The 144,179-nt window shown below is 32.4% G+C and overlaps 1 protein-coding gene across 2 annotated transcripts; it reads right to left on the minus strand.

Annotated features, from left to right (window-relative positions):
- Positions 1–3,925: 3,925 nt before the first annotated feature.
- On the minus strand, positions 3,926–118,468 carry LOC114327314 (hormone receptor 4). Of its 2 annotated transcripts, XM_028275896.2 has the most exons (8): positions 118,108–118,468; positions 68,952–69,056; positions 59,537–59,744; positions 54,912–56,119; positions 51,610–52,229; positions 42,449–42,641; positions 27,313–27,452; positions 3,926–23,957 (listed from the first exon to the last, which is right to left on the minus strand). In XM_028275896.2, the coding sequence occupies exons 1-8, from the start codon at positions 118,148–118,150 to the stop codon at positions 23,877–23,879; spliced, it is 2,598 nt and encodes an 865-aa protein (XP_028131697.1). In that variant the 5' UTR covers positions 118,151–118,468; the 3' UTR covers positions 3,926–23,876. The 2 variants fall into 2 exon arrangements, with proteins under 2 accessions (XP_028131697.1, XP_028131699.1); XM_028275898.2 differs by lacking the exon at positions 118,108–118,468 and having other exon boundaries at positions 59,537–59,767.
- Positions 118,469–144,179: the final 25,711 nt, after the last annotated feature.

Below are 144,179 nucleotides of genomic sequence, written 5' to 3' on the forward strand. Positions count from 1 at the left end.
CACCGACAGTATGGTATTAGTCGTTATACGGGCTCTGATTGGGTGTTGAAATGATCTGTCAATAATAAATAATTGTTCAATATGAAGGTAAACAAATGTATAATATATTAGTTTTATTGTTGTGAGGACAGAAACAAAAAAGTTTATAATTGTAGTGACTTTTAAATAGTTTTTAAAAGCAACAGGTACGTAATAATTGTAAATGTATCATAGGTACCTACCTATTTGAACCTACCAAAATACATAGTATGTAATACTTTTATTTACATAATTTGATTACCCTCAAAATTTCTATCAATATTCACCTAATATACTGTTTTCTTACTCTATGTTTTGTTGTATTTTTTCAATTCTAAATCATTTCAATTCAAAATCAAAATAATTTGATTTAATTCAAAAATGTCAAAAGTTTAATCCGTTTAGTTAGTCGATCTTCGCACATAATGACACATTGTCTCCGTGGCGAAGCGTTTAAGGCGAATGAACCCCAATACCAATCGCGCTGATAAACTGGTTCGAATCCCAATAGAAACTTTTATTTTTTTTATACATTTTATGATTGTAAGTATATTTATTATATAATTTTATTTTCAGAAAATACGTATTTAGTTAAAAAAAATTCCGACAATTAATGTTCAGAAATCATTTGTGGCATGTTTAATGTGTTTGTGTGTGTTTTATTCTTTTATTATTTTAATTTTTGGCAGTTTTTTAATAAAAATGTTTGAGAAGTAGTAAGTATAAATTAGTTTAATATTTAAATAAAATATAAATAAAAAGTATGTTAATTTCGTTTAAATCATATAATAGAAGTATAACTTCTTACGTGCGTACAAAGTACACACACATTCTTTTTTTCTCTAACTCGATATGAAACGGTTCAATCGAGCTGCAAACTTAAGTAATCAATATGAATAACAACAGCCCTTACCTGTATGTGCGTCAATAATGAATAAAAAAAATCTTAATTACTTATTTGTTAAAAAATATGCAATAACTACCTCTCAAAACCCACCCAATTAGATTTTCATATCTCAACCGTTTAGAGCAATAAGTAAATCGTCAGTTTGTAAAAAAATTTTCAACACTCCATATCTCGGAAACGAAGCATTTGCAGATATACGCTTATCGAGCAAACTGTCGTTTATTTTCATGCAGAGTTACCCCTTAAAAGTTCTTAGTAATTGAACAATAATCGACTATTTTCGTTTTTTAAGTTTTTCAAAAGTTACTCTCATTGTTCGAAATTTCAACAGGTCTTATACTTTAGACGACAGATGTCAAAATCTTTCTGACATAGCACCATGTATGGATTACTATCATATAAATAATACGAATAGGCTATGGTAGGGGAGCCCAAGCGGGGATTTTTGCAGTTACTCGAGCGCGTCAGATTATTACATGGGGAGAAACCTTGTACCCAGTAAATGTACCCCTGCCATATATTGGCTCTTAATACAGGGGAGTTCGTTAAAGGGGGGCCGAAAAAAATCCATCCTTAGAAAAACTCGAAATCGTCAGATTAAAATTAAGATAAAAAAGAAGAAGAAGAAGATACATAATGGAAAATGTGGTGAGCAACTTGGACAGTCCATAGCGGCCAGCTTTTGAACTGAGTAGAGAGCTGTAGAAGAGTTTGCTATGGAACTCTAAGGACCTCATTGCCTTCCTTATGTATGAACAGAAAACAAAAAAAAAGTTGTGACTGGCTAAATGACACCCAAGTCAATGCCATAAAAAAAAACAAAAAAAAAAAGAAAAAAAAGATAAGTTAAGTACATGCAAAACAGTGTATATTTCAAACATCTGACGATATGAGCGGGGCGTAAGGAAATGGGCGAGTCACAAAGTTTCACAAGAAAAAAGGGAATATTTCGCGAAATGAACGACAGATTGAAAAACTAAAAAATACGTGCTCAATATTTTTCAAAAATCTATAGAATGATACCAAACACGACTCTCCACGGAGAGGAGTTGGGGGATACATTTTAAATACGAATCCCGCGCTATTTCGCGAAATGAACATGTCGAAAAACTGAAAAATACACTTATTCAATATTTTGAAAAATCTATCGAATGGCACCAAACACGACCCCCCACGGAGGTGGAGTGGGAGGTTACTTTAAAATCTTAAATGGGACTTGTGGTGTTATTGTCTGAAATAATACACTGGATGTTTTTATAATTTGTTTATTAAGGGGGTATTAGCACGCTATGGTCAAAATAGGTGGAGAATTTGTAAACTAACGTTTAACAATTCTTTGAATAGATGGCAGCACGTACATATATTTTGTTATTAAATTTAGTTCTCTGAACGACACAGCATTGATGCCACGTATTGCAACTTAAGCTCGGCACATCTCGCTCTCAATCGTACTTTGTATTTACAGACGACAGTTTTTAATCCTTTCTTTACCTGCCTAGGGTAAATTCTCATTAATAGATTAATAGATACTAAACGTTCATTCATTTGGAAATAGTTTATTATTTAATATTGTATTTACAGACGGCAATTCGTAATTCTTTACCTGCTCAAAAAGATTTATTTCAAACTAAAGAAATTTGCAATTATTTGAAATAAATATCTATTAATTTATTAATGGGAATTTACCCTAGGCAGGTATAATTTACCCTAGGCACATAAAGTAAGTTTATCTAAAAAAAGCCTACAACTGGAAAAAATATGTAATTTTCTGTTCTTATAAATAAATTAATCTATTATAACAAAACAAAAGCAAGTTTGACATTTAATAATGCGTGAGTTCGATGGCTCTACTCGAGTTATTAGGGAACAAAAAAAGAATGAAGGAGATTGCTCCATGGGAAGCCGAGAAAATGTATTTTGTTAACGTATACCGATTTTGAACTTTGAGGGTTACATTTTCTCCAACCTAATTTTTGATTGGAATTTTGCTATTTTTGGCAATTTTCACACGTATTATCGATAGTTTTTATTATAATAATATATGTTATGAGGATTTTAAAGATATGAAAATTGGTGTGGAGAAAGAGGACAAAAATAAAAAGGTGATGGTTTGAAAATTATGATCCTGTTGTTTATATCTTTGCCGTATATTCCGGGCAACTTTGACCGATTGTATCTCAGGAACCACTCGTCATGATTAAACGTTTTTTCTTTTAAAAGAAGCGTCCTGCCGTTGTCTTTCGAATACCGTTGTCACAATTTTATTTAGTTTAATATTTCCCGAGATATTCTATTTGTTTATAAACCAAAAAATTGTTTATAATTTTAAAATATTCCTGAGGCCGCTTAAATAGTCGAATTTCAATTCTGTAAAGTACATTAGATAGGTATAGCGTCTTTTTATGAAAAAATCGTAGTTATTCTTATGCATCGTAATTATTGTCGTTATTATAGCGACCGTAAATTTTTAATTAACATTTTAATTGTTGCTAAACTGTTCATTCAATTTCCATAGACTTCTGGAATTATAATATATACGGAAAGGGCTTTTACGTTATCAAGTTATTTAATTATTGATTAACAACTACTTATCTAAAAGTTTAGTTGAAAATTAAAGATTTTGTTGGAAAAACCCGCTTTTCCGGGAAAAGTTTTCGTTGAAGTAAATCGGAAAAAACACGTCTCTTTGCAGAATTTAATTGCGGTGAATTTTTATTTGGGTGTTTTTGGTCTAAAGTTAAAATCTTTGGAGTTATAGAGCAAAAATTGAAAAAAACACGGTTTTCGGGCGCCATTTTGTTTATAAAAAAAGTAGCACACTATCTGCGGACTTTGCATATCTATATTATTAATACATACAATAATAAGATTCGATTCCAGCAATAAAATTGCTGGTAAATAACTTTTCCTTGTATTTTGCTAATTAGCCCAGAGTATGTCTGTTTATGTCCATGATTACTATATACAGGAAGAGATAGGTATTAAACGAAAATAAAAGAATATAATAATAATTTGTTTTATTTTCTAATAAACAAGCTCAGATAACCTTATGTTAATTAACAGAAATAACGGTAACTCAAGATGATGTACAATACATCAGGTAATCATAAAATTTTCTATTTGCGCAATCAACTAAATCCACCCTTTGTATATCACTTAAGAAACACGTTTTACCCTGTTCATTCCACCAAAAAAAAAATACCTAAACCAACCAGATAGTTATGCCATCACTCGATAATAATCATTTGTCGACCCTCTTTGTTAGCGATGACGTCACACAGCAATTTTTAAGTCTTAATTCTAAGCAAATTAAATTTTAATAATGTATTTTTAAAAGTAGTCGATTTTAAGTCATTTTTGTGACTGTTTTAATGAATTTAGGCCATACGTTACATATTATTTTTTTTACGACCATACTAGCAAAAGAACAACTAATTTTAAAAAGAAATTGAATGTTTTTCAAGTAAATTATTTTGTTGGGTTATTGTTTTTACTATTCATCAACCGTAAAAGGAAACGCCTCATGTTCTGTTTATACAAAGTTTAATTACCGTAGAAATAACGTAGCTCAATTTATTTGTTTAGAATTGAGACATTTATATAACCTAAAAGCGTATGACGTCATACATTTCAGTTTTTGACGTTCCTAAATAATAATTATGCCAAACATTCAACGTTAACATTCTTCTTACATAATATTATGAAGGTTTTATTAAGGCTTACCTATATAGGCCTTTTCATCGATTGTCATTTGTTTCGAGCTTGTGTTATATGTTGTATAATCTGTGTATAATATTAATATACACGGACATACACGGATTATACGATATATGACAGAAGCTCGAAAGAAATGACTGTGAATGAAAAGCCCTATATTTGATAATGTTTCACATTTATCATTTAATGACATTTCTAATAATCCTCAACACCTTGTCTTGACTTTTACCAAATCCATATTTCACAAGTACTTATAAATTAGTTTGGTCATGTCAGCAACTCTTTTTAAAATCCAATATATCTACCAAGTCATTTTTTAATGTATATACACGCATTTTTGGAAGCCTTGGTAGTTTCTACTTCAAAATGCATTTCGCATACATTATCAGTCCATTCTGAGTATTCTATTACAGGGATGTGGAGTTTTTTTTGTTTTCCATGCCCATTTTTTATTTCATTTTCTATCTTTAACGCCCTGTCCCATTTTTCGTATTTTCATTCGTTATATTTCCTTCCATTCGTTTCTAAAGCTTGTCACGCACGGGGAGCTATACTATAATATATATATTATACACTGGGGTGCAAAATTAACCGGACATCCTAAAAATGGGTCATTTTTGATGACTCAAATTTCCTAAACCTGTTGTCCGATTTAAGTGATTTTTTAATATATTATAGCCTTATTCTTTAACAATATCGCTGTAGTAGCATTGTTGCTAAACAGTTAAACTTTCATTGTATCCTGGGTGTACCAATCAAACTGTGTTTTTTTTCTCAAAGTTCGCACCACCCTGTGGAATATTCTAGCATTTATAAAATACTGAAATTAAAATCTAACTATAGCCTCATGTTTTCTCAACATTTTGTTTTTTGATTCATTCGCTTACATTAAACCATAAAAAAGTTAGGTACCTACTTTAACAACTAGCCATGCTTTTTATCAATACAAGGTGTTTTTAAATAAGTATGGCAAACTTTCAGGGGTAATTCTGCATGATAAAATAATAACAGTTTGCCTTATAAAGTGTGCAATCTTGCCAGTCTGCAAATGCTCGTTTCCGAGATAGGGGGTGTTAAAATTTTTCTTTCAAACTGACGATTTATTTATTGCTTTCAAACCGGTTGAGATATGCAAATGAAATTTGGTGAGTTTTAAGACGTAATTATTGCAATTTTTTGACATACAACTAAGAATTTAATATTCACCATTGGCGCGCATACGGGTAATGTGACGGCTCATGTTACTCGTATGCGCGCCAATGGTGAATATTAAATTCTTGCTTGAAAGTTAAAAAATGTACAATAGCTAAGTCTTAAAACCCATCAAATTTCATTTGCAAATCTCAACCGGTTTTAAAGCAATAAATAAAATGTCAGTTTTTAAGAAAAATTTCAACACCCTCTATCTCAGAAACGAAGCATTTGCGGACATAGGTTTATAAAGTAAACTGTCATTATTTTTTCATGTAGAATTACCCCTTGAAGTTTGCCATACTTATTTAAAAACACCCTGTATTGATAAAAACATGGATAATTGTTAAAGTACATAACTTTTTTATGGTCCAACATAAGCGAATGAATAAAAAACAGAATGTTGAGAAAACATGAGGCTATAGTACGGTTTTACTTTGAGTATTTTATAAATGCTATAATATTCCACAGGGTGATGCGAAGTTAGAGAAAAAAACACAGTTTCATTGGTACACCCGGTATACAATGAAAATTTACCTGTTTAGCAACAATATTATTACAGCGATATTGTTAAAGAATAAGTCTATAACATATTAAGGAACCACTTAAATCGGATCACAGGTTTAGGAAATTCGAGACATCGAAAATGACCCATTTTTAAGGTGTCCTGTTAATTTTGCACCCCAGTCTAGTATAGCTTCCCGTGTGTGACAAGCTTATCATCTTCTCTTCATTTCTTTATTCTTTTCTGGATAGTCTTCAATACATTCGTTAGATATACCTACTTTAATAGTACCATTATAAAACCATTTCCTTTAATTTTCCAGACTCTTGTTGAAAATATAGGAATAGAAAATGAATTTCTGTGTCACATTAGTAAGTCTTTTCCATAATGTATATTTATAGTTTTTTAAATTTCCTTAGAACAGAAACTTGGTATTTTTGGTGGAATATACATGCACCATTTTCGATGGAATATTCAATTTAGTTCCATTTTTGGTGGAATATGTAGGCCAAACATGCAAATCGCTATTCTTCTCATTTTAAAAACAAGACGGATATAGTTCCTGCGCAAACTAATAAGTACAACTATATTTTTTTGTACAAAAACATATATACTGTTACTCAAAATAAATATAAACAAATTGTATATCTTTATATAATGTACACATGAAAAGGGTTAATAGTCTCAAAAAAGGAACGACGATTTGTACACGTACTTGGTTGCACTGGTAACTTACGTACAAAATTGGCAGTCATTACATACTGTATGTTGCTATTATATGGACAATTAAATCATATTCAAAATTAATTCCACCAAAAAATTTGTTATATGGACAATTAAATTATATTCAAAATTAATTCCATCAAAATTTTTAAAAAGTCCGAAAAAGAATAAAAGCAGGACAAACAAAAATAATTAGCAAGTTATCATCCGTTTGGTAATAATATTAGGTTTCAATAAATAATGTTCCCACCAAACGGTTAGATACAGCTTAAAAATGATTGTAATAGGTTTACAATGTTGCTATAACCTCATATGTATTGTAAATAGAACAGACTCGGTGTATTTGAATCATATATCAACTGTAGCTTGTTTAACTGATACAAAAACCAATAAAGGATATATTATGTCGCTATTGCTTCCGAGCCCTTTGTCATTTTCACTAGAAGTTCTGTCTACAGAGTAGCAATTATGTTTTTGAACGTAAAGCATCTTTATATTACTTTTTTGGTATTCGATCTCATCTCCTTATCAATTCCATTAAACTGAATATTAATATAGTTAGATTGAATGTTAAATCTCATTTACACCCGTTTCATTTGTCGTATTATTATTATATGATATGACAAGTATGATCTGAAGGTTCATTGGCCACATCGTCATATTTGTATTTTGTATGTATGTTCTCCAATTCCGTTTTTTTCTGTATCTGTGGTACATTTGAACTATTAAACGCATATATACATACTTAAAGATCTTTAATGCATTTGTAGGTTTTATCTTTTCTTAATTTTGTATTTTCTTTCCAATATATTATATAAAGTGGCATATTTGAACAACTACAAGACCAAACATGATCTTAAGGTTCGTTTGGTATGGTAAATTGTTTGTTTTTTGTTTAGTTCTAAATTGTACCTCGAAGCTGCTTATTTGATGCATTTGCGGTACATTTGACCTATTCGTACACATATTGATGTACAAAGTAATATATTTGAACTACTAGAGAAAACATGACCGTAATATTAGGTTTGTTCTAGCATCAGTTTCAAACGGTTTGAAACCATCAGCAAATAGTCGACCAGCGCGAGTAGAGGGGATAGCACTGTTGACTTTATTATGTTCTCTCACTGACCAACTGTTTGCTGACGGTTTCTGACTAGTTTGACTGTTTGCTAGAACAAACCTATTATTTCACATTATTGTATGTAGTTTAATTAGTTTTGAATTATGTTTCCAATCTACATGTCATTTGGTTCATGTCAAGAACTTTGAATCCAAAAATGGTAATTTATTTTTAGTTCTCTGTAATAACCGAATAATGTTAAGGGGAACGGAGCAAAATGCAAAATTTTGACGCATATCAAAATTTACAATGTGTTTTAAATGTATTCATTTTTTCGAATCCTAAGAAAACTTCTATAATGTTTATTTTAATAAGTTACAGGGGTGAAAATAAAAGAAAATTTAGTGTGATTTTTAAATGCAAATATTTCACTCAAAAGAAACTTTTTATTTATTCTAAGGGACTTTCGGCCCTCGGTAATAAAGTAATCTTTCGTTCTGCGGTTAAACTTTTCAAAAATACTTATTAGTTTTCTCAGGATTCGAAAAAAATGAATACATGTAAAACACATTGAAAATTTTGATATGCGTCAAAATTTTGCATTTTGCTCCGTTCCCCTTAAGTGGTTTTTTTTAAAGAGGCAACAGAAAGGCAAATATGTGTCCTTTAATGAATTTTGTTTGGGTCAACATGTTGTAAGACTATTATTGTTATCTTCTTCTTCAAGTACCTATAGTTGGATTTTCTAGAACATCCACAACTTATTGTTTAATCTTCACTCTATTTATTGCTGCTTATCTCACTAACTTCATACCAGTGATGTTAGTTCCTTAGACAAGTCTTTTTATTCTTTGTTGGTCACGTTTGTAGTACATTTTTCTTCTATTATTGGTTGCAAGACTTCTTTTTCTATCACATTTTTATAAGGACTGCTTTATAAACTGTAGATTGAAACCTAAAGTAACAGATTCGAACAACCATTTTTAAATTGTGTACTTAGTTAAATACAAAAATTTAAGATTTAGTGAAAAAATTGTAAAAACTAAATAATTGCAGAATGTTTCAAATGCTTCATTGGTACACGATACTTTTAGTAAAACGAAAAAATTATTTTAATATTATAGACATTCTGTTAACAGAGCACACAACCGACATATGTGCAAAAAAGTAAATACTTAAAACATTCGTAGACTCTTTCACAACACTCTTATACCTTTAATAAATAAACTTTACTAAAAAATGCCTAAAAATCATTTTTACACTTTTAAAATCAACAGATACAACGAAATTTAAAACGTGTCCATATAATAGCACAATATTTATCTCATAGATACATTTATTTCATATATTATCTAATGTAAATATATAAGATATTTTCATGAAGTAACCTAAGTGACGTCATACTTTCAGCCCATTGCTGTAGATTCTTAAGTCCACGAAAAATTGACGTTTGTCAAAATACTTATGCTAAAAAAGGTCTCGATAAGTCTATGGGTACAAGTAATGCAAATATGCGATCCAAAAAACCTAAAATGGTTAAAAAACATGGAAAATTGTCATTTGTCAGTGTCAATTGTCAATGTCTACTGTCAATGTCAGCTGTCATGATACATTTATAGTAATTTTTTGCTTTATATTTTATAAAATTTAGATAGGTAGGTATAGGTATTGTTTAATGGGACTGTTAAAATTGTTTGTCCGTCCTAACAGAGACAATATTTTTCGATTCTTTTGGCTTAATTATTTCCATTACTTGTTCATTAACAATCTAGTAACTTAAAATACTCATTTCACGGATTCAAAAACTGCATTATTATATATATTATAAAATAATGTAAAGTTGCTGATATAAAATGTGCTTAATCGCAAAAATCAAATGAATAAAAATACTAAAAATTTCAAAAATTGAACATTTGGCAGTATATGCTCCAGTTTTTTTCTCTGTGAGGTATTTCTCGGGCAGTGCTGAGTAAAATAAGATTTTATTATATACATCATTGGCAGTGATTGCTGATTTTTTTCATATTTAGAATATGACCTAATCTACTCGTACAAAAAGGAACATACATAATACGTATAATACTAAACATTATTTTTTCTTATTATAAAAATTATCACTTTAAGTAAAAACATTCCATATGTATGTGAAATATTTCGTACAGGTTGCGAAGAAAGTAATAAAGAGAATAATTTTGAATTATTCTAGGGTAGTGGATGTATATAAAATGTATTAAGAAGGAAAAACTGTTAATAAAAACAAAACAACTATTGTTGTACGCCATAGATTAGCTGCACGTGGTGTTCATCTGTCTGTTTGGATACGAAAAATTCACATCTCCACTACTGTACCACCGATTTCAATCACTCTTCGTATCTTCTTCTTCATGACACTCTCCCTCCTATATTCCTTCCTCCTCTTATCTTGCCTGAATTAATAATGTTAGCATTTCATATCGTTGTCTCCTCATTACGTGTCTCAGATGTTGCCACTCCCTCCTTTTTCTTTGCCTACTTTTCACAATACTTCCGTATCCGTTTTCGGCGGTGTTCACACTATTCTAAGCATCGTTCTGTAATACCACAATTCAAATATCTGTAGTTTATTTATGTGTTAAGGTAAAGTGCCCAAAATCCGTCCCCTGTCCTAAATTCGTCCCTCACTGTAACTTTTACTGACAGTACTGCAACCTTGCGAGAGAGTAAGGAAACTCTTCAAAACTGTTCAGTTTACTAGTGGCAGTGGCATAGATTCTTTGATCTGTTCATATACCTACTCTTTAATTTTTCATAAATAGTTTTTGCAGTACCTTGTTACAGTGTGTAATAAATTTTAAATACCTATATTGACTCTTCAAGGTAAGTTTAGACTTATTTAGCGATTGACAATAGTAGAATGCCCTTTAAATATTATACTTGAGTTGTTACAGCCGTGTAGTTCTACTCGTTTTCGTCACGAACAGCAGCCATGTTTTATATAACGAAATTCCTAAATCCGTCCCCTTTGACGTCCAATAGTGTCAACCGATGATGAGGATAGTTCTAGTGTTGAAGATGCACCATGTGCCATTTGTGGACGTCTTTATTGTATAGAATTGTTTTCACCTTTACTCACGCATGTCTTGCTGTTTCTATCCTGGCCCTTGTTTCTGTTGTTTGATCATTATTGTCTGAAATTCAGGTTCCCAGGTATTTGTATTTTCAACCGTTAATGGAAACATGACATATCCCTGCCTATCTCCTCTTCTGATATCAATTTCTGAGCTGGATTCGCTACCCATTACAATTTATGCACATATGCACTTTGATTCCAGTAAAGGTTTGTTATTATTCTTAAGTCCCCTTTGTCTATGTTTTTTGCCTTTAAAATTTGGACTAATTGTTCATGTCTTACTTTGTCAAATGCCTTCTCAAATTTACCGTAACACACATTCAGATCCACATTCATATTTATGTTTCTTTGAACTATCACGTAAAAAGCAAATAACACCTCTCTGGTTGCTAGTTCGTTTTTAAATCCAAACTGACTATTACTATTCCTTATTACAGTTGTTTATTCATACGACCATCTATTATTTTCAATAATAATTTGTGAACATGACTTATTATTGATATTTTTCTGTATTCACTCCAATATTTCGAGTTTGTATTTTTAGGAATAGAATAGTAAGTATCCGTGTCACACATCCAAGGTTTTAAATGAGTAGATACCTTGTAACTAAGTAGAGTCGATTTTTATCTATCTCCATCTTCATTATGTCCTTGGATCGTGGATTTGGACGATCCTTGTGTGAGACAATCTCTCAAAGTTACGCTACAATTGTGGGTAGCTTCTTCGGGATAGTGATGGGCAGATGGTACGTTCCTTTTGTTACTGGGCGGGGTTTTCGCGAATAATTAATGTCGTCATCATACCCAAAAAACTCCAATATTTCGCGTTTGTATTTTTAAATACTCTGTAAGTAAGTAGAGTCGATTTTTATCCATCTCAATCTGCATTATGTCCTTTTGCCTCTCGACGCTCAGTCAATTTTTGTACCGTGGATTTGGACGATCCGTGTGTGAGAAAATCTCTCAAAGTTACGCTACAATTTGTAGGTAGCTTCTTGGGGAGAGTGATAGGCAGATGGTACGTTCCTTTTGTTACCGGACTGGGTTATCGCGAATAATTATTGTCGTCAACATACCCAAAAAAACGTGAATCCGGTGAATAATTAAATTTCTTTTGGTGTGATTTGCTGTTTACTAAATAAAACATAAGATCTCCATTTATACTCTTGGGATGCCTTCGGATTTCTACTGCCTTACATTTTTTTTTCTAAAATAAGAAATATTTTCACATAATATAGACTGCCTGATTTCCTGACAGTATTATGCCACTGCAGAATTCGATAAAGGACCAGATTTAATGCAGATTTAATGCTATTGGATTCGAATTTTGATGCAGCGCCAGTGGCGGTTCTAGACCAAAAAAACTGGGGGGGCAAGGGAACACAACCGGTGAATAAACAAGATAACGTGCCTTTTTAATGAAGATTATAGTACAACAGTCCTGTAAAAATTGGGGGGGCGGCTGCCCCCCTGCCCCAGGCTAGAATTACCACTGTGTAGCGCCCATTTTAGTCTGTGTCCAAATATTATAAGAATATTTTTGTGGAGTATATAGTAATAACGGTTCTTTAAAAACATGCTCAAATTTTTTTGGTGGTCGGAAAATGGTCATCAGGAGTTTCTGCAGAACTAATAACATTTCATTCACTATGACGTACAACAACACTGTTTTATATTTAACGTACAGTTAGTTCAAAGTGTTGTTTACCAGTTAAAAAAATAACGCTTCATTGATGTTGTGTATAAAGTAAATTTTATGTGTAGAATAATTTTTTTTTAAATCTATATACGACATCAAACTTAAAAAAATTTATGGTATAAAAAGTATGCAGAATGACAGAGGTAGAAGGGTAGAAACTGCATTTTAAGCCAATTCTTGTGTTTTACTCTAACATTGTAGGTACTGGGCGTAAGAAATATTTTCCAATAATAAATTAAGCAATATATACAGGGTGCAGAAGTTTCAATAAAAATAAAATTAACCATCAAAATATGATGTAGGCAGTGTTTGTTATATAATAATATGTATATGAAAAGTTAATACTTGTTTAAAAAATTATCATATAGGGTTGAAATTGTAAAAACCTTTGTTCAAAACTATTTATATGTAAAAATTCCAAAAACAACCAAAAAATCAATTATAAGTTCCAATTCATACAGCCTTTTAATAAGCGTATCTCTTTGGTGGACTCAATTAGTCCAGCAATGAGATATTTTTATTGAAATAATATATTAAGAGTGAGGAAATTGAAGATTTTAAAAATATCTAGTTCAGTCAAGTGACTGATTCAGATATACAACTTCATTATAAAACAAGATTTTTGAATTTTGTCTAACGCTGTACATATTACCTAAAATAACTATAAGATGTTGAGGTAAACTTTTTAAAAATTTCACTACATTTCCTACCCTTTCGGAAAATGGGCAACGCTGTATAATGTCTACAGCATAAAATAGAACTGCTCAGCACCCTCTATATATAAACTGTTTTCTACTCTATTACTTAAACCTATGTTCACAAAAAACGTGATGTAAAACCATAAATGACTAAACAGTATAAAAAACATCGTAAAAAACTTTGTAGAGCTATCGGACCACAGGTATGACGTCACCTCTTACCACAATTAGAAGGCAACTTACTCAGACTTATGTAGCGGTATTTCCGTACACAATGTTTCGTGTTTTTACATATTCTCGGTTTTTTTGCTCGAGTACAGACCAAAACGTTTACAGGTCCATCAAATAATCGAATTCTTTCATATAAATTATATTCTGTATATAAAAATTTGAATTTCCTGCCGCCATTAATCAATGACGTCAGAGATTTCATATGACGTAAAGCTGCAAAGTTCAGGGTCGTTCGTCTATTATAGGTATTGATCGTACTGAGCACAACTGTAGCGCCCTACTGCGGCGATAACCTGTACTAAACTAAAAATTAGATGTTTGTTTATATACAAGTTTAAAGGAAATTTAAAAATAATGCTTTAAAAAGTTGTGTCCCTTAAGGGTAGAGTTTTTAGGAAAGAAATTGTATTGGGAACTGTTACATTGTAATAAACTTAGAAGTTCATGACACATAATGTAACGAAAATGTACAAATTTTTTTTGCTTATATGAAAAAAAAAAACAAATCGGGGAAGGACCAGTGTAGTCTTAAAAGGTATTCCCACAGCTAAGAAGATTTCTTTGTAACCAACCAAATGTTACAACATTACATATACACCATTCCGTCGTACTCTTACGCAGTAAAATTTGTGTTATTTTCACATTTAGCTTTTTTATCACTTTTTCTTCGTCTTTTCATGATCAATATTACTTCTGGTTTGCTTCCTATCCTCTTTTATTGGCACGTCTGATACTTCGTCCACCTAGATCTAGATCGCAGGATTTTTCTGCAATATGCATTTTCAGAAGCGAGTAATTTATTTACAAGTACATGTTTCAAAGTTTAGGGAGTACATTCTCCCTACAAGAGTAGAAGGAATGTAGCACAAAATCATCTTTAGACCTTTTATTGGAAATAAATACATAAGAACACAGGAAGTAAAATACGAGAAGGAAATGAAGCAATTCGTTACAGCCGTAAAATAAAATCAATATATAGAGCAATAGGGCTTTTCATCGATTGTCATTTGTTTCGAGCTTCTGTCATGTGTCACATAATATTAATGTATCTACGTCATACGTCTTTGGTTTGTATTATTGGTAGATACCAATAACGTACGACGTAGATATATTAATATTATGTGACACATGAGAGAAGCTCGAAACAAATGACTGTGAATGAAAAGCCCTATAGATGCCATAGCATATATGATAGATGACATATGAAAGATGAATGACGACAAATACCAGATGAAACACGATTGTGAATATTAAATATTATGACAATTTAGTTTGTGGACTAAAGAAGAAATGAAAAACTTGCAATTAGAAAGAAAATTACAATTAATGAGGGATAAGAGGCATGAGGGACAAGAAAGTGAGGTACAAATCGAAGAGTAAAAGGAAACAGCTGAACTAAAAAAGAAATAAAACACTTACAAATAAAAATAAATGTACGACGAGTACAATAAGAAATGAACTTACGAAATCACAGATTACAGATGACAAATGACAGACGACAGATAAAACACGACTGGGAATAGTCGACAGTCAAAATACTGGGAAGTCGACTGGGAATAGAAAAAAGACATGAGGACAAAATGCAACAACGAGGTACAAACGTAACACATGAAGAGCAAAAGAAATAAAACATTTACAAACAAGAATAAATGTACGAGAAGTAACTAACAACTGGGGAGATCACGAATTGTGAGGCTCAAGCATGGATAAAAATAAAACAGGTAAAATAAAACGAACTTACAAAATCACAGATGGCAGATGAGACATAATAGATGACTGAACAAACATGACAGAAAGCATGTCATTAGGAATAGTCGGCAGAATGGCAGTTTGATGAGAGTAATGAGAAACAAGACGTAAAAACTAAAGAAGAGCAATGGAAGTTCGAGGAAAAGATAGAAAGATATCTCACACATTAAAAAATATAAAATAACAATACTATTTGCTTGTGAAATATTTAGAAAGTAGATAAAAGATACTTATAATAACATTAGTGTGAATATTGGTTTAATTATTAAAAATAAGGAAGCGCGAACAGAAAAGTAAAATATGAAGAACCCATAGAAAAGCAGATGGCCTACGACACATGGCACATGGTATATGACAGATGACAGACGACTGATTATGGTGACAGTCAAAACATGAATAAACATGGTTGACAGATGATAATTTGGTGAGGTTAGCGAGAAAGTAATACCGTCCGAGCAAAAAGTGAAACGATATACATGGATAGATTTTAGGCACGGGTCGCGGAGGTTTCCCCAACTGTCATCAATACGACTAACTTCACACGTAACTTTGATACGAGAATTATAAAAAAAATATCCATTGAAATCCAGATCCCGTAATTCGTTAAGCCTGATAAAGTGAGTACAAAGACATACATATTTGTTTCTTTGTAGTTACAGCGTCAATTTACCGTACACTAACGAACAGAATAGTAGATGACATATGGCACATGGTAGAAGACAGATGATTAATTACAGAACAGTCAAAACATGACTCAAATTAGTTGAAAGGTAACTATTTTGATAATAAAGAGAGAGTAATCGACAAATGGAAGAAAAGCAATGAACCGCCAGAGGAAAAAGTGAAACAGTACACATAGATAGATTTTAGACTAATATAAAACAATTAGATATCTTATAAATCAGAAAAAAATGGAGAAATGCATTGCCGTTTGCAGTTTGTCTGTTTGACTGTGTATATTAGCTTGATTAATAAAATCAGGTCATATATATCTTTAATTAAACTGTTATAAATAAATTCAATACTCAATTACACAACATAAAGAGGAATAAAACCGTTTGATGTATTTCGGTTCATTGTGCATAAGAACCGCATTCGAACAATGTTAGATTTGTACTAATAAGGCAATGAAAAATGATAAAAATAGTTGTAGACAATGCCATTGAATCTATAAGTGACCTAGCACAATATATAATTTATTGATAAAACAACTTGCACGAAAACGAAACAGGAAAGGATCTTGAAGGACGTTAGCGCATTGTCGCAGTCGTCGAATTTTTAATGTAAAAAAATTGTTAACTGTTAAATAAATGCATGGTGTAGTACAGTAAGAAAAGTAACAGAATAGTTGTTTATGATATAAGTGTTACAAGTACAATTTTAAGGCACGCATGTGACGGTGAAGAATTCGCTTCGCTCATTCCGCAATTCACATGAGGGCCTTAAAAATGTATTTTTAACACGTATATCATACAATATTTTTTCTACAAATGTCTTAAAAATGCAATAACACAGTTTAAATTAAATTTTAAAAAACCTTTAATACATTGAAAGGAGATAGTTTTAAATTGCATCGTATATTACGGACCTTAGCAACCATTGTTGACTTAATTGTTTACGGGAATTTTGAAGCATCTGTCAGACGTGTGTTAGTTTTTAAAACGCCGTTGTGGATTTGTCGTTAAAATGCAAGAAAATATGGTAGAAAAAGATCAATTTCAAAATATAGAGGTAGAGGCCAGTCGAGCTATCCTGGATTTGTTGCCGAGGATGTCCAGAATGCAATGTGATATCGCTGATAATAAGTTTGAGAAATGGTGTGAAGCGACAAACGTTTCTGGGAAATATACTAAAAATGTATTTATGGCGTATTTTGAGGAGAAAGCAAAGGTGTGGAAGGCATTATCTTTGTGGTCAAATTATTCGATGATCAAATCTGTGCTACGTATAAATAGCAGAAGGTTACCGGCCAAAAATCAAAAACCTTGACTAGAGACCAAATTGACCAGTCTTTGAAGTGTGCATTAGATGAGGAGTATCTTCTGATGAAAGTAGCTGTGATTGTGGGAATATTTGGTGTCTGCCGCTTTGTCAGTTGACTATTGACGATGTGAAAGATATGGGTACTGCATTACTGATTAAAATACCAGATACTAAAACCAATGTTTCACGAAGTTTCTTTATTATTGAAAAAATCTATTTGGATATTTATCGAATATATGCGGCTCTTCGACCAGCAAATGTCGGACAAATGTCGGACATTTTTTCTGAAATACGTGAAAGCTAAATGTACCAGAAATCCGATTGGAATTAATTCGTTTGGAAGAATTCCTGCTGCTATAGCAAGATTTCTGGAACTGCCAAATCCGATCCTTTATGTCGTTGTTTTCGTCGTTCTTCAGTGACCTTAATTGCCGATGCTGTCGCAAATTTGACGACAATTAAGCGTCATGGGGGTGGAGATCTTCTACCGTTGCTGAGAGGTACATCGAGGATTCTTTGTAAAATAAGAATTTGATTGCCCGAAAACTGCTGCCAGTGCAGCGAGCATCACCAACAACATCCGAAGATATTGTGGCCTCAACTTCGACTGGAAATTCAGTTATTTCTGCTCATTCCGCCTTAACCATGGAAAATGGTAAAACTGCAGTGCAAGAAATTCATTTTTCAAATTGCGCAAATTGTACTATTAATATTAATGTTAATAAATGAAATATAAATATTTTGACGTTTGTTTTCGAAATTTGACATTTCACTTTTAACTGCAGTGCCTTAAAATTTTTAAAGCACCCAGTGCTTACATTTTTAAGGCTCCTATGGAGTGCTAAAAATTGCATTTTTAACACGTTTGTCGAAAAAGGAACTTAATTTAGTGACAAGTACTAGGATTTGTTACGTAAAAATGGAGTGAAAGATTTATGTAGCAACTATAACACACTTGCTCAACTTGCGCACTGGAGTATGATACTTTTACTCATAATTCTGGAGAGGATAAAGCCCTTTTACTTCCTGAAATTGAAGAGAAACAAACAGGTTTTGCCTCCGGATGTGGTACTAGGGAACAAATTTTAAGCTATGATAGATTATAGAAAAATCCAGAGAATTCAACACCGCAACATATCTGTGCTTCATAGATTATAGTATAGCTTTCGACCTAGTCAACCATCGTCGCTAGTTCGGAGGTTGAACTGATTCACCTGCTACAAAGGATTGAAGAAGTAAGCTTAACGATGGGTCTTAAAATAATAGGCTATTTTGGACACGGGTTTTGAAGAAATGGCCTTGAAAAACTTGCCATCCCCGGGAAAGGTAGAAGGTACAACAAATAAAGGAAGATTTCCCACACGATACACTTACCATATTGATACTAAAAGTGATGCTCCTTTGTCAGAATATGCTAGCATGGTAGAAGCTCGAGAGAAATGGATGAGCATTGGAAAAATTAGCTAATAGCTTCATGTTATCACGATATCTGCATCAGGTTAACGACTAAGAACAAGGAGTTGTTTTAGACTTGGTATAGAAGTATAGAGTAACAATAAACTTCGTATACAGGAATAACAGAATTTTCATTTTTCCTGGTTTCATTTCACCTTTTTCATTTTGGTAGGATTTCCTTTGTTTTATTATTATTCGGTGTATTTACCAACTAAAATTATTTTTGTGCACTATATTTTTTCTACGACTACCAATCTATTACCTTTCACAGGTCTCTCTCCGCTGGAATTATATATTTCGGCGGTAGCCTTTTATGACCATCCTGAGATTCAAAGCAAACAATACTTGGAGGCCGAATTATAGCTATATTAAATAGTCACACAAACAATACTGGGGCTCTATTTGAGTAATCCATCTTAACACAATTTTACCATATACAGAACAAGAAGTCCCAAATATTAATGGCGTCTTAATATGGTTCATTGATGGATCTCAAACTGAACTAAAGAACCCACTCGCCAAATCAAAATTGGCGAGGAACTGCAAATATCACCTCAACAACCTGGCAAAAGATAATAACGTGTCTTTAATATGCGTACGCATATTTACAGATGCTAGCGTGTGTAGACACCAGGGTGTTGAAATCAGTTAGGGTTTCGAAAAACAGTACATTTACAGAAGCTAGCGCGTGTTGACACCACGGTGTTGAAATCGGTTAGGGTTTGGAAAAACAGTACGTTTACAGATGCTAGCGTGTGTTGACACTAGGTTGTTGAAATCAGTTAGGGTTTGGAAAAACAGTAGGTACATTTACAAATACTAACAGATTTGGACACCAGAGATTTAGACACCTTTTTAAGTGGTTATACATGCATATGCTAACGGCTATTGACATATTGATTTTTTATACCTACAGCTGTGGAAAAATATTTTAAGTGATTTAGGCATTAATAAATAATTAAACGTTGTTGGGATATAAACAATAATATATTAACACAAAAGAACAACATAAAAAATAATGTTGTTCTGAAGCTATTTCCTTGTGGCATTTTTATAATTAACTATTTAGATGGGAAATAAGCCACAATTAAATTGAAAAAAATAATTTTATTAACGTTTCGACGCCCAAATCGGGTGTCGCAGTTAAAATACAAAACACTACTAAATTAAACAAAAATGTTGTTGCTTAGTAAAAAATTCTTCTAATAATTGAAGACCTAAGTGAAAGAAGGAGGTATGTTACAAGCCTACCTTTTTAGATATGGGCAGTTAAAGTTTTTATTCCTCTACTTTTATCATGAGAATATTGTTTGTGTTATTTGGTTTTATTTATATTTATATAAGCATTCCTTTACATATAATGTTGATAATTTGTTTTGATTTTTAGTATTTTTTCTAAAAATAAATAAAAACTGTACATCCTTTATCTGAATGAATGAAGGGGGTAGGTGGCATGAAATAATGCTCTATATTCAGTTTTACAGAAACTTATGTAATTGTACACAAAATAATCTTCTTCTTCATGTTGCTATGTTCATGTTGGCTATCAAACTGGCTATAGTAATTTTGTTAATGGCAGCTCGGTAAAGGGATGCAGAGGATCTGTTAAACCATTCTTACAGGTGTCTGAGCCATGACGGTCTTCTGTGACCTGGCGTTTCTTCTTCCGTCTACCTTGCCTTTTTTATTAATAGCTACTCTAGCCTTAGCTACATTTATAAAAAAAATTAAACAAATTAAAAAAATCAATTTTTTCAGCCTATGTACAGGGTTATTCACTATATTTTGACCCCCCCGTAAACTGCTTTATTTACAGAATTAGAAAAAAATGTAAAATACAAAAGTTATTCGATTTTTAAATTATGATTTTTTGACATATGTATCGTACTAGTGACGTCATCCATTAGAGCGTGATGACGTAATCGACTATTTTTTTTAATGCGAATAGGGGTTGAGTGCTAGCTCATTTGAAAGGTTATTTAATTCCCTATTCAGTAATATAAACATTAACATGATTAATTATACTGGGTGTCAAAAAATTTTTTTAATTAAATTAATTGACACAAGAAGAAGAATGTATGTAATTTATTTAATTTCAAATATATTTAACTGCTGTTAGAAAACAGAAATAAAAGTTTATTGCACAAATAAACATTGATTTTTGCTTAAATTAAATGTTCAAATTGCCAAGAGGCAGATGGGTGGCAGCTTGAACATTGAATTTAAGTGAAAAGAATTTTTATTTGTTCAATAAACATTTACTTCTGTTTTCTGACAGCAGTAGAATGTATTTTGAATTAAATAAATTACATACATTCTTCTTTTATGTATCAATTTATGTGTCAATTAATTTAATTAAAAAATTTTTTTGGACACCCTGTATAATTAATCATGTTAATGTTTATAATATTGAATAGGGAATTGAATAACCTTTCAAATGTGCTAGCACTCGACCCCTATTCCCATTTAAAAAAATAGTCGATTACGTCATCACGCCCAAATTTATGACGTCACTAGTACGATGTATATGTCAAAAATCATAATTTAAAAATCGTATACCTTTTGCATTTTACATTTTTTTCTAATTCTGTAAATAAAGCAGTTTACAGGGGGGTCAAAATATAGTGAATAACCCTGTACATTATTTTAGGTTCTTTTGAGCATTGGAAACAAAAAAGGTGTTTTGTAATTTTTCTCTAAAGTTAATAGTTTTCGAGTTATAAACAATTTAAACCTGAAAAAGACGAAAAATGTTTCATACCTCCTTCTTCCATTCAAGAATTGTATTCTACATGTTACATACCTCCTTCATCCACTAGGATATCTCTTACTCGTATTAAGCTTTTTAGTTGTACAGTAAAAGTGGCATAATGATAGTTAAGTTACATACCACCTTCATTCACTAAGAAACTCAAAATTTTAGAAAATGTTACATACCTCCTTTTTCCACTTAGGAAATACATATTCTTACATAAATTCCACATATTTTTTATTAAGCAACAAAATTTTTGTTTAATTTAGTAGTATTTTGTATTTTAACAACGACACCCGATTTGGGCGTCGAAACGTTAATAAAATTATTTTTTCAATTTAATTGTGGCTTATTTCCCATCTAAATAGTTAATTATAAAAATGCCACAAGAAAATAGCTTCAGAACAACATTATTTTTTATGTTGCTCTTTTGTGTTATTTGTAAATGTAGTGTTTTTCCAAACCCTAATTAATTTCAACACCCTAGTGTGAACACACGCTAGCATTTGTAAACGTACTGTTTTTCCAAACCCTAACCGATTTCAACACCGTAGTGTCAACATGCGCTAGCATTTGTAAATGTACTGTTTTTCCAAACCCCAACTGATTTCAACACCGTAGTGTCAACACGCGCTAGCATCTGTAAATGTACTGTTTTTCCAAACCCTAACTGATTTCAACACCCTGGTGTCTACACACGTTAGCATCTGTAAATATGCTACCGGGTCAGTAAGGGGTGCATGGGAATGAACGAGCAGAGCTGTTGGTAACGCAAAGCTCGAGAGAATCTTTTGTAGACCCAGAACCTAAAGATGCTAAAAAAATGAGGTTCACAATTGGCTGATACAGAATCATCAAAAGAAATACAGAGCCATTAAAGGGCCAATCTAGACTAAACAATAATCAAGAATGTTAAATAAAAGCTCTCGAACAATTTGATAAACCTCAATAAACAAGAGATCAAAACGGACACTGACATGGTGATGACATTGATGTTTAAGAAACCACCCATACAAACTAGGTAAGGTGAATGATGGAATGATGAAAGGTGAACCATGGCGCAGAAAGTGCAAAATGGAAGAAGAAACTGCCATACACATCCTATGCCATTGCAATGTGCTTAGTGATGTGAGGTTGGAATTCACTGGACAATTGAGGTTTGAATCAGAAGAGATCCTAAAACTACCAATAAAAAAATGTTGGTCTTAGTTGACGCCACAGTACTTATTAGAGTTTAAGGAAAAAAACAAGATATAGTACAAAGGCCTTACGATCAAGCGCCAGATACTAACGAGTCTCACCTGATTTAAGAAAAAGAAGAAGAAGAAAAGAATAATCTATTCCCTGCAAAATTTTTTAGTTCTACTTAAAACTTTACTGCAAATACTAAAAAGTATTTACTGGAAAAATCCTGAAAACGATACAGGTGCGGGAGCACGCCAAATAGAATTCTATTTTAGTGACGTCACGTTGCCTAGCAGCCGTCGATTCTCCCATTATGAAATTCTATTTTGTGACGTCAGCAAAATAGAAATCTATTTGGCGTGCTCTCGGCTCAGGTAGTAGTTATATAGATTAATTCCGTCATAGAAATTGTATGTTATAATAAAAATATGGATCCTGTTGGAAAACTAATTTTAGTCTGTACTCGCATACGATTTAGGCTCAGTGAAACTGACTGCAACTAAAAAAGCTACGTTCGATTTTTGTTAACGTTTTTTGGTATAAAAAAGAAGAATGTATCCGAAAAATGTCATATTCGTGTCAGTCTCTAATTCTCTGAGCGTAAACCTTAATTAGTCAATTCGAACGATCGACGTTTCGACACTTATCCCGCATTATCTTCATCCGTACTCGATTCAACAAACGAACAACGTGATATCCTTAATTGATAACAAGAATTTTTCAAATAATTTTTTACCATTCTATTTATATATGTATATACGCGTCATCGATTTTTTAGCGACACTTTGCTCTAATTTGTTATCTTTATAAATAATCTTTTGTTTAATTCTTGAATCTGGAAAATTCAGCTAGAGAAAGGGGGGTTGCGGGCTGGGTCGCCTGCCTCTTTTTGGTACTACCTTTGAATCGCCGAATTCAACAGGAAAGGAACGTAGAACATCTTGCTTTCTAGGAGAAGTGAGGCCGCAGACTGAATCTAAAAAGAAAAAAAGTTAGAAGTCAAAGTTTTCGATCTCTCATTAATAAAATATAAAATAATATTAAGTTAAAAACCTTATTGAAAAACCACGCAGGTTACACCTCCGTGGCTTCTAAAAATCCAAATCACACGGATGCTGGAGCAAAAGAAGATAAAGGAATTCTAAGATTTTCAATTCACATATCACCTGTCCAGCGCGGAAAAATTCCAAAAAAAAATGGACCCCCATATTCCGATAGGAGTAAACTAATAGAAATAAAAATGAATAAACATTTTCTTTTCGTTGCAAAACTAAACTAAATATAAGACGACTGCTTTGGTTTCGTTTTGCAACGAGGTGAATGTTTATTCATTTTTTTAAAAAGTTAGTTTTAAGTTTATAATAATTATAGTTTAACGGAGAACTGTAAAGGTTGGTTTGAGTGGAACTGGAACCTAAGCTCTTTATAACAATGTCTCAACGAAAAAGGTATTTATAACTAAAATTCGAAGATGTTGCAGCTGACATATCTGTGGTTAATACAACTAATACATACCAAACAATCTAATCACCCAAAACCAGTAATGAGGACAAGGAGACGGTAAAATATTTAATTTTTTATTGTAATTCCATCTCTTTCTTTGGGAAGGTCTTGTCTGAGGAATATAGGTTTCTTCCAACTCGATACAAAACCGTTCTTGTTTTGCAGAAATTATTCGTTATTGCGCATGCGCGTAACGATTCAAGAACGGTTTTGTATCGAGCTGGAACAAATCTTATATTCAGAGCGATCTTTTGAGATCGCTCAAAAAATATTTTTTTCAAAAAAACACCTTTTTACGATAGGGGACACCTGCGGTCACATAGGGAGCTAAAAATTTGGTTAGGGGCGTTTTTAAATATGTTCTTTCGATTGACCAATACCAAGTAAAAATCCAGCCGAGTGCAGATTTTGCCATCTTATCCCGCTATAGCCTAAGTACATACTTTTCAATATATTAAGAAATACGTCATTCTCAAAATTTTTCCTGAATTTTCTAGAATTCCTCTAACCAACATTTTCAAATTTTAGTAAGAAACAATCTCCTGCATATCCTACTTACTGCAGGAAAAAATTCCAGACAGTTTTTTTTAGTAACTAGAATTTGAATATGCTTCATCTGAAAAAGTTGAATACAAATCAGGAATAATTTTAGATTGAAAAATCAACGTTATTGACCTATATTTTTCAACCTTGTATCCTGAATATCGCAGAAAATATCACACTAACGACAAAAATAGAAATAAAAATGGTTCGCACTGCAATTTTCTCTCAAAAGTTGCTTGTATAGCAAAAACATTTTCAGCTTGTAGAATTGAAAATTCGCGCCAAACATATCACAATAACGTGTTGGAAAATTTGATGAAAATTTTAAAATTTGATATTTAAAACTCGAATATATCTGCAAAATATGAAGATTTTGCATGGTGAATTACTGGAAAATAACTTTCTCCATATCTTATTGATGTTTTTATTTTACGTTGTTCTCCATGTGGATTGTTTGTTGTCTTTCAGTTTTTGTGAGTGATTCTCATTTCTAGTTTTTTTGTTCTTTTAAAAAATTACAACTAAATTGAGTGTATATACAGTGTTAGCCAGAAGACCTTCCCCCCTCATATCTTTTACCAGCTATACTTATAATATTGAAATTTGGAGGGCAAAAATAAACGGATGTAGGTTTCTTAAAGAGTCATGATAGAACGTTACAGAGCCACTGTGACCGATAATTTTAAATGGGACCTAATGATAAATGATATCTCGTTTGAAAGGTATTGAAAATACCTATTCGGTTATACTCATTTTGTTTGGGTTTAAGTTGATTTTGATGAATAAATTAAAGTTTTGCATTTAATTAATAAAAATACAAACGTCCGCCTATGGTTATTTGTCAAAAAGTTGTCGTTTTTCAAATCTCTATTTGTTTTTACGTCAACAACATTAAAATAATTAAAAAAAAGTACTGGATCCTTTGTAAAAGGTATATTTAAAAAAACACCCCAATAAGGGTTGCATCATATAAACAAAACGTTTTCGAATTAAACGTTTTCTTGGTAATATCCAGGAATATTTGCAACATCCGTTAATTTTATTTATAATATGTACTTAAGATCTTGCAACATTTGAAGGGTCTTTACCCATAACTTTTTGTTGGCTCACGCATGCATGCTATTGGCTTTTAACACTGATGGTGGATTATTTGTTATTCCGAAAACGTTTTGTTTATATGATGTAACCCTTATTGGGGTCTTTTAAATATACCTTTATTAAATATCCTCCAACACCAAATTGTTCTATATGGTTCACATAATGTTCAGAAAAAAGAAGTCACACCATTTTGAGCGCCGGGTTTGGGGGGGGGGGGGAATCGGTAAATTCGTAGTTTTTTAGGTTTTTCGTCAATATTTCTAAAACTGTGCGGTTTAGCATGAACAACCTTCTATAGAAAAATGTTCTACATTAAATTTGCAATAAAAAAGTCCTATGCATAATCCTTCTAAAATAAACGGTTCCAAAGTTACGGAGGTAGTATAGTATAATTGGTCCAAAAATGGCCTAACCCAGACATCTAAAGTAAAAGTTTTCCTCCAACACCAAATTGTTCTATATGGTCCACATATTGTTCAGTAAAAAGTTACACCATTTTGAGCGTCCGGTTTGGTGGGTGGGAGATGGGGAAGAAGTCGGTAAATTAGTAGTTTTTTTACGTTTTTCGTCAATATTTATAAAACTATGCTTTAGCGTAAACAATCGTCTATACAAAAATGTTCTACATAATATTTAAAACAAAAAAGGTCCTATACATAATTGTTATAAAAATCAACGGTTCCAGAGTTACGGAGGGTGAAAAGTGGAGGTTTTCGATACTTTTTATATTATCTGGATAGAAACTTTTACTTTGGATGTCTGGGTTAGGCCTTTTTTTGGACCAATTATACTATACTACCTCCGTAACTTTTGAACCGTTCATTTTAGAAGGATTATGCATAGGACCTTTTTTATTTGAAATTTAATGTAGAACATTTTTGTGTAGAAGGTTATTCATGCCAAACCGCATAGTTTTAGAAATATTGACGAAAAAATTAAAAAACTACGAAATTAGTGATTTTTTCCCCCTCTCCCCCCAAACCCAACGCTCAAAATGGTGTGACTTTTTCTGAACATTATGTGGACCATATAGAACAATTTGGTGTTGGAGGATAACTTTCACTTTGGATGTCTGGGTTTGGCTCTAGTTATACCATACTATATGGTATACAGCCAGCTTCAGGAATTTTATTTTCCTCGTGAATTTTTTTATTAAAATAATTAAATATGTAAACTACGTTACTTACTTCTGGTAACCTAACTAGTAAGTCTTGGAATCTTGTGGCTTGTTGAGGATACATATGTTGCGTATACACGCGTAGGCAAGTCATGTACCTCTCGTGGATTGTTTCCAATTCACTGGGTCCCGAACTACTGGCAGGCTTTGCTGGAAATGAAATTGTATGTTACTATAGTCGACAACAAATATTTTCTCGACGATCACCTATTTAACTCTTTCGTACTGAACGGTATGCATATTTATGTACGAAGTAAATTTAAAAATTTCGTTTAATAAAAAACCACTTTACTTAGGTTCTCAACTTTTGTCGGAAAATGTGGATTTAATACCCACCAGCTCAAACTTGCTTTGATCGATATATTATGTTGCCAATAAACTAAGTTTAAAAGTTTACCGAAAATTTTCCACGACAAACCTATTTATCTACACTGCCCGTCAGAGAAAACGGACACCCCAAAAAATTAGTCATTTTTTATGTCTCGTATCTCTTAAATCTGTTGTTCGATTTCGGTAATTTTTTGATATGTTATAGCCTTATTCTTTAACAATATCTCCGTAATAATATTGTTGCTAAGCAGGTAAATTTTTATTGTATACCGGGTGTACGAATCAAACTGAGTTTTTTTTCTCAAAGTTCGCAATACCCTGTGGAATTTTCTAGCATTTATAAAATACTGAAATTAAAACCCAACTATAGCCTCAGGTTTTCTTAACATTCTTTTTTTTATCCATTCGCTTATGTTGGATAATACAAAAGTTAGGTATTTTAACAACTAGGTATGTTCTTAATCAGTACAGGGTGTTTCTAAATAACTGCGACAAATTTTAAGGGGTAATTCTGCATTAAAAAATAATGACAGTTTGCTTTATAAACATATGTCCGCAAATGCTTCGTTTCCAAAATACGGGATGTTGAATTTTTTCTTACAAACTGACGATTTATTTATTGCTTTAAAACCGGTTAAGATATGCAAATGAAATTTGGTGGGTTTTAAGACGTAGTTATTGCACATTTTTTGATATACAATTAAGAATTTTATATTTACCATTGGCGTGCATACGGGTAATATGATCGTTCATATTGCTCAAGAATAAGGCTATAACATACTAAAAAATATTTAAAATATAACATACTAAAAAAAATACTATTTTTTGGGGTGCCCGTTTTCTCTGACGCGCAGTGTATAACGGTTTTTAAACAATTTATAAAAAATTGCTTTCTTTTTACACTGATAAAAATAGAAAAAATGCAGAATTCCGGGCTCCTATATCCACTAATTGATATGCCTCTCCTTACGACCCTATATCCACTGATTGCTCAAACGACCAGAAAAGGTAAAAAATACGAAAAATGGGTGTCACAAGTAAATTGAACAAAAAACAGAGGATATGCGTATAGCAAGACAACGAAGAAATCTATACCATATATTTATAACGGATCACTGGATGCAACTATTATAGAGAAAAATATTTAAGGAAAAACCACAATAGCAAACAAACAAATTATACATTGATAAATTCCACCACGATTTTATCCCTTAAGATGGGATTTTCTAGACAAATTTATGTAAAAATTGAATTTTCTTTGTAAAGAAAATCGCCTGTGCTGCAACGATTTTCTCTCTTATGCCATTTTGTGAATCGGTAGAGTATTGATCTATTTTGAAAAATTTTGACATAAGGTCTACTGGTGCCCAAGAGCCGATGCCGCACTGCAGGAAGTTTGGTAGGATGGTAGATACCTGCCTGGCGACCATCCAGATACTTATACCACGAATAACAAAACGACTTTAGCCGGGTAGCCGCAGTGGCCTCCCACTACCATCTAACCATCCGGTGGTTCGCCAGGCGTCTATCCACCTAAATCAGTCCTGTTTGATATTTCATCCGGGTTGTCCGGGTAACCTAGCTATGGAGGAAAGCGTAATAAGTGCTGTGTATAAAAGAAGGCAATTTGGGACCCAGCAGACCCACTATTTGACGAAACATGGCTTAAAATATCTGTTTTATTTATTCTTTGCAGTTGCCAACAATTTGTACCTTTAAGTCGATTTTTCTCTAGTTTCTGAAAAGTATAGTTGGTGAGTTTTACCTCTAATAGAACGATATGCTAAAAAACAAACCAAATGTACCGTAACAAATGAAACAAACGATTCCTCAGCAGTCAGTTGGATACTGACTTCTGAGTTCATTTCACTCTTTCACTGCGTCCAGGATGCAGCGTCCCTCCACCATCCACCTTTAAAATCCACCCACCAAGCGACCATCTAGCATCGTGCAGTGCGTCATCGGCTTAAGGGTATTAATTGTTTTGAAAATTTGTTAGTTTTCACGATAAGGAACCTTGAAAAAAAAACATAAGGGCAGGGTTACCTTGGAAAAGTCGAGGAAAATAAAGAAGTAAACATAAGGGATACAATCGTGGTGGAACTTCGTCTTCTACCACATGGTATATTGGTATATTTCTTGGTGGACATTTCGTGACCCGGCGGATCCACCAAAATTTACAATTTTAATATTGGATATTTTTTATTATCTAGCTAATATCATTTTTCTTCTTGTAGTACCTTTCCGTTTCAGGCGTTGGCGACCATCATGGAAATCTGTACTTTTGCACACTGCTGCTCTGAAAAGATTTGTGGTTGTTCTGGTGAACTACATACGTAGATATTTCAGCGAGGAAATCCTTCGCCTTCCTGGTCCCCTTTTCTTTTTACTTTTTCGACCAAAGACCAAGGTATTCGGTTTTTATTGTGGTTAACATTTTTTTTCTTTTTGTATTCTTAAGATGTCCTGATTACTAACGTGATCGGTATAAGATATCTCCAGGATTCGATAATACAGTCACATTTCGAAAGCCTGAAACTTCTTGCAGGTATCAACTATGAGAGTTCACGATTCAACTCCGTACCACAGTATAGGAAAGATATAACATCGTAGTAACCTGATGGTCCAAAGATAACTGCTAGTCCAGAAAGCCACTACGCATCCGTTAGGAAAAATATTCCGATTCGGATTTTTTGCACAATCTTACTCAAAAAGGACCCCTTTTAACAAATTTGCATGTTGCCAGGTCGAAAAGTGGGTCAAAATTTTTTTAAACATTTCTTTTTGTTTTTTTCCTAAAATTATGTTTTTTGCATCGAACAAAGTTTCTTTTACCTAAAAAAACTTTGTTCGATGCAAAAAACATAATTTTGGATCATTTGGATAATTTTGGATCATAAACAAAAAACCTTTTTTGGATCATTTCAAACAGAAAAGGTCTTTAGTGACTTTTCTCTAAAGTTGACAGTTTTTGACATATAAGCGATTAAAAATTTAAAAATTGCGAAATCGGCCATTTTTAACCCTCAGAAACTATGTGAAAAACTGAAAATTTCGATGTTGCCAAGGTAAGAAGATATTCTTTGAACATCGATTGATGAAATCCCGAAGAATTTTTTGTAATACAATATCGAAAACCTCTTTGTTTTTTAATTGCCAATCAAGCGGGCGCTTGATTGGAAACCGTTGCATGTACATATGCGTAACATGCGTAAATATATGCGCGGAAAAATATTTCGATTCAATTTTTTTTCACCATATTGCTTGAAAATATCCCCTCTTAACAAATTTGTATGTTGCCAGGATCAAAAAGTCAAAAAAAATTTTTAAAAGTTTGTTTTTTGTTTTTTCCTAAAACTAATTTTTTTGCATCGGACAAATTTTTTACGTTTTTTGGATCATTCCAAACAGAAAAGATCTTAAGTCATTTTTCCGTAAATGTGATAGTTTTCGAGATATAAGCGATTGAAATTTTAAAAATTGCAAAATCAGCCATTTTTAACCCTCAAAAACTATGTTAAACACCAAAAATTTCAATGATAACAAGGTACGTAGATATTCTAAGAATATCGATTGATGAAATCCCGAAGAGCTTTTTACAATATAATATCGAAAACCCCTTTGTTTTTTAATTGCTAATCAAGCGGGAGCGACACTATTTTCAACCGTTACATAATATGTATGTAATCGGAGAACATTTTAAGTTTAAAAAAATTGTTTAAAATTTTTTTTGACACATTTTTGACCCTGGCAACATTCAAATTTGTTAATAGGGAACCTTTTTAAGCAAGATGGTGAAAAAAAATTTAATCAGAATATTTTTCCGCACATATATTTACGCATATTAGATACAATGTTGTATACATGCAACGGTTAAAAATAGTGTAGCGACCGCTTGAGTAGCAATTAAAAAACAAAGGGGTTTTCGATATTGTATTGCAAAAAGCTCTTCGGGACCTCATCAATCGATATTCTTAGAATATCTACGTACCTTGGTATCATTGAAATTTTCGGTGTTTTACATAGTTTTTGAGGGTTAAAAATGGCCTATTTTGCAATTTTTAAAATTTCAATCGCTTATATCTCGAAAACTATAACATTTACGGAAAAGTCACTTTTCTATTTGGAATGATCCAAAAAACCTAAAAAAATTTGTCCGATGCAAAGAAATTAGTTTTAGGAAAAAACAAAAAACAAACCTTTAAAATTTTTTTTGACTTTTTGATCATGGCAACATACAAATTTGTTAAGCGAGGATATTTTCAAGCAAGATGGTGAAAAAAAAAAATGAAACGAAATATTTTTCCGCACATAATATATTTACGCATGTTACATATTATACATGTAACGGTATTTAATTGCCAATCAAGCGGGCGCCTGATTGGCAATTAAAAAACAAAGGGGTTTTCGATATTGTATTGCAAAAAACTCTTAGGGATTTCATCAATCGATGCTCAAAGAATATCTTCTTACCTTGGCAACATCAAAATTTTCAGTTTTTCACATAGTTTCTGAGGGTTAAAAATGGCCGATTTCGCAATTTTTAAATTTTTAATCGCTTATATGTAATATGTCAAAAACTATCAACTTTAGAGAAACGTTACTAAAGACCTTTTCTGTTTGAAATGATCCAACAAACCTAAAAAGACTTTGTTCGATGCAAAAAACATAATTTTAGGAAAAAAACAAAAAAAAAACGTTTAAAAAAAATTTTGACCCACTTTTGGACCTGGCAACATGCAAATTTGTTAAAAGAGTCCTTTTTAAGTAAGATTATGCAAAAAATCCGAATCGGAATATTTTTCCTATGCGGATGCGTAGTAGGCCTTGGGCCCGCATATACAAATATTATTTATGACCACACCGTTGAAACTTTTTGTACTTGTTATTTGGATGGAGTCGGACAAATTTTGAGCTTGGCGCATTATGGTAGTGGGGCGTTTGTCTGTCAAGCGGTGACGAAGTTGTCAATTTTATGCAAGAAAAAAATTTATTACCACATTGGTCATTCTATTTTAATCAATGGATTTTATCATATAAACAACGAAAACAATTTTGTCGGACAAAAATATTGGGGCATATGACGCGTCGGACACGCTAAATATGTCAAATTTATGAAAATAATAAATTTATTACCACATCGATAATTTTAACGGTATCTATCATAAAACCTTTTTACAATAATGTGGTAACCTTGTCGGACAATTTTCACGGGGCATATGCGCAGTCGGACGCGCCGAAGATGTCAATTTCCTGAAATTTTTTTATTTACAACCATTTTTCCGACAGCATTAGTAGGTTATAAGTAATTATATTCTTAATCAAAAAAACAAAGCGTCGGACAAAAATATTGGGGCAACTCGACAGTCGGACAAAAAATTTAATTTTTATTAGTAAAGTATACTTTCAAATTATGCTGGGTTCGTGCATCCCTTATCTTTACAACCATTTTTCCGACAAAAGTAGTAGGTTACAAGTAATTATATTCTTAAACAAAAAATGTAATTGTCTGACAAAAATGTTGGGGCAAACGAACAGAAAACTTAATTCTTTTAGGCTATCGACGAGGAGGTATTATCAAAAAAAAATTTTAAAACAGTGTTTCTCGGTTACTTTTGAATCGATTTAGCTGAAAATTGGTACACACACTTAGTAAAGCATTTAAAAGGGTATGACGTAGATCGGAACCCAAAATTTTCCCAAAAAAATTTCGGACAAGAGGGAAAATTTTAGAAAAATTGTGATCTGATATTTGCGTACATACTCCTTGAACAACGACAAACATCGTTCTGTAGTTTTTTTTCTCGAAATAAAAAAAAATTTCCGACACAAGTATCAGGTTATAAGTAGTTATATTCCAAATCAAAAAATCTAAGTGTCCGACAAAAATATTGGGTCAAATCCAAAGTCGGACAAAAAATTTAATTTTTATTAATAAACTGTCTTTTAAACCTTTCTCGGTTCGTGCAACCCTTACCTTTAAAACCATTTTTCCGACAACATTAGTAGGTTATAAGTAATTATATTCTTAATCAAAAAATCAAAGTGTCGGACAAAAATATTGGGGCAATTCGACAGCCGGACAAAAAATTTATTTTTATTAGTAAAGTATACTTTCAAATTATGCTGGGTTCGTGCATCCCTTATCTTTACAACCATTTTTCCGACAAAAGTAGTAGGTTACAAGTAATTATATTCTTAAACAAAAAATATAATTGTCTGACAAAAATGTTGGGGCAAACGAACAGAAAACTTAATTCTTTTAGGCTATCGACGAGGAGGTATTATCAAAAAAAAAATTTTAAAACAGTGTTTCTCGGTTACTTTTGAATCGATTTAGCTGAAAATTGGTACACACACCAAGTAAAGCATTTAAAAGGGTATGACGTAGATCGGAACCCAAAATTTTCTTAAAAAATTTTCCGACAAGACGGAAAATTTTAGAAAAATTGTGATCTGATAATTTGTGTACATACTCCTTGAACAACGACAAACATCGTTCTGTAGTTTTTTTTCTCGAAATAAAAAAAAATTTCCGATACAAGTATCAGGTTATAAGTAGTTATATTCCAAATCAAAAAATCTAAGTGTCCGACAAAAATATTGGGTCAAATCCAAAGTAGGACAAAAAATTTAATTTTTATTAATAAACTGTCTTTTGAATCTTACTGGGTTCGTGCAACCCTTACCTTTAAAACCATTTTTCCGACAACATTAGTAGGTTATAAGTAATTATATTCTTAATCAAAAAATCAAAGTGTCGGACAAAAATATTGGGGCAACTCGACAGTCGGACAAAAAATTTATTTTTATTAGTAAAGTATACTTTCAAATTATGCTGGGTTCGTGCATCCCTTATCTTTACAACCATTTTTCCGACAAAAGTAGTAGGTTACAAGTAATTATATTCTTAAACAAAAAATATAATTGTCTGACAAAAATGTTGGGGCAAACGAACAGAAAACTTAATTCTTTTAGGCTATCGACGAGGAGGTATTATCAAAAAAAAAATTTAAAACAGTGTTTCTCGGTTACTTTTGAATCGATTTAGCTGAAAATTGGTACACACACTAAGTAAAGCATTTAAAAGGGTATGACGCAGATCGGAACCCAAAATTTTCTTAAAAAATTTTCCGACAAGAGGGAAAATTTTAGAAAAATTGTGATCTGATAATTTGTGTACATACTCCTTGAACAACGACAAACATCGTTCTGTATTTTTTTTCTCCAATTAAAAAAAAATTTTCAGCACATGTATCAGGTTATAAGTAGTTATATTTCAAATCAAAAACTCTAAGTGCCCGACATAAATAGTGGGGCACATCCAAAGTCGGACAAAAAATTTAATTTTTATTAATAAACTATACTTTTAAACTATTCTGGGTTCGTGCATCCCTTATCTTTACAACCATTTTTCCGACAAAAGTAGTAGGATACAAGTAATTATACTCTTAAACAAAAAATGTAATTGTCTGACAAAAATGTTGGGGCAAACGAACAGGAAACTTAATTCTTTTAGGCTAGGGACGAGGAGGTATTATCCAAAAATATTTTAAAACAGATTTTTTCGGTTATTTTTGAATCGATTTAGCTGAAAATTGGTACACACACTAAGTAAAACATTTAAAAGGGTATGACGTAGCGCTGTACCCAAAATTTTCCCAAAAAAATTTCGGACAAGAGGGAAAATTTTTGAAAAATTGTGATCTGATATTTGCTTACATACTCCTTGAACAACGACAAGCATCGTTCTGTAGTTTTTTTTTTCCAATTAAAAAAAATTTCTGACACAAGTATCAGGTTATAAGTAGTTATATTCTATATCAAAAAATCTAAGTGTCCGACAAAAATATTGGGTCAAATCCAAAGTCGGACAAAAAATTTAATTTTTATTAATAAACTGTCTTTTAAAATTTACTGGGTTCGTGCAACCCTTACCTTTAAAACCATTTTTCCGACAACATTAGTAGATCATAAGTAATTATATTCTTAATCAAAAAATCAAAGTGTCGGACAAAAATATTGGGGCAACTCGACAGTCGGACAAAAAATTTATTTTTATTAATAAAGCATACTTTCAAATTATGCTGGCTTCGTGCATCCCTTATCTTTACAACCATTTTTCCGACAAAAGTAGTAGGTTACAAGTAATTATATTCTTAAACAAAAAATATAATTGTCTGACAAAAATGTTGGGGCAAACGAACAGAAAACTTAATTCTTTTAGGCTATCGACGAGGAGGTATTATCAAAAAAAAATTTAAAACAGTGTTTCTCGGTTACTTTTGAATCGATTTAGCTGAAAATTGGTACACACACTAAGTAAAGCATTTAAAAGGGTATGACGCAGATCGGAACCCAAAATTTTCTTAAAAAATTTTCCGACAAGAGGGAAAATTTTAGAAAAATTGTGATCTGATAATTTGTGTACATACTCCTTGAACAACGACAAACATCGTTCTGTATTTTTTTTCTCGAATTAAAAAAAAATTTTCAGCACATGTATCAAGTTATAAGTAGTTATATTTCAAATCAAAAAATCTAAGTGCCCGACATAAATAGTGGGGCACATCCAAAGTCGGACAAAAAATTTAATTTTTATTAATAAACTATACTTTTAAACTATTCTGGGTTCGTGCATCCCTTATCTTTACAACCATTTTTCCGACAAGAGCAGTAGGATAAAAGTAATTATACTCTTAAACAAAAAATGTAATTTTCTGACAAAAATGTTGGGACAAACGAACAGGAAACTTAATTCTTTTAGGCTATGGACGAGGAGGTATTATCCAAAAATATTTTAACACAGATTTTTTCGGATATTTTTGAATCGATTTAGCTGAAAATTGGTACACACACTAAGTAAAACATTTAAAAGGGTATGACGTAGAGCTGTACCCAAAATTTTCCCAAAAAAATTTCGGACAAGAGGGAAAATTTTAGAAAAATTGTGATCTGATATTTGCGTACATACTCCTTGAACAACGACAAACATCGTTCTGTAGTTTTTTTTCTCGAAATAAAAAAAAATTTCCGACACAAGTATCAGGTTATAAGTAGTTATATTCCAAATCAAAAAATCTAAGTGTCCGACAAAAATATTGGGTCAAATCCAAAGTAGGACAAAAAATTTAATTTTTATTAATAAACTGTCTTTTGAACCTTACTGGGTTCGTGCAACCCTTACCTTTAAAACCATTTTTCCGACAACATTAGTAGGTTATAAGTAATTATATTCTTAATCAAAAAATCAAAGTGTCGGACAAAAATATTGGGGCAACTCGACAGTCGGACAAAAAATTTATTTTTATTAGTAAAGTATACTTTCAAATTATGCTGGGTTCGTGCATCCCTTATCTTTACAACCATTTTTCCGACAAAAGTAGTAGGTTACAAGTAATTATATTCTTAAACAAAAAATATAATTGTCTGACAAAAATGTTGGGGCAAACGAACAGAAAACTTAATTCTTTTAGGCTATCGACGAGGAGGTATTATCAAAAAAAAAATTTTAAAACAGTGTTTCTCGGTTACTTTTGAATCGATTTAGCTGAAAATTGGTACACACACTTAGTAAAGCATTTAAAAGGGTATGACGTAGATCGGAACCCAAAATTTTCTTAAAAAATTTTCCGACAGGAGGGAAAATTTTAGAAAAATTGTGATCTGTTAATTTGTGTACATACTCCTTGAACAACGACAAACATCGTTCTGTAGTTTTTTTTCTCGAAATAAAAAAGAATTTCCGACACAAGTATCAGGTTATAAGTAGTTATATTCCAAATCAAAAAATCTAAGTGTCCGACAAAAATATTGGGTCAAATCCAAAGTAAGACAAAAAATTTAATTTTTATTAATAAACTGTCTTTTGAACTTTACTGGGTTCGTGCAACCCTTACCTTTAAAACCATTTTTCCGACAACATTAGTAGGTTATAAGTAATTATATTCTTAATCAAAAAATCAAAGTGTCGGACAAAAATATTGGGGCAACTCGACAGTCGGACAATAAATTTATTTTTATTAGTAAAGTATACTTTCAAATTATGCTGGGTTCGTGCATCCCTTATCTTTACAACAATTTTTCCGACAAAAGTAGTAGGTTACAAGTAATTATATTCTTAAACAAAAAATATAATTGTCTGACAAAAATGTTGGGGCAAACGAACAGAAAACTTAATTCTTTTAGGCTATCGACGAGGAGGTATTATCAAAAAAAAATTTTAAAACAGTGTTTCTCGGTTACTTTTGAATCGATTTAGCTGAAAATTGGTACACACACTTAGTAAAGCATTTAAAAGGGTATGACGTAGATCGGAACCCAAAATTTTCTTAAAAAATTTTCCGACAAGAGGGAAAATTTTAGAAAAATTGTGATCTGATAATTTGTGTACATACTCCTTGAACAACGACAAACATCGTTCTGTAGTTTTTTTTCTCGAAATAAAAAAGAATTTCCGACACAAGTATCAGGTTATAAGTAGTTATATTCCATATCAAAAAATCTAAGTGTCCGACAAAAATATTGGGTCAAATCCAAAGTAGGACAAAAAATTTAATTTTTATTAATAAACTGTCTTTTGAACCTTACTGGGTTCGTGCAACCCTTACCTTTAAAACCATTTTTACGACAACATTAGTAGGTTATAAGTAATTATATTCTTAATCAAAAAATCGAAGTGTCGGACAAAAATATTGGGGCAACTCGACAGTCGGACAAAAAATTTATTTTTATTAGTAAAGTATACTTTCAAATTATGCTGGGTTCGTGCATCCCTTATCTTTACAACCATTTTTCCGACAAAAGTAGTAGGTTACAAGTTATTCTTAAACAAAAAATATAATTGTCTGACAAAAATGTTGGGGCAAACTAACAGAAATCTTAATTCTTTTAGGCTATCGACGAAGAGGTATTATCAAAAAAAAATTTAAAACAGTGTTTCTCGGTTACTTTTGAATCGATTTAGCTAAAAATTGGTACACACGCTAAGTACTACACTTAAAAGGGCATGACAAAGAATTGTACACAAAATTTTCCAAAAAGATTTTCCGACAAGAGGGAAAATTTCGGAAATTTTTTTTAAAATTTTAGAATGTTCTCTACAAGGCGGAACCCGACATCCGACGCCCTGAAGGGCACTAAGGATTATGAGAAAGAAGAAGAAGAAGGAATGTTCTCTACGTTACGTCCTTATAAATATTATAAGGTGTATTTCTACAAATTTTCAGTTTGATCTATGTAGATCTAACCGAGAAAAATTGTTTATAGTTCGCTTTAGTCTCCTTGATGCTTATTATTTTTTTATATCCCAGAGAACGGCTGTTCCCGTACATGCGACACTATATTATACAAGAAATTTTCGATTTTCTAAATGTGACTGAATTGAAAAAATTGGGCCAAATCCAATCTTAAAATATAGGAAAAGAGATATATGTCCACCATCCATTTTGGTCCAAGGGTGTGGATTTTACGTCCCATTTAGAGTCTGTTTTTCGTTCTCGTCCCCAAAACTCCCAAAAATTTAGAAAATTTAAGTCCGACTTTACAGCTTCCTTTAGTACTGAACATTACCTTTCCAAAGCATGTTTAATTTTGAAAATTCTTCTCTTCTTCTTCTTCTTCTTCTTCTTCTTCCTTTTATATAGACATTACTCTGTCTGTTTTTCAATGTGCCTCCAGTAAGTTGTCATTCCACCTTTTTCGTGGTCTTCCCACTGATCGTCTTCCTATTGGGGAACCTTCTCTGACCGTCCTTACTACTCTATTTGTTGTCATTCGGCTTATGTGGTCGTTCCATTCTACTCTTCTGCTTTTCACCCCATAGGCGTAACCAGGGGGTGGTTTTGGGGGTTATAACCCCCCTTTTGGATGTACTTTGAGCTCTATACGCTTAACACAATTATTATTCCATACCCCCAGAGACCTTCAAGTAGACGTAACTCCCCCTAAGGATCATCCTGGTTACACCTCTGTTTCACCCAGTTATTAATGTTGTCCACCTTGCATCTCCTTCATATATCTGCACTTCTAGCTCTATCCCACAGCGTCTTACCATCGATTTTTCGCAATGTTTTCATCTCTGCTGTTTCTATAGCATTCTTTTTGTCCTTTCTGTATCAGGTTGTGTTTCTGCCGCGTATGTCATTATTGGTCTGATGACTCTTTTGTAAATTCTGCCTTTCACTTCTTTTCTGATGTTTTCATTTCTCTATATTGTTTCATTCAGGCAACCTGCGGCTCTGTTTGCTTTATTCACCTGATCTTCCACTTTTGTTTCGAGCTTTCCGTAGCTGCATAGTGTGATGCCTAGATATTTAAAATCCATGACTTGTTCTATTATTTGACCCTCCAGCTCTAATTTACACCTTATTAGATCTGCTGTTATAACCATGCATTTAGTCTTTTTTAGGGAAATTTACATGTTAAATTTTCTAGCGGTTATATTAAATTCGTGCAGCATACGTTGTAAATCATCTTCACTTTGAGAGATTAGTATTGCGTCGTCTGCATAGCTGATTATTTTAAGTGGTTTTTCTCCCATTTGGTATTCTTTTTTTGTTCTTACTTTTTTTATTATTTCGTCCATGATCAGGTTGAACAACAGAGGACTCAGGGAATCTCCCTGTCTTATCCCATTGTAATTTTGAAAATTGTATATACCATTCAAAAGTTACCGATCTCAGAAATTTTATTCAATTTCTATTTAAAAAGGGAAAAATGTTTTTTCTCAAAGTTCGCATCACCCCGTGGAATATTCTAGCATCTATAAAATACTAAAATTAATACCTAACTATAGCCTCATTCCTTCTCAACATTCAGTTTTTTCATTCATTCGTTTATGTTGGATAATAAAAAAGTTAAGGACTTTAATAACTAGCCATGTTTTTCATAGACAAAGTGTGTTTTTAAATGGCAAACTTTAAGGAGTAATTGTGCATGACAGAATAAAGTCAGTTTGCTTTACGAGAAAAACGTATGTCCACAAATGCATCGTTTCCGAGATAGGGGGTGTTGAAGTTTTTCTGACAAACTGACGATTTATTTATTGCTTTAAAACCAGTTGAGATATGCAAATGAAATTTGGTGGGTTTTAAGAGGTAGTTATTGCACATTTTTAACTACAGTTAAGAATTTAATATTCACCATTGGCGCGCATACGGGTAATATGAGCCGAAAAATACGTAATTTAATATGAAGTCAAAAATGTATAAAAATTAATTTTTTTTAATTTGTACCAAAACGCCCCATTATTTTTGTCCGACAAGTGATCCAATATGCATTACACATGTAAAAAAACAGTACAAAATAAAAATAACATCTGTGGTAATAAATAAAAAAATTTCAGGAGATTGACATTTTCGGCGGGTCCGACTGCGCATATGCCCCGTGAAAATTGTCCGACAAGGTTACCACATTATTGTAAAAAGGTTTTATGGTAGATACCGTTAAAATTATCCATGTGGTAATAAATTTATTATTTTCATAAATTTTAAGTTATTTTTCGGGTGTAACTTCAATGATATTATGCTAAAAATGATGGTGTATCGCATATTTAAAATGCGTTTATCTCGAAAACGGTTGAGTTTAGGAAGATGAAAGAAGTATACCTTTATTAAGTAAAACTAATAGGAAAATAAAAATTTTAATGTCAAAATTATACAGAGTGAGGGATAAAAAAAATTGAACGTAATAAATGAGTGCTGAAAGGCATATGTGGCGCCCTCTGGGCAATGCATAATTTTTGGTAAGGAATTTAGATTTCTCGACCCAAGAAACCTCCAAATATAAAATTTCATGTTGTTATCTCATACCTATCAGGAAATATTAAATAATAAATAAAAAAAAAGTTTAACTTTGACACCCTGTATCTCGGCTATTATAAACTTTGTACTAAGGTAAGTTAGCTTAAATCGGCCTATTTTAACCTCAGGAACCTGAGGTTAAGCTATGGCCCATTCTTTACCAAACACCCTGTATGCATAAAAATTACTTCTTCTTTTAATTGTACCAAAACGCCCCATTATTTTTGTCCGACAAGTGATCCAATATGCATTACACATGTAAAAGAACAGTACAAAATAAAAATGACATCTGTGGTAATAAATAAAAAATTTTCAGGAAATTGACATCTTCGGTGCGTCCGACTGCGCATATGCCCCGTGAAAATTGTCCGACAAGGTTACCACATTATTGTAAAAAGGTTTTATGATAGATACCGTTAAAAGTACCGATGTGGTAATAAATTTATTATTTTCATAAATTTGACATATTTAGCGTGTCCGACGCGTCATATGCCCCAATATTTTTGTCCGACAAAATTGTTTTCGTTGTTTATATGATAAAATCCATTGATTAAAATAGAATGACCAATGTGGTAATAAATTTTTTTCTTGCATAAAATTGACAACTTCGTCACCGCTTGACAGACAAACGCCCCACTACCATAATGCGCCAAGCTCAAAATTTGTCCGACTCCACCCAAATAACAAGTACAAAAAGTTTCAACGGTGTGGTCATAAATAATAATTGTATATGCGGGCCCAAGGCCTATAGTGGCTTTCTGGACTTTGCAGGATACTGATTTTGGTCAATATTAACACTTCTGGTTAATTAAAATATTTTTGTATATTATTATATTATTTAAAATATATTAAAATAATTATTAAAAAATTTTCTCTTACCAAAATATGTTTTCTTTTAAAAACCTTATTTTTCTCATATAACTCTTATAAAAAATATTTACTCTCATAAAATTAAGAAATCTACAATTTTTTTATAATTTTGTTGCCCGAATATACATTTATTGAATATCTTACCTTGATTCAACATAGTGATAACTTTAAGGCACACATATTCTTCCATAGTTAACTTGATTTGCCTGAACATCAACGTGACGTGCGTTATCCTTTCGATCATCAACCCCACGTCTTGACGTAGTTGTTCAATTGTTATCTCCCTTCCCATCATCGAAATCAGGCAGTTTTGGAGGGTACACAAATTGGACTCCACCTGTACAGAAGGTCATCATTAATTAAATATTATTTTGCATGAAACTAACAATATTGTTGAAGGATATGGTATTATAGTGGTTCCATTTTAACTTTGTCCATGCGTCATGAATCATTTTCAAACAAATTAAATTAAAACATAAAGTGAAACGTACGTCGATGTGTATAGTATATAGTATACGTATACAGTATATACACAATGTATATACACATCGACGCACTTTATGCTTTGATTTAATTTGTTTGACTATTTCACTAGACTGTTTTTAACTGATAAAACGGCATAGCAACGCTTCGTTTCCTACTGACAAAACTCCTTAACGACGTGAAATCTCAGCGACAAAATTATGACAGATCCGTCACGAAAGTGTCTGGTAATAACAAATAAATAAAGATTATATTTCGTTGATATGGTGCATTAATTGTCTCGTGAAATAGTCTTGTTGATTATCATTCGAGAGAAAATTATTTCCGGCAAAATTTTCTCCTGGTTTCATTCAAGTTCGTTGCCTTTTGGTAATTTTCGCTTATGAAATTTTGACAAAATCACTCGACTGACGTCTCGCGATTTAAGTCAAAATTTAATTCGCGAAAATTACCAGGCAACAAACTTTCATACCAGTCGAAAATCATGCCGGCAAAATTTTCTCTCTTGTGATATTATATACGAAAATAAATCACGACGCACGGGCAAAGATAAAATGGAACAACTATATTAATGTTCTATGTATATATTGTTTTTTAACTATAATTAACCCTTAAAAGACTATGGTTGCCATATGGCAACCATTGTAAGCAGTGATCTAAATAATTTTTTCAGTAGGTTTCTCTATTAAAAAGCAGATGGCGCATGCTGTTCTGAATAGTAAAATAAGTATATTTTAACGTAGTACTGAAAGTTCAGTCTCAAGTTAGTGTTTGTTTGTTTAACATCGTTGTGTATATATCCGATTTTTGTTGGTGCAAGAAAATGGACATCAGATTTGTGTAAGTAACTTTTTAATACCTAATATAAATTATTTTTTGTTTAGTATACGATTTTATTTATAAGAATATACTAGATTTTAAAAATATTGCATTAGTTTGCCTTTTTCTTTTAGTGTGTAATTATTTTACGGCGGGAAAAACTGAAATTGCCATATGGCAACTAGAGTCTCTTTCAGTACCTATTATTGAATGTTTTTATTTTATTTTAGAAGAGGCTTTGCTCTTGAAGAGGCGTTACAAATGGCGAACGTCCGCGGACGATTTAGATGTGGAGGGAATCTACATTGAACCACCAGACACAAATGAATTGACCGACGAAGATTCTGCTGATGAGGATAATGTATGGCACCATTATGGTGGTATGATAGATAATTTACCAGCAAGCCAATTATGAGCTCCAGCCGAGTTTCAGGTTCGCAATTCGAACGAAAAGAATTTTGCAATGGAGAAAATAGACGCTACCAAGATATATTTTGTATTTTTACGAAAAATATAGTTGATAAAGTTTTATTTATTTTAGGTAAACTGGGACAAAGAGGGAGATTTGGAAGCAACTGCTAGGCCATTTCCAGCATCCAGCTGCGAAGGATACAGTAACTGCACGCCCTTTGAACTTTTCGAAAAAATTTTTGATGACGAATTAATCGAACTATTGGTTACAGAATCTACGAGGTATGCACATTTTAAAAATCTAGCAGATCTAGCAAATGTTTTATAATAATTTTTATCATAACTGGATATAACGAATTACCTGGCAAAAATACTACTGGGACATGGAATATGACATGATGTTAGGTATGATAATCTTAGCCATTTTCTGGTATCTACTCCGGAAAATAAAAAAAAGAAATGTGCAAATAAAAGGTGCAAGTCTATAATGAGAACGATGTGCTCTAAATGTAACGTTGGCTTATGCCTAACGTGCAATGTGCAATTTCGCACTAAATAATTTATAGTTTTTATTGTTATTCATAGTTTTTATTGTTATTCATAGTTATAGTAATTTTTTATGTTTATTATAATATAGGTAGTAGGAAGGACTACGGTTGCCATATAGCAATCTTTTTTTTATAAAAAATACTTAAATTGTTTATTTTTTTATTATAATTTTAATATTTGTTCAAAATAAAACATAAATCACGAACTTTTTTTCAGTTTTTTAATAAAAACAAAAGTCCGTCCTTTAAGGGTTAATACTAAATTCATAAAGCGGCTTCTCATCTGATGAATTTGAACTAAACAGAGGCCTATATAAGAAAATCCGTTATCCACGGTTTGCTTTTCTAGTAATTTCCGCACTTTGGTTATCTTTGTCAAGTTTCAGAATTTTGGCCTAGGTATATTCCTTGACTTATTCTATCACTACGTCATTAATTTTGCTTTTGACTTATTCATTTTCAGGCCTACATATTGGGAGCTCTTGTGAGTTCTGCCGTCCTTAGCCAAAACGCTGTATCTGCAGAGAGATCACATTTGAGTAAAATCGGTTTTTGTTTAAATGTCTAGCCGTTGAAAACTATTTAGATTTTTTTTGTTTTCTACTTTATATACATAATAAATATCATAGAATTCATATTTATACATAAGGTTGGCAAAATATATCTTATTTGCTCTAAAAACTCATGTTACTGCATTCTTTCTAAGTATACTACATAAAGTAACTTCTTCCTGCTTAGGAAGAATGCAGTACTGCGTTTGCGCTAAGCATTTTCTTATTTTATAATACAGTAGACTCTCTCTATAACGAACACGGTTATTACGAGGTTTCGCTTATAACGAGGTACACTAGATGTCACATGAAATTCCTATTGAACTGAACAGCTCTATAACGAGGTATATTTGGATATAACGAGGAAAAATGGAATCGTAAAATATGTATCTTTATTATTCTTTATCTATTTTTAGCGATGTAATGGCTATAAGTAAATACCCCAACTACCTGTATACATAAATCCCCAACATCTGTGCGGTTATCGAGGGTAGTGCTGTAATAAAATCCACCGCCTACCTATAATAAATTTCTTCCTGTTCTGTTTATCTATTGACCGATACTGAATATTGTAAAAAAATTTATAATATATGATGGCGAAGCCTTATTGTCGATGAAACAATATTTAGAATCTTATATTGCTCCGAATGGCTTCACTATAGAAAGTTAATATTTTAGAAAACTATATAAATATTCATATGTATGCACAATATTATTGTTGTCTGATATAACGAGATCCGCGTATAACGAGGTAATTAGTCTGCCATTTCAGTTCTCGTTATAGAGGGAGTCTACGGTATAATAAATACAATATAACGATGAAAAAGGAGAATAAAAAATTATTTATAAAAGTGTGTCATGAAAATGGGCAAAAAAAGTGCTGGAAATAATTTTGGAATTAATAAGTTTGCCGCTAAGGGGCGTTTCTTGCATTTTAGAATTAAAAACATTCCAGAAACGAATAACATTTACGATGAAGTTTATTTTTAATTATTAATTATTAGACATTGATTTAACTATGTACTTTTATAGCACATTTTTTATTTGGAAATTCTACGACCTACGGCGACCAAAATACTTCGTATCAAAATTCGTATTTCGAACAAACTTTATAAAATTTGCGCTGTTTAAAATGCCTGATGTAACGTAATAATAGAATCTCGCATCAACAACAATATAGATAGACATAGGAAACTCCGCTATACCTCAGGAAACTCCACATTTAATGGAAGTATTTGTCTCACTTAGTAGTACCGCATTGTTTTTAGAACCACACATTATTTCTTGGTCACCAACAACTTAAACTATGTGTTTAGATTTTCTGTTGATAAAGAAATAGCCTTCTGCAGTATTAACTTTGTTTTATTTGACATATTTAAAAAATTATATCAAACAACCGTTCTCGTTGGAAAATGGCAACAAACTAACCTTATTAAAAATTTTACACCTGCTGTAAAAATCTGTCAAATGCTTAGGCAGACTTCCGCATCTAGTGCCTGCTTAGGATAAACGCGGCAAGTGACATTTAAATACGGGGTTTTGTCTAAGTATTTTTCAGATGACGCATTTATTCTAAGTATCCGTGAACATTTTTGCAGATACGGCATAAAATGCGCTCTGTTTAATGTATTTTGGCTTAACTTACGTCATTTTTAGTAAGCAAATAAGATAGATATGCACATTTGGGTTAGAAAAATGTATAAATCTAATATTTTCAGATTTTTGCAGATACAGCGTTTTCGCTAAGCATGGCAGAGTTCCTCCACCATAATTTGCAGTTCCTCGAATGTGCTCGCTATAATCACAATGTCGTTAGCGAATGTGATTTGGTTTAACTTAATGGTCTTAAGGTTAATGCCGTATGTTGATCAGTTTGTAGTTTTGATATTACGTCTCCTTGTCTAACGCCTCTTTATTGGATGGAATTTGTATTTTCGTCTAGTTATACTATCATAGTTGCATTTTCATATATATTATGTATTAGTTGCCTATATTTCGAATATATTCTACAATAATTATTAATAGCTTGTTCTATGGCTCACATCTCGATACTATCAATGCTCTCATTGTCAGCAGATGGTCTCATGTGCTATATTCTTTGAGGAAACCAGCCTGTTCAACCGGTTGGTAATTTAATTATCCATTTTGTAATTCAACCGATTGTTAATGATTCTCATAAACAGTTCGTATACTTGACTGAGCAGCGATATATATCTATAATTCTGTAGGTCACATTTGTAAGAGTATTACTAGACTTTGGTTCCAGTCTTTAGGGATCTTGCTACTTGGAGATATCTATTAAATAGCTCTGTTAGTATAGGGATTGTTATTGTCTTGCTTGCTTTCAAGAGCTCGGCAATAAACAAATAAAACTAGGTAATAAAAAATATAAGTTACGGTTCATCGTAATTCGTAATTCATACCTAAAGTTAATTTATACAATAAAATTCTATTTATATGTGTAAATTACATACCAAAGTGTTTTTATTATGAAACTTTACTACCCGTTGCATAATCATTTTTACTATAGACTACCTACTACGATAGATAAGATAACGTTCAATGTAAAAATGTAAGTCGGTTTCTCATTGAACGATTGCTTGCTAATCAAAACAATATAGGCCAGTGTCTGGGAAATCGGCTACTGAAAATATGACAAAGAATAGAGATGGGAATCAACGTTGCCGAACAACTAAAACAAGCTTTATAAATAAATAATATTACATTAATATACAGTGATGAGCGCGCTAATAACCGGCAAAATAACGCAAAGGATGAAAAACATAATAAATTGTGAAATAAAAAGAGATGAAACTAGAAAGGTGGAAATTATCGATATAAACGTATAAATTAACATTGCTACCAAATAACTTGAAAATTACTTACTCTATCGCATTGAGATAAAATGATGATATTTACATAAAAAGTAAAGAAGAATCAAAAAAACATGCTGAAATGATTATTACGACAGTGGCGTAGATTGTAAGCGGGAAAAAGGGGTGAAAATGAAGTATATATCCCTACAGCACGCCTCTAGTAACAGCGGAAAACTATCTTTTAACACTAGTGAAAGTATCCTTCTTCTTCTTGCAGTACCGTCTCCTATCGGAGGTTGGCTACCATCACAGCAATCTTAACTTTGTTGGCTGCAGCTCTGAACAACTGTATTGAACTGCACCCATACCACTCTCTTAAATTTCGCAACCAGGAAATCCTCCTACGTCCCACATTTCTCTTTCCCGAGATTTTTCCTTGGATGATGAGTCTTAGCAGAGAGTACTTTTCTCCTCTCATTATATGGCCCAGATATTCCAGTTTTTTTCGTTTGTATGGTTTTTATGACTTCGCATTCCTTCCCCATCTTCAGCAGAACATCTTGATTTGTTACTCTTTCTGTCCATGGTATTTTCCACATTCTTCTGTAACACCACATCTCGAATGCCTCAATGTTTTTGATGTTTGTCTTTTTCAGCGTCCAAGCTTCCATGCCGTACAGCAGAACGCAGAAAACATAGCACCTCAACATTCTTGTTTTTAAGTTTATATTTATGTCCCGGCTGCATAGGAACTTTTTCATTTTGACAAACGATTGTCTCGCTATCTCTATTCGCCTCTTGATTTCTCTTTTCTGGTCATTAGTATCAGTGAAGCCAACCCCTAAATATTTGTAGGACGTAACTCTTTCAACTGGCTGATTATTTATTGTTAAATTCACATTGGTGTATAGTTTCTTCGTTACTTCGAAAGTATCCTAATATGTGTAAATTATATATGTGTCAAGTTTGAACAAAATATAATAAAAGGTGCTTTAACAATGGGCTAAAATCATTTAAGAACATTTGTAATAAAACACTCTGTATCTCGGCAAGGAAGAATATTTTATTAAAGTGTTTTGGATAAAATCTTTGTATTTTGTGCTAAGGTTTCTCCAGTTGCGATATGGACAATTCTTAATGAAACACCCTGTATATGAATAATACTAAAAAACTTCAGCAATGTCTCTCCAATTGCTTGGTGAATATCAGTGCGATAACAAATTCGTTACCGTAGTGCTGAAATATTGCTTATCACTCATTACCTAAATTACCGGTAAATGTAAATCATTACCTTGTAAACAAACAATGGGATCACTCACAAGAAATAAAATGTAGAATAGAGAAGGCTAGGAGTGCATTCAATAATATGCCCAAACTCTTTAAAAGCCACAACCTTAATCTGGAGATAAGAGTAAGGCTTCTACGATGTTATCCTGGACACGGATTACGGTATATTCAGCTAAAATAATAGCTGGCTATATCTGGAATGTTCTAAAACTTAGGTCTTTCATCATAAATGAATAGTTAAATACGTAAATTATACTTTGTATCTTTAATTAATTCTTATATAACTCGTTGTTTTTTTTTTTTTTTTTTATTTATTTCTTTCTTTTGTTTATCCCTAAAATAAACATATTGTGTGTTTCTTGGGATGAAAAAAAGGAACGAAATATTTGTTCTCACCCTTTCCATAAAATTGTAAAATTTTAAAAGGAAATAAATGTATCTATCTATCTATCTATCTATCTAAACTCTTTAAAAGCCACAACCTTAATCTGGAGATAAGAGTAAGGCTTCTACGATGTTATCCTGGACACTCACTGAAGTGATGGAAAAAAACTTGAGGCTTTCGTGATGTGGAAATGGTTTTCCACAACAACAAAGAATCTATTTAAAGCATCAGTTAATTAAATAATTATAGCCAGAATGATCGCCAGTATTCGAAATGAATAGGCACCAAAAGAGGAAGACTCATTACCTAAGACATTCAAAGTTAAAAAATTACTTATAAAACATCCAGAGCGCTTATTTGGGTTGTTACAATCTTTATCTTTACAAACATAAGTGGAAGGACGCATACATTCATATTTTCTTGTAGTCATTATATTTTAGTTCCAATAAATTTATTTCTTTCACACCAGGATTTTTATCAAGCTAGCGGGTTATCGAAGTGTATTATATTATGTCACAAACCAACCATCACCCCTTTTTAAAAAACGTACCTTTTAAATGGTAACACTTTACGGTCTTTTCATATTTGGCGGTCCATTGACCACATGAAACAATAATCCCTTTAAGCCCTTTAACTCTTTGCGGCACGAGATTTTATAGATTTTCTAAACCCACGGAAACATTCAATTGCACGTGTAAAATGATCTCAGTTTTCAAGAAACAACTGATAATCATTTGCGTTTGGCTGATAACTAAACCGTGCGAATTTAACCAATTAATGATTATACATAATAGAGACATAGTCCTGTCGCCAGGGGGGGTACAACGGCCTCGTTAATTCAGATGGACTTAACCAAGTTTTTTTTTATGTATTTTGACCCGTAGAACACGAATTTTTTGGGTAACAGTTGATCCGGATGTCGATAAGATTGTTATAGACCAAGAACTTGAGGAATCAAATAACAGCGATTTTTGGCAAAACAAAACAATATTTTGTATTTTTTGGGTCATTTTAAGCAAAAAATATTTCTACAAGTTTTTTAGTAGGATGCACAGTTTTCGAGATAAACGCGGTTGAACTTTCAAAAAATCGAAAAACTGCAATTTTTAAACCCGAATAACTTTTGATTAAAAAATAAAATAGCAATTCTGCTTAGCGCCTTTGAAAGTTCAAGTCATATTATGTCGGTTTTGATTATTTGCATTGCTAAAAATTTATTGTGTTATTGTTAAACAAAGCTACAAACAACTAGTGCGTGAGTGATGTTTCTATGATTTCTCATTTAAAATCGAACGAATATGTAGAATAGGTACTAGTGCAATCAAGACTATTTCTACGTTACATGCGTTAAAACGCATGTAAAAGCACGGGAAACCGTACGTGTTTATAGCTTTGTTAAACAATAAAAAAATAAATTTTTACCAATGCAAATAATCAAAACCGATATAATTTGACTTAAACTTTCAAATGCGGTAAGCAGACTTGCTATTTTATTTTTTAATCAAAAGTTATTCGGGTTCAAAAATTGCAATTTTTCGATTTTTTTAAAGTTCAACCGCGTTTATCTCGAAAACTGTGCATCCTACGAAAAAACTTGTAGAAATATTTTTTACTTAAAATGGCCCAAAAAATACAAAATATTGTTTTGTTTTGCCAAAAATCGCTGTTATTTGATTCCTCAAGTTCTTGGTCTATAACAATCTTATCGACATCCGGATCAACTGTTACCCAAAAAATTCGTGTTCTACGGGTCAAAATACATAAAAAAAACTTGAGTAAGTCCATCTGAATTAACGAGGCCGTTGTACCCCCCCTGGCGACAGGACTAACAGAGGGGATAAGAAATACAAAACCTCTTGCGTAGTTGTAACCTGATAAAAATAGATTAGTAAGTGGTTCATTTTGTGGACCACTGTGCAACATGTAGCAAAAATTTGGTGTTAACGTTGTAGTTCCTTTTAGCTTTATTTTTTTAGACATAATGAATAAACTAAAAAGTACTCACCTCTTGCGTGAAATCCGTCTCTATTACCGTGGTGGTCATCTGCTCAGTTGCCGCTTTATGAATCGCTTGATACGCCGACGTGGTCAACACTAACAGTTCGTGCCACTTATGCGTCAAAAGTCTCGTATGCACTTCCACCGGCAATTCCAAGTAAAACGGCAGTCTCTTCGTCCATTGCACCAATTTATACACGATCGAATCACCGATATTACACAGCTTTTCACTCAAATCCGTATTGTGGTCGAGGAGTTCATCGAGGTTCTGCAACGTCGCGATATCTTGGAATTCATCACAGTCTATAAGAGTTTTTATCATCGATAACGAGTATTCGACGGAAAAATTTCGATCTCGCGATGAAGAAACCGCACTGTCCAGACGCTGCCTTAGGCGGATCACTTCACTGGGGTTGGTTAAAGCTGTCTTGAGGATCGTACCGTTGACTAGGTTGGAGGGAATACTTGGAGGCGGCTCGGTCTTGAATTGCTGGCCGATTAGGTTCTTGTCCAGAGGCTTGGTCTGCTGTTTCGCTGAAGGTTTCTTGTGTTTTTTGTACTTCACTTTGTAGAGATTGTATACGGCACCACTGTTGCGTCCTCCTGGCATTCTATCCTCCCTTACGGCTAAGAAAAATCAATATTTATGAACAATTTCTAGCTACTTATAACGAAATAATTACAACAATCGTGGAAAATAATAAATTGTTGTGTAGTTTCAGAAAATATGCTACAGTATGATGCAAAATAAACAGTAGTGAATGAATATTTAAATGTTTATGATTACTTATATATCTAGTACACATGATATACCCTGGCAAACATTATTCACGACGACGCACGTTCCCGATAAAACAGATGTTAAAGATGCACTTTGGCCAGTGGCGGATCTACGGGGAAAGAAAATGAGGAAATTTCCCCGCTCACAAGGTCCGAAATTAAAGAAAAAAAATTGTTCAAATATAAAAATATATTAGCTGACATGAAACCGAAACTACAGAAAAACCAATTCAACCCAATAAACAGGCTAGTTAGGAAAATTAAGGGAACTTAATGCCTATAAGTTATTATTTATGTAATCTGAGTTTTTATCTTTTTTGTGTCTTTTGGTTGGTTTTTCATTGGAAGTTCCTCCTAAGGAAAATTTTCCCTCCCAAGGCAAATTTCTAGATCTGCCACTGCCTCTGACACGAGAAATCTTTCATTCTAGTCTGCACTTCCGAAATGGCAGACGGTGGATCTGTCTGACTCCTTCAGAATTCCCCATATGTACGCATCTGGTAGCGTTAGTTCTGGTGATTGATAACTCCCAAAATGGTCACGCAGTATTCGAAGAGACTCCCTGGCAGTGTGACAGGTTGTCCCGTCCTGCTGAAACCATTGTTGATTTTAAGCTTGGACCGTTTTTGTGACATTTTCAGTATGACCAAAAATATTACTCCTCCATAAAAATTTTTTCTGCAAAACTGGGAACCATTCTGAAGCACCTAACATTATCACGACATTCACATACGTTATAACGATGTTCGGAAACCACTCAGTACGTTTCGGCACCTGACATATAAAAATTTGAAGCATACGAATTTCAGTACTGTTTATTTTGCCGCATACCTTTATTTATGCAATTCAAACAATGAACTAAATTACGGTCGGTTTTAGAAAGTTAATGTGGCGCTTTAAAATAGACAATAGAACGTTTCTAAATGGTTTACTGGAAAGCAACGACGATAAACAATTTGTTTAGTTTTAGAATATAGGGTTTTTGTTAAAATGTAAGAAACCATTTAATTTTAATATCTCCTGGAAATTTGACAAGACAGAAAATTTGTATAAAAGACGTATTTGGGCTGCAATATTAAGGATACTTGTGGTCATAGCTATGAGATAAAAACTTGTAGTAAAAAAGCCAAAACCTATTTTAACAGTCTTAGGAAGACTATCTACAACTTATCTTTAAGAATAAGAATTCTTAGATGGTATGTCTTTAGAGTCCTCCTCTACGGACTAGAAAGCTGGAGTCTTACAGAAAATAACATAAAACGATTAGAGGCATTTGAAATGTGGTGCTACTGACGTACCGACTTGCCGGAACGTGGTACACAACTAACATAACTATTCTTTCGAGGCTAAGAAAAGACAAAGAAATTATTAACACCGTAAACAACAAAAAATTGGTTTATTTCGGCCAAATTATGCGTAATAATAAATACCGGCTTATACGATTGAATCTACAAGGCAAGATTGAGGGCAAGAGAGGTCCTGGACTTAGACGTATATCCTGGCTGGCCAATCTTAGGAATTGATCTAACGTCAACTGATCTATTTCGAGCTGCTATAAATATAATAAGATGGTTCAATGTGATGGTACCTTTAGAAGAAGTAGTTTAAGAATTGGGCCAAGGTGAACCAAATGATTTATAAAAATATTAGTATTGTTTGGTTGGTTAAAGTAACGGGTAGATACTTTACTCGGCAGGGGATAGATCTACTTGAGAAATAGCACACCTGCACTTTTATCGCTTAAAACTCCAAAAGTTACTTTTCCATGAAAGATGAAATTTCTGAATGAACCTCAGTCTCCAGGGGCTCCAACACCCCCAACCAAGGTAGCGGTTGGAGTAGAGAGTGCCAAGAATTCTCGGAAAAATCAGGTTCCCACGAAGAGCGACAAATACATATCCCTTCATACAATGTTACAACCCTTATATCGGACCAGAAGATGATAGAACTGGAGGAAGAGCTGAAAACAATAAAATGAAAAGATTGGGGCCTAACTTAGACTTCTATCAGCCTAGAGAACACGCTGTATTTAGATAAGGATACAGTACTAACGACCAGTTACTGGTGATAAAGAATCTGATATAGAAGTCTGCAGAATACAACCAAAACCAATGGCATGTATATTTGTGTATTACGAGAAAGCATTCGATCTCATAAGAGCGCAGAAAATGTTAAAAGCATTAATAAAATGCTGAATAGACCATCGATATACTAAAATAATCAAATATATCTACCAAAATGCCATGGATACGATAAGACTATCTGAACACCAAACAAATAAATCCTGTATACATCGAGGAGTAGGGCAGGGAGACATCGTCTCTACAGTTATTCCAGTCTTCCAGAAAGATAGAGAGAGGTAAAAGACTTACAGAAGGTGTTCACTGGTTCTTTACCATGTAAAAAAAAATCAGTTACGATTCTCAAATAGTGTCTAAAGTTCTAACTCAAAATGTAAATATGTACAGTAATATTAAATTACCACGAATGAAATTTATAATATAGCTTAAGAAACCAATTTTAACTTACCTTGTAACACCATTCCCTGTTCTATACACTTCTTAAACCTGCAGTACTGACACCTATTCCTCTGCGTCTTGGTAATTTCACAGTTCCCATCCGCCACGCATGTATACACCCTCCTATTTTGTACAGTTCTCTTAAAAAATCCCTTACAGCCCTCACAAGTAATAATTCCATAATGTAACCCTGTAGCTTTATCCTCACAAATCATACAAATCATCGGCTGCTCTTCTTCTTCTTGCTGCTCGTGGTGCAGTTCACCTGGTATCGGTTCAACTAAGCCTAGAGTTGGTTTAAGATCGCCTTGTCCATAGATTAAAGGCACACCTGGGGGAGGCGACGTGAGATTAAGCGCTTGTGTTTGCTGGCTTACTGGTAACTGTCGTATGTCACCCGCCCAAAGCCGTTCCATGTTAAGCGGAGACGTGGTAAATTGAGATGTGGGTGAAGGTGATGGTACTAAGTTTCGACTAACGGGTCTCAGTCGGTCCTGACCTAAATTAAGAAGAAGCTGAGCTGCACTTTCATCAGTATTACTAACTTGCGGCCAGTTTGAGGTCGTAGGATGAATCTGGGGATCACCTATAGGCGAAGTAGATAAGGTGGGTTGAGACCAAATCATCGTTCTAACACCTCCAGCCTCCCCCATAATCACAGTAGGAGTCTGCCGTACTGGCATAGTGGTACCAGCTCGACCCATCGGACTCCCGGGAGGTTTAAGGTCCACCGGAGATCCAGGAAAGTTGCCTCCTATTAATTCAGGTTTCACTCCAAAATTTCCCCCTATTAACTCAGGCTTAACTCCAAAATTGGTTCCTAATAATTCAGGTTTGACCGCAAAATTGCCTCCTATTAATTCAGGCTTAACTCCGTTTATTCTAGAATGTTTCAGCCACAGTTGTGGATTTTGATTAATGTTAGGAGCTTGTTGATTGATGATCACTCCTCTAGACTGTATGGATGGTGATGATATGGGTATATTTGATGGTGATATAACTGGTATTGATGAGGTGGGTTCTTGAGTTAATATTGTGAGTGGTCTGGGGCTGACCGATGGTTGTAGCAGAAGTGGCGTGTGCCTTATTACAGGGCTTGCTCGAGGACTGAGATTGGCTGGTCGTCCTGGTGAACTGTGCGGTCGAGGGGGTTGCGAGGGGCTGAAAGGCGGCTGAGGTCGAACGGGCGGGCTGTGGGATCTTATTACTGGAATAGACCTAGAACAAAACACTTGTAGAGTGCTGAACAATATGGTAGGGGAGCCCAAGCGGAGATTTTTGCAGTTACTCGAGCGCGTCAGATTAACATATGGGAGAAACCTGGTACCCTGCAGATGTGCCTCTACCATATATTAGCTCTTAACACAGGGGAGTTCGTTAAGGGGGGTCCGAAAAAAAAATCTATCCTTAAAAATACTCGAAATTGTCAGATTAAGATAAGGTAAGTTAAGGACATGCAAAACAGTGTATATTTCAAAAATCTGACGATTTGAGCGGGGCGTAAGGAAATCGGCGAGTTAAAAAGTTTCACAAAAAAAAAGCTAATAATTCGCGAAATGAACGTTAGATCGAAAAACTAAAAAATAAGTGTTCAATATTTTTCAAAAATCTATCGAATGATATCAAACATGACCCCCCACGAAGAGGGGTGGGGGGTAAATTTAAAATTTTAAATACAAATCCCGCGATATTTCGCAAAATAAACATTAGATCGAAAAACTGCAAAATACACTTAATCAATATTTTTGAAAAATCTATTGAATGGTACTAAACACGACCCCCACAGAGGTGGGGTGGGGGTTACTTTAAAATCTTAAATAGTAGCCCCAAATTTTTATTCCAGATTTGGATTGTTTACGTAAGAATAAGCAACTTTTATTTGAAACATTTTTTCAAATTATGGATAGATGGCGCTATAATCGGAAAAAACGATTGTTGGAAATGGAAAATTAAATTAAAAAATGACAAGCGCCCACTAAAATGGAAAACTTTACTTAACTTTTTTTGTTTTTAGGACCTACTCTTCACAACCCAATAGGTCCCCAAAGCGCTCGAGTGACTGCACATTTAGCATACTTCGCTCCCCTACTAATAGTCATTTGGATGTAAATTAAATAAAAATACTCAAAATTATCTTAAAACGACAATAACTATCATATTTTCAACTGCAATTTTCGGTGGAGAGTTTAAAAATCATTAATTTTAGTTTTTACAGTATGATATTGTTTGGATATATGTATGTATATCAAATCTACATCAACTTTGTATATAAATCAAGTCTAAAAACTTGATAATCATGCTTCGATTGTAATTTATAGTGTAAGTAAGAAATATAGTGGAACATCTGGTTTGTAGGTTTTGGTAGTTCGGCTTTAAGCTATAGGGCAGCGGCTGATTTTACATACGATATGACCTGATTTAACGGAATACACCTAAGTAAAAAATACATATTTTTAATTAATATTAAATGTTATTTATACACATTATACACTCATTTATACACAATTATTTATTATGTCTTGCATAATCCGGGAGCAGTAGCGCCATTAAAAAAAATCTTTATCCATTTTCGTGATAACTTGATGAAACATTTTGCAACATAACTTTACCCTCGTAAGTGCCTCGAGGAAGGGAGTAGTAATACGTAAGTTTACTTTTTTTTCCTCTTTTTCGTCTTCTTTTTGTGGAATTTATGACTTTGCTGAGAACCAATTAGCTTTAATAATTGTTAGAAACAATATTTCTAACATAACAAGTAAATAAAAATACTATAAAATAAAAATCTGTTGTAAATTAGTATTGTTAGATTCGTTAAGTACATTCGCTATCAGAACATCATCAGGGCCAAAAAAGGAAGCTATCCAGTACCTCCCGGAATGCCGCAGACATTTACTTAAAAATAATACAAAGAACACATACTGGACAAAGGACAAACAGATTAACACAAATCATTTTACCTCCAAGCAAAGCCGGTTGGCCCTTTGTCTAGTGCGTTATTTGTATTATTTTTAAGTAAATGTCTACGACATTCCGGGATGTCCTGGACAGCTTCCTTTTTTTGACGAAATGTTCCAGATGATACTCTGAGCAAAAGTACTTAAGCAAGATTTCATAAATAACAACTGTGTTTGATGTCGCCCTTTTATTTGTCAAATTCAATATGTAATTAAAAATTTTTTTAATTTAATAATTAAAAATTTAATGTTTTACTTAGTAGTCCTGTCGCCAGTGGGGGTACAACGACCTCCTTAATTCAGATGGGCTTACCCAAGTTTTTTTTTTATGTATTTTGACCCGTAGAACACGAATTTTTTGGGTAACAGTCGATCCGGATATCGATAAGATTGTTATAAACAAAGAACTTGAGGAATCACATAACAGAGATTTTTCGTAAAACAAAACATTGTTTTGTACTTTTTGGGTCATTCTAAGCAAAAAGTCTTTTTACAAGTTTTTTCGTAGGATGCATAGTTTTCGACATAAACGCGGTTGAACTTTCAAAAAATCGAAAAAATGCAATTTTTGAACCCGAATAACTTTTAATTGAAAAATAAAATAGCAATTCTGCTTACCGTATTTGAAAGTTCAAGTCAAATTCTATCGGTTTTGATTACTTTCATTGCTAAAAATTAATTTTTTTATTGTTAAACAAAGCTATAAACACATAGTGATTGAATGATGTTTTCAATGCATTTCCCATTTGAAATCGAACAAGTAGGCGCATACAGACAATTTCTACGTAGATTACGTACATTAAAATGCATGCATTTTCACGGAAAACACTATGTGTTCATGGCTTTGTTTAACAAATAAAAACTTAATTTTTAGCAATGCAAATAATTAAGACCGATAGAATTTGACTTGAACTTTTAAATGCAGTAAGCAGAATTGCTATTTTATTTTTTATTAAAAAGTTATTCGGGTTAAAAAATTGCACTTTTTCGATTTTTTGAAAGTTCAACCGCGTTTATCTCTAAAACTATGCATCCTACAAAAAAACTTGTAAAACCATTTTTTGCTGAGAATCACCCAAAAAATACAAAAAATGTTTTGTTTTGCGAAAAATCGCTGTTATGTAATTCCTCAAGTTCTTTGTTTATAACAAACCTATCGACATTGGGATCAACTGTTAACCAAAAAAATCGTGTTCTACGGGTCAAAATACATAAAAAACTTGGGTAAGTCCATCTGAATTAAGGAGGCCGTTGTACCCCCCTGGCGACAGGACTATAGGTATATACCATTAAAACAGGGCATATTTTACATACAGGGACCCTCCCTCTTACCGCATGTTTGCATTGATAACTGAGTTAGAATAGCCTTTGTAATTCTTTGTAATTGTAAAAAAACTTTTTATACAAACTAAGTTAAATCTAAAATACAGTTCAAATCTTTGAATCTAAGTATAAAGTTTAAATTTGTTGACATTAAAACCTATACTCTAGTTAAGCACTGCTTCCCAACTAAATCTTAAAATGCCACAGACGATTGATTCACTTTGTGTGAACAAAAACAGGTTTCTTTTTTTTTAACCGGTAGGTGTAGTGTAAACAAAAAGATCCTGGAAGTGTTTCTACTATATTTCTTACTTATACTATACCAATATCTATGACAGTATTTAAAAATGAAACTGACCTGATGACGCTAGCGGTTCCACCACCTCCATCGAACACTCCCGACTCCTCCAGTCTGTTGGGCGTCTTCTCCAGCGTGGGCTCGGGCGGATGGAGTTGAATCGGCGTAGAATCTGGACTCGGCGGGTTGAGTACTGCGTCGGTCATCTTCGGCGACGATGGGCTCAGAAGATCAGGAGACGAAGTACTCGTATCGGCGACAGATTCGCCTAGAAGCGGACAGAGACATTGCCTAGAAGCAAAGTTTGCTGATGGCTGCCTACTCTAGGTTGTTGTAACAAAGCAATGTGGAGAGGTGATGGATAGTTGAGTGCTGATAGTGAACGTGATAAAAAATGTAGAAACGTATAAGGATGGTGGTCAAATAAGGATATGGGGGTATGCGGGTTATGTATATGAAGATGATTGCAAGCAAACAAACGTATTTTTTCCTGTCTTTTCTTTAGCTTTGGTTATGAAATATTTAGTCACATAGTGGTAATTTATTTGCACTATTAATAAATTACACAATTAAATATTAAACTAACTATTTTTTAACTATTATAAATTTATTGTTTTTAGTCTAGTAATCAGTCTGAGGCTGATCGAGCTCTCATGTACTGCATGTAAAACATAGTGTCTAGATAAGTTCCTGAACAACTTCAGTAGGTACCAGTAGCAAATAGGGAGGGTGCTATAGATATTTACGAAATTGGATAGGTGTGAATAAAATATCTTCTTCTTCTTCTCATATCCTTTTGCCCTATCAGGCGTCGGATTGGAATTTCGGTTCTTCCTTAACCGATTTTTTCATGCGTTCCTACTTTTGGCCACTGTCTTAAACACTTCCTTCTTTATTTCTTTGTATTTTTTGGATCTGATATTTCTATTTCCTTCTTGGTATTCCCTTTTCCTTCTACCTCTCAATTCTAATATCTGCCTTGTAATTCTTCCTGTTTTCGTTCTATTAATATATCCGAATCAATTGCTTCTGTTTAATGCACTCAGTAATACTCAGTAGGTAATAGGTTTCTTCTTTGTGATTGGTCTGATATCTTTATTTCTCATCTTGCCTCATTTTGGTTTTACGCACATTTTTCTCAAATGTTTCATTTCGATTGAGTTAATTTTTGATTTATGGTTTTCCCGAAGTTTCTAGTTCTCGCTTGCGTATGTTTTTATTGGTACTGTTAGCGTATTGTGAACTTTTCCCTTGATTTCCACTTTAACATCTTTATATCCTAGTATTATTGTATTAATTGTGTAGTATAGTCCGTCCGATATAACTTTTCCTATGCGGTACGATTCATTTTCAATCAAATTAAGTCAAAACAGAAAGTGAAACGTACGCCGATATATGTAGCATGTAGTATACAGTATACAAAATGTATATACACATCGACGTTCGTTTAAATTTATGTTTTGACTTAATTTAATTGAAAATGAATCGTACCGCATGGGAAAAGTTATAGCGGATGAACTATATAATCGTGTACACTTATTTTCTCACTATTAGGTACATTGCTGCTCAGATATTCGTACACTGTTATTTTTTCTAATATTGTTCCATTAAATTATCTCCATCTCCTTATTGTTTGGGTCTTTTTTATTAGCTATCATTGTCTTTATTTTATTTACATTCACATTAATTTAAAAATACTGACGTACTTATATTTCGCGGACTTGAAGAAGGCATTTGACTTCTTATTTGACACTTATTGTACGCAAGATAGATGCCTCCAGGATTAATGAAAAGAATCGAAAATATATACCAGAAAAATACAATAAAAGTAAAAGAACAACTAACCAACTCAATTAGGTGTAGCTAATGGGATGACAAAGAAATTCTCTGAGCTCTGTATTGTTCAAGTGGCAAATAATCTGTTTCATAAAGTGGCAAAAGCGCAAAGATCGATGAAGAGACATATGCTGTATATAGAACTTAAAGATCGCAAAAGAAACGACTGGGTCAGAGGAGTAACCAAAGTGAAAGACGTTAAGAATCAGGTGGCAAAACTCAAATGGAAATTTGCAGGTCACACCATCCGACAAGCAGATGAGAGATGGAATAAGCAAATAATCTACTGGGACCATGGGAACATAAGAAATGAAGAGGAAGACCTTAGATGAGGTTGAGCGATGACCTCGAAAAGCATGCCGGATCCATGGATGACCACAGCGCCAGTGGAAAAGAGAAGGAGAGGTCTATGTCCAAAGATGGATATATTAAGGCTCGAAGATGGATACATAGATATCTATCTGTACTGTTCAACCTAATCATGGATATAAAACATTATAGGACAGAGCTAGAAGTACAGGTATATGACGGATAAGAAAAGTGGGAACATCACGAACTGGGTAAGAAAGAGAAGAGTAGAATGGAACTACCATATTAATGGAATGACAACAAATAGAGTGGTAAAGACGGCGAGATCCGGTTTCTCAATAAAAAGATGAAGAGGGAGAACATGCAGGGACGAAGAAAACAATAATTATTTTCTCTAGTATAAATGTGTACAAAAATCGTCTTGTGTTGGCTCGATATTGGAAGATTGAAATGGTATATTCCATTGATTTCTCTCTCTCTCTTCCTATCTCTCTCTTTCTCTCTCTGTCTCTCTCTCTCTTTCTCTCTTTCTATAGTAGTTCTGTCGCAAGTTGTCTACAGAAGAATTAAAATATTTTTTTATGGCCTTATTTTCTCTCGAAATTATCGTCTTTCTTCCTCTAAACTAATCTTCTTATTTGAGTTGCCACACTATCTAAGGATATTCTTATAAAAATAAAGAAACAGGAAACAACCTCGCATAAAAATAATCTATTAATATTTTCCATTTAGAGATTTACCAAAATAGACCAAGTTATTTGTTATTTGCGAGAGAGTTATCATATTTATAACGAAAGACATAATCTTTATAAAGTCCTCGAAATGGATTTAACTTTGCAAATATTGTCTGTTGACTATCATAAAATATTTCTTAAATAAAAATATGGAAGTGTATAAGGAAAGCTCAGAAATATACTGTAAATAACCATAACATCGTGTTCAAGGAAGGTTTTTGGTGCAAAGAAAAATATATGACTCTTTTTATTCTTCTTGTTTACTACGGAGATTATGCTTTACCTGTTTCGCCTTCACAAGAGTATAATGACCATCATTTTCGAGGCTTTTTTACACGTCTGTTACCTATCGGATCATAATTGAGTATTTTTGGGTTGTCCTTCGTTTTTAATACCTAGGCGTTCTAGATAAGTATTACGCTTTTCGTTTATTGCTGTTTGTAGTTGTTCGTAAAACAATCGTTTTTTGTTGATGTTATGTATTTATTTCTGTTGCCTTTTTTTCCTCTAAAAGAGGTTTCAGTATAAAATAAGTAAAATATAAATGAAATATCCACCCTCAATATCTCTCCAGCATCACTCCTCGCTTCGTCTATTCACTCCTCATTTACTCCTCCTCACTGCCGTCCTTAGTTATCTGTTTGCCCAGGTATGTGAGCTGTTTTGCGTCGTCTATTCTATCGTTTTTGCCCCTTAGGGCAAACGGTTGCCTCTTACGGAAGGGATCTGACAATTGGTTTTGGACTCGTACTTGCTCTTCTGTGTGATTCATGGTGGCTTAAACTAATTTTACCAACTTACTTGGTATACCAAATTCTCATATATATTTTATGTTATGTTATCATAGATCTACAAAGAGTTGGTAGTTATCTATATCGTGCTTCCAGGCTTTAGTATCTTTAATAGTAGACAGTCCTGGTCTGGATCTGGCCTGGTATTCTCCTTTGATTTGCTCTGTAAAGTGACCCAATCTCCTATTTATGATCCATGCAAAACAACTTATAGCCCGATCAGGGAACACAAAATTTTACGAAAACCTCGAAAAGAATAAAGGAAGGATGAAAATTTGGGAATTGGTAGTTGAAATTGTCTATTATTATATAAGAAAAAGTTTACAATTCTACATCCCCTCCATTTTACAAAAATTGGGAAATACAGGGTGAAAAATATTTTCTCAGGAGTGAAAAATATACGTTAAAAATAGGTCCGAAATTGGATAAAATGACTAATTCTAAGCAACTTTTGTTCTATAGAGTTTTTTCACTAAGTCAATACTTTTCGAGTTATTTGCGAGTGAGTATGTTCATTTTTAACAAAAAAAAACATGTTTATGGACGGTTTTTCGCAGATTACTCAAAAAGTAAGTACTCTAGCGAAAAAAATATTCTTAGTAAAAATATAGCTTATAAAAAGTTGAAAAAAAATGGTGTACGCGTGAGGTCTACAGACCCAGTATAAGCAGAGTTGTAGCTAATGAAAAGTAGGTTCTTCTTCGTCAAATACCAAATATAATATTTCAATGAGAAATAACCAAAGAACAGAGCACTTTTCGAGGAAAATTTATTACAACTTTTTTAAAGTGTTTAAAAAAGGTTTATTTTGTTTTTTAAAAAAATTTCTATCATTAAAAATAAGTGAGTTACGCTCGAAACATTGTTGGTCCCTTTTATTTTTTGGTACAAAAATCGCGAAAATCATCCCCTAATTAGCTTCGCACATAAAATTAATCGTAACCGCTTCACAAGTTACTTTACTTATGTATTGTTTATATTATCTATAAGATTCATTGGTTCAAAGTGCTCAGTTTTGAAAAAAATTGGGTTTAAAATAAAACATTTTTTTTTAATTTTGAAAAAAAAAGGAATTGTTCATGGAATTAACTTAAAAATTATTAGTAATACCAAAAATCTTAAAGAGTAATAAAATGTACGTTTTGCTTTTCTGAATAATTTTCCTTTTTTGTTTTCTTGTTTTGTCTAAAATTGATTATGCTATGGCTGTTCAAAATTTGCCTTAAACTCGTGATTAGTTACTCGTTCAGGCCATTTTAACTACAGCTTTTTCAAAAATAAGCACTTTGAACCGATGAAACTTACAGATTATATAAATAATACATAGAAAAAGTAGCTTGTGAAGTGGTAATAATAAAATTTATTTTTGATGCTAATTAGGGGGTGATTTTCGCGATTTTTTTACCAAAAAATAAAAGGGACCAACAATATTTTGAGCGTAACTCACTTACTTTTAATGTTACAAGTTTAAAAAAGAAACAAAAATAATCCTTTTTTTAAACACTTTAAAAAAGTTGAAATGAATTTCCCGGTGCTCCGTTTTTGGGTTATTTCACATTGAAATATTCGATTTGGAATTTTATGAAGAAGAACCTACTTTTCATTAGCTACAACTCTGCTTCTTCTGGGTCTACAGACCTCAAGCATACACCAGTTTTTTCAGTTTTTTATGAGCTATATTTTTGCTAAGAATATTTTTTTCGCTGAAATACTTACTTTTAGAGTTATCTCCGAAACACCGTCCAAAAACATGTTTTTTGTGTTAAAAATGAACATATTCACTTGAAAATAACTCGAAAAGTATTGACTCAGGGAAAAAACTCTATAGAACAAAAGTTGCTTAGAATTAGTCATTTTATCCAATTCCGGACTTATTTTTAACGTATATTTTTCACCTTCGAGAGGGGGGGGGAGTATCTATTTTTGAAAAATGGAGGGGATGTAGAATTGTAAATTTTTCTTATATAATAATAGACAATTTCAACTACCTATTCCCAAATTTTCATTCTTCATTTATTTTTTTTGTGGTCAAATTTTTCTTTAATCGGGCTATTATAGCTCACACAGAGTAGAAAGGATATCCTCTACAGTTTTTATAGATGAGTTTGTTTCCCTTGTATGTTCTCCAATTTGGATAATTTCAGCTAGTATGTTGTCAATACCTGGGGATTTATTCGTCAGTGCTGTAATGGTATGCATGTTGTCTCCAAATATAATTTGTCTTTTAGTACTTCTAAAAAGATCATTGTGTGATTTGTATCCCTTTCTGAGTTGTTTCAGGAACATATATTTCAGGAATATAAGCTCCTCTAGTGTCGCCCGTGTTTTCTCTTCTTTGTTCTGCATATTTTGCCTGTCTCTCTTCGTTCTTCTTAAAATTTTCAATTTTTTCACAGTTTAAGTTCTTAATTTTTTTATACATGAGTGAATTCTCATTCGCAATTTTAGCCTTTTGTTATAACTACCTCTATTTATCGTGTTTAACGATATACTATTATTTTTCAGTGCATGTAAATTATTCCATTCCTTATTATCCCATTTATACGTTGCATGTCCATCTTCTCTTCTTTTTTTTTTATAGAATGTATTGGCTACATATTTATAAAGGCGTACAGGAAACGGATTATGGCGTAGGCGCTGTCATTTTGAGCTTTATCGCCTTTATAGTGAACCTAGTACTGGTAGGTCCATCAAATAAACAGGCTGCAGTGGCTAGGCCACTTAGAGAGAATACACAAGATGGAGCCATCGAAACAAGTTTATAACCAAAGACCGGATAGAGCAAAGACCCATACCACGATCTAAAGACCAGGTGGAAAACGACTTACGAGTGTTAAGAGTATGAAATTGGAAAACCAAGGCTAAGGATAGAAAAGAATGGAAGCTGATCCTAGAACAGGTCAAGATCCAATATGGGTTGTAGAGACAATGATGATGATGATTGGCTACATACAGATTCTTTTCGTGTGCATAATTTGCGAGCATTACCTTCTATCAATTATTTCTTCTGAACCAGAACCTTTGGTTATCTTTTTACCCTAATTTTGCATTGGAAACGCTCAATAGACAGGATAATTTGTAAAATTTCATTTTTTTTTTACTTAAAATATACTGTTGGTCACAATTTAATCAGGTTAGGTATATTTACTGGCCTAACACGAGACGACGCAACGTTCCTACTCTTAACTAGTGACGTGTATAGAAGGTGATCATAGAAGTAAGGTCAGGTCAGTTAATTGCGACAAGCACTATCTATTCCTAGTGCATTACCACTACTGACAATGTTAAATATTTTAAACAATAATAAAATGGCTATTTAAGATACACATATAAGCACATCCAGGGATTGTTTTAGATTTTTTAAAGATAGTTAAATAAATAATTTATAAAATAACGATTTTATGAATGGAAGAAAAACAAATTAAACAATGTGCAAACTTTCTTTAAAGAACACTACATAAATGCACATGAGCTTAGATCTGGAGATACAGTTAAACTGTTTTTAGGCTAGTCATTGATCTGAATCTCCTTATAACTTATGTTTTGGGACGTTTAATTTGGAAATATAGCATATATACAGGGTGGTGAATTGGAAAACGGGCCATAGGAAACTCAATGTAAAATTCTAAACTGTTGAATTCCTGCTTCTCTAATTATTCTACATCAAAAGACATGATAAACTATTTGTAGAGGATTGAAATCTTTGTTAAAAACAATTATTGTTAAAATTGTTCTACGAATAAACACATTCTTAAACTTTGTAAAATATAATAAACTTTATCAAAGTATTTGCCAAATTTAGGCCACACACAGTGCAAGAATGTGTATAAGGTTGCCTTCGGTCACAATGAAATTATTATATTAACAATATTTTGAACTGTCAGTATTTTTATTTTATAGTTTTTATTGTTTAAAAAACAATAAAGTCGAAAAGATGTTCTCAGTTGAGGAGAAAGTAGTAACAATAAAGATGTTTTATTCAGTCAATAGTTTGCGTACTGTCAGAAATAGTAACGTGTGGCCTTACTTTTACGCACTTGTAAATGCAAAACTTTTACGCACAGGTATGGCAAATGTATTTTATTTTTCAAAATTTTGGACTCTGTTTAAATCGTAGAACAATTTTAACTTTTGTTTTTAATACAGATTTTAATCCTCTACAAATAGTTTCTCATGATTTTTGATGTAAAACAATTAGGGAAGCAGCAATTCAACAATTTAGAATTTTACATTGAGTTTCCTATGGCCCGTGTTCCAATTCACCACCCGGTATACCTATTTGAGCAATAATGCCTAATTTTAATCTTTCTAGTTGTTCCATTGTCCTTCTTTAAGTTACTTGGTGTTTATTGCCACTGTCTTCATCCATGTTTTTGGTTTTCCTCTCTTCTGCCTTCTGTATGATCAAAATCGTTCAAGACTGATCTGGATATCAAAAATGCGGGTCTTTCGGGGATAGTTACCCGAAATCATTATGGGAACGGTCTCTTAGGACCTTGATTGAATGTGATCAGAGTATCAGAGGACCGCGCCAGTTAGTAGATTATTATTCATTAAGTTGAGAGTTTTCTTGAGCAGTTGAATAGTATAATATCATCATAAACACGGTGCTACAAACATTAAAGGGCGTCGACTCTCTTAAGCTTTCGGCGCCATTCTCTGTTTCTTTCTTGGATTTTACAGTTGGTTACATCGATGCTATTAGAATCTCGTGTTACCCCGTCTATCTACCTCAGCTTTGATCTACTCCATCTTCCTATTCTCATCGGCCCGGCCGTTTTAAAATCTACAAACAGATGGTACATGCATAGGGTGTCCCAAAAGTAGCGAAATGAAATTCCGTTGGTTCCTCTTTTTTTTGTAACGGGAATATTAAGCCTAAGGTCCATTCCTCAGGCATTTGCTCCTCAGACCAAATCTTAAAAACAATTATTTGCATAAAATTGGCGATCTACTCTCCACCATGTTTAGTTAATTCCGTTGGGAAGCCATCGTTGCCTGGAATTTGTATTTTCTTTTATTTTCACTTCCTTCTTTTTCCTTCCTTCCTTTCCAATGGTATTTAGTCTGAACCTACTGCTTTGCCATTTTAACTGTTTTTAATGACATTTTAATTTTCTCTTTTAATATCTTCTAAACCACACCATTTTCTACTTCCATCTGTTCTGTTCTATTATCTTTGAACAATTTGTTGATATATTCTGTCAATTTTTTTTTTTGCTAAAAAAAGTATTCAATACTACTTTCCGATTTGTATCTTTCAGTATTCCGGGTTTTCTTTTTCAATTGTTCTGAGTTAATTCTTTAATTTATTTGTGTGTGATAAAACTCTCATATCGTTTTTGGTATTCTGCTATTTTGCGTATTATTCTTTTAACCATTCTTCTTCCGATTGCTTAATTTTGTCTTTTATTTGTTTATCTACTATTTTGTACATCTGATTATCTTTGCTAACATAGTAACGCCATAACTTATAATTATAACTGAAATCAACGAGCCACGTATAAGGACTAGCATTATCTCGTAGTATCTCATAAATTAATATGTTTTCCAATTTTTGAGTTATTTTGTCGTTTATTAGCGGACTCATCGCTGTATTACAAACTATCCCTGGACCTTGTTGATATGTATTCATTAAAAATTGTTTGTTATACACAATTATAAGAAAACCTTTTACAAAAACTCCAATCTAACGTCAAAATCTCTACTTTTGAAAACGTAATATACCAAGCGAATGAAGCATGAAACGACACAAATGATGCAGAAAATGGTGTAAAAGCTTTCGGCTGTGCTTTAAGAACTTACCGTCACTGCTGCAGCGTGAATCCACTTTTCTCCTTTTCAGCTTCAAATCTTGGAAGAGGCTCATTTTGTCGAGCTCACACGGGGTTCGCGTTAGGGTCATAATTCCTGAAAACAAAAACACAATGTTACTAAAACAATTAAATCATTTAACTATTAATTAGTAAATACTAGATTATCTACTCTATTTCACAGGAATTAACCGCAAATTTAATAGAAAATACGTTTATTCTGACGATTTCCACTTCGGAAATTGTTCTCAAAATAGTTTCATCCTCCATGTTTGCATCATCAGACTGGAAATCATTTTTAAAGTAAAATTTGGAAAAATTTAAAAATAAATTATTTTTGAAAAGGGCTGAAAACGGCTTTGATTGGGAGGCGGACATATTAAATAAATTAGTTCCAAATTTTAATTCGTTGTTCATTCCACAACTTTACCGTTTGTAATCGTATTAAAATTCCACTGATTTTATGGCACCTTTCAATTTAAAATAATTGCTGACCGTTTTAAAATTAAAATTAGGTTACATAAATTAATGAAACTGTATCATAGTCCTCAGAATTATTTACGGAATATTTGGTTGTTTATTACTTTGTGGTTAAGATAAAAGTAATTATTTCTTTTGAAGAAATTCTAAAGTTTGGTGGATGCACCATAATGTCCACCATTTATGTAAACAGTAAAAGTTTGATATTTATTTTGTAGTAGTGGAAATTAAAACATTTATAAACAAAACTAATAGTCCAGGGCGCATCTGTTTTGAGATGGACGTTGAGAGCTGACTCAAATTTTTTTGCAGAAATTGCTTGAAAATAAATCAAATAATAATATTTGAGTTATCCTCCCTCTCAAAAAGGTCCGGAACATTGTTTAAATAATCAAAATGTCAAAAATTGAAGGAAAAATTCGATTTTTTTCTTCGTTTTCTGATTATAACTTTAAAAGTATTCATTTTCGAGAAAAGTTGTACTGACATAAAAGTTGCGTAATTAAATTTCCTACAATATAGGATTGGTTAAAAATTTAAAAAAATAGTCACCCTAGTTGCAAAATAGCAATAATTGCGAAAAAACCATACAAAAACAAGTATTCGCATTTTACGTTTTTTAACCATTCATGCTACACTTAGGGCCTTCATATTTCACCCAGAAACACTTTATGATACAGTAAAACAATACTGTAAATTTCATTAAGATCGGTTTAATAGATTTTGCAAAATAAATTTTGCAATCCAGCTTTCGCAAAAAAAATTCATTTTTCAAAATGTTACAGGACTGAAAATAAAGAAGATAACAAGTTGAAATTTTTTTTGCTAATAGAAGTGAACTGTACCTTTTATTTGAAATTTTCAAAATTAAAATCGATTAATTACCACGGCGTCAGAAAATTTTTAAAATAAACAATAATTTTTGGTGCTACGCGCAGGACAGCGGTGTTCGATTCACACAAGTTGATTTCCACCAAAATTTCTTCCAATCTTTATCTAATATATTATTTTCTTACTCTATATTTTGTTATATTTTAATATTTTAATTCCACAAAAATCAAACTAATTTTACTATTGTTTGTGAAATATTGTTTAAACAATTGCATATGTTTAAAAATAATAAACTTTTATTATTTAAGTTAAAATATATGAACAAAGAAAGTTTTTGCTAATAAAAGTGTTATTTCAAAGGATAGAGTATGTGTTTTTATTTTGCAATAAACAAATTTATTTATTTATATCGAAATGTAATAAAAATTAAAATGTATCAATCATTATCAAAGGTCATTGGAATGCCCAATCAGAGCAAACTATCCGCTGTCCTGCGCGTAGCACCAATAATTAATGTTTATTTAAAAAAATTCCTGACGCCGTGGTGTTAATCGATTCTAATTTTGAAAAATTGCAAATGAAAGGTACAGTACACTTCTATAAGCAAAAAAAAATTCAACTTGCTATCTGCTTTATTTTCAGTCCTGTAACATTTTGAAAAAATGAATTTTTTTTACGAAAGCTGGATTGCAAAATTTATTTTGCAAAATCTATTGAACCGATCTTAATGAAATTTACAACGTTATTTTACTGTATCATAAAGTTTTTCAGGGTGAAATATGAAGGTCCTAAGTCTAGCATGAATGGTTGAAAAGAGTAAAATGCGAATACTTGTTTTGTACGTTTTTTTCACAATTATTGCTATTTTGCAACAAGGGTGACTATTTTTTAAATTTTTAACCAATTCTCTATTATAGAAAATTTAATTACGCAACTTTTATGTTAGTACAACTTTTCTCGAAAATGAATACTTTTAAAGTTATAATCAAAAAACCAAGAAAAAAATCGAGTTTTTCCTTAATTTTTTTACATTTTGATTATTTAAACAATGTTCCGGACCTTTTTGAGAGGAAGGATAACTCAAATATTATTATTTGATTTATTTTGAAGCAATTTCTGCAAAAAAATTTGAGTCACCTCTCAACGTCCAAATGTACTAATATTTTTACAGATGCGCCCTGGTCTATAAGTTTTCAATCTAATAGCACATAAAACAACATCCAAAAATGCTATTTTACATCCTACCAGACTGAAAACAATGGGAACCTTCTCTGGTAACACCTCCGAGGCTTCTACAATTTGCTGGCCATAACGGATGCTGAGACTAAGGAAGATGAGGGAATTTTACAATTTATAATTCACGTCCCATCTGATCAGCGCGGTAAAGTTCCAATGAGAATGGTTCAGTACAGCCGCATCATTATTCGAGTTCAATCAGAGAGTGCAGCAAGCACCTCTACCGGTTTCGAAACTTATTAGTCTCTCATCAGGAGGCACATATGCTACTCTCTCTGACCCAACTAGAACAAACCTCGGCGTGCAGTCACGGATTGCAACGAACGAAAAGTCAGTATAATAAGGCAATCTAATAGCACATAAAACAACATCCAAAAACGCTATTCTACATCCTACCAGACTGAAAACAATGGGAACCTTCTCTGGTAACACCTCCGAGGCTTCTAAAATTTGAAGGCCATAACGGATGCTGAGACTAAGGAAGATGAGGGAATTTTACAATTTATAATTCACGTCCCATCTGCTCAGCAGAGTGAATTATAAATTGTAAAATTCCCTCATCTTCCTTAGTCTCAGCATCCGTTATGGCCAGCAAATTGTAGAAGCCTCGGAGGTGTTACCAGAGAAGGCTCCCATTGTTTTCAGTCTGGTAGGATGTAGAATAGCGTTGTTGGATGTTGTTTTATGTGCTATTAGATTGAAAACTTAGTCTTTTGCTAGCAGTTGCCGCTAGGGCATCCCTGCCCGGGATGCCCTAGCGGTTTCCGGGCGAATAGAAGTTTCCCGGTGATACTTTGTTTTCTTAGTCATTTCTACATTTCTTTAACATTATTGGGTAGTCCTCTATCTCTTTGCATTTCTGTTCATAGTATTTTTTTTGCCTGCTTTATCATATTTTTTATCTCGTGGTTAATATTCCTGTGTTTATTGTTATTGTTCTTACATTGTTCATTATATTATTTTACATTATTTTTTTATTATGGTAGTTGAAGTCAACTATCACTATTTCCGTATTTTATACCTTTTCTATGGCTCAACCACATAAATTAAAGTTCATTACCTATTGATCTACTTTAAACTTTTTTCCATCATTAACGAATACCGTTAAATAACACAGATATGATTAGTCGATTATCTTCGTGAACAATATACCGAGCTAACGAATGAATTTTTTTTCAAACTTTCACTCTTGACTTGAGATTATTTTACTAGGAAATAACAGTTGCAGTTACGTAATAACTAGGTAATAGAAATCCATTATGGCATAACGCGGTAACCAGCCAGTCACTTTCTTTTCTAAATTACTTTCCTATTCGCATAGTGATTAGGCTGTTGATATTTGCCTTCATCTTCCGGTATATGTTGAATTTATTGGTGTTATGTAACTATTACTACTCAGAAATTTATTGATTTTTTTATTTTTTTTGTATGACAGCGATCTTAGGGAAAAGTGCCATATACATATAATATGATTTTGAAGCTTTTTGGTAGGGGAGCCCAAGCGGGGATTTTTGCAGTTACTTGAGCGCGTCAGATTATCATATGGGGAGAAACCTGGTACCCTGCAGATGTACTTCTACCATATATATTGGCTCTTAACACAGAGAAGTTCGTTAAGGGGGGCCCGAAAAAAAAATTTATCCTTAAAAATACTTGAAATTGTCAGATTAAGATAAGATAAGTACATGCAAAAGAGTTTATATTTCAAAAATCTTACGATTTGGGCGGGGCGTAAGGAAATAGGTGAGTCAAAAATTTCAAAAAAAAGCGAATATTTCGCGAAATGATCAGATCGAAAAAGTAAAAAATAAGTCTTCAATTTTTTTCAAAAATCTATCGAATGGTACTAAACATGACCCCCACGGAGAGGGGTGGGGGTAAATTTAAAATTTTAAATACAAACCCCGCGATATTTCGCAAACATCAGATCAAAAAACTGCAAAATACACTTTCAAAATGTTTCTGAAAAATCTATCGAATGGTATCAAACACGACCCCCCACGGAGGTGTGGTGGTGGGTTACTTTAAAATCTTAAATTGGACACCCAAATTTTTATTGAAGATTTGGATACTTTACGTAAAAATTTGCAACTTTTATTTGAGACATTTTTTTGAATTATGGATAGATGGCGCTATAATCGGAAAAAACAATTGTTGGAAATGGAAAATTAAATTAAAAAATGGAAAGTGCCCACTAAAATGGAAAATTTTAGTTAACTATTTTTGGTTTCAGGACCTAATAGGCCCCATAACGCTTGAGTGACTGGAAATTTAGCATACTTTGCTCCCCTCTCATTTTTTGTGTAGATATTTTATATTTGTAATCAACAACAACAATAAAAAATGGAAATAAAAGAATAAAAAAAAATCAAAGAAGCGAAGGGATTGTGGCTATCACAGCAATGTGCAGAAATCGAAAACTTAGAAAAACAACATGACAGCTTTAACATATACAGGGAAATTAAAGAAACAGCTGGCATACACAAAAAAGAGGTTTTGCAAACATAGTTGACAAAAATAACAAAATAATTGGAACTGCAACGAAAATAAATAAATGGGAAGAATATACAGGGTGTCCAAAAACTGTACCGACAAACGATAATAGGAGATTCCTTAGATAATTTTAAGACAATTTAACTAAATTCACCTAGTCCGAAAATGTTTCCTAAGGGAGAGCTCTTTGAAGATGGAGTCCTGTAATTGGTTTTTCTTAAATATCTCCAGAACGCTTCTATTTAGAAAAACGAAAATTGATAAACATATTTATCTTCCAGAGATAAATCGATTTCATCTATTGAATTTCTAGTATCAGTCATAGGCGTCCGTTTTGGGTGGGGCAACGGTTATTTTATCGCATAACTTTTTTTTCTTTAATTTTTAAGCATTTTTGATACTGGATTATTAAATTGTGAGGTATTCTAGTAATAAAAGGTACTCTTGCTTTAAGTCGGTAGGACACACCGTTTTCTAGAAAAAACGATTTGAAAATTTTTCGTTTCCTGAATTTGAAAAAAAATTGAAAAATATTTTCAAAAAACAAACGGTGTATTTTACCAACCTAAAGTAAGACTAACTTTTAGTACTGGAATACCTCATAATTTAATAATCTAGTGTAAGTAAAAATTTCTTCAAAATTAAAGACAAAAAATTTAGACGATAAAATAACCGTTGACCTACCCAAAACGGACACATATGACCGGTACTAGAAATTCGCAATTAATGAAATCGATTCATCTCTGGAATATAAATAAACGTACCAGTTTTGGTTTTTCTAAATAGTTTTGTTTTGATTTTTTTTTTGATATTCAAAAAACGAAAAATTTTCAAATCGATTTTTATAGAAAACGGTGTATCCTATCGACTTTATAAAATATCCGTTGCCCTACTCAAAACGGACGCCTATGATCGGTACTAGAAATTTGCCATAGATGGAATTGATTTACCTCTGGAAGATAAATATGTGTAGAAATTTTCGTTTTTCTAAATAGAAGCGTTATGGAGATATTTAAGAAAAACTAATTACCAGACGCCATCTTCAAGTAGCTCTAGCTCCTTTAGGAATCATTTTTAAACAACATGAATTGGGTTAAATTGTCTTAAAATTATCTGAGGAATCTCCTGTCTTCGTTTGTCGGTAGAGTTTCTGGACACCCTGTATAAAAGGGCTATTTAAAGACGATGAGAGAATTGAGACAATAGAACCAAGAGGTACAAATAAACCTACAATTCTCTCTCTCCTATTGTGCTACAGCCCAAGCCGGGCCCTGGCCTCCTTCAGCATCCGCCTCCAAGTATCTCTGTCCCTGACTATTCTTACCAGTAATCCACCCTCAATATCCCTTTAACATCAGTTCTCACTTCGTCTAGAACTCTAACGTCGTCTACTATTATCCTAGAACATTTATAGAACTGTGTCGAGATGTCAACTGTGACGTAATCATATGTCTAGTTCCCTTTGAAAAAGCTTTTGACAAAATACAGCACACAAGGCCAAACATATTACGGACCACAGAAATAGATGATCAGAGAATGTGAGAATAATTTCAAATTTATTAGTCCAAGTAATGAAGCTTAAAATAGGACAAAACCTCGCAATTTTTACAGAATGGATCGATTTGCTTGAAAATTTGAGAATAAGTAGTGGATAGTCGAAGGATAAAAATCTATATGATGCCAAAATGCGCTTTTACCATGGGGGTGGTTGCCACCCCATGTCAGGGGTGAAAATTTTTTATTATATTTTGACCGCAAAAGTTTGTAAAAACATTCATTCTAAGCAAAAAATGTTCTATACATTTTTTTGATAAAATTAATAGTTTTCTATTTATTCGCTATCGAAAGTGTTAGTTTTATATTAAAAAAATTAATGTTTTTAATCAGTTTTCTGCAAATAACTCAAAAAGTTTTTGTTTTATCAAAACCACTTTGCTTAAAAAATGTACCTTTTGAAAAAATCAACAAAACCGTGTTTTTAAATTTTCTTTAAGACCAATAGTAATCGACCTATACTTTATTATATGTTATGTCTTCTTGGGCAAATGCTAAATACTGTAGTTTCAAAGTCAAAAGACGGGAAAACTATGCATTTTTCGAGGATCACTTGTTTAAACTAATTTGAAGTATTTAAAAATATCTATCTTCAAAAATAAAAAAAAAGTCTTTAGCTCAAAAATTAGGTGGTTTATAATGAAAAGAATGTCAGACCCTATATTTTTCAGCGAAAAAGTGATCGAAAGCAAACCCATAATCACCACCCTGATTAAAATTAGTCATTGACCTTATTTCGTCTTCTTTACTTATGTATTATTAATAGGTTCTAGAAGTTTAACTGGTTTAGAATGATTAGTTTTAAAAAAAAATGGAGTCAAAAGCAAATATCGAATTTTTGAAGTTTGGTAAAAAATTCCCTTTTCTTCAGAATAGAAAGATTATCATCAGAGATACAAAAAAATATTTAATATAAAAATTGTAGCTTATTTAATTCCTAAGAATTTGGTTTGCAAAAATTTTCTCTATGGTAAAAATTGAGTGAGCTATTGACAATTAAAACTTGTAATTACATGCAAAAATCACCTTTACCAACCCATTCAAAGTCACCACTTTTTGCGACTGAGGATTTTAAAAGGATTTGGTATTAACAGTCTTATAGATCTTGTAAAAACCTACCAAATTATTTTTTAACAAACTTTCTAAGATAAAAATTAAAAAGGTTACGGTTAAAAAATCAATATATTTTTTTCAAAACAAAAAAAAAAAGAAATCTAATTGGAAGCATAATAATATAAGTTAGCTTTGCTTTTAGTCATTGGCCTTATTAATTCTTCTTTATTTATGTATTATTAATAGATTTTAAAAGTTTGACTGGCTTAGAATGATTAGTTTTTAAAAAACTAGAGTTAAAAGCGAATAACGACTTTTTGTAGTTTGGTAAAAAATGCCATTTTCTTCAAAATAGAAAGATTAGCATCAGATATACGAAAAAATGTTTTAATATGAAATTGTAGATTATTTAATTCCCAAGAACTTGGTTTGAAAAAATTTTTTCTACGGCAAAAATTGAGTGATTGGTAAATGAGTATATATCGAAAAACATTGATTTTTTCTATATAAAACTAACACTTTCGATAGCGAATAAATCGAAAAGTATTAATTTTATCAAAAAAATGTATAGAACATTTTTTGCTTAGAATGAATGTTTTTATCAACTTTTGCTGACAAAATATAATAAAAAATTTCCACCTTTAAGATGGGGTGGCAACCGACCCCATGGTAAAAGCGCCTTTCGGCATCATATAGATTTTGATCCTTGAACTCTACTTATTCTCAAATTTTCAAGCAAATCGATCCATTCTGTAAAAATTGCGAGGTGAAATGCTTCGGTTCCTGGACTATATACCAATATCAAAGTAATACGAGTAGATCAACAAAAAATTAAAGAGATATCTATAAGAGGGGGAGTACAAGGATGTGTACTATCCCCTCTACTTTTTAATATGTGCTCAGAAGAGATGTTTAAAGAGACACTAGAAGAAATCAATGAAGCATATCAATCAAAGGAACACTAATGTATCATCTCAGATACGCTGACGATACAATACTCCTTGCGGACAGCAGAGAGGGGCTGAAAATTTTGGTTGATCACACTAGACAGTCCCTCGAGAGGTATGGAATGGGTCTGAATACAAAAAAGCACAAATCAAGATTGCCAGTAAGAACAAGATTGAAACCAAAATAATCTATGTTAAAGAAAAAGCTTTAGAGACAGTTTCCAGATACAATTACTTGGGATATAAGCTACATGAACAATGGAAAACCAAACTTGAAATAAAACGACGCATTAAGATGGCGTTTTCAATATTCATAACCAGAATCGTTTTCAATCATGATTTTTTGCAGCTACGCGCCCATTGAGCCTTTTGTTCTACACATCCACACATGATCCACAAGGACTACCAGAACCCAAGGTTTCAGAGCATTTGACAGAGAGCCATTTCCCATAAGGTTTCTGCGGGGTCCTTTGTTTCCACGGCTCCATTTCAGTCATTATCTATAAGTGGCCTAGCTATCGCAGCATGTTTATTTTGATATACCTACCAATACTAGACTCACCATAAAAGCAGTAACGTTTAAAATATAGCGTCTACGCCGTAATATGTTTTCCTGCATGCCTTTACCATGATTTAACAGGCTAAACGTTCTTTATCAAATCCACAAGGAAAGAATTTTCCTGTAGTTGGGTGTATACCATGTAATACAAAAGCAGTAAAATCCTTTATAAAAGGTATATATCTAAAATCCCTAAAAAGGGCTACATCACGATCACATAACTAGTTTTCGATTGGTTTACCAATCATCATCAGATGCTAACCACCAAGATTAGATTTTATAAAAATATGTGGGTCAAAGCCCTGTATAAGTAATCCGTCAAGAAAACATCGGTTGAAAATGCTAACTTAAGCATGGATTTTAATTTTTTGTATGTGTTTATTAGGCAATCTGTTATAACATATAACAATAGGCACATTTTATTTGAGATATGAAGAGATTGTGACCAGCGCCACACATCTCTATAGAGATAATATTAAATTACTGTATTACATATATTAACTTAGCTACTGTAAGTAATATTAATGTCTGTGCGGCAAAATCTAATGGTGTCTGTCTCTTTAACCGTTTTGTTTCCTGACTGTTGCCTAACAAATTAATTGCAAGCACATTCGCGTGGCTTTCAAGACGTACGATGTATTTTGCATTTAACTCCACTATCACTTCACTGACGGTTTTCGTTTCCAGATCATTGTAAATATCCCTGTTAGTAACAAACCACGGAGTATCGATTATTGAACGTAACACCTTGGACTGGAATCTCTCAATTATGGATACATTCGACTTGGATGCTGTTCCCCAGAGCTGCAGACCATATGCCCAGACTGATTTGAATATTGTGTTGTAGACTAGCAGTTTATTTCTTGTCGTGAGCTTAGATTTACGCCCTAGAAGCCAATAATGCTTACTAAATTTTATGGCCAGTTGTTTCAGTTTGTTCCATATATGGGTTCTCCAGGTTAATCCCCTGTCCAAGTGCATGCCCAGATATTGTACAGAGGTAACTGAGGGAATTACCTTATTATTTATTGTTACTGTAGGTGATTCATTTTGTAAAAACAATATGGTTTAATTTTTGTTCATTCAATTTAATTCTCCAATTTTGTGCCCATGTATTTAATTGATTTAATACTCTGTGGAGTTTTACAGCAGCTTCGACGGGATTTTTGTGTACTGCTAGGATTGCAGTATCGTCTGCAAAAGTGGTGGTCGTTGTATCACGATTTGTGGGTAGGTCGGCTGTGTAAATCAGATACAGTTGTGGTCCCAGAACGCTTCCTTGCGGTACCCCTGATCTGATGGGATATAGTTTTGTATAGGCTGACTCAAACTTCACTCGAAAGTATCTTTCTGATAAATACGACTTAAGAAATGTATATAATGGATTTTAATGTTTATATTCTTTATCACTTTTTGCTATCGTCCACGTTCCTGACGCGTAAGTGAAAATGGGCTTAATTAGATTTCGGTATATCAATAATTTTGTTTTTTTTTTGTGACTATGTTCGACGTTAAAAGTTTATTTAATCCATAGTACGCTCTATTTTCTAGATATATACGTCTGCTAATTTCTGCAGTTACTGTATTCCTTTGGTTGATTTGAGAGCCTTCGAAAGTATATGTTCCAAATGTTGGATCTTCGAGTTTTGCTACTTTTTTACTATTTGTGACCTTCACATACTTAGTTTTATTAGTATTAACGAGTAGCCCCATTATTTTTGCTGTTGCTTCCAATGCTGTGATTAAACCACGTCCGCCTTGCATATTACTCAATGTGTTTTGAGAAATACCAGATGGGGGAAGGTCTATAGGATGGCCCATCATCATCATCATCATCATCATCCTCCTCCTCCTACACCAGCCCTTTGCGTCCACTGCTGGACATAGGCCTCCCTCATTTTTGTCCACTGTGCTCTATTTTGAGCACTTTGCATCCAATTTCTTGACATTTTATTGAGATCGTCAGTCCAACAAGTAGGTCTTCCTCTACTTCTTTTGTCTAATATCGGCCTCCACTTAAGTAATCTCTTTGTCCACCACTCATCACTGATTCGGGCGACGTATCCGGCCCAGTTCCATTTCAGAGTGGCAATTCGGGAAATTACATCGGTAACTCCTGTTCTTCGTCTTAAGTCTTCATTTCTAACTCGGTCACGAAGCGATATACTCAGCATTGACCTTTCCATTTTTCTCTGGGCTATTTGCAGCATTTTAGAAGTTGTAGCTGTCACTGTCAAAGTTTCGGCACCATAAGTCACCACAGGCAACACACATTGGTCAAGTGTTTTACGTTTTAAAGAAATTGGTATATCGCTTTTAAAGATGTCTTTGAGTTTTACATAGGCCGTCCATGCTAGGTTTATTCTTCTTCGTAGTTCGCATGTTTGGTTGTCTCTTGTGATCTTTAATTCGTGTCCAAGGTATATATATATATATATATTTTTTTTCACTAGTTCTACTTCGTGGTCTCCAATATTGATATTTCCGCTAGGTACTAAGTTTGTCATGAATTTTGTTTTGGAGATGTTTATTATTTTAAGACCTATACTGGTACACACTAACTGAAGTTCATGTAGCATGGCCCATAGAAAGGCGAAAAGATACAGTAAGACAGTATCTGAGAGAAATTCAAAACACCCAGGATCGACAAACATGGAAGGCAATGGTAAACGTGGTAAAGTCTCTCGAAGAGTTGTAACGCCATGAAGGCTGATGAATATCTCTTTTTCTGTAAATAATCTCAGTTATCAAAATAACTCTTTTAGGAAGTATTTTAGCATTTAATGGTTGATTTGTTATTATTGTGAAATAGTACTTTTATGAACACCCGGTATACTAATAATATCTGCTTCGATTTTACCTTTATCAGCCACTTTTACTTTACAAATCCAACTTTTAACAGTTATCGCGGCAATAAAACATTCTGCTGGTACTTTCCATGGCATGTTATTCACCAGAGGACATCCTGTAGAAAAACCAGCGGCCCATAACAAACCATCGAGTACTACATCGTCCTACTCTCTTTCGGTTGCTCAACGATTTCGATTTTGAAACGACAAAGTCAATGTTCAGGTATAACCTTGATATTGCCAAAAGTGACTTCATTGTTACCACACCAGCTAAAGTGAAAGCTGGTTTTTGTTTATAGAAATTTTCGAATGTGGAGTTAACTGACGTGGAATATTCAGGTGAAAAGACAATGAACGGATAATTGAGTGTTTTTTTGCATATTTAAAGTGCCGGATGGTGTTTGTATGAGAAGATTTTGATTATTATTAGAGTTATGTAATCTAAAACTTGTTATATAATACTAGCAAGATGGTTTTGTTATTCTATTCTAATTAATATTAAGAATCATCTTTTACATTTGTAAAAACAGTTCCATTAACTGTATATTTTATCTATTTCATAAACAACTTGTTCTTTTTTTTGTTGAAATTCTCGCTAAGTTTATTGAACAAAGCTGTGATAATTTTTTGGACATATCTGTATTAATCTGGGGATCTGAATTACAACCGGATGCAAAACGGTCGGGAAAATCTGGTAGCCAATTTTAGGGACATCTTTTAAATCCAAGTTCATCTTCTCCCAGCTTGAATGTAGGCTTTAAAACCTGTTTCGTCTTCAATATTAGCCTACTAAATTGTTTAAGTTATCGCACCATCTTTTTTTTGGTCTGCCAATACTTCTTCGTCCATTTGGTGATTTATCTCGTGCTATTGGTACTATCCTATCCTCTGCCATTCTACTAATGTGTTCGTTTCACTCCTGTTTCCGTTTTGTCACCCATCCATTTATGTCTTCTACATTGCATGATCTTCTTATGCTTTCGCTTCTCTCCCTATCCAACAGACTTTTCCCTGATATTCGTCGGAGTATTTTCGTCTCTGTTGTTTCTAGTAGTCGTCTCGTTTTAGATGTGTCAGGTGTTCTCTCCGCCGTTTATGTCAATATAGGTCTAATCGCTGCTTTATAGATTCTTGCTTTTGTGTCTTGTCTTAGGTGTTTGTTTTTCCAGATTGTGTCATTAAAAGATCCCGCCGCTTAACTTACTTTTAAGCTTTGTTGTCGTACTTCCTCTTCAACATCTCCGTAACTCGTTGATATCTATTCCCAGATATCTAAACCTTGCTTCCTGCTTTATTATTTTTCCATCAATTTCGATTTTACATCGTGGTGGGTATTTAGATGTTGTCATACATTTGGTTTTTTTCTGCTGATATTATCATATTGTATTTCTTGGCTGTTGTATTGAAGATGTGTGTTAATCTTTGGAGATCGTCTTCTATCTCGGCGATTATTGCGGCGTTGTCTGCATAACATAATATTTGGATTTCTTTGTTCCCCATTCTGTAGCCATGACCTTTACGGACTGCTTCTATTATTTCGTCAATTTTTATATTAAATAGCAGTGGGCTTAATGAGTCACCTTGTCTGATTCCGCTTTGTACTGGTATAAACTGCGTTAGTTTTCCATTTATCTTTGCCTGTATTCGATTATGAAAATATATGTTTTCGATGGTTTGTATAATATTGATTGGTATGTTTCTTCTATTCAGTAAATGTAAGACGTCTTCGATTTGGATGCGATCGAAAGCCTTTCTTCTTTCTTCTTCTTTTGCCCTTTAATTCGTCCAATTCTGAACATAGGCTTCCCCCAGTTTCCTCCATTCGCTTCTGTTTAGTGCTTTCTGTTTCCAGTGCGTTCCTCCTATCTTTTTAATGTCGTCTCCCCATCTCATCTGGGGTCGTCCTCTTGCTCTCTTTCCTGTCCATGGTCTCCATTGTTGTATCGTGCTATTCCACCTATTGTCCGTTTGTCTAGCGTTATGACCTGCGAAGCTCCATTTTAGCCTGGTTATATGTTGACCTGCGTCTTTGACTTTTGTTCTATTTCTGACCCAGTTGTTTTGCTTTTTGTCTGTCAATTTTACTCCTAACATTGCTCTCTCCATGGCTCTTTGTGTCTTTATTATTTTATCCATGTTTGCCTTGGTCAAGGTCCATGTTTGGCATAAGTATGTGAGAATTGGGAGTATGCACTGGTCAAACACTCTTGTTTTTAAGTATTGTTGTATTTTTTTATTCTTTAGGACCCATTTTAATTTTCTAAATCCTGCCCAGGCTAATCTGACCCTTCTTTTTACCTCCGCTGTTTGGTTTTCCTTATTTATTTTTATAATCTGTCCCAAATATATATAATCATTAACCGCTTCTATTGTGGTATCGTTTAGTATTACGTTTCTATTGTCTTGTGTGTTTGTCATTGTTTTTGTTTTGGCAAAATTCATTTTTAGACCTATTTGTTCGGATTCATTTGCTAGTTCGGTTAGCATGGTTTGTAGTTCTTCAAAACTTGATGCTATGACTACTACATCGTCTGCATATCTTAGATGGTTTAGTTTCTTTCCATTTATGTTTATTCCCATGTTTGTCCATTCCGTTGTTTTGAAAACATCTTCCAGTGCTAATGTAAATAGTTTAGGAGAAATAACATCTCCCTGTCGCACTCTTCTGTTAATTGGTATGGGTTTTGTGGTTTCTTCCAATTGAACTCTCATTGTTGCTTTCTTATATATATTATGTATTAGCATTCTGTATCTGGAATCTATTCGACAGTTGTTTATAGCTTTTTCTATTGCCCACATTTCCACGCTGTCAAATGCTTTTTCGTAGTCAACGAACGCTAAGTGCAGATCTATATGGTATTCGTTAGCTTTTTCTATTAGTGTCCTAATTGTTAGAAGATGGTCAGTGGTGCTATATCCCTTTCGGAATCCTGCCTGCTCTACGGGTTGATACGAGTCCAATTTGTGTGTTAGTCTGTTGTTGATAATCCTCATGAATAGTTTATACGTTTGCGACAGCAGTCAGATGGGTCTGTAATTTTTTATGTCCTTGCTGTCGCCTTTCTTAAATAGCAGGATTGTAAGACTTTCGTTCCATTCGTCGGGTATTTCTCCTTTATGTAGACACTGATTAATGAGATTTCTTAATGTTTGTAAGATTTCTTCTTTCCCTTCTTTCAACATTTCAGCAAGGATTCCATCTGGTCCTGGTGCTTTGTTGTTCTTTAATTGTGATAGTGCTGCTTCTATTTCATAATTTTCTATTTTTGGTAGTGTTTCTGAGTTTACATTCGTGATTGTTTTCTTGATATATTCCTGAGTGTTGAAGTTTGCGTCTTTCTTTGAGGTGTATAGTTCTTTATAAAACCTTTCTACTTCTTCTGATATCTTATCGAAAACCTTTACCAGTTGTATAAAACATAAAAAAGTTCATCTTCATTATGAAATTCAGTTAAATTAAAATCTCGATAATTTTCGTGAAAATTCTGTTTAAATACTGTGGTGTGTTATAACAAATAATTTCTTTATTTCTTTATATTCTTTAATTATTATTCTTTAATTTCTTTGTTTCTAAGAAATTTATGATTTAGAAAAAGTATTAGCATCTGCAAAGAAATACCACCTCAATATTGTCATGGGAGATGTTAATACGAATATTGGAAAATGTAAAAGGAGAACATTAAGATATCATCAAGTTATTCAAATGGGAAATAAGCCACAATTTTACCTAAAAATGATTTTATTAACGTTTCGACGCCCAAGTCGGGTGTCGTTGTCAAAATACAAAATAATATTAAATAAACAAAAATGTTGTTGCTTAGTAAAAAATTCTTCTAATAATTTATTTAATCTGACTCATTTATATCGGCAATTCATTTACTATGGAATCTCTAACGCGAGAATTTCAGTACCACCGTTGCATTTGGTTGTCTTTTTAAAGACAGATCACATGCTATGATTTTTTGTGGCGGCTATTCTTGAGTTGGGATTGATTTCATGTAATCGAATGAACTATCTTTTAGTAAAGTCGTCCCAGGAACGCAACTCATCAATATTGGCAATATCATTTTTAAAGTCGTCTACTTTAAAATGTATAATACGTGTCTGAATTGCCGATATAAATGAGTCAGATTAAATAAATTATTAGAAGAATTTTTTACTAAGCAACAACATTTTTGTTTATTTAATATTATTTTGTATTTTGACAACGACACCCGACTTGGGCGTCGAAACGTTAATAAAATCATTTTTAGGTAAAATTGTGGCTTATTTCCTATTTGAATAACTTGATTATAAAAATGCCACAAGAAAATAGCTTCAGAACAACATTAAGATATCAGAGAAAAATATGGTTTGGAAATACGAAATGAAAGAGTAGATATTATCAGATATGTTGGCATCTTTTTTATAGAAAAACCACTAGTAATAATAAACACAATTTTCAAATTTCCAAAGCATCGTCTACACCTGGAGATCACCAGCAGATACACCAAATAATACACCAATTACGGTGCCGTGCATTTTTGCGTAGGCGTCCACCGTACATTGTCAGGTGAGATGTTAGATAGTCAGGATTAAATAATTCTGTTTTAAGCAGCATTGCGAAGCACTTATTAGCTGTGGATTCCTATCCATTGGCGACTATTACGCAGCCATGATATCTTTTTACGTCCCAGACCTCTCTTACCCTGTTTCTTTCCTTCGAGTATCAGTTGCTGAAAAGTGTAGCGTTCTCAAAATCTATAAAGCAGACCTAAATTGGTTTCTGTTTTGAGAAGGCGTTTGATAGAGTTCAACATGATAGGTTGTTTGAATATCTAGAAATGATTGGAATAGATGATAAAGATCTGAGACTTTTACAACATCTATATTGGTATCAAGAAGCTTCTATTCTGGTAGACGGCAAAGAAACAGACAAAATTTGCATTCAAAGAGGTGTCAGACAGGGTTGTGTGTTATCCCCAACTTTGTTTAACGTATCCTCAGAAATAATTTTTATGAAGCCTTGGAAGGACAATGTGGAGTTCGAATCGGATGAGAAACTATTAACAACATCAGATATGCAGACACACCGCGATCATGGCTGAAAATATCGAAGATCTTCAATTCCTTATAGATCGAGTCACTAGAGAATGCTCCAATAACGGAATTAACATAAATGCAACAAAGACAAAGTTACTTGTGGTTAGTAAACAAGACGTCGGCCCTATGCAACTAATTGTCAGTGATGAACCAATAACAAAAGTTAACCATTTTAAATACCTAGGATGTTGGATAAACGAGACACTAAATCCGAATGAAGAAATTAAAACCCGTATAGAAATTGCAAGAGGAGAGCATTTATGAAACTTAGATCTATTCTGAGCAACTCTCAGCTGAACTTGCAACTAAGAATCAAGTTCCTAAAATGTTATGTGTATCCTGTAATACTAATGGATGTGAAACCTGGATCATGAAGGTTAACATGATGAACAAATTAGAAGCCTTTGAGATGTGGTCGTATCGTAAAATTCTCAGAATATCTTGGGTTCAACTCATTTCAAACAGAGAAGTCTTAAACAGAGTAGGTCAAGGCGAAGGTGATTTAATTAAGATGATAAAAAGAGAAAACTTGAATATCTGGGGCATATAATGAGAGGTAGCAGATACAGGATGCTGCAGTTAATACTCAATGGGAAGATCGACGGAAAAAGAGGAATTGGTCGGAAGAAATAATCATGGCTCCGAAACCTTCGTCAATGGACTGGCTTATCAGCAGATCAATTGTTACATGCCGCATAAGATCGAGAACGATATCGGCAAATTGTTATGGAAGCTACCCACGCCTAAAGGGCACGGTACTTAAAGAAGAAGAAGTAGCGTTTTTTTCGTAATATGTGCCACAAGTATGCAGTCTTCTTACTTTTTACATAATTGTCCAAGTTACTAAATTTAAATTTTCTATTAAATTGTTATTTATAAACTGAAAGATTGATCAACCCGTATATTAAATACTTTATTGTGCACAGTAAAAGGATCATGTAGATACCAATAGAAATGTCAATATGTACGTAAGTAAAATAATTATATGTAATCGAATCCGAACTCTTCCGGGGTATTGATCGGAGGGAAAACATTTGTGTCAAAGTTCGGTTGAGGTCATTTTAAAGCCCCAGTTATTCGCTCGGGCTCCGCGACCTGCTAGAAGTACATTCACTCCTCTTTTTCTATATAATGCTATGCTATAGCTTTGCTGTGCTATAACCGAACGCTGCTTCGAGAAAATCTTTTTAAAATTAACGATTGTGTAGAGAAGCCATTTAGGTCGCACTGGGAATAATATTTCTAAAGACCCAATCAAATAGCAAACAATGAATGTCTACTAATACTACTTATTTATAATATACATGTATATGTATAGTGAGGGGGTGAAATTATGGAATAAACTCATTTTTTTGAGAATGTAGATTTTGGAATGGATTTTGGAATTTGGAATCACTTCGATTCTTTTAAAGTATGATTTTTTGGCATATTATACATTTGGCAAAGCCAAATTTCTTACACATATTTATCTTCCACAAATAAATCGATTCCATCCTTAGCGAATTTCTAGTACCGGTCATAGGCGTCCGTTTTGGGTAGGTCAACGGTTATTTTATCGCACCCCAAAAAACGGTAATCGCGTTATGTATTATTAATAGGTTTTAGAAGTTTGACCGGCCTAGAATAATTAGTTTTAAAAAAAGTGGGGTTAAAAGCGAATAACGAATTTTTGTAGTTTGGAAAAAAATGGCATTTTCTTCAGAATAGAAAGATTGGCATCAAAGATACGAAAAAATGTTTAAATATGAAATTGTAGCTTATTTAATTGCCAAGAAATTGGTTTGCATAAATTTTTTCTACGGCAAAAATTAAGTGAGCTATTGACGATTAAAACTTTTAATAACATGCAAAAACCACCTTTACCAACCCTTTCAAAGTCACTTTTTTTGCGACTAAGGATTTTAAAAAGATTTAATATTAATAAACTTATATATCTTATAAAAACCTACAAAATTCTTTTTCACCAAATTTTCTAAGATAAAAAATAAAAAAGTTACTTTAAAAAATCAATATATTTTTTTGAAAAAAAGGAGACATCCAATTGGAAGCAGAATAATGCAAGTTAGCGGTGTTTTCGGTCATTGGCCTTATTCATTCTTTTTTATTTATGTATAGGTAATAGATTCTAGAAGTTTGACTGGCTTAGAATGATTAGATTTTAAAAACTGGAGTTGAAAGCGAATAACGAATTTTTGTAGTTTGGTAAAAAATTCCATTTTCTTCAGAATAGAAAGATTAGCATCAGAGATACGAAAAAATGTTTAAATAAGAAATTGTAGGTTACTTAATTCCCAAGAACTTCGTTTGAAAAAAAATTTGAATCGTGAATCCTAAACGAGTATATCGAAAAACATTGATTTTTTGGATATATTATGTAAAACTAACACTTTCGATAGCGAATATATCGAAAACTATTAATTTTATCAAAAAAATTTATAGAACAGGTTTTACTTAGAATGAACGTTTTTATCAACTTTTATGGTCAAAATAAAATACAAAATTTCCACCCCCCAGATGGGGTGGCAACCACTCCCATGGTAAAAGCGCCTTTCAGCATCATAAAGATTTTGATCCTTGGACTATCCACTACTTACTCTCAAATTTTCAAGCAAATCGATCCATTCTGTAAAAATTGCGAGGTAAAAAGCTTCGGTTCCTGGACTAATTGTTTATATCTAAATTGTTAATACGAATGGGTTAGGGTTAGATAAAATTAAATTATTAGAAGAACTTTTTACCAGGTAACAAAAAAAGCTACGTGGAAAAAATTTTCCTGTAGTAGGCTGTATACCATATATTACAAAAAAACAAGTAAAATCCTTTATAAAAGGTATATTTAAGGTACTAGTACACTTTAGAAGGCCAAAAATAAGCATTTTTTCAAGATTTTTTTTCTCAGAACCCTTATTAAAAATTAACATAAAACTTTTTTCATGTTAATATCTAATTCTTAGAGAATACAAAAAATATATCTTTTTTCATTTACGCACGTACACTAATATTGTAGAGGGCGCCAAAGTCGAGGCCTCGAAAAAAAGTAGTTCCGATGGCGGACAGTTAATCTCAGGATTGGGATCTATGAAACAAAAAAAATCGTACGCCTTTTGAAAACGGAAGGTCTCTTACGTGACAATTTACCACCATTAGTGAAAAATTCCGCAAAAAAAAGATTTTACGGAAATTTGAAAAAAATTTGTGAAAAAATCGGCCGTTTTTCTTCAGTTTTTCATGGTTAAAAAATATATTTTTTTTATTTCTTGGTCAAATTGTGGTAAATTGTCACGTAACAAGCCTTCCTTTTTCAAATGCCGTACGATTTTTTTGTTTCAGATATCCCTATCCTAAGATTAACTGTCCGCCATCATTTTTCGAGGCCTCGCCTTTTGCGCCCTCTACAATATTAGTGCACGTGCATAAATGAGAAAAGGTATATTTTTTGTACTCTCTAAGAGTTAGATATTAATATGTAAATAGTTTTTATGTTCATTTTTAATAAAGGTTCTCAGAAAAAAATTCTTGAAAAAAATGATTATTTTTGGTCTTCTAAAGTGTACTAGTACCTTAATAAAATTCCCTAAAAAGGGGCTACATCAAAAACAGAACTAGATTTTTATTTTATTAAATATACCTTTTATAAAGGATTTTACTTGTTTTCTTTTAAATTTGTTTAATTTATTAATTTTTTGCAATTTGATACTTACCATTTTTGACGTGAATATTGAAACGTCAAATAAATTTAAATTTAAAGTAATATTGTGGCTTATCCTTAACTAAAATAGTATATAGCAGTAAAATGTATTTTGAAATAAATAAACTACATACGAGTAGATACATATATATTTTATTTCTTGTTGCTCCGATTAATTTAATTAAAAAAATATTTTGGACACCCTGTATAAATACGTATGGTAATGTTTATGTTACTACAGAGACAATTGATTAACCTTCTAAATGAGACAGCACATGTTTCCTATTCTCATTAAAAAAATCATTGATTACGTCATCATGTCTAGTTGGATAACGTCACTAGTATGATAATATATTATGCCAAAAAATCATAATTTAAAAATATAAATCCAACTATATCGGGATTTGTCGCCAAAATCGCCCATTATCGAAAAAAATAATTTATTCCATAATTTTGTCCCTCACTGTACATAAATGTGTACACAAAAATTCAAATATTACTACAATTCTTGTATTCTTTGATATTTGCGATACAGTTGTTTCCGAAATGTTTCCCGTACCCCGCACGCCACTGTCCGCATTTGCGTCTGTAGCTGTGCAATCTCCTCGGAAAGAGACCAAAACGTATTTTTAAACACATTCTAGGTTGTGTTTAGGTTCATATTTTTGTTTTCCTCGATGTGATATTACGACACCGATCGTCACACCGAATTTTATCAAAAACAAAACTTTTAAAAACAACATACATATACATAACAGGAGTTGCGCCTTATCGATATCGTAATTTTTTAGTCGCGGAAAACGATAAAAATTTTTTCGGCAAATATTTTGATATCGTGAATGAATCAGTGTGAAGAATCTGATAAAATATTAAATACGCGTCATATGTGTGTGTCATTGTCTACAAAAAATTCATTAGAAACGTTAGACATATCTTTACGTAGTATTTTATAATAAAAACCTTTGAATCAACGTGTAAAAAAATAATTATTCAATTTATAAAATTCTTTCAAATACAATATTAGATGTATAAAAACTTTTTTTTTCAAAATTATAAATTAAGTAAATAAAATTAGAAAATACTGGAAATACCCCAGTATGTAAAAATTTATGTAATAAAAAAGAATGTGTGTGTACTTTGTACGCACGTAAGAAGTTATACTTCTATTACATATTATGTGATTTTAACGAAATTGATATAATGTACTTTAAACAGTTTACTTATATTTTATTTAAATATTAAACTAATTTTAATACTTACTACTCTCAAAAATTTTTATTAAGACAATACCAAAAATTTTAAAAATAAAATAAAACGCACACAAACACATTGAAAAATGCCAAAAAGAAAAAAGGATATCCGAACGATAATAATTGTTGGCAAAAAATTTTAAATACGCATTTTTTGAAAAGAAAAGTTATATAACAAATATACTTACAATCATAAAATGCATAAAAAAATAAAAAAATAAAAACTTGCATCGGGATTCGAACCCGCGAATTTGGGGGCGCTTTGATTCGTAATCGAAGCCTAGACTCACTCATCCAATTACACATTATTTGTCATGTGGAAAAATAGGGCAACTGAACGTTTTACTGTTTGACAGTTGTTCTGAATTTAATCAAGTTTGATTTTTGTGGAAGAAAATATTAAAATATAACAAAACAGTAAGAAAACAATATATTAGATAAAGATTGGTAGAACTTTTGTTGGTAATCAAATTAAGTATGTAAATCAAAGCATTACATACCTACTAGATAAATAAATCTACGCCAAAAAATCATAATTTAAAAATAAAAATCGGACCTAATTTCGGATTTCCCTCTAAAATCCCCATTCTTTAGAAAATAAATTTATTCCAACCTTTACAATATGATTATATAAAAACTACTTACCAAATTAGAATGAGTTTTCCTTGTCCAAAATAGTCCAAAAGTCCAAAAATATATATGAAAACTATTTAAAAAGGCAGTATAACTAATAACTAACTTTTGTTTGTTGTTTCTTTTCCCACAAATTTCAAAACGCAACAACCATAAATAATCAAACCACAGCTGTGCCACAGCCGCCATATTGAATAATTTTTGACATGTCATTTGAACATCCAATCAGAACAAAGTTATAATGCGACTGCGCCCAGATTGAAGGTTTTATTCATATTAAAATTCACCCTCATATCGCGCCTAAAGAAGTATAGCTTCAATAAATTTATTTATAGGTTTTATAATTTAAAAAATTGGTAAGAATTATTTTTTTAATAATTGTTTTAGTAATTTTTTAAAAAATAATTTTTTCTACTTTTTCTTTTTGTGTTGATATATCTTTGTCTGTTTTTCAATGTGCCTTCAGTAACTTGTCGTTCCATCGTTTTTGTCGTCTTCACAATGACTTGTCGTCTTTAATGTTCTATTTGTTGTCATTCGGCTTTTAATTTGGTTTCATTCTACTCTTGTATTTCTTACTGATGCTTCTTGATGTTCTCCACCTTGCATCTATGTCGTATATCAGTTTACTAGTAGACCCCAAATCATGTTTTGACATATATGTAATGTATTCTTTTATACCATATGCAATAATTTCCGTAAATCCTAATACCAAAATTGAATTTTTAGAATCAGCCATAGCTAATCAAATGCAGAACTAAATAACAATAATAAGAAAAAAAGTTAAAAAGAAGAAGAATAATAGGATCCTTAATACATAGCAGCCCAATATTTCCAACATTCTTAATCATAGAATGTTCATTCGATCACAAATATATGGTAATAACTATTTGTATAACAAGGGAGGAAAGTGCTACTTTTCCTCCCGAGAATGAAGTTTACTTCATTCAAGGAAGTAATCATTCAAGGGAGGAAAATGCACTTTACTACCAAGTTATACATATGGTTTTTCCAACTTCCTCAAATTAATAACAAGTCATTTTTCATTTTTACTTAATTTATTTATGTAACTAACCAACAAAATTTATTAAAACTAAAACTAACAAGTAGGTACAATATAACTGTCAACTGTCAAATATAAGTCAAATTATTAATGTAAACATTGTTAAATCAAAATAACAATTTACTGTTTTTTACCATTCTGCAAAATACATGATGTTTTATAAATAAACGTTAAAATGTATAAATACTTACGTAATAGAAAATAGATATTGTACGGGGCGTCAATAAGTTATATTTCATGAATGAAATACCATGACGTCACTTTTACTTTTCCTCCCTAGGGAGGAAAAGTACAACTTTGCTCCCTACAATCAGGTCCGGAAAAGTATACTTTCGGTAGAGGTAGGTGGAAAAAGTTTTTTTTCTACGAGCGTGCAAAATTGTCTACTTTCGCGTACGCATTTTAGTTTAGAAAGTTTCACTTTTCCGCACGCGTGTTACTTTTCCGCACGCGGTTTTTACTTTTCCGCACACGTGTTAATTTAGATATGTTAATATGGCCTTAAAGTAATAATTATTATAATACCTGCAATAAACTAATATTTAGATATTATTTACTAATTTATTTCAAATATATCTTATTGTGTTCCTGTTTTAATGAAATTAACGCGACAATTCGATGAAATAAAATTATTTTGACATAATATTCGAAAGTCAAATCGGTAGACAATAACAGTCGTTTTGAATCATCGTCATGGAAACCAAGATCGTCGTCATGCTAACTAATTATATTGAAAGTTTGGTTTTGACAACCTTGTCAAAGAATTAATTTGTGTATGTATTTTCATATTAATTAAATTAATTGATTAAGATTTGATAATTTTTTAAAGACTCTTAGAAAAAATATTGTTCTTAACTCTTGCAGAAAGTCTCTTTTCCGCACGCGACTGCAGTTTGCCGAACGACGCGAAGCGGGAATGACTTTCTGCGCTTGTTAGGAAAATAACTATTACGAAACGCCTTTTTATATCGGTCTTTATAGTAGTTTCCATTCTTTTTAGTAACTTTTTCTAACCTAAGAAATAAAAAATAAAAAAAAAAGAAAAAGTAGGTATAAAATACACTAAAGATACAAAAGATAACTAACCACTTAGATTTTTGTAGTATCCACATACAATAGAGTTTCAGTGACACAGTTTAGGACGTCCATCATGTTTCATTCACCATATTTTCTACTCTTAAAAGTTAATAAGTTTTTTGGAGTACTATTAGGTTGTTCGTAGTACATAGATTTTAACTTACAAATGAAAGTACTGAGTTAAACCAAAAAAGGAGCTTAAAACGCGAAAAAACACGATAATTCGGGATGAATCAAATGAACATGTATTCATTATAAAAGAGTACAATAAGAACAATCATTTACTTCTTCTTCTTTCAGCTAGTAAGTGGCATCATATGCTCCTTAGAGGCGTAATATAAAGTTAAGTTTCCCAACTCTTTAACCAGTTTTTCCACTTCTATCGGTCTCTAGTCAAATCTTTCATTTCGCTTATGGTTTTTCCTCTTTTGCTGAATATTTGGAGGATTTCTTGGGTCCATGAGTATTCCTTTTCTTCTATGTTTTATGTGACCGTACCATCTTTTTGATGGTTATTTCCTGTTGTAGGGGTCCTTCTTCTAATCTTATTGCGTCATTTCTAATTATGTAACATTTTGTTATTGCTGCTATTTTTCTGAGGTATTTAAATGCTTAGGACCTTTGACAAAAATGTAATATCATTGATATTGATATATCAATGTAAGAGTTAGAAGTGATGATGTTGGGATTTGAGTATTACTTAATTCGGTAACGTTTAATCGTAAGTAGAGGTTAAAAGGTTAAGAAAAGTACAAGTCATTTTCACTCAACAAATTCTAGAGCTATTTTTATGCTCATATTTAAAATGGGTTAAAAGTGTTACATAATTGCTTTGTTATTCAACAGTAGTGTTTTAGTTGCAATTACTAAAAACAACTAGGCCGTTTTTTTCTTAGCACTTGGAAAAGTTTTGGAAAATGAATAAAGTTTTAATTGCATTTTGAAATCCCTGATGTTATCCAAACACCAGAGATTAGTTGATTTCTTCCCTGGAATTTAAGTATCAATTTCATGTGATTGAAAAGATTTATAAAAAATGCCAAGTCCAAAATATACACAACAGTATCTTTCAGATGTTGTCTATTTCTTTTTATGGGCGTTCATGATTTGGACGCTAAATTTAAAATTCGACGCTGAAAAATAAAATTACCTGTTTCTGCATACATGATTTGGACGCTGGGTCTAACTGAAATGTAAATGGAAAGTCAGGTAATAAAATTCTAGAGATTAAGCTTGATAAGGTTTATTTGTCACTTTGAAATAAATACGACATACATTTTACGAAATGGTATCCATCGATACAGTTCGTTTGATACTCATGTATCCTATCTCTAACGAACATACTTTTTTTTCTACTCTTTGGATCTTTAAGTCTATTACTTTCATGGACACTATTAATTTTAATGTAAGTTTCAGTTTGAAAATTTTTTAAAACATCAATAAAATGGAAAATATTTGGATGAGCATGGTAAAAATTATCATTAAAACGCGAGTGGAACGATTCACAAGCATTAGTTGTTAATTCTAAACTCTCACTCATCGTAGCCCACATCTCCCACATAGACCACATATTCAACATATTCAATGAAAGAATTTATTTCGTTTTGTATATCCAAACTGGTTTAAAAACCTGTCCATCTGGGCCATCTTACTTTGGTGTAGTTCAAGCGCATCAGCATATTCTGACATTCGTAATACGAAGATTGAAGAAGACGAAGACATGAAGATTCGTAACAGTCAACTAATATTCATATATCATCGAACTTACTAAATAGTAGCGGATCCGATAAATATAAGTATAGGAAGATAACGAAAAATAAGGTTTGAACTTGAATTTAGATACCTCGTCATTTCAAAAATGATATTTTTTACTTATGTTTTTGAGCGTTGAAATCGTCATCCTTCATTCCTTTTTCAATTTAAAATTATTTATAACTCGAAAACGATCAATTTAAGAGAGAAAAATTAAAAAAGACCTTTTTTTATATTAGAATGTTCCAAAAAATCTGAAATTATACCTGCCAAAGTTGAAATTTTTTAATTTATAAAAAAAATAAATTTTTTAATTTAATTATAATCAGAACAAAATTAGATCGAGCCCCCCTTGTTTTTAATAATTATTATTAACATACTACATACATATTATCCAATAATTTTTATTCATTAAACAGATCGGTCACGATCGACCTTATATCGTATTTTAGACTAAAATCCCATCAATTTTTTTCTGTTTAAGTTTCTATCTTTTTATGATCATAGTCTTCTCACCGTGTTAAACTTAATGAAATCAAACTCAAATCCGGTTCTGAACTCTTGCATTGCGTTGTTTACGAACTGCGTTTCAGAATTTTATTGCAAAAGCAAATGAATCACGCGCTGACTCTTCGAGATGAGAATAGCCAACCAGGAACAAAAATCAAATAATATTTTTTCTTCTATGCAACAATGAAATTGTTTAAATATATCGATATTACAGGTAGCTAAAGAAGGAATGATAAAGTGTAGTTTGAGTATGTTTGTATGTTATAAAGTCACGGAAGTTAGGATGTCAATGTCACTAGAATATGTTCAAAGTCACAATCACGGTAAATTTTATGCAATTTTTTGTTGTTGCAATGTTGATTCTAGTGCTCGAAGACACTGGATTAATAAAATGTACGAATTTGTAAATGATTAATAAAATGTATCCAAAAATAAGGACCTCTATGTAATCAGTGATGTCAGAAAGGCTGAAAAAAGTCGAAGGAACAAGGCAATGGATTTAATATTGCTCAGACAAGATTCTTACCAAAGACTCTTAAATCATTATCTGGAGCCGAGATCTACCACATCTGATAAACGAAAAGGAAGAAGATGATAAACATTACAGTAATTTTTAGCACAATTTTTCCTAAATATGTTATCTAGTAAACAATAGAACTCTAAAACGTTGTGTGTTGTACATCAAATTGTGATGTTTTAGCATTGCATTTTTCGAAGAGTATTTTCTATGTGTTTGTTCCCTTTTCATTTCTACATTTGGCCATTATGCTAGCTTTAATTGATGTTGTTTTACTATGTTTTGCTTCTATTTATAATTTTATATTATTTCATATTTTTCCTTTCTATAAGGAAGATTTTATTCTAAATAATTTAGACATTTAACAAAAATAAGTGGAAAGAAGTGTAGCACCAAAAATATTACTAAAATATGGAGATATAAGCACGGAATCATTACTACAGATTATAGGAATAATTATTGTTCTCAGAAAAAATTTCGGCCCAAAGAAAACTCAACTCAAGAAGAATGGTTAGAGCAACAAGTGTAGGTGGCATTTTAAATGATATTTGATAAATATTGTACCATGGACTAAACGAGTCAGTCAGCATAACGAGTCTTCTTCTTCTTTCTCAATAATTTTTAGTTCCCTTTAGGGCGTCGGATATTGGGTTTCTTCATATCTCTTATATTAATGTCTTTCTTTTCACCTATATCATGGATCTCGTCCATCCATGTCTTCCGCGGCCTTTCCTTTTTTCTTTTGCTTCTCATTTTGGGTTCATGTACCTTCTTTGTCGGTCTGTTTTGTTTCATTCGTTCTGTGGCCAAACCAGTTCAATTATTTGTTTTCGATCTTCCTCATCACCGTTTCTTGCTCCACCTTTCTCCTTATATCTTTACTTCTACATCTTTCAAACTTGGCAACTCCAGCTATTCTTCTCATGTATTTAATCTCAGACGCGTTTATCATTGATTCATGTTTCTTTTGCACAATCCATGTTTCCGCCCCATATGTCATTATCGGATCTACTATGCTGTTATACACTCTGAGTTTAGTTTTGTTGTCTATTTCGGATTTCTCAAAAATTGTATTATTTAAATAGTAATACACGTTAGTAGCCTTCTTCTGTTTATTACTTATTGCCATGTCTGTTTTCCCATCATCTATTATTATATTTCACAGATATTCAACAGTAGATACTTGCTCTATTATTTGTTTCCTTGCTGTTATAATACCTTTCTCTTTTCTATAAGTTTTATTTTATTGAGATTAATTTCTCTTTTTAAATTATGTACCTCTTTTTGTCAAACGTCTATTAGTTTTTGCGTTTTCTCTACTGTGTCTGTGATTAAAACTATATCATCAGCGTATAGATGATCTTTATTGGATTTAAGTTTTTGTATCCTACTATATATTGAAGGTTTCTTGTTTGGTATTTTATATTGTTTATTAACCACTAATTATAAACACACAACGTATCTTAATAGTTATTTTCCTAACAAGTGCAGAAAGTCATTCTTTTCCTCACGCGACTGCAGTTTGCCGAACGACGCGAAGCGGGAGTTCGGCAAGCAGTCGAGTGCGGAAAAGAGACTTTCTGCAAGAGTTAGGAACAATATTTTTTCTAAGAGTCTTTAAAAGATTACCAAATCTTAATCAATTAATTTAATTAATATGAAAATACATACACAAATTAATTCTTTGACAAGGTTGTCAAAACCAAACTTTCAATATAATTAGTTAACATGACGACGATTTTGGTTTCCATGACGATGATTCAACACGACTGTTATTGTGTACCGATTTGACTTTCGAATATTATGTCAAAATAATTTTATTTCATCGAATTGTCGCGTTAATTTCATTAAAACAGGAACACAATAAGATATATTTGAAATAAATTAGTAAATAATATCTAAATATTAGTTTATTGCATGTATTATAATTACTTTAAGGCCATATTAACATATCTAAATTAACACGCGTGCAGTAAAGTAAAAACTGCGTGCGGAAAAGAAACACGCGTGCGGAAAAGTAACACGCGTGCGGCAAAGTGAAACTTTCTAAACTAAAATGCGTGCGCGAAAGTAGACATTTTTGCACGCTCGTAGAAAAAAAAATAACAATTTTCAAAATATAAAAGTAAGACAAAAGAAAACAAAGTGGAACAACAAAAACTGTATGTATAGAAGTCCACACGGAAAAACTATTCTATTGAACATCGAGAGGTAAACAGGAAGTAAAAAAGGTGAGACCGAAAGTATTATTTTCTACAAAGTGTTAGTTAATTAAATAAAAATGAGATTAATTAGTTGATGGGTAATTATCGTATATACATAGTAATTATTTAAACATTTTACTTTCTGTGTTACTCAAGGTAAATAATTTGTTAGTTTTTATGTTCTCACAATCAATCAGGTTCGTATAGGTCATTTTTAACATTGTTTTTTACTTTTTACATGATAACATAGGGACTATTAGAAGTATTAAGAACATATAATTAAATTTCTTCTATTTACATTTATTATTCTATTAAATTTATCTAATCAGTCAAGAACAGTTTATTTTTGGAAATAGGTCTTTGCCTCTTTTCTTCTTTTGTCCTCCATCGAGAATGGACTGCAAGGTCACCATTTTGTACTACGATGCACCAAATAATTTTGGAACATATGAAAAATATTATTTATTTTATCCTTGAATATTATCATCCTCTTAGTTTTCCTGCAATAAAAAAATTGCAATATATGCTTGATTTTACAACGCGTTAACGTAGTTAACGCTACGTACAAAATGGCTGAGAACGAGTATAGTGTGGACGAAAAGACAAGAAAAAGAGGAGATGAATCGGAAGTGAGGCAGACGATAGCAGAAGTAAAAAAGTACATCGATCGCCTGGGAATGATAGGCAACTAGAAAAAATATTGGAGAGCCTAAATATTATCACAATGGAAATAAGGGAACTAAGAGAAGAGCAAAAAGAGTACAGAGCGGAAATGAAGGAACTCAGACAAGAAAATGAAAAGCTGAAACAGGAAAACAGAGAAACCCAACAAAAAGTGGAAGAATTGGAAAATAAAATAGACAGAATGGAAAAGGACAAAAGACGAAATAATATAATACTGCAGGGAGTAGATATGGATACCTACGATCAAAACATAACAAAAGATAACGTCCAAGATTTTTTATGCAATGCACTAAAAGTTGAGACAAAAATAAAAAGCGCAAGAAAAATTGGAAGTAAATCCTGCTTGATTGAGCTCGAAAATGCAACGGACAAAGAAGAAATTATGAAAAATAAAGGCAAATTGAGAGATATAAAGGGAAAAGAAATATATATTAATGACGACATGGACAAAAATGAACGGATGATATAGGGTAAAATCAGAACGAAGGCAAAAGAGGCTAAATTGGAAGGAAAAAACGTCAAGGTAGGATTTCAAAAAATAAAAATAAATGAGGAGGTATGGACATGGAATAAACATCAGCAACAACTCTTAAAAATAGAAAACCAAAACAGAAACCAAAAAAACTAAACGACGTAAATGAAACGGTAGCAACAACGGCAATGGGCAAGGAGACGATTGGGATTAAAAACAAGAAAATGAAAACTAATTTGGGAACATGGAACGTAAGAGGCACTTATGAAACGGGAAAACTTAAAGAATTAATTAGAGAAACAAAAAGATATGAAATAGATATATTAGCTTTACAAGAAACAAAACAATTAGACACAGAAATAGTAGAAATAGATGATATAGTATTTTTTAAAAGTGGGGGGAATAACAGATTGCTAGGAACAGGCTTTATCATACAGAAAAGATGGAAAACCAGAGTGATGAATTTCAAGCCGATATCAGATAGAATGTGCACAATCAGGTTAAAAGGGAATCAACGAAACATAAGCATAATAAATGTACATGCACCAATAGAAGACGCCACCGAAGAAGACAAAGATGCATACTATGAGCAACTAGAGAGAGAATATGACAGATTACCAGCATTTGATATCAAAATAGTAATGGGAGACTGCAATGCTAAAGTGGGAAAAGAGGATATATATGAAAATATAACAGGAAAATACAGTAAACACGATGTATCAAATGATAATGGTCAACGAATTATAGGTTTTGCCACAGAAAGACAAATGGTAATAAAAAGCACATACCAACGCAGAAAAGATATACATAAAGGAACGTGGATTTCCCCTGACAAAAGGACAATAAATCAAATAGACCACATATTAATAGAGAAGAAGCACGCCCATAATATAATAAATATAAAAAGTATGAGAGGAGCGGAATGTGACTCAGATCACTTTTTGGTAAGAGCAGCCTATAGAATAAATGCTAATATAAAGAAAGACAATCAAAGGGACAAAGAAATCAAAAAACAATTCAACACAGCAATACTAAAAGATAATATGACACAGAAGAAGTACGAACAACAAATAACCAGCAGACTAAACGAAGAACCAGAAACACTAGACCCGGAAGAAAAGTGGGAAAGCATAAAAGAAGTAGTTTTAAACACCAGTAAAGAAATATTAATTAAAGGTAATAGAAAACAAAAAGCAAAAGAATGGTATGATGAGGAATGTCAAAAAATAGCAGAAGAAATTAGAAAAATAAGAATAAAAAACTTAAGAAATAATAGTGACATTAGCACACAAGAATATAGAGAATTGAAGAGAATTATGAAGAGAACATGCAGAAATAAAAAAAGAAAATACAACGAAGAAAAACTCAAAGTGATAGAGGAAAAATTCCAAAAAAAGGAAATAAGATCCTTTTACCAGGAAACAAGAAAAATGGAAAGGGGATATCAGAAACATAACCCATATATGAAAAATGAGGAAGGAATATTAATAAATGAACCCGGGGAAATAATGAGAAATTGGCAAACTTATTTTACACAACTTTTAAACAAAAACGAAGAAGAAAGGGGAACAATCCAGGAAATTGAAGATGACCATATAGTAATAGAAACACCTACGAGGGAAGAAATAGAAAATGAAATAAGAGGTCTAAAAAACAATAAAAGCCCAGGAATAACGGAAATATCGGCGGAAATGATAAAGGCAGGAGGAAAAAGACTACACAAGGAGATACATAGCCTGATAAAAAGTATATGGGAAACAGAAAGAATGCCAGGAGAATGGACCAGGGCAAGGATATGCCCCATACATAAAAAAGGTGATAAAATGAGATGTGAAAATTATAGAGGTATCGCGTTGCTAGAAGTCGTGTACAAAATATTGACAAACATCTTAAGAAAAAAGCTGAATCAATACACGGAAAAGATATTGGGCGAATATCAGGCAGGATTCAGAAGTAATAGGTCGACGACAGACCAAATATTTGCGTTAAAAGAAATCCAAACTACGTGCTACGAACATAAAATAGCAGTATACGTCCTGTTCGTCGACTTTAAACAGGCCTATGATACGGTAAAGCGGCAACAGATGTACGCACTAATGAAAGAAATGGGCATACCAAGTAAAATCGTCAGGATGGTAAAGATGACTATGGATAACTCCACAAACGAAATAGCATGGAAGGGACATAAATCAAATAATTTTGAAACAAAGGAAGGATTAAGACAAGGAGACCCACTATCAACGACTCTTTTTAATGTAATACTGGAAGGAATAATCAGGAAAAGTAAAATAAGCACACAGGAAACGATTTTTAAAAATGGCCACCAATGTATTGCATTCGCAGATGATCTAACATTATTATCGACAAGTAAGAAAGAGCTAACAAAATTAATGAGCAATATAATAAAACAAGCCAAACCTTTTGGTCTTCTCATAAATAAGGAAAAGACAAAATACATGATAATGGGAGAAACAGATAAAGAAAATGAAGACAATTTCACATTGGAGATAGAAGGAGAAAATGTATGCGCATTTAAAAGAGTTTCAGAATTTACATACCTGGGTGTAAAAGTAGATGAAAAGGGACATGGGGAAGGGGAAATAAAAGCAAGAATAGCAAAAGCAAACAAAAAGTATGGAGCATTGCGTCCATTAATGAAATCCAAAGATGTGTCAAGAAAAACAAAAATAAGAATCTACAAAACAGTTATCAGACCTACAGCTACATATGCATGTGAAACATGGGTGCTTAAAAAATCAGAAATAGACCTTTTAGAAAGATGGGAGAGGAAAATACAACGAGCAATATATGGAGGCGTGAAAATAGACGGTCAATGGAGAAGAAGAAATAATAAGGAACTTGAAGAACTATATAATGAACCAAAAATAACGACGGCAATCAAAGCACAGAGAATCCGATACTTAGGACACATAGAAAGAATGGGAAAGGCGAGAATGCCAAAAATGGTTCTATTACGTAAGCCAATACAAAAAAGAAGAATAGGAAGACCAAGAAGGAGATGGAAGGACAGCGTATATGAAGACTTAAAACAAAGTAATATTGTAAACTGGAAAGAAAAAGCTTTGGACAGAAAACAATGGAAGGAAGTGGTGAAGAAATGTATGGAAAGACTATAATGTTAAGTGTAGTATTAAGTGTTTTATACAAACAAATGTAATATTGTATATATTATAGTAGTATAGGATATAGCATTATATATAAATATGTAATAGTAATTGTAAGGAAAAATTAAATCTTTCAGCCCTAGGCCTTCACGGCCTGTTGAGCTTAATAAATAAATATATAAATAATTCTATTAAATTTATCTAATCAGTCAAGAACAGTTTATTTTTGGAAATAGGTCTTTGCCTCTTTTCTTCTTTTGTCCTCCATCGAGAATGGACTGCAAGGTCACCATTTTGTACTACGATGCACCAAATAATTTTGGAACATATGAAAAATATTATTTATTTTATCCTTGAATATTATCATCCTCTTAGTTTTCCTGCAATAAAAAAATTGCAATATATGCTTGATTTTATAGTTCTATGTCCCTTTAACTCTTACTTTTTATTACTGTTTCTATACTAGGTCAAGTATAATCGTCAAACGGACCATATGAAACTCAATGAGAAATTCTAAACTGTTGAATTCCAGCTTCCCTAATTACGTTACATCAAAAGTCACGAGATACTATTTAGACCGATCAAATAAAATTACAATACATGTAAATCAAAATGTAATTCCGTACAGGTTGAAATAATTTTTTTATCAAAGTTTAGGTCCAAGCAAAAGATATTTTTAAGAAAGTATATGATTCATATGAGGGTATCATTGTTTAAATCATTTAAAATAGGTAATTTTTGCACAAAATTTATTTTTTTAGCTGCTGCGGTAATTTGTGTTTTTATTAAGGATTTTACAATTTATTTATGCAAAAATGATGAAACAGTCATTTATATGAGATTTACTAAATTAATTTTGACCCTTAATTTATTTAAATAATTGTAAATCAAAATTGAAAAACATATTTCCAAAAAAATATTATTTGCAATATAAATAAGCACTATAAAATATTTTATTTTGCAGGAAACGTTGCGCTATGATATTACTATAAATCGACAAAAAAATTGGTTGATAAATAAAGTAATTTATGAGATATTTAATTTATTTATAAAAAATTACCATTTTTTCAATTGCAAAAACGCGGTTGTTGCCAATAGAGTATACAAGTTTTTAAAGTCTTATTTGTTTTGCTTTTTTGTATGTTTTCGATAAGTGTATCGACAAATCAAAATTTCAATTAAACACTCCTCCAAAATGGCGTTTGAAAATTGGTGTAATTTGTTTAAAATTTATTTTTTTAATAACATCGCCGGGATTAAAAAATTTTAAATTATTTTTCGATATTTGTATTCCTGGTAATTTTTGACATATTCACAAAAGCAAAAAAAAATTTTGCCGTTTTGGCAAAAAAAAGCGTTTTGGGCCGAGATAGCTTTTCCCAGTTTAAAAATTCATAATTTGTTTATTTATCAATATTGACATTTAAAAGTACGTGAGTACATATATTATCCTTACTACTTAGCAATGTCATTTATACACATAATAAAAATTCTAGAATATTTTGAAAAATGATGATTTTCGTGGCACCTCAAATGAAAACTTTTTGTCTGAAAATTGGCGGAGGAGTAGTTTCCAATATCTCCGTTAATAATGGGCCAATTTCAATGTTTTCAACATGTTTTCTGTTTTCTGTCAGCAGTAAAATATATTTTGAGTTAAATAAATTACATACATTCTTATTTTTGTATCAATTAATTTCCCTGACATTTGATTGATGGAGGTATAAATAATTATGTCAATGTTAATATTACTGAATAGAGAATTGAATAACCTTTCAAATGAGCTAGCAAACGATCCCTATTTCCTATTTAAAAATAAGGGGTAGGAGATGTGGAAGGGAGGGGGTTGACAAATGACAGATGTATGTACCGTAAAAATGTGTCCCTCTTAGATCAAAAATCGACCTATTTGGTCATGTCCTTAAAATTTAATAAATACTGCCAAATATCAAGGTGAATTGTTTTCTTTGGCTCACATTGTATATATTTTAATATTGGACACAGAAAAAAGTCTTAGTCTACAAATTTTTAATGTTAATTCAATATTATTTTTTTTATAAAAAATCTTTTGTCTCAATTTTTATTTATTATATCTAGAGAAAAAAAAATTGTTTATAACAAATTGACGAATATTTTTATTGTTAAAAGTGTCATTTACTGTGTCAATTACTATTTTTATAATCTACCATAAACTAAAAAATAAACATTGAAATTGGTCCATTATTAACGAAGGTATTGCAAAGTATTACTGCACCACTCTTCATGTAAAAAGTTTTCAGTTAAGGTTGCTACGAAAAATATTTTTTTAAATTTTAACTCTATGTATAAATGACATTGTTAAGTAGTAGGGTTGATAGATTTACTCACGCACTGTGTGTTAATATTGATAAATAAACAATTTATGAATTTTTAAACTTGGAAAAGCTATCTAGAAAAGCTTGGCAAAAAATGGATCTAGAAATTTTTTTTCTTTTGTAAATGTGTCAAAAACTACCAGAAACACGAATATCGAAAAATAATTTCAAAATTTTTAATCCCGGTGATGTTATTAAAAAAACAAGTTCTAAACAAATTACACCAATTTTCAAACGCCATTTTGAAGGGGTGTTTAATTAAAATTTTAATTTGTCAATACATTTATCGAAAATATACATAAAAGCAAAAAAATGAAACCTTAAAAGCTTGTATACTCTATCGGCAACAACCGCGTTTTTGCAATTGAAAAAATGGTAATTTTTTATAAACAAATTAAATATCTCATAAACTACTCAATATTTATCAACCATTTTTTTTGACAATTTATAGTGATATCTTAGCGCAACTTTCTGTGTAAAACAAAATATTTTATAGTGCTTATTTATATTGCAAATAATATTTTTTTGGAAATTTGTTTTGTAATTTTGATTTACAATTATTTAAATAAATTAAGGGTCAAATTTAATTTAATAAGTCTCATGTAAAAGATTGTGTCTCCATCTTTGCAGGAAAAAATTGTAAAATCCTTAACAAAAACAAAAAATGCTGCAGCAGTTAAAAAAGTAAATTATGTGCAAAAATTACCAATTTTTAATTATTTAAACAATGATCCCCTCATATGAATCATATACTTTCTTGAAAATATCTTTTGTTTTGACCTAAACTTTAATAAAAAATTTATTCCAACCTGTACGGAATTACATTTTGATTTTATTTTATTTTATTGGGCTAATTGTTGAGGACTGAAATCTGTATTAAAATTGTTCTACGATTAAACACATTTCAAAATTTAGCAAAAATATACATTTACCAGAAGTTTTGATGTAAAATTAGGCCATACGAAGTGCCGAATGTATTTAACGATTGTATAACGGGTATAACAGTATTTGAGTAATTGTCAATATTTTTATTTTGTTATTTATTGTTTAATCACTTGCGCAGATTAGGCAAACCAGGAAATTCTTCGTCCTTCGGGATCTCTCGCCTTTCAATCTTTCTCTGGAAAAAAACCTGGAGTAACCTGTATTTCACTTCGGTTCATATAATGTGTGCAAAATATTGTGGTTTTTGGCATTTTACTGGTATCAGCATGTCAGGTTAACACCTCATCCGGCTAAGTACTTCTACGTTGGTAACTTTTGCGGTCTGTGAAATTTTGAGAATTCGTCGGTATATCCATATCTGGAATGCCTGTATTCATTTTCCATGGCTTCCAAAATAGGCATTTGCATATAGGATATTGTTAATAGCTTCACCATTCACTATAATTCTCTCTGTAAGACCTTCTAGCGCCACTCCAAAAATCTTTGCTGCACAGCAATGGAAACATTACGCAATCCTGATGGACTCCTTTCTTAATTTGAATTAAATTGGTGTACTGTCGACCCACTCGCATTCTTCTTCGTCTAGCCATTCGCGTCCACATCTGAACATAAGCCTCTTCAAGTCTTCCTTTCCATTGTTTTTTGTTGTATGCTACTTGTAGCCAATTTTCCCGGCAGTCCGTTTCAGATCAACTGTAATATTACAGCCCAAATAGGATATTTTCTCTACTTTTTCTAACGATGTATCGCTTAGTGTAATTTGGGCGTTTATATTGGTGTTCTTACTAACGATAATTATTTTTGTCTTCTTACAATTTAGTTTTGGTCCTATTTGTACAATAGTTTGTAATAGTTTCTACAACATTATCTGTCATCCTTTGGAGCCCCTGCGCACTATATGTCTGCAATACTGTATCGTCTGCATATCTAATATGGTTTATAAGTTTGCCATTTACTGCAATACCATCTTCTCATTCGTCCAAGGCCTCTCTAAATTTGTTTTCAGAGTACATATATGTTAAATAAAGCTGGTGACAATATGCAACGTCTAACTCATTTTCCGACTCATTACACTAATTGTGCGAGATTCATCGAATAGTTTAACGTTGGGTTGCGTTTCTTTGGTAATGTATATTGTAAATAGAAAAAGACTTCGACTTAGAGAGAAAAGCTTTTATTTTCACGAAATATTATAGTTACTCAGTAAGAAACTCAAACGTAAATAAGTTCGTTTCAGCTTTATAGTGTATTATAGTATTACTGTAAGGTTGATGTTTGAATTTTTTTCATGAAATATTCAAAAATATCTGCGTGGAAGGAAGGTGTTTAATTTAGTGATTAGTAAGACCTTCAATGTATCACCTGTAGACTGAATTTTATTGGTATCTTTCATAATAATTGTGTACAAAACAAAAATAGATAGTCTGGCTGATCTTCTAGAAATATAACACTGATAGCAACATGTTAAATAACAAATTACCAATTGCGAAATACTATAATCAGTTTCATATTAGATTTCAATGTTGTTATGGAGAATGAGGAAGACTCATTACCGATATAACTACACACAATAACAAAACCTTTTTCCAATAACTTGAATTATTAAAATTCATTTTTGAGGGCTACTATTTATTACATAATACTAAGGAAACAAAATACATGCCAACTAAAGCAAAAATAAGGGTGTAAAGAAACAGTATAGTAGTAAGAAACAGTATAGTCAGTAAGATCGATAATTATGTACACCTTGAAGGTTCTAAAAGATATATGTATTAGGGATAGCTAATAATAAATACTTGCAGATGCACAGCTGATTTTGTTTTATTTTTTAACAATCTTAAAAAGTAAAAAAAATTTGCCTATAAAAATAAACAATTATAATACCAATAAATGTTAATAACTTTATTTTTTTTTGCATAGATACATGTACTTATTATAACTACTTGAAATTATGGCAATTAATGAGTTATTGAAGTGTGCTAAATCTCTGCTAGATCTACCAAAAAGTTTGTGTTATTCAATTTGTTTATCTCGTAGAACGATTATTTAAACAATTGTACTCTTCCCTAAAGAGTCACTCTAGAGGTATTTAACAGACTGTAATCGATTCTTCTATCTAAATCTTCATTTCTAACTTTCACCCCTTAATGTTAATAAACAATGGAAATATAGTTTTAAGAATAAAATGCTATTTTTGTTCTTATCGGCCATAGAAGGTTATTTATTTTTTTGCCATCTTTTCAGTAAGGCTAATTTCCAGCTTTTGACAAAAAATATCAAATTTAATATAAATGTTTATAAAGCTAAGAAATAAAACGTTGTTTTTTTAATAACAATTTTGATAAAATGTTAAATTTTTGAAGTTATATTTCTTTAGGCGCAATTGGTAAAATTGTTGAAATTAAATTTTTATAAAAACTACGCGCATATAGACAACAAGTTAGTTGTTAAATGTTTTAAGTTACGCATGTAGATATCAGTGCAAATAAAGTGTGAAAAAATGTATAATGTGATAAAAAGAAGATTAAAAAACAATCCTAATTAATATTGGTCATTCGTACAATCTGTCAAATTAATTCATGGTGCCAGACAAATTAACTGTCATGCTAATTTGAGACGTAGTTTTGTGAAACATAATTATTTATTATTACTAATATTGCTAAAATTCAGCAAAATTGTAAATGTTGTCCTTTCGCCATATTGTTTACGAAATTTAGATCGACATAAAATATGACAGCGACTGTGCGAGGTGCCAATTTTTGTTGTAGGTTTCTTTACATGTACCGATGCATAATATGCATGTTTTTGAGAATTATGACAGTTTTAAAAAGGGGTGACCGACCGCTTGGGAAAATCTCATGTTTTAGCCTTACTTTTTTTAATTTTTGGTATTATTTTAAGTATGTATTAAAATTAGTTTAATATTTAAATAAAAAAACAATTAAACTGTTTAAAATATATTTATTTCGTTGAAATCCAATAATGGAGGTATAACTTCTTACGTGCTTACAAAGTACACACACTCTGTTTTTTAATATACTTCTTCAGCTTCTTCCTTCTTGTATGTAAGCTTTAAAGCCTGTTTCTTCTTCAATATTAGCCTCCTAAATTGTTTAAGTTATCGCACCATCATTTTCTTGGTCTGCAAATACTTCTTCGTCCATTTGGTGACTTATCTCATGCTATTCGTACTATCCTATCCTCTGCCATTCTGCTAATGTGTTGGTTCCACTCGTGTTTCCGTTTTGTCACTCATCCATTTACGTCTTCTACATACATTGCATGATCTTCTTATGTTTTCGCTTCTCTCCCTATCCAACAGACTTTTCTCTAATATTCTTCGGAGTATTTTCATCTCTGTTGTTTCTAGTAGTCGTCTCGTTTTAGATGTGTCAGGTCTTGTCTCCGCCGTATATGTCAATATAGGTCTAATTACTGCTTTATAGATTCTTGCTTTTGTGTCTTGTCTTAGGTGTTTGTTCTTCCAGATTGTGTCAGTAAGAGATCTCGCCGCTTTACTTGCTTTTAAGCTTTGTTGTCGTACTTCCTCTACAACGTCTCCGTAACTGGTTATATCTATTCGCAGATATCTAAACTTTGCTTCCTGCTTTATTACTTTCCCATCAATTTCGATTTTACATCGTAGTGGGTATTTAGATGTTGTCATACGTTTGGTTTTTTCTGCTCATATTATCATATTGAATTTCTTGGCTGTTGTATTGAAGATGTGTGTTAATCTTTGGATATCGTCTTCTGTCTCGGCGATTAATGCGGTGTCGTCTGCATAACATAATATTTGGATTTCTTTGTTCCCCATTCTGTAACCATGACATTTGCGTACTGCTTCTATTATTTCGTCCATTATTATTAAAGAGCAGTGGGCTTAACGAGTCACCTTGTCTGACTCCGCTATGTACCTACTGGTAAAAACTGGTATAAACTGCGTTAGTTTTCCATTTATCTTTGCCTGTATTCGATTATGAAAGTAGATGTTTTCGATGGTTTGTATAATATTGATTGGTATGTTTCTTCTATACAGTAAATGTAAGACATATTTGACTTGGATGCGATCGAAATCAGATTTTTAATATACGTATCTTAAAATTGAGTCCACAATGAATAAAACTTGATTACAAAAACATTGCAATTTTTGCTTATAAACAATTTGAATAACTTTTTTGTTATTCCCCAGAGGAAATAATTATTTTTCATATTCTAAAATTTGGTGAGTTTATTTTGGACAAAGTTATTCTTATTTTTTCTTAGTTTTCATATGAACTTATTGTTGTTTATTTGTAAAATTTGCATTTAATATTTTGCGTACATCACGAATATGCCGTTTGTTAATAAATTTAATATTACATTGACCTTAGAAATTGTTTAAAAATATTTTGGAATCAAAATTTTTGCGATATTTTTGAGATCTAATTTATAGCGCAGATTTTAAAGTACCCATCCACTTTTCTAAGCTGAACGAATTGGAGCTCCACGTTCTGAAGCTTTGTAGAGTAAGTGCTCTGTTCAAAGGCAATATTTTTCAATCTTTGTAGATTAAAACTTCAGTTATTGATCTCCCAAATGTCGCTTATTAAGTTTTTTAAACAAACAAGCTATGAACTTAAAATAAAAAATAAATAACTTAGTCCCTAATTGTCGTAGGACAACTTTTTTGAATAAGTGAAAAAATGCCAGCTTTTTGTATATGAGGAAATAATTTTTTCCCACGCAATAGCAAAAAGTTTTTAAATGTTTTTTCTACTTTTTTTTATTTTTTGGATCGAAAAACTATCTCTATTGCTTATGCTGTTCATAGAGTCATTGTACGTTCAATTATTTCCTACTTATATTACTGCAAAATAATTTGAATAGGATTAACAAATTTAATAACTTTTAAACTAATTGATGCAGCACTCTGAAATCTTTTAACACTCAATAAAACTTTCTCACGCAATATAAAGGTTGTAGGTTCATTTTTGCAATCATTATTAACATTTATGAAAAATTAAGAATTCTTAGTTTTTTTTTTCAGTTTTCTAAGAAACAAATTGGTAATTTAATATTCAAAAATCGCCATTTTAAAGCTTTAGACATGTTTTATCAAATAATTATCTCCAAATTCGTTCAATGTGCTTTACTTTTAACTGTAGATGAAAGTTCTTTAAATGGTGTCCTTTTGCCTTAAATAGTTAATAGTTTAAAAAGTCCAATGAACCCACTGCAGGAAACATACATCTTTTGGTTATTGAGGTCCATTAAACTTAAAAAAATTGTCAGATAACTGGCATATACATTTTTTTATTCTTTATCTTTTTCGCGATCATATATTTTTTGAGAATTACAGAAAAATTTTGTACGAAACCATTTTTCGTCTATACGCCACTTTTTATGCACACAGTGTATAACAAAATAAAGCACGAATAGTAAAAGAGACTTCATTGCATAAAACAGGAAAAATGTACATATTCGATTTACCTATTTTGTATTCATGTACGTCACAATTCTTGACCTTTCCTATATATATTTCCGTATAAATAGTATAACGTATGTACATAATACTACACAACTTCGATCGGTATATAAACAAAAATAAAATCCCGGTCCTGATAGCAAGCAAATCTTACAGCTTTATATCGGTCCTGACAAATTTATAAATTCAAGTAGTTAAAAGTTGAAATATAATTTAATTTTTACATTGTTTGCAAGATAAAGTTTAAATGTGACAGTGTGTTAAAAAACCAACGATTCTGTGAGTACAAAATTGCATTATTTATATCTAACCATAAAATCAGAAGTTAAAAGGCAATATTTTATCGATTTCAATCCAAATTATCGAGTATCGACAACAACTTTTTGCTGATTCAAGTAATTAGGCTGCCGTCTAATTTTGTTAAGAGGCCAGGTCCGGCTTCAGATCCGCTGTTCCAATGCATGTAAATTTTCAACGGGACGATGGCTGAACCGGAATTAGCTACTACTTCACGAAATACACCGACTACGTCACATATCTCTTACTCTCATGCATTAAACAGTTTTAAACATCCTTCAAAAGACCAAGGTATCATACTTTCAACCATACAAGGAATACAAGTTTTCGAATATGTAAAAGCTGTTGGATCAATAGTACAGCCCAAAAACGTTATTTGGGCATCCAGAATCGCAAACAACCGCATCTGCATCTACCTCTCGTCTAAATATATAGTTGACCAATTTCTTAGCTCCCACAAACATGTAATTATTGACGGCAACCAAATTGAAGTAAGAAGATTAATAACTCCTGCCCAGAGATTAATCATATCAAGTGTATGTCCTACTATACCTAATAGCATAATTGAAGACCATCTAAAAACTATGGGTATAAAATCCGTCTCCAACATGACGTTTCTACGAGTAGGCATGCAAGACCCGGAATACAGCCACGTGCTTAGCTTTAGAAGGCAAATCTTCATAAGTCCTTTAGAAAATGCATCGATTCCTGACTCATTCCTAATTTCATTCGACAATACATCATATAGAATATACATTTCCATAGACGGTTTAAACTGCTCCAGATGCAAGACGGTCGGACATCAAGATTCTGACTGTCTTTCTTTATCATCAGTAAGTAGTCCAATTAATCAAACGGAAACTGACCATCAAGTGAACGTACTCAACTCTGCCAATAAAGAATATAGCCAGCCAGAAGAACAACCACGGAAAGAACACGAAGAAGGTACCCAGACATTAAATGAACCGAAACTTAACATCACAAAAAATCACGAATTAACATCAGCCACAAACGACCAAACCACTTCCTTACAAACAAACAAAGAACTACAGATTTCGTCACAACCACAAATATCGCAAGATTCAGTAATTGAAAGCGATAGAAAAATCTCTGAAGCTATTCATGTTACTAAAAGACAAATTTCCACTTCTCCCGAAATCCTTGAAAATGACCTACCTCCTCCCACTACTGAAAAACAAAAAAATAAAAAGCCTAAAACTCAAGATTCTATTCCAGATATTCTCAATGAAATTAAAGAAAAAATTGAAAATAGAATCCCTTCCTTCACACTTTCTTTTCATGAAATATGTGATTTTCTGTCAAATTCCCTTCACTCAAAACATCCTGAACTTATTGCTAAAAATTATTCAAATGAAAGCGATGAAATCAAAGAAATTCTAAACTTTATATATTCTCAAACACAAAATAAAAGTTTAAAAAACAATATTACCAGATTGAAGAAGAAACTACTTCTAAGCAGTCTTTCTTCTACTGACGAAACTGACTACGAATCAAGTTCTCAAGTAAATAGTTAAAATGGCCAATAATACATTCATATTACAGTGGAACCTCAATGGTTATTTTACCCATATAGAATCCATCAAGCTTCTTATAAACGATTATCTTCCTTTAGTCATATGCATAGAAGAAACCCATTTCAAACATCAAAATGTAACATTAAAAAATTATGTTCCTTTTCTAAGAAACCGAGTTACAGATCATTCAAGCGGCGGAACAGCAATTTTCGTAAGGGATGACATAGAGTCAACCGAAATACAACTGCAAACAAACCTGGAAATAGTTGCAGTGTCAGTCACCCACAAAATGAAAATCAATATTTGCAACGTATACTTACCTCATCCTACTGATTTAGATATAACTGAACTAAGCAAAGTTTTAAACCAAATTCCACACCCAAAAATAATATTAGGCGATTTTAACTGTCACAACAGTACCTGGGGAAGTAACAAAACCGACAAATGTGGTAATCTCTTAAACAATCTCATCGACAATTTAAATTTAGTGTTACTGAACACTGGCAAATCTACTAGGTTCAATTCATACAATGGTACATTTTCAGCTATAGATCTCTCTTTATGCAGTCCGTCGCTAGCTACTTTATTATACTGGGACACATTGGGGTATTTATATGATAGTGATCATTTCCCTATCACAATAAACATAGATACTAATGATATATTGACTTTTCCAATTCACCAAACATGGAAAATAAAGTCAGCTGACTGGGATTTGTATCGAACACTTATAGAAGGACAAACAAACAACTTTAATTTAACCAATACCGCAAACGAAAATCTGGAACTATTTAATAATATTATTATTTCTGCAGCAACAATCGCAGTGGGAAAAACAAAATCTAGTAAAAGGCAGCCAGTTCCTTGGTGGAATAACGAAATTGCGCAAGCACTTACTTTGTCTAAACACGCTTTCAACGTTTATAAGAAACATAAAACTATCGATAACCTTATAATTTTTAAAAATCTCAGAGCAAAAAGCAGACAATTGATCAAGAAAGGAAAACGAGACAGTTGGAAAAAGTATGTGGCTTCAATAAATCCTTCCACTCCCATAGGCGACATATGGAACAAAGTACGCAGAATAAAAGGAACAAAATACTTCCGAGGCATAGATACGCTATCATACAATAATCAAATGCATTCAAACAAGGTAGCTATTCCAGAAATACTAGCAGATATATATGAACTTAATTCTAGTGATTCCAACTATAGCATATCTTTTTTAGAATATAAAAATCTAATGGAATCGTCAAATATAAAAATCACCGAGAGCGACAATCCAATAAACAAACCCATAAGTCTTCAAGAATTAGAATTTTGTTTAAGCGCAAAAAATTCGACGCCAGGACCTGATGATATCCACCCTCTTTTCTTACGAAATCTTCCTCTAAATGCAAAACTAATATTAGTTGATATTTTTAATAATATTTTCATTCAGCACGACTTTCCTGATCTATGGTCGCAAGCAACTATAATTCCAATCCTTAAATATAATAAACCAAAAGACGATCCAAATTCCTATCGTCCAATCTCACTTACTTGCTGTACCTGCAAACTTTTAGAAAAAATCCTTAATTATCGTCTTAAATGGTATCTCGAAAACAATAACCTAATAAGTATCAGACAAAGTGGATTTCGTACGGGTAGATCCACAACAGACAATCTAATAACCCTTGAATCAGCTGTACATGAATCTTTTCTGCACAATCAAAAACTTATTGCCGTATTTTTTGACATAAGAAAAGCTTTTGACACAACATGGAGACATCTTATACTAAAAACACTTCAAGAATGGAATGTCCAAGGGCATATGTTGTCGTTTATTAAAAATTTTCTAGAAACACGAACTTTTCGAGTTAGAGCCAATGGATTCACATCTTCCAGACGAGTACTGCAAAATGGCACTCCACAAGGATCTACTCTAAGTCCTACACTCTTTCTGATTGCAATAAATAGTATTATACATCAAATAAAGCTGCCTGTATTTACTAGCCTATATGCAGACGACTTAGTCATTTATCTAAAAACAAATAATGTAACTCTGGGATCACATATATTGCAAACGGCCTTACATACAATTGAAAACTGGTCGCAAAACACGGGTTTTATATTTTCTGGCGAAAAGACACGTTATTTAATTTTTAGCAAAAGGAAAGACTATCCTAATATTCAATTAACACTTAACGGAGTTATGCTGAAGCAGTCAGAAGAAATAAATTTCTTAGGACTTTCTTTTGAACGTGACTTAAAATGGAAAAACCACGTAACGAATCTGCAACGTTCTTGCCAATCCAGAATTAACCTACTAAAAATGCTGTCAAATACCTCTTGGGGGGCTGATACAACAACTTTACTTAATCTATATAGATCATTAATAAGAAGTAAATTAGACTACGGCTGTTTATGCTACGATACTGCTAACAAAACATCTTTAAAAAAACTTGACTACATTCAAAATACGTGCTTGAGATTGGTTTTAGGTGCCACAAGAACTAGTCCAGTAAGTAGTTTACAAGTTCTGGCTAATGAACTCCCTTTAAGCCAACGAAGGCAACTTCTATCACTGAATTACGTTGCCAGAATTTCAGCAAACAAAAGCAACGTAACCTACTCAACAATATTCTACAGAACAAATATATCTTCTGATCATTACGAAAACATTGCAAGAAATATGCTACCATTTCCTGAGCGAACAAAACGTATTGGTTTTAATTTAGAACAGTTCAGTCTCACTATACCCATTCATGTAAATTTTCCTCCCTGGATGATCAAACCTCCAAAAATAGATATGTCTCTAAAAGATCTCCCTAAACATTCCACACATCCTTTCCTTATCCAGCAAGCTTTTAAAAATTTAATTTCCAAATACCCAACAACTCATCGAATCTTCACTGATGCTTCCAAATGTGATGAAGGACATGCTGCAGCTTATATCTGCGGAAACATCAAGTCTACCGTACGAATCCCAACAAATTGTTGTATATATACCGGAGAACTTACAGCAATTCACCAGGCAATGAAAAAATGTGGTTCTATCCATGAAAGCCAATTTGTGATTATCACCGATTCAATGAGCGCATTACTTGGGATAAAACAGCTATATACAACTCACGCTATTCTTCTCAAAATCAAAGAAGAATTATCTTATCTACAGAATCAACAGAAAGATATTTTCTTCATCTGGGTACCTTCCCATATGGGAATAATTGGCAACGAGGAAGTGGACTCTCTAGCAAGCAATGCAACTACCGACCAAAGTATTTCTATCACAGATCAAATACCTTGGACTGATCACAAAGTAAATATCAAAGGTCATGTCCACAGAACGTGGCAAACTACTTGGGATCAGACTAACAACAAACTAAAAGAATGCCTAAGTCAAGTAGGAACTAAACTCATGTTACCAAGTAATAGAAAAGACCAAGTCATCATCAACCGACTCCGAATAGGACATACGTTACTAACACACAAGCATATCTTCAACAAGGAGGCCGCTCCGATGTGTACCAATTGCAACACGCAACTGACAGTGAAACATATAATTATCGAGTGTCCAGTGTACCAGAAAGAAAGAATCGCGTGTGCTCTTAGTGACAATATTAAAAGTGTACTGACTTCAAACCTAAACTCCTTATTAAATTATCTCAAAATGACTAAACAATACACCAGATTGTAAAGCATTTTTATATAATAATATGTATCTTACTGTTTGTGTATGTCCCCCCGCTAATAACCCTTAGTGGTTGATGCGGGTTTATTTGTGTAAATAAAAAAAAAAAAAAAAAAAATAAAATCTGTTTAATGGTAAATAGTCCACAGAAGGAAAATGGGAAATTTGTGAATTGGGCGGAAAATTCTAGAGTCACTTATAAAAAATTGTTTATGTATTTGTTTGTCAAGAATATTTATTAAAATATTTCTCGAACAATGCATATAAAAAGGTTAGAAATGACTCAGACCATAACCTCAAATATAAATGCGTAAAATGCAACTATTTTTTTGTTTTCTGACATCAGAAAATTTTTAGCGTGTTTTGTAACGTATATAGCGTATTTTTAGAGTATATACATAAAAGGAAAGCCTTATATTAGGTAAAAATACAATTAATTAGGTTGTGCAGGTAGTTTAAAAGAGTTTTTATGGAAGTTTTTTTTATTACCAAGAAGCAAAATTTTAACAATAGTTAGTGTTTTATGAATGAAATCAGGTCACTCTGATTTGTTGATTGTTTATTTATGTAAACAACTGTGTTTTGAAACTTACGTCGCAGTTTTTGACCTCTCCTGTATGTGTTAATTAATTTAATTATCCTTACACAAAAATTTCGTGAATTAAATAATATAATATCGTATTTAATCACCCATGCGTATTAATTTTCATTGATAAACTTGAATGCGTAATTGCAGAACTGCGTTTATGCACTAGCTAGTATTTACTATTGTTTTTCGGATAGAAACTGCCACCAAACAACGAAAATATCCAATTTACCTAAAGAATACATCTTCTTCCATCGATCACAGTTAAAATCCATCCACAATTCCAATGAAAAACTACGCGAAATCAACGAAAACAACTATCCAAAGCAACATTTTGTACGGCAACCGTCGTCGCCAACTTAGCGTACACAAAACTCCCTAACCGAAGTCGAAACACGTGAGCATCGAGAGTACAAGTGTTAGAAAGTACAGAGTAGGCGGGTATCGGCAGGTAAAAGGTAGATCGCGATAGTCTGTGTATCAACCGAGCGCCTTAACGGTAAGAGTTGTACTACAGAAACAGTTGAGCATCGCTAGGCTACGGCATTAGTGCAGGTAAAAAGTAGGCCGCGGACTATGCCAGTGCAACTGATCTGCCTAGTGGAGACATGGGAGTAGGAGTAGAGGGGATAGTGGGGTCCATCGGCGATCTTCTTCTAATTATCTTTGCGAGAGATTGTCTACCAAGCTTTGGACCGGGCAGGATGTGACGTCGCTTGTAGGTCGCCCACCTAAGGGGCATTTCCGACTATGATGTTATGCAATCGGTTTATTTATTACTAGATTTGTTGTTGTATTTTTAGTTCCATCTAAAAAAACATTCCCAGTTCAATATCCTAAAAATTTAATAGCCCAACAAAAATGAATGTTGTTCTGAAGCTATTTCCTTGTGGCATTTTTATAATCAACAATTTTCAATGGGAAATAAACCACAATTTTACTAAAAAATGATTTTATTAACGTTTCGGCGCCCAAGTCGGGTGTCGTTGTCAAAATACAAAATAATACTAAATTAAACAAAAATGTTGTTGCTTAGTATAAAATTCTTCCAATAATTTATTTAATCTGACTCATTTATATCGACAATTCAGACATGTATTATAAATTTTAAAATAAAAGACTTTAAAAAGATATTGCCAATATTGATGAGTTGCGTTCCTGGGACGACTTTACTAAAATATAGTTCATTTGAATACATGAAATCAACCCAACTCAAGAATATCCGCCGCAAAAATCATAGCATGTGATCTGTCTTTAAAAAGACAACCAAATGTAACGGTGACAGTAAAATTCTCGCTCTAGAGAATCCATAGTAAATCACGAGGGAAAACCAGGAAAAACTTCATGATACTATCCCCACATCGTATTTGGGCTTACATTTAGTTTACTTTCAAATCTAATACCAAATTCCGACTTTAATATATATATATATATATATATATATATATATATATATATATATATATATATATATATATATATATATATATATATATATATATATATATATATATATATATATATATATATATATATGCTATTTTAAATTATAAATAATATTAATAATACATAGATATTATAAACATAATATTAAAATATAAAATATGTACTAACTCGATATGTTACTGACTTACTAATCGTGGTATTTTCTTTCTATTGACTTCCTCTTTCAGTATGGATAACCACATCCTACTGCATTCTACCGAGGAAATTGCGACGACAAAATTGGTTTTATTTAGCATAATTAGAGCCGCTTCTTTGATTTCTCTCTTTTTACTATCTGTTTCTTTCAGGACTATACTTGAATCTCTCCACTGAACTCTATTAAAAATAGAGAATTTGATAGATCTCAAATATGTCAACACGCATGGGATAATGAACATAGAGTTCAGTGGAGAGATTCAAGTATAGTCCTGAAAGAAACAGATAGTAAAAAGAGAAAAATCAAAGAAGCGGCTCTAATTATGCTAAATAAAACCAATTGTGTCGCAAATTCCTCGGTAGAATGCAGTAGGATGTGGTTACCCATACTGAAAGAGGAAGTCAATAGAAAGAAAATACCACGATTAGTAAGTCAGTAACATATCGAGTTAGTACATATTTTATATTTTAGTATTATGTATATAATATCTATGTATTATTAATATTATTTATAATTTAAAATAGCATATATATATATATATATACATGCCGCTATCATTATGTCATCTTTTCATGTTGCAGTCATTTGGCATCACCAAGAAATACTATCATTTTCGAATTTTAATTCGTGTATGTTTGTTGAGCGCATTTTTTAACGCCCTGTATCGTTCTCAGTTTTCTAAAATTTTAATTTTAAAAATTTAAATTATATACAAAAATTTTTACACTTCATAACCATTTTGACTTCCACCACATAAAAATGTGTATTTCCCATCATTTTGCCGCTTTTCGACGTTGCCACGAGTTAAAAATACCGATCTTTTGAGGACAGGTAGAAAAGGTCTATTGTAAACTTAGAGGATGGAATATTTTGGTAAAATATTCCATCCTCTCAGATTATAAACTACATAAAAGGTAGGTTCTTTACCTGTTCAGCTGGATTACCAAGCAAGGGTCTAAATATTTTACGAGTTGAATTGTGTTTATTTGATTTCATCTGTTAAATTAAAATTTCTCATACCGACTTAAAATATTTGTTTGAAAAATTCATTTTATATTTTCGTTTAATTTACTTAGGGTTTTTGGTCAGAATTTTGAAGAAACGCTTGGTTTGACATAAAATTTGGGACACGTACCTATAGCTAATATGTTAAGAAAAAAAGTGATATTGTGCCGATATGTGCTTTTGATCTGGAGGTGAGTTTCGTCGGTTATAGGGTATGAAAACAAATACGTTCAAATAAGTCCGGAATTGGATAAACTGACTAATTCTAAGCAACTTCTATTTTATAGCGTTTTTCACTAAGTCAATACTTTTAGAGATATTTGCGAGTGAATATGTTCATTTTTCAACAAAAAAAAAAAACGTTTTTATACGGTTTTTCGCAAATAACTCAAAAAGTAGGTACTTTATTGAAAAAAAATTAGCAAATAGTAAATATAGCTTATAAAAAAGTGAAAAAATGGTATATGTGTCAGGTCTGTAGACCCAGTAGAAGCAGAGTTATTGCTAAGCTTTGTTTTAAAACCAAGAGGAGTAGGTAAACTAAATGGCAGATTCACACCCAAGAAAGTCACTAGAAATATCATCAGATAAATCTTCTTTTTTGGTTGATCATATCGGCCTTTGACGGTAATCTTGACTAAAAATCTAAAAATAAAAGGAAGAACGCAGAAAATACAAAAATTGCTGATAAAATAAATAAACTAACCTATGAAATGCCAATAGTGTCAAAATTTGATATGAGTAAAATTGCCTGAGGTTGTACCAATTACAAACAAGGTGTACGGCGCGGGAAATTTGAATGACTCCTCTTGTTTAAAAACAGACTATAGTGAAAAATAAGCTCTTATATCTCAAATTCCAAATCGAATATTTTAACGTGAAAAAAAAAATGAAACACTTTTCTGGGAAAACTTATTACAACTTTCTTAAAGTGTTTAAGAAAACGTTTATTTTTATTTTTTTTTTAAGTTTCCAGCAGCAAGAGTAAGCAGGTTACGCTCAAAATACAGTTGTTCCTTTTTTTTTTGGTTAAAAATATTCTAAAAACTCCCTCTAATTAACAGCCCAAATGGAATTAATCGTTACCACTTCACAAGTAACTTTATGTATTGTTTGTGTTTGTAAGTTTCATCAGTTCAAAGTGCTTATTTGTGGAAAAATTTGGTTTTAAAGTAAATTTTTTTAAATCTTTAATTTTGAAAAAAAGACTTTTGTCAAAATAACTTAAAAATTATTAGTGATACCAAATATCTTAAAGAGTAAAAAATGTAGGTGTTGCTTTTTTAAATATTTGGAATTTTTTGATTTTCTGGAAGACAAAAATTGGTTAAGATGTGGCTGTTCAAAATTTGCATATACATACTCGTGACTAGTGATTCGTTCGAGGCCTTTCAACAAAACCCCTTTCAAAAATAAGCATTTTGAACCAATGCAACTTACAGATCATATACAGGGTTTCCCCGAAAATAGTGCGTTCCTTAAAGGTATAGATAGAAAGCACAATGTAGAGCAAAAAAGTCTTATAACATTTTATTCTAAATTCAGCCGTTTGACCAAAAAACGAAAATACATTTTGATATGCAAATTGATACTCAATTAGTAAATAAACAAGGGGTCCCATTAGATTAAATTTCACAGTCAGAGGTTCTTCTACGCCATGTTGCCAGGTCATATAAATTTATGAAAATAAAAATTTACTCTTATGGAGAACAACGTAATTTTTGTTGAAACGGTTAACTTTAGGAAAAAATGTTACAACACCTTTTTGTTCTAAATTGTGTATTATATCCACACCTTAAAGGAACGCACTATTTTCGGAGACACCCTGTATAAACAATACATTTATCTAAAGTAACGTGTGAAGCGGTAACAATTAATTTTCATGACTTTCTTTTGCCAAAAAAAAAGGGAACGATTTTATTTTCAGCGTAACTTGCTTACTTTTCACGCTAGAAACTGTTTTAAAAGCACCAAAAAAAATTTTTTTTAAACACTTTAAAAGAGTTATGATGAGTGTTTCCCGAAAAGTGCTTTATTTTTTTGGTTATTTTACGTTGAAATATTCGATTTGGTATTTGACGAATAAGAACCTATTTTTCATTAGCTGCAACCCTGCTTCTACTGGGTCTACAGACCTTATACTGACACCTCTTTTTCATAAGCTATATTATTGCTAGGAATATTTTCTTCGATAAAATATGTACATACTTACTTTTTGAGTTATTCACGAAAATCCGTCCAAAACGTGTTTTTCTATGAAAAATAAACATATTCACTCGCACATACCTCGAAAAGTATTGACCTAAAACTTTTATAGAACAAAATTTGCTTAGAATTAGAATTAGTCAGTTTATCCACTTCCGGACTTATTTTGCACGTATGTTTTTTCACCTCCAAGAAGGGGTGAAAGTCACATCCAGGACAAGAGAACATATCGGCATAATCTCACTTTTTTCTTTGGCATTTTAGCTACGTGTGTGCCAAATTTTATGTCAATCCAAGCGGTTCTTTAAAATCTGGAGGTTTTGCGATATTTTATCGTGAGTGAATGGAATAATAATTATTACAACGGCAATTATTGCCGTTGTCACTTTTAGATAAGAAGTCATTATCACAATGATATAGTCAGGTTAACTGAATTGTATAATTATTGTTTTTATCATTAAATGTGAAAACCTAGAATTATCCATGTCTGTCCGTCAATAAACACAACTCGTCTATTAGTAGGACAGAAAGAATGACAAATAAGGTGTCAAATGAAAGCCTATAACCAAAATATGATATTACATGTGAGAAGTTTGACCTCGGACTGCCTGTTCCAGAGTTGCAACCGAAAGTACTGTTTTAAATTCGTCGAAATAGTACAAACTATTGGTCAACACGACTAAGAAAGACCAGAACAAATACATACTTCCGGTTTCATGCCTGTCTGTTCGTCCATATCTGTAGGTGAACAAAATTCATCCGTCATATCAGCTGACAAAAAGTTACACGAAGGGTTCAAATATCGACTACCGGTTCAACTTCCGGTCACTTTTTGTGAAAAATTAGAACTTACGATGTCCAATTGCTTGTTACAATTTTTTTTATAAGTGTTCTACTCTATCTATTCTGACTTTTCATTAACTTACTTAGATCACATATAATTTAATACAGTTTTGATGTCAGGGTCTTCAAAATTTATGTGGTGAGTTCCGGTATGTGATGAATGAAAAACGACTCCATAAGCAGAAGAAAAAAGTGTTCTCAAGACCTAAGACAATACATCGACTCACAAGAGCGTTGTGACAGTAGCAAAAATTCGAGTTGGGGTTCTAATTACTTTCTCATGCGGCTTACTCTCCTGACTTGGCCCCCTCCGATTATTAAGTGTTCCCAAATCTGAAGAAATGATGGGCGAGTCACAAAGTTTCACAAAAAAGCGAATATTTCGCGAAATGAACGTCAGATCGAAAAACTAAAAAATGCGTGTTCAATATTTTTCAAAAGTCTATCGAATGATACCAAAAACGAACCCCCACGGAAAGGGGTGAGGAGTAAATTAAAAATTTTAAATACGAACCCTGCGATATTTCGCGAAATGAACATCAGAGTGCCAGTGTGTGCTTTTTTTCTGGGGATGAGTACCACCCCCTTCTCGAGTGTGAAAAAATATAGGTCCAAATAAGTCCGTAAGTGGATAAACTAATTAAATTCCTTGTAACTTTTGTTTTTAGATGGTTTTTCGCAAATAAATCAAAAAGTAAGTATTTGATCGAAAAACTATTCCTAGCAAATATAAAGCTTATAAAACAGTAAAAAAAATGATGTATGTATGAAGTCTGGACACACAATAAAAACAGAGTTGGAGCTAATCAAAAGTTGGTTCTTATTCGTCAAATTCCAAATCGACTAGTTCAACGTAAAATGTCCAAAAAATAACGCACTTTTCGGGGAAAACCCGCCACAAATTTTTTAAAGAGTTTAAAAAAAGTTTTATTTTTGTTATATAAAAAGTATCTATTCTATCACCATCAGCATCAAAAGTAGACCGGGCAGTATCGTCGCCCCCGCTAGCGAAATTATTCCGATTCGATTTTTTTGCACAAACTTACTCAAAAAGAGGTCCTTATAACATATCCAAAGGGTGCCGGGCGGTGCATTGGTCGAAAAATTGTTTAAAAAATTTTTTTGAAACAAATTCACAAAAACAATTTTTTCATTTCGAACAATTTTTTTTAGATAACTTGTGTCATTCTGGGCAAAAAAGGTGTCTTGCAATTTTTGTTTAAAATTGATTGTTGTCGAGTTATATGCGATTAAAAATTTGAAAAATGCGAAAATGGCCATTTTTAAGTCTTAATAACTCGAGTAAAAGTTATTATTATGAAATTAAAAAGTGAGCAGATCAAGTTTCAAACCCTTGCTTCGAGGTCCTTAAGAGATTTTTGTCATTATTTTATTACAAAGCTGTTATTTTTAATTATTAATAATTAGCGCTATAGTCCCGGATTTATCGTCGCCCCTGTTAGTGAAATTATTCCGATTCGATTTTTTTGCACAAACTTACTCAAAAAGAGGTCCTTATAACATATTCACAAGGTGCCGTGGTCGAAAAATTGTTTAAACAATTTTTTAAACAAATCCACAAAAATAATTTTTTCACTTTGAACAATTTTTTTTAGATAATTTTGGACATTCTGAACAAAAAAGGTCTCTTGTCAATTTTCTCTAAAATTGATTGTTGTCGAGTTATACGCGATTTAAAACCTGAAAAATGCGAAAATGGCCATATAACTCGACAAAAATCAATTTTAGAGAAAAATCTCAAGATACCTTTTTTGCTCAGAATAACCCAACTTATCTAAAAAATCGTTCGTAATGAAAAAATTATTTTTGTGAATTTGTTTAAAAAATTGTTTAAGGTGATACAGTAGCGATCAACAGGTAGCCAAAACGCGTTCCAAGATTGCGGCTGTAATTTTGAATATTTTTTCAAGATATTTGGCACACGTATCCGTAATATAATAAAGAATGGCGGTACAGAGCCCAATTTGAAAAATATATTAGGTAATATTTGAAAATTATTCTGTAATTAAATACAATATTAAAAAAACGAGCCTGTACCGCCATTAAGAAGAACAAAAAAATACACTTTCTTCAAATAAACTTTTTTATCCGATGCCTAGATTTTGTGTCATTTTGGAACTACTAAAATGTTTTATTTCATTAGTCCAAAACAAAATTTAAATTTTTTAATTCGACAAAATATTTCCACGCACAGGCTGTGGTCTGTATTAATTCGAGAACCAAGAGAGACAGCTCATTAACCGCCTTTCATTTTTTCTTAGAAAATAAACGATCTCTACACAAAGTACTTATAGGATAATACGCCGCCGTTATGAAATGATTGTAGGATGTTAAAATGACGAAGGATGTTTTACCCGGAAATCCGAATTTTATATACTTTTGTTATATTTAATACCCTAATAGCACACGACGTCCTTTGGACGTCCAAAATAGGTCAATTTTTGGTCCTAACGTCCATGGACCATAAACGGACGTCCTTTGGACGTCCGACGCTGGACGTACTTCGGGTGTACTAAATATGTACGTCCTTTGGACGTCCGGCGTTGGACGTCCTTCAGGTGGACTAAATATGTACGTCCTTTGGACGTCCGGCGTTGGACGTCCTTCGGGTGGACTAAATATGTACGTCCTTCGGACGTCCGGTGTTGGACGTCCTTCGGGTGGAATAAATATGAACGTCCTTTGGACGTCCGTACTCGGACGAAATACGGACCTTTTCCAATCGTCCATATTGGACATATTCTACCAATAAGGGGATTAAACAGCAAAATTATTTAATAAAATATTAACTTAATTATGTTAATAAAATAGTTTAAATGGAAAAGATTATAAATCATATTTAATTCAAAACTGTATATGTAGTTTAATATCTAATACATGTTTTTGTTTTTATGTAAAGTGTGAAAATCTGATCGGTAAATTATTCGTTATGTCCACTCTACATCAACAATAAATTGAACAAGAAATTGACTAAGTTATTCAAGGCCAAATTTGACGAGTACAAAATGTATGATTTGTAAAAGAAAATGAAGGAATTTGATGAAATAGAACAATTGGATATGTTTTATTTTGTCAAATTTCTTTATTTTCTGTTTATTCACGGCAAAATTGGAAGTAGAATTGTGTTTTGTATAAGCCAAATTTGACCTTGAATAACTTGTCGTCAATTTCTTGTTCAATTATTGTTGATGTAAAGTGGACTTTATAATGTTTTATTATTCCCGTTACCAAGATGATAGAAGTTTGGTGGTTAATTCTAATAAGCAAAAATATAATTTTTATCAATGTATCCTTACTACAGATGAATATTGAGAGCATCTTTTTGAAGTTGAGCGTACGTGTGCCCAAAATAGGTCCAGTTTTAGTCCTAATGCGGATGGACTATAAATGAACGTCCTTCGGACGTCCGACGTTGGACGTACTTACGTGTTGAATAAATATGAACGTCCTTTGGACGTCCGTTGGACATTGGCATCGATCCGTGAGCGTCATCTGCAAAGAAGAAAATCACAAGCCAGGACAACCAATCCAAATAGTGAGTGTTTCAAACTTTTGTGTTGTGTTGTCAAAAGTTTATTTAATTATTTATGTTTTTCCTTACATACTTACATATTTTTTCAAGCTTTTTGGTATATTTTTCATATTTTTTACTATATTTCGATAAAAAAATTCTTCGCAGTTTTATCCTAATCAACATCATCATCATTCTATCCAAAAAGGCAAATCGCCAAAATCGCAATTTTATCATAATATGATATGTATATTTGCATTTTACCACATTTTTTCGATGTTTTGAAACATTTTTGTATATCTTTTGTGTATCTATCTATATTTTGTATATCACCCCTCCTCGGGGTGAAACTCACCCCCCAAATTCACATACTAATTTGTAAGTACACATACTTTGTAAGTATGGAATAAAGGTTGCTTAATATTAATCAGTTTATCGAAGTCCGGACTTATTTTGAACGTTTTTCACCCCAGAGAAAGAGTGAAACTCACCCCAGGGCAATAGCACACATTGGCACAATATCACTTTTTTTCTTTGGCATGTTAGCTATGCGTATGCCAAATTTCATGTCAATCCTTTAAAATTTACAGCAAAAACCATCAAAGAATGTAGTAATACTTGTTTTCATGAAGTCGGTGATAGAGTTTGACAAATCTTTATGGTTGTTAAATATCTTAATTTGTGTATTCGATTTTTAAAGGTAGGTACTATATACGTCCATTTGGCACAATAAAAAATAACCTTCGACCGGTACATATTGCTTGTATCGATGCTCGGTGCATTGTTCAGTCATAAATTTTACCTGTCCCTATAGCGTCGGCCGTCGGGTCCTATTGTAAATTATTATAATAATAGTCCGTCTCGGTATTTTATTATTTCTGTCATAAGTATCTCTGTGGAAATGCAAATGCTGCTTGTAACATCCCAAAAACCAGCTCTACTATTAATTGTACTCGTATAAATAAGTGTATAATATGTACCTACCTACTTATTTATTGTATTCATTTATAGACCTGGATCCCGCGTAATAAAAAAAGTTGATTAACAGCAAGCTGAAAATTTGTTAATAGCTTCACGGTGTCTAGTCGGACAAACTTTGATGTACGGGAATACTGGAACCGGGGAAGTTTTAATTGTGGAACAGGTTAAAAACTTGGAACATCAGACTACCGAAAACGTTCCATGTATTTTGTCGGACAGAACTTCCAATTGATTTGTTACCATTTCATTAAACTCTTATGCAAAAATCAGACTGCGTACCAGTCTACTTTTATTCTCTTAATATTTTTACTTAAAAAAAGTGTACTACAATCATCTCGCTAAACTTAATATAACTGTTTTCGAGATAAACCCATTTTAAATCTGCGATATAACATAATTTTTTGCATAATATTGTAGTTAAATCCGAAAAATCAACTTAAAACCATAATAATAATTGTGCCAATTCTCATTTATGTCATTTATATTTTTGGAGATTTTTATGGTTTATAAGTTATTTTTCGAGTTTAGCGAGACGAATGTAGTATATATTTTTTAAGTAATAATATTAAGAGAATAAAAGTTTTGATTCGAAAGTATATGTAATGTAGAGTTCCCTCAGCGATGTGATATAATATTATTACAGTATAGCTCCCCGTGCATGACAAGCTTATGGAGGTAGCCCATATAGCCTAGGCTATAATATTATTAAAAAAATCACTTAGATGGGACAATGGCTTTAGGAAATTCGAGACATCAAAAATGGCCCATTTTTAAGGTGGTGCGTTAATTTCTTGGAGAAATGTAATTATAATTTAATGTAAATAATCTAATATCCAATAATTGTAAATTAATATAAGATGTAATATAAGTTCCTTAAAAAATATATTTTTTATTTCCCACAATACATTCTCCACAGGTATAAATATCGTCTCTAGACGTCCACCGAACGTCCTCCCAGGACGTTAGATGGATGATCGGCAGCAATACATTGGACCAAACTGGGATGTCCTATGAAGGCCCAATTGACGTCCACCGAACGTCCCTTCGGACGTTAGGTGGACCTCCATTGGGCGTTTGGCAACGTGGAATTTGGACCAAAATTGGACGTCCTGTTAAGGTCCAATTCACGTCCCCTAAGACGTCCGATTAAGATCCAATTTACTCCGATTAAGGTCCAATTTACGTCCAATTAAGGTCCCATTTACGTCCGATTAAGGTCCAATTTACGTCCGAATAAAGTCCAATTTACGTCCGATTAAGGTTCAATTTACGTCCGATTAAGGTCCAATTTACGTCCGATTAAGGTTCAATTTACGTCCGATTAAGGTCCAATTTACGTCCGATTAGGGTCCAATTTACGTCCCCTAGGACGTCCGATTAAGGTCCAATTTACGTCCGATTAAGATCCAATATATGTCCCCTCGGACATTAGATGGACGTCCAATGGACGTTCGGTAGCGCGACATTTGGACCAAAATAGGACGTATAAAGGACGTTCCTCGGACGAAAACGGACGTCCAATGGACGTCCCTAAAGTCCGTGAAGGACGTCCATTGGACGTCCTTGTGCTATTAGGGTAGGTACCTACCTATAATTCTGGTGATTTTTTAAATCCTCTATTGTTAAGAGAATTTACACCTTTAGCCAAAGTTTTACGATTTTCTAACGGAAATTAACAAGTTATTTTAAATACGCACCAATTATCGATGTTGAAAGGAGTTTTTCAAGTTATAAAAATATTTTGTCTGATCAAAGAATATGTTTCCTCGTAAAGAATTTGGAAAAACACATTGTAGTGAATTATAATCGAAGATATATTTATAGTGATATTGTTGTTTTATTTTAAATAGGTAACTATTGGTAGCAGTTTCTGTAAAAACTGTGAATAAATTGCATATATAAAAAATGATTTTATTTGAAAAATAATAAATAAGATTACTAAATAAGACAGAAAATTTGTGGTTTCCCGAAATGCGCATTTTTTGAATTTTTGTGCATATCTTGCGCATATTTCGTAATTTTTTACCGCATATATATGCGAATATTTCATCAAAATTGATCGCATATAAATCCGCTCCCTAGTCATTGTATTCTGTTGGCTGATTCCAATGATTTGAGCCGCCGTACGACACGTTGGGACCAATGGGAGTGAAGATACGTAACTAATACCTATCAAGAGGTTTACTCAAACTTCTTTTCTGTACTTATACCTACCACTCGGTATAAGTACAAAAAAGAAGTTTGTGTAAACCTTTGCACAACTGTGTAAATACTAAAGAAAAATCTATAATATTAAAAAAAATAGTGGAATCCGTTAATCTGTTCTCGAAAAAATTAGCTATGAAAATGAGCATAATTTTCTATATCCCTAACTTTTGACGAGCAGTTTAGCTTAAATGGGGAAAAGCGGTAAGCTTAGACCAAACACCAGTAGGAGGCATTCAATTAATTGAGGAAAAAAATTAAATGGATAACAATATTCATTTCAGTTATAGAAAAGGCATTGCCCCGCTAGAATGGTTGAAATCACAAGTAACAATTAATAGTCCTACAAAAAAGACAGGCGCTTGAAAGTGATAAGACCATTGAACAATAAGCCTGCGAACTGCCTTTTAAACACATTCTTAAAAATAATCCATAACACAATTAAAAAAAGGTTTGTTAAGAAATTCTTTTATAGACTTCAGAAATTCAACAACTTCTCCTGATTATGTTTAAAAAACGTACGGAATGCACTAAATGAAAAAAAGAAGAAAAAGATTTATCATACCGTTATACTCTAATATATTCTTACGTTGAATATTTGATGCTTCCCTGTAGAGTATAAAACGGACAGTTGTGTTTTTCCCGTGAGCTGCCTTGTTTAGTCTTCTTTGTCGTTCTATTCGTTAAATCCTATCCTCTCAAGTCACAGCGTCAGAAAGCAGTGGGTATATGCAGTGACCGGGAGGCCTATGTCGAGCAGTGAACGTTGGGGCCCTTTCGCGTTTATCATATGTAGAGAAGTCGCTTGTCAAAACCTGGACGTATGTAATCGTATTCTATTTGTTAAATACTCTCACCTAATATGTCATACCATGTGTGTTAATCCATTTTATTTCTACAATTTTAAAGTGTTATTACATGCCGTCATTTTCATTTGTCTACACCATCTTATTCTGCCAGTTAAATCCCATCATTTCAGACGCTGTACGTCACGATTGAACCAATAGAACCGTAGATACAAGACTAAGGCCCTTTTGACATGATGCTGTAATTGATTTTCATACGTCATTGTATTATATTAGTCAAATCCAGTTATTTTAGGTGCTGTACGCCACGATTGGACCAATAGGAGCGAAGATACGTAAATAAGGCCCTTTTGACATATTGCTGTATTTGATTTTTCTGTGTCATTGTATTCTGTTCATTAAACCCTACCATTTGAGCTGCTGTACGTCACAATTGGACCAATAGGACTAGATATACATAACTAGGGCCCTTTTGACTTGTTGCTGTATTTGATTTTTCTGTGTCATTGTATTTTATTTGTCAAGTCTTATTATTTGAGATGCCGTACGTCACGATTGGTCTTATAGGACCGAAGATACGCGACTAAGGCCCTTTTGACATGAGGTTGTATTTGATTTTTCTCTCATTGTATTCTGTTTGTCAAATCCTATCATTTGAGGTGCTATACATCACGATTGGATCAACAGGACCGAAGATACATAACTAAGGCCCTTTTGACATATTGCTTGTTTGATTTTTCTGTGTCATTGTCTTCTATGATGTCTAAGGCATATCTCTGATATGCCCTATTTTTAAATTGGACTTCGTAAGTCCTAGGTTTTCACCCACAAGCTTTTATTTGACACCTCATTTGTCATTCTACCCGGTATAATGGCGGAGGAGTTATATTGGCGGTCGTACGGACCGACAGAAAGAGTACCCAGCTCAAATATGTCACCTTTAGTACCATCCTTGGATTATAAGCTTTCATTTGACACCTCATTTATTATTATAGCTGGTATAATGATAGAGGAGTTACATTCGCGGTCGGACGGACCCACCGACAGACCGCCTAGGTCAAATATCTCACCTTTAGTACCATCCTTGTATTACCAGCTTACATTTGACACCTTATTTGTCATTCTACCTGGTATAATGACGGAGAAGTTATATTCGCGGTCGTACGGACCGACAGAAAGATTGTCTACGCCAAATATCTCACTTTTAGTACCATCCTTGGATTATAAGCTTTCATTTGACACCTTATTTATCATTCTACTTGGTATAAAGACGCAGAAGTTATAGTCGCGGTCGTACGGACCGGCGGAAAGACAGCTTAGGTCAAATCGCTTACCTGTAGTACCATCATTGGATTATCAGCTTTCATTTGACACCTCATTTGTCATTCTACTTGGTATAAAGACGCAGAAGTTATAGTCGCGGTCGTACGGACCGGCGGAAAGACAGCCTAGGTCAAATCGCTCACCTGTAGTACTATCATTGGATTATCAGCTTTCATTTGACACCTCATTTGTCATTCTACCTGGTATAACGACGGAGGGGTTATATGCGCGGTCGTACGGACCGACGGAAAGACAGCCTGGGTCAAATATCTCACCTTTAGTACCATCCTTGGAATATAAGCTTTCATTTGACACCTCATTTGTCATTCTACCTGGTATAATGACGGAGTAGTTATATTCGCGGTCGTACGGACCGACAGAAAGATTGCCTAGGCCAAATATCTCACCTTTAGTACCATCCTTGGATTACAAGCTTTCATTTGACACCTCATTTATCATTCTACCTGGTATAATGATTGAGGAGTTATACTCGCGGTCGGACGGACCGACGGACAGACCATGTAGGTCAAATATCTCACCTTTAGTACCATCCTTGGAATATCAGCCTTCATTTGACACCTCATTTCTCATTCTACATGGTATAATGACGGAGGAGTTATATTCCCGGTCGTACGGACCGTCGGAAAGACAGCCTAGGTCAAATATCTCACCTTTATTACCATCCTTGGAATATAAGCTTTCATTTGACACCTCATTTGTCATTCTACCTGGTATAATGATGGAGGAGTTATATTGGCGGTCGGAGGGACCGGCGCACAGATCGCCTAAGTTAAATATCTCACCTTTAGTACCATCCTTGTATTATAAGCTTTCTTTTGACACATCATTTGTCATTCTACCTGGTATAATGACGGAGGAGTTATATTCGCGGTCGGAGGGACCGACGGAAAGACAGCCTAGGTCAAATATCTCACCTTTAGTACCATCCTAGGATTATCAGCTTTCATTTGACACCTCATTTGTCATTCTACCTGGTATAATGACGGATAAGTTATATTCGCGGTCGGAGGGACCGAGTCACAGACCGCCTAAGTCAAATATCTCACCTTTAGTACCATCCTTGTATTATAAGCTTTCTTTTGACACCTCATTTGTCATTCTACCTGGTATAATGACGGAGGAGTTATATTTGCGGTCGGAGGGACCGACGGAAAGACAGCCTAGGTCAAATATCTCACCGTTAGTACCATCCTTGGATTATATGCTTTCATTTGACACCTCATTTGTCATTCTACCTGGTATAATGATGGAGGAGTTATATTCGCGGTCGTAAAGACCGACGGACAGACCGCCAAGGTCAAATATCTCACCTTTAGTACCATCCTTGGATTATCAGCTTTCATTTGATACCTCATTTGTCATTCTAGCTGGTATATTGACGGAGGAGTTGTGGTTACAGACAGACGGACAGACGGACGTGGATAATACAAAGTTTTCACATTTTTTCAAAATTGGGTGAAAACAATAAAACATGATGCCAGACTGATTTCTTTATGAAAATAATATATACATTCTCAAATTGTCTATTTTTCGTTGTGAATAATATTGTATTCAACAGTGATGCCAAATTTCTGATGCCAAAATGATTGATAATGAAAGTGGGATATACGTTTTCATGTATATAACGGCAGCGACAAAACGGTAAAACACTGAACTAAATGTATATAATATTTTCACTGTACGATCATTTTGGACTCAAACATTTTATGGAATAAACTTATATAACTTAGTAAGAGGTAAACAAGGAAAGCTGATATATTAAAGTAACATCAAGGAATCAAATCTCTAACTACCGAGCTGATTAGACTTCTGGTAGCAAGTACAGGAATAAAGTTATTAAGGTAGTGTAAAGTGGCATCGATATACAGATGCCACTTTGCAAGACGATGCCAAATCGATGGTAAATGCATAATGTATCGATGCCAAATTGATAGTAGGATGTATATATATATATATATATATATATATATATATATATATATATATATATTAAACTCGGAATTTGGGATTAGATTTGAGAGTAAACTAAATGTAAGCCCAAATACTTACGATGTCGGGATAGTATCACGAGGTTTTTCCTGGTTTTCCCTCGTGATTTACTATGGAGTCTCTAACGCGAGAATTTTACTGTCATCGTTGCATATTTGGTTGTCTTTTTAAAGACAGATCACATGCTATGATTTTTTTTGTGACGGATATTTTTAAGTTGGGATTGATTTCATGTAATTAAATGAACTTTTTTTAGCAAAGTCGTCCCAGGAACGCAACTCATCAATATTGGCAATATAATTTTAAAGACTTCTATTTTAAAATGGATAATACGTCTTAATTGCCGATATAAATGAGTCAGATTAAATAAAATATTAGAAGAATTTTTTACTAAGCAACAACATTTTTGTTTAATTTCGTATTATTTTGTATTTTGACAACGACACCCGACTTGGGCGCCGAAACGTTAATAAAATTATTTTTTGGTAAAATTGTGGCTTATTTCCCATTGAAAATTGTTGATAACAAATATGAAAAAAAATGGTGCAGGAGTATTAACGAATTTTAAATAATGATAAACATGATGAACATGTTGCTGATATGAGCACATTGTGTAAATGTTAGGATATAGAAAGTCTAATGCTCACAATCTTATTGAAGGTTTTTATTTAAACAGTTTTCGGAAATTGAAATCAATATTCCAAACTCATTTTTTTTTAATATTTTATTTTTAAATTAAATAGGCATATTCAGTACAATTCATAGATTACTCAAGAAAAATTCAAGGAAAAATACTGAAAAATAAGCCAACGCTGGCAAATTTTTAAAAGACACCTCAAAATATAATTAATTTTGCGGTGGACATCAGAACTCATCATTGAATCATAGTAATCAAAAAATTCAAAAATATTATGTTAGTTTATGAGTTTCTTGAGGTAACGCTGTCACGTTTTTAGGTTTATCTAATTTTGACTTTTTGATATCACTCAGAAATCTAAACAAAGATTTTTTTTTGCAAAAAAGGGTGAAAATCAACATATTTATTATTTTTAAACAAAAAATGTCCATAAAACAAAAATATTTCAGCAGAGTTACCTCAAGGATTGTCTAAAGAATATATATACAAAATTTCAGGTGAGTTGGTCAAGTAGTTTTTGAGTTACAGTGTCTACAGCCTGAAAAAAGCAGTTTTGAGAAAAACGCGTTTAAAGTATCGTCAACTTTTATTTTCAATTTCTTTTTTGTCTCCCAAATGGTAAAGTGATGCACACCGAAATATGTTTTTAAATCGCGGAGTAATTTACGAAAGAAAATAAGAACAGCTGTTGACCGTTTCTCAGTACGCTCAAGCGCGTTGGCACGAACTTGCTATAAAACGAGTCGAAGGTAGGGAGGTAGGGAGATAGTGTTAAATAGCCCTAGCTTCGATTCGATTTGCAGCAGGTTCGCGGCAGCACGCTTGAACGTAGTGAACAACGGTCAACAGCTGTTTTTATTTTCTTTTGTAAATTACCTAATCCGCGGTTCCAAAAAAATTTTCCGGTGTGCATCATTTTACGATTTAAAAGACAAAAAAGAAATTGAAAATAAAAGTTGACAATACCTTAAACTTGTTTTTCTCAAAACTCATTTTTTCAAAGGCTGTACACATTGTAGCTCAAAAACTACTTGACCGACCCACCTGGAATTTTGTATATATTTTCTTTAGACATTCCTTGAGGTAAAGCTGTCGAGATATTTTTGTTGTATGGATATTTTTTGTTTAACAATAATAAATATGTTAATTTTCACCCTTTTTTACAAAAAAAATTCGTTGTTTTGATTTCTGAGTGGTATCAAAAAGTCAAAATTAGATAAAACTAAAAAAACTTGATAGAGTTACCTCGAGAAACTCATATACTAATAAAATCTTTTTGAATTTTCTGTTTACCTTGATTCAATGATGAGTTCTGATGTCCACAGCAAAATTCATTATATTTTGAGGTGTCTTTTAAAATTTTGTCACCGTTGGTTTATTTTTCAGTATTTTTCCTTGAATTTTTTCTTGAGTAATCTATGAATTGTACTGAATATGCCTATTTAATTTAAAAATAAAATAATTCTACCATACTTTCAAAAAAATGTGTTTTGAATATTGATTTCAACCTCTTCGCCCCACCCCCCTTAAGGATAGTTATGACACGATTTTGATAGGCAACCCATGCTAGAAATATTTGTCTAGGTATGAAAATTAAAAAAAATGTGTCATCCGGCAAGCAGATCGGTACATTTTCACCTCCTATTCGGATCTTAGACTATTGCCTTTTATTACACACAATTGGCACTACAAAGTATGTAGTTAATTTACATCGTGATATATGTTTTGTTAGTCTCTTTTCGTCTATGCAGTTAATAACCAACTTTGTTTTTGTCATATATTTTTGTGTTTTTATTGCCTTACACTAAAATAAGCAACTTTTGACTTCTCTCACACACACTTTTGATTTGTGAAAGTAAAATCTGAACACCTAGGCCACAAACTCACATATTTGGATACTCATGCGAGTTTGAAATCGAGGAAGACACTTTGGGCCCAATGTTAGAATCAAACATCACATTGTACACTGTATATTTCTTGTTCAGTTTATGAAGGACCTGATGATGGCGTATAAACTGTAAACGCCGAAACCGGTCGCCAGAAAATTGTTTAAATAAAAACCTTAAATAAAATTGCGAGCATTAGACTTTCTGTATCCTAACATTTATGAATTTTAAATATTTTTATCTACCCTATGTCATATTATTTAGTTTTTAGTTTGTGAAAATTGTCATTATAGATAGCAGTGCGTGAAGGGTTTAAAGTGTGCGTGAAGTAACAATGTATTTTAAATGGGATTTACTTTTTCGCACTGTTTTTGACACTCATATAATCAAATATCCTTAACTTTCGCGTTGTCATAGTGATGATATAATGAGCAATAAATTACAACAAAAATTTTGACAGTTTTATGGTTTGAAAGAAATTAGAATTTTTAAATGTCAAAGTTCTAAAAATTGTAGAATAGAAATGAATTTCAGTGACGAAGAGTTACAGTTTTTTTTATTTGTTTATCGTAGATAAAATATTGTATGAAACCGTGCGTGAAGTACTGTTTGCGAACTTACGCGATGTATAGCACTCGCTCCGTTGTCGCTCGTGCTCTAAACATCGCGTGCGTTCGCAAAAAGCATACTTCACGAACTGTTTCATAAATAACTATTATTGCGCTGATTTCAGAAATGTCTGCGTTTTTTAAATTATTTAGGATTGGTTGTATAGTTCCAATAAAAGGTAAAAAAATGTTTAAAACAAAATTGTACAGGCAGTACAGGTAGGATCTGCTTTGAATGGGACATTTTGCACTAGTCTATTTTTTGCTGAAATCACTTCAGGATGTAGGTACTTTGTATCGATAATAACGATATGCGCCAGTCGCAAACTTTATGTTTAATATTTTATTGAACAAAATCTGAAAATAATCGAAAATATTTGCTTTCTAAACGCTTTTCTTTAGTGCAATCGTTTGTGTCAAATTTTTAGACGTTAATTTGACTGCCTTTATAATGTACGTATAAAATGTTGAAATAAATGCAAAAAATATATCTATCATACTTACACATCCTTTTTTATAAACATGACGATATATTTTAATGTTTGAAAAGTGTAAGACAAAAAAGTAAAAAAAATATGAAAAAAATTTTTAAGGAACGCTTTTCTTTAGCTACTGAAGTAAAAATATAAAAAAGTGGCTAAAATTAAAAATATAAAAAAATCTACTAAAAAGCAAAAATAAAAAAATTCAAACTCGAAGGATTATTCGAAAAAAAAACTGTTAAACAGATTGAATATACAAAAATCTCACACATGCGTTAAAAAATTGTTTTGTAAAATTGTTCTTTTTTTGTAAAAAACGGTTTGAGGAGAGATACTTTTTTACTTTTCGCGCCCCACGCTTTTCTTTAACGAATGTGTTAAGATTTTTTCAATTTTTTAACAAATGTTTGAGATTTTTGTATATTAAATCTGTCTAACACTTTTTTTCGAATAATCCTTCGAGTTTGATTTTTTTTATTTTTTGCTTTTTAGTTGATTTTTTTATATTTATAATTTTAGTCACTCGTAACTAAAGAAAAGCGTTTCTTAAAATTTTTTTTTTCATATTTCTTTATTAATCCCATATTTTGCCTATATCTCGAAAGATATTGCTTTTACAAAAGAATTATAGAAGGTAAAAAATGTTTCATTTTTCAATTTTACATAATATTTGACTAACTAGGAATCGAAAATTTAATGTTTTGTCTTCAAAAAATAACGATAATTGGAAAAAATGCAAAAAATAAGGTTATGCCTTTAAATGTTTTCGATTTCTTAATCATAACTTACAACCTTCATATTCTACCTAGAAAAGCTTTATATTACGACTAAAACATCCCCTAAATTTTTTTAGGATCGGTTAACGGTTTTTGCATAATAATTTTGCACTGCAGGATTTGCAAAAAAATGCAGATTTACCAGATTATGCTGGGCCCAAAATAAGCACTTTAAATCGGTCAACATGGAGAACCTACGGAATTTTTTAAGTTAAAGTTATAAAAAAATTTTTGGCTTTAATAAGTAAAATAACTTCGCGAGCTTTACAAATAGCCATTTCAAAATGTATACACTTTGAGAGTACAACTTTGAAAGTAGTCCAGAAAGCCACTGCGCATCCGCTAGGAAAAATATTTCGATTGGGTTTTTTGCACAATATTTCTCAAAAAGGACCCCTTTTAACAAATTTGCATGTTGCCAGCACCAAAAGTGGATCAAAAATTTTTTAAACGTTTTTTTTTTGTTATTTTCCTAAAATTATTTTTTTTGCAACAAAGTTTTTTTTAGGTTTTTTGGATCATTCCAAACAGAAAAGGTTTTTAGTGACTTTTCTTTAAGTTGATAGTTTTTGACATATAAGCGATTAAAAATTGAAAAATTGCGAAATCGGCCATTTTTAACCCTCAAAAATTATGTGAAAAACTGAAGATTTGAATGTTGCCAAGGTAGGTAGATATTCTTTAAACATCGATTGATGAAATCCCGAAGAGTCTTTTGCAATACAATATTCAAAACTCCTTTGTTTTTTAATTGCTAATCAAGCGTGCGCGACACTATTTTCCACCGTTGCATGTGTATATGGTATAAAGCAAATAAAAGGAATAAATTCGTTATTTCGTAAACCGGCAACTTTAAGGAAAAATCCAATAATATATTTTTACAAATAATAAGCTTTAGTAGTCAACATACGTATGCTCTTCCACCTAACCCCTAAAAGTTGTAGATGATGTACAGAACAAAACTTAAAGATTCAAATTACAAATAGGCATCACTATAAAAACATAAAAAATTTAGATTATTTAACACTTTACAACTTATAGAATAAAGTACCAAATATTACAAATAAAATGTAAGAGTATTCAGCATAATAAAACTAAGATTGTGTAGAAAAGTAATGGTCGAATAGTGCCCTTTTAAGTTTGTTTTTCGATAATTGCCGATGATCGAAGGGTAAATCATTGATGCAGCAATCAATATTATAGGAACAGCTTTTTTTAAACAATTGTGTGTTATCTAATCTTATAATAAAGATATGGAGGAGATTTTACTTTTAACAATTTGACAGAAAACATAACTGCGTGTATCTCTCTACGATTTTTCATATGAAGTCATTTAGATGTATTAAGAGTATGCCTAATTGGCTGATGCTTCCGAATACCATAAATTAGTCTAAGACATGAATTTTGTAGTTTTTGTATTCTGTTGGTATCAAAGTAATCAAGACAAGAGTTATATACAATGTCACAGTAGTTTCATTTTGATAAAACTATTACATAACATGGACTTCATTGACCTGTTCAAAACATACCTAGATTTAAATATAAGCTTTAAAGCCGCATATGCCCTTTGCAAACATACACTAATATGATGAGTAAATCTCAGTTTAACGTTCAACCACTCCCAAGTTTTTAACTTTATTATTAAATGTGATATTATGCCCCTTTAATGATATCTTCTTCTTCTTTATATGCCTATCCGTGACGAATGTTGGCGATCATCATGGCAATCTTCACTTTATTAAAAAGTTTGAAGATTGCTTAAGTCAAAGTTTATTTGTTGTTCTGAAGCTATTTTCTTGTGGCATTTTTACAATTTTAACTATTTATAATGGGAAATAAGCCACAATATTATTAAAAAAATGATTTTTATTAACGTTTCGACGCCCAAATCGGGTGCCGTTGTCAAAATACAAAATACTTCTAACATAAACAAAAATGTTGTTGCTTAGTAAAAAAATTCTTCTAATAATTTATTTAATTTGACTCATTTATATCGGCAATTCAGATACATATGATACATTTTAAAGTAGAAGATTTTAATATGATATTGCCAATATTTATGAGTTGCGTTCCTGGGACGACTTTACTGAAAGATAGTTCATTCGATTACATGAAATCAACCCCAACTCAAGAATATCCGTCACAAAAAAATCATAGCATGTGATCTGTCTTTAAAAAGACAACCACATGCAACGGTGACGTTAAAATTCTCGCGTTAGAGATCTCATAGTAAATCACAACGGAAAACCAGGAAAAAGCTCGTGATACTATCGCGACATCGTAAGTATTTGGTCTTACATTTAATTTACTCTCAAAATTAATACCAAATTCTGACTTTACTATAATTTTGTTTAAATTATAAATAATATCAATAATACATGGATATATAAGTAATACTAAAATATAAAATAAGTACTAACTCTACTATTGACTTACTAATTGTGGTATTTTCTTTCTATTGACTTCCTCTTTCAGTATGGGTATCCACATCCTACTGCATTCCACTGAGGAATTTGCGACACAATTGGTTTCGTTTAGCATAATTAGAGCCGCTTCTTTGATTTTTCTCTTTTTACTATCTGTTTCTTTCAGGACTATACTTGAATCTCTCCACTGAACTCTATGTTCATTATCCCATGCGTGTTAACATATTTGAGATATATCAAATTCTCTATTTTTAATATAAGATTGATGTTCACTTATTCTAACGTTTAATGGTCTTGATGTTTCACCTATATAAAACTGTTCGCATTCACAAGGTATTTTATAAATACAATTCTTTGTCCTTTCTTGTTCATTGTTAGGTGTAGTTTTAGATAGAATAGATCTCAATGTGTTGGTTGTTTTGAATGTTGTTCAAATGTTGAATTTATTTCCTATTTTTTTAAGTTTCTCGGATAGTCCTGTTATGTATGGTATTGATATTTTCCTCGTATTATTTCTTGTGAATGTTGTAGGATCCCGTTCTATGTTGTTCTGTTCCATTCGATCCAATCTTGACAATTCCTTATTTATAAACGATAAAGGATAATCATTTTTTAATAAAACAGATGTTAAGAATTGTTTTTCTTCTAAAAATGAATTTTCGTTAGAACAAGTAATTTTGGCTCTATCATATAAGGATTTTATGATTCCCTTTTTAACGTTGATGTTGTGATTTGATTTGTAATTGAGATATCTGTTGGTATGTGTTGTTATTCTATACACTTGAGTCTCATATCCAGTATCCTTCTTTGAGACTAAAACATCGAGGAAAGGCAGGGTGTTATTATATTCCTTTTCCATTGTAAATTTTATTGTCTCTTCTTGATAATTTATAATATTCAGGAATGTATCCAACAATTCTGATCTATGAGGCCATATTGAAAACACATCATCTACATATCTCCACCATACAGTGGGTTTTAAATTTTGTTTAGAAATGATATTAATTTCGAAATGCTCCATAAATATATTAGCCAATAATGGAGATAAAGAGGAGCCCATTGCTAGACCAAAATTTTGTTTATAAAATTCATTATTGAGTTGAAAATAGGTATTATTAGTACATAATGTCAATAACTCCATTAGAGCTGATACATTTAGTCTTGTCCTAGTTGTCAATGTATCATCATTCTCTAATTTCGTTTTGATTATGTTTAAAGTTTTATCTAATGGCACATTTGTAAATAAACTGTTTATGTCAAAACTTACTAAAATATTATTTGGATTAAACTCAATAGTTGATAATTGGTTTAAACAATGTTTTGTATTTTTTATAAATGTGTTATCATTATTAGCAAATGGTTTTATAATGTTTAATAAAAATTTTGATAGTTCACTACAAGGAGAATTGATGGTACTACAAATGGGTCTAAGTGGTATGTTAGCTTTATGAATTTTCGGCACTCCATAAAAATGTGGTGACTTACTGTAATGAGGTGTCATTAATTTTCTTTGATAGTATGTTAGATCATTTTTAAATTTGAATAAAGTTCTATAGATTTTGTTTTCCAGTGTTTTCGTTGGATCCTTCGTTAATTTGGTATAAGGTCCATTTGTAATTAGATCTGTAATTTTGTCCTCATATTGTATTTTATCCATTATTACAGTTACATTTTCTTTATCCGCTGGTAGGATCGTTATGGAGTCATCATTTTTTAAAAGTTTATTGCACTCGTAACCTGTTGAGCCTCAGATGGGTAAAAAGATATATATATATATATATATATATATATATATATATATATATATATATATATATATATATATATATATATATATGTTCGGAAAGGTTTCCGCGGTTAATACAATGAAACTTAAAGCTAAAATCAATATCAACAAAAGAATTAATATTAAAATTAAACTCACCAGGCTTCCGGGTTGAACCGCGTCGTTGGTTTCTAGGCCGAGCTTTCGACGTCCTCTCTGACGTCATCTTCAGGGCTTCCGGGGTCTCAGTCTCCTGAGGCTCCAGACACTACACTCACTACTCACTACTTCACTACTCACTGCAATACTGTTGTTGCTGACGCTGGGGCGGTCATTTATACCGTGGACTGATGTGACTGACGTGGCTGTCGATGACGTGGCGGAGTGGGAATTAGCGCGAAGACTATTTGGAGTGGCGCGAAGATTTTTGACGGCTGGAATTGTATTTGTAGATGGAGCGGACGATGTTTTCTTTAGGAGGGGTCTCCAAGTCGAAGGTAAACGGATGCCGTCATCTCTTTTATTGAGACAACTTGGCCGTTTTTCGATTTCTATGGCTTCTCGGATAATCCTTTGTTTATAGAAGCGGATGGGGGCTATGGTTTGAAAACTCCAGAACCATAGCCCCCATCCGCTTCTATAAACAAAGGATTATCCGAGAAGCCATAGAAATCGAAAAACGGCCAAGTTGTCTCAATAAAAGAGATGACGGCATCCGTTTACCTTCGACTTGGAGACCCCTCCTAAAGAAAACATCGTCCGCTCCATCTACAAATACAATTCCAGCCGTCAAAAATCTTCGCGCCACTCCAAATAGTCTTCGCGCTAATTCCCACTCCGCCACGTCATCGACAGCCACGTCAGTCACATCAGTCCACGGTATAAATGACCGCCCCAGCGTCAGCAACAACAGTATTGCAGTGAGTAGTGAAGTAGTGAGTAGTGAGTGTAGTGTCTGGAGCCTCAGGAGACTGAGACCCCGGAAGCCCTGAAGATGACGTCAGAGAGGACGTCGAAAGCTCGGCCTAGAAACCAACGACGCGGTTCAACCCGGAAGCCTGGTGAGTTTAATTTTAATATTAATTCTTTTGTTGATATTGATTTTAGCTTTAAGTTTCATATATATATATATATATATATATATATATATATATATATATATATATATATAT

The sequence above is a fragment of the Diabrotica virgifera genome, chromosome 2 (genome assembly GCF_917563875.1).
Source record: "Diabrotica virgifera virgifera chromosome 2, PGI_DIABVI_V3a".
NCBI lineage: Eukaryota > Metazoa > Arthropoda > Insecta > Coleoptera > Chrysomelidae > Diabrotica > Diabrotica virgifera.

Bases quoted from the DNA above. Each gene is read 5' to 3' on its own strand.
- LOC114327314 (XM_028275896.2), bottom strand. From the start codon at position 118,150: ATGGATTTTAACTGTGATCGATGGAAGAAGATGTATTCTTTAG. The intron at 59,745-68,951 runs GTAAGTTCTTAA...GTCCGCTTCTAG, and splicing joins TTCACGCTGCAGCAGTGACG to GCGAATCTGTCGCCGATACG. The intron at 56,120-59,536 runs GTCAGTTTCATT...GTTTTGTTCTAG, and splicing joins GGAACCGCTAGCGTCATCAG to GTCTATTCCAGTAATAAGAT.